The sequence below is a fragment of the Caloenas nicobarica genome, chromosome 12 (assembly GCF_036013445.1).
Source record: "Caloenas nicobarica isolate bCalNic1 chromosome 12, bCalNic1.hap1, whole genome shotgun sequence".
In the NCBI taxonomy this organism is placed as follows: domain Eukaryota; kingdom Metazoa; phylum Chordata; class Aves; order Columbiformes; family Columbidae; genus Caloenas; species Caloenas nicobarica.
In genome coordinates, this window is record NC_088256.1 from 22,834,325 (window position 1) to 22,975,731 (window position 141,407).

General features: G+C 48.2%; 4 protein-coding genes and 1 long non-coding RNA gene across 9 annotated transcripts; 3 read left to right on the top strand and 2 right to left on the bottom strand.

The window, feature by feature from the left end:
• Positions 1-11,314: 11,314 nt before the first annotated feature.
• On the bottom strand, positions 11,315-19,739 carry LOC135993690 (potassium voltage-gated channel subfamily C member 1-like). 2 transcript variants are annotated; one of them, XM_065643697.1, is made up of 5 exons: positions 19,686-19,739; positions 16,141-16,187; positions 15,022-15,216; positions 13,821-14,351; positions 11,315-13,208 (listed from the first exon to the last, which is right to left on the bottom strand). In XM_065643697.1, the coding sequence occupies exons 4-5, from the start codon at positions 14,310-14,312 to the stop codon at positions 12,405-12,407; spliced, it is 1,296 nt and encodes a 431-aa protein (XP_065499769.1). In that variant the 5' UTR covers positions 14,313-14,351; positions 15,022-15,216; positions 16,141-16,187; positions 19,686-19,739; the 3' UTR covers positions 11,315-12,404. The 2 variants fall into 2 exon arrangements, with proteins under 2 accessions (XP_065499769.1, XP_065499770.1); XM_065643698.1 differs by lacking the exon at positions 19,686-19,739 and having other exon boundaries at positions 15,022-15,133; positions 16,141-16,209.
• On the top strand, positions 19,216-41,898 carry LAS1L (LAS1 like ribosome biogenesis factor). The gene is made up of 13 exons (XM_065643695.1): positions 19,216-19,424; positions 19,991-20,116; positions 20,297-20,366; positions 21,496-21,577; positions 22,551-22,736; positions 24,628-24,674; positions 26,026-26,135; positions 27,111-27,196; positions 28,151-28,366; positions 29,533-29,668; positions 30,247-30,626; positions 32,773-32,914; positions 38,832-41,898. Exons 1-13 carry the CDS (start codon positions 19,228-19,230, stop codon positions 38,920-38,922), a joined length of 1,869 nt encoding a protein of 622 aa, XP_065499767.1. The 5' UTR covers positions 19,216-19,227; the 3' UTR covers positions 38,923-41,898.
• ZC3H12B (zinc finger CCCH-type containing 12B) lies at positions 40,668-62,500 on the bottom strand. Of its 2 annotated transcripts, none has more exons than XM_065643693.1 (6): positions 62,240-62,500; positions 49,711-50,485; positions 48,264-48,403; positions 47,304-47,538; positions 47,098-47,204; positions 40,668-46,532 (listed from the first exon to the last, which is right to left on the bottom strand). In XM_065643693.1, the coding sequence occupies exons 2-6, from the start codon at positions 50,319-50,321 to the stop codon at positions 45,112-45,114; spliced, it is 2,514 nt and encodes an 837-aa protein (XP_065499765.1). In that variant the 5' UTR covers positions 50,322-50,485; positions 62,240-62,500; the 3' UTR covers positions 40,668-45,111. The 2 variants fall into 2 exon arrangements, with proteins under 2 accessions (XP_065499765.1, XP_065499766.1); XM_065643694.1 differs by lacking the exon at positions 62,240-62,500 and adding an exon at positions 61,709-61,743.
• Positions 62,501-69,632: 7,132 nt separating this feature from the next.
• Positions 69,633-90,372, top strand: ZC4H2 (zinc finger C4H2-type containing). Of its 2 annotated transcripts, XR_010606873.1 has the most exons (6): positions 69,633-69,740; positions 76,360-76,531; positions 77,822-77,994; positions 79,286-79,448; positions 80,625-80,867; positions 89,345-90,372. XR_010606873.1 is itself a non-coding variant. In XM_065643344.1 (5 exons), exons 1-5 carry the CDS (start codon positions 69,688-69,690, stop codon positions 80,736-80,738), a joined length of 675 nt encoding a protein of 224 aa, XP_065499416.1. In that variant the 5' UTR covers positions 69,633-69,687; the 3' UTR covers positions 80,739-83,024. The 2 variants fall into 2 exon arrangements, 1 of the variants encoding a protein (XP_065499416.1); XM_065643344.1 differs by lacking the exon at positions 89,345-90,372 and having other exon boundaries at positions 80,625-83,024.
• Positions 90,373-99,597: 9,225 nt separating this feature from the next.
• LOC135993461 (uncharacterized) lies at positions 99,598-109,880 on the top strand. 2 transcript variants are annotated; one of them, XR_010606874.1, is made up of 6 exons: positions 99,598-99,700; positions 101,115-101,265; positions 101,805-101,931; positions 106,708-107,157; positions 107,674-107,784; positions 109,537-109,880. It is a non-coding gene; the product is annotated as an uncharacterized LOC135993461 (long non-coding RNA). The 2 variants fall into 2 exon arrangements; XR_010606875.1 differs by lacking the exon at positions 107,674-107,784.
• Positions 109,881-141,407: the final 31,527 nt, after the last annotated feature.

Sequence of the window (141,407 nt, forward strand, 5' to 3'; positions counted from 1 at the left end):
GTGTCACGCTGACAGGTACCAGGGTGTCACAGGCCAACAGATACTAGTTTTTCATAGTTGTCTGTTTTAAGGAGCACACATCCAGCTCCGGATGTTTCAAAAGCAGAAAGGGCTGCGGGTCCCTGAAGCTTGGCAGGCAAACCACCTCTGGTCCTCAAGTCTTCTCAAAGGCCACACCATAATCACAGGGTATGAATGAACAATCAAATTCATGGATGAAAATAGCCCGAGCACCAGCAGCTGCTCGCCAGAGCTTCCTGTGCCATCTGTGTTTTGGAGCCACTGATGGAGGGAGTCAAGGTCCAGCATTTTCATGGGGATCTGAAAAAGCTGTCTCATCTCATCTGGGGCTTTGAGCATAACTGTCAAACAGGGACCCAAGTCCTTTTTTCTCTCAGGAAAAAAAATCATTCTTTTTAAAGTTAACAACTTGTGTCCAGAAGAAGGAAATCAAGTGTTCTCAATAAATTTAACGACTTAGTTTTTAAGGAAAGTAGAAACCTACCTTCCCATTTTTCTTGAATGTGTGTCTTCTTGTGAAGTTCACTGAACATTTTCAATCTTTAAGCCATCTTGGCTGATGGAAAGACCAGGCAGACTAGCTGTACTTCATACCTAATTTTCCCAGCATGTTGAATAAATTAAGATAGTGTTAATATGAGAACACATAAATTCAGATATAAAATAGGCAGAGAGCAAGCCAAGCTCTACTAGGCAGTTTAGCACAGGCTCCTGCTGAGTAAACTGTTTTCTTTAATTTGACTACAGGATTCTGTTGGGATTAAAATTAAACTGAGGTATGTTGGGAATTGACATCAGATTCATAACAACACTTTGTATGACTTTAAAAATTGCAGTTCATTCAAAAGATCTCAAAGTGCCTTGTAAATACCCATAATTAAATCCTCAGGGTCTGCAGAAAGGAAGTTTCTCTTTTTTTCCCCAAGGAATAATATTGTTGTAAATGTAGATGTGATATAACAAATAATTTTTAAACTAGAGGCTTATAAAATGTGTTGATTTGCTTTTCAGTGTGATGTTTCCTTACCATGCACCATTATGTGAGAAAGAGAAAATCCAGAACAGTTCTCACTCTATAAAAAAGAAAAATGAAGTTTGTAAGAGACAAGGCCTTGCCTTGCCCCGGAGTAAATGGGAATAATAAAACTGTTTCTGTGCCCCCCTGGCAGCAGGTGGAAATGGGGTCCAGAAGCTTTGCTTGCTTCATCTGAATATGCAGGTTTCACCTGAACTAAAATCTCTGCTATGTCTACATAGGAAAAAACATCGGTATAATTGGATTGATGTAAATTGGTGTAACTTTTCTACACAAAAAGTCACAGGGTCCCTAAGAGCCTATTTTACAAACTTTTTGTCCTTTTCTGCCTTGTTTTTACTTTAATACTTTCTTAGACTAGGTCAAACAAGACTGCTCAATGAAAGGGCTCCACTTGTTTCTACAGAAATTGACACTGACGGAAGAGATCTAGAACAATAAAGGCACTTGCTTGTGATGTTAACAAGTGATAGTGGGCACCACAGTGCCAGGTTCGGATCCACATGTGTTACGTGTGAGCTTTCTCACTGAATTCAGGTGACTCCGGGGACACTTCTCCATTACCACGCTGACAAAATCACATATGACCGGGAGAGCCTGATTCTGCACCTTTTGGGACTTCAGTTCCAACATTTCTTCAACTTCAGGTGATAACGGTCTCAGTATTTCTATGGCGTAGTTTAGCACCCAGGGAGCCAAAGTTTTCTCCATCGTGCTGAGGACAGGAGCCATGGTGCAAGTGGAGCCCTGTGCCAGCAAAACGATCAGTCCAAAGAACCGCCTTCCCACTCATGGTGTGCACAGACAGTCACAAACTGCGTGTCACACAGTCTGCAAACAGTCTGAATGGGTGAGACAAAAAAGGGAATTCTACAGCATGATCAACATTTCTTTCTCACCTCAGCCACTTCTCTTGTCCTTCTTCTCTATTTCTCATAGCAATAGCCAAACAAAATACCATTGCCACCACTTTGAAAGACAAGGGTTCCCTGTGACAGGCACACACGTCTCTTATTTTACTTCCTCTCCTGCTGCTTCCTTTCCTCTTTCCCTTCGTTGCTGAGCGGGAGGACAAGACATCTGAAATATTTGAACTGCATGGTGCTCCAGCTACAGAGTCATGGAGCTGGGGTGGACTAGATGACCTTTGAAGGTCCCTTGCAACCCAAACTGTTCTATGATTCCAGGATTCCTGAGGAATTCTTGCTGCGGAGGGGCTGCCCCAAGGCCTCAGCTTCCCAGCTCTCCCGCCAGCTGCCGAGGATGGCGGAGCCAGGCCGAGCTGTGGCTGCCGAGGATGGCGGAGCCAGGCCGGGCTGTGGCTGCCGAGGATGGCGGCGCCAGGCCGGGCTGTGGCTGCCGAGGATGGTGGAGCCAGGCCGGGCTGTGGCTGCCGAGGATGGCGGAGCCAGGCCGGGCTGTGGCTGCCGAGGATGGTGGAGCCAGGCCGGGCTGTGGCTGCCGAGGATGGTGGAGCCAGGCCGGGCTGTGGCTGCCGAGGATGGCGGCGCCAGGCCGGGCTGTGGCTGCCGAGGATGGCGGCGCCAGGCCGGGCTGTGCCGGGCCCTCCATGCCAGGCCGTGTGAGAACCAGCACATCATGGGTTCCTTGGGAGCACAGGCAGGGTTATCGCTCCTCCCGGCTGCAGGGTGAGATTCCAAGGGGTAGAACTGTCTGCTGACAGAAGATCCTCCCTGCAGGAGGCTGAAGGGATGAGTAACATTACCCAGGGCTTCAAAAATGCCATTTTTTCCAGACTGCTCAGAGCCCAAATAGTATTAAAGTATTTCAGAATCAGATTAGACCGGGATGACATTAAGCACTCTCCTGGGAGGAGATCTGGTATTTCACTGGGGATTTATTGTCTTGGTTTCACTTACATCAAATCTTTTTTAATACCTTCTTTTAAGCAGAAAAAGTACAAAAAGTATTTGGTCTGAAATACCAGAATTTTTTAGCATGAGCACCTAAACAAGAGGCCATTTCATCAGTCTATAGTTTCTTCAGACTAATCCTGGGTAACTTGAACTGCCCTTTACATAGCTTTGACAGAAGATAAAGGCCTTATTCCATCCAGCTTGCCACAATGTAATTGAAAAAAAAAAAAAAAGTGAAAAAGTGAAGGTGTCACATACTAGAAAGTGTATATCAGAGGCTTGAAAGAAATTTAGTTTGATTCACATAGGCAAAGGGAGGCTCAAAATGAAATTATTACCATAGTATGAGAGCTACACCTTCAGCACACAGTAGTCCCAGATTGTCCTCTATTTAAAATCAACCAGTCTAGTTATGAGCTATTCTTTGGATAGCAGATAAGCTTCTTTCTCCTGCTCTGAGAGTTTCCTTCTGCTCAGACATTAATGCCCACAAGTTCACAGTGATAGGCCTTCGATGATGATCTCGGACCATTTTAGTATTTGGTTGTGTTTAGAGATAAAAAGCATATTCTCTCCCAAACACACACAATCACTCTTTCCGAACACCCTTCCTCTCTAACAGCTTTATGCTTTTAGCATCAGGGTGATCTTTGCAGTGATTCTCAGTCTGGAAGGATGAGAGGGGCAAAGGAAACGGAGAGCACACCACATCTAGGGAGGCAGGATTTGAAAAGGTTGAGAATAACTCTATTCCCACTCAGCTGCTGGGACAGGGCAGAAGCTGATGGGGCCACTGGATGTGTGACCCCATTTATCTGACCCCCACCCCACCTTGAGGAATGGAGCTTATTACAGTGTGTGGTCCCAGCTCTTGTCCATTCCACAGGGCAGAAGTAGCTGGAAATGCCTGGAAAATCCCATGGATCTCAGTCTCACCACTAACGTGAATTCAGTTGTCCCCACTGTACTGAAACTTGGTCAAGAGAATCAATGCCCGGGAACACAGGGCTCAGACAGCCATAAAGAGGGAAAAGAAAACTGGCCCATGTTTCCAGAGAGTGGCGTATAGTGCAGAAAATGATCTCAGCAATAACCGTTTCAGATAAACTTTACCAGTTCTTTCCATCTAAGTCTTGGCTCCATTCATTTTGCCTGAAACTTAGACCTATTTTTGGAAACCTTAAAAATATACAGGGAGTTGCCAGCCATTTTTATTCCAATGCAGGAACATTACATACTGAAGACATTACTCTTGGCTCCTGCTCAGATGGCAGGATTTTTCCAGGTGAACACCAAACCCTCATCCATGACAATGTTGTCTAGGTAAGGATTACAGCTGTTTCTGGGCTAGAACATGAAGTAGACTTAACCAAAACAAAAAACCACCAAAAAACCCACACAAAACAAATCAAAGCCACCAGAACGTTATAGTATGGGAGATGCCTAGAGCAGGACTCTACTCTGGGAATGTTCCTGCTGCCTCTCCACCCAGCTGATTCACTCACAAATGGAGAGAATTCTCTCCCACCCTGTTGACACCCACAGTGTGATCTGCAGCCCTGGGCAGCCCCAACTCCCACACACACTCTGCATCCGGTTCTTTTCCTTACAGCAAAACACGCTGATGCACCACACAGCACTCACTGCCCTGCCCACTTAGGCACAGGCATGTCAGAGGGCATCGTTTATTTTTCCTAGGTTTTTACTAAGCACATGGCATCTCTGACGCTAACATGTAGAGTTAAGGCATTTAGGATATGCGTACCAGCAGAGTGAGTGGGTTATAAAAAAAAAGTAATGGATTCATGGGTAGATAAATAACAGATAGGTAGATACATAGGTATATACATATATACTGTGTTTTTAGCTGTTCTCTACCCCAGAAATGGCTGCCTTCAGCAACAGACACAAAGAAGCAGACACTCAATCCTAGTTATGCCTGTTCTGTGTCAGAAGTTTGCTATCTTCATAGGGAACACAGACTTCCACTCTAAAAACATAGCCATCACTTTTTTTTCTTTGTCTTACATTTTTTTTCTCTCACTCAATCCATTCTGTTTGTTTGTTTTTAAGAAAAGATAATCCTCTGAGTTAAAAGGACAAGGAAGAAAGCCCCCAATGTCAAAACTAGTTTTTCAAGCCCAAATGCATATTTTGAGAAGGTTGCCAAGGCCAGGAGCCTTCCCCAGCAGAAACCTCCATGCTCAGCAGTCCTGGGGCAAGGAGGATTAGCTCACTGATATTTGTACAGCGCTTAGAAAACACAAAAGCTCTCCGAGTAGTTTTCTTTTAGAAACCACACAGCCGTCAAGATACCAACATCCCTCTCAATGAAAGAGAAGTGTACAACTAAAAATAATTAAGGAAGGAGGATGGGTTCTCAGAGCACAGGAGATATCAGGAGTCCTCCCTGAAGCTCAGAAGGGAGATGCCTTCCAGCAGCCCCAGGGCCGAGGCACAACATTCTGAGACAAAATGTTATATTTTTTCAAAACCGAAGCTGAGATTCTGATCTGGTCATGGGAGTCCATGAGGTGGATGTTTAAGGTGATGCATGGTCCATCTTCCTGGGACAAATAAGTTCAGCAATCTCTTTTTTAATAAAATTGAGCCAGAAGAAAGAACTACCTCTCGACTGGCTCCTTGTATCACCAGGCCAATGTGTTTCTGGTCTGATACTTAGAGTCTTAAACCTGGATTTACTGCCTTGATGAATGACTGCTCTTCCAGATTCTCTTCCACTTTGTTTTTGCCTAGCTTTCCACAATAAACGGAGTCAAACTTTCCAGGATGATTCAGCCTGGCTATAAGTAGAGGTAATCCTGTACAGACCCATGGAAATCTGCCACACTTTGCTGCTCTCCCGAACTCGGCATCGTAACCTAAACTGCAATCCAGTACTCAGCCCTGCTGCCAGCTCCCCTGCCATTTACCAGGCCACATGTTTGCGTCAGACTCGGCAACAGTCCCGCAGACAGAACAACTGCCACTGGATCTGGCAGATTCAGTGCTTAGAAGGACTCCTCCCCGCCATTCCAAGCCCACATGATAACCTCAGCCCTCTGATGAGATGCAGAATAATAAAGTTAATTCAAGGCCTCAACAGCCACAGCCATCACCGCAGCATCTGAGCGATTTGCTGTCCTGGTCCCTGGCTCCCAGCAGAGCTGGGTGTAAATCTGCAGGTTCCCAATGCTGTGAGCAGCACCCAGCCCCTGAGATCATTGCATGCAGGGTCCTGACACAGTCATGCACAAATTTAAGCCCACTTCAGTTCCCAGTGCTGCACCCTGCAGAATTTAGAATGAAAAGAAAACTGCCTAACGAGTGATAGTCATCTTGTATATATAGCTTCGGAAAGAGCTCAGTGTGGTGAAGGACTGAATGGCTTGGTTCTGCTACCCAAAAATAGTTCATGGGGAACAACTCACTTTTGTATTCCAGTAAGTCCAAATGAGATTAACGACAGCAAAACTTATACATGGTGGTTATCTTTTGTCCAGTAAACTGCAAGACCATTCTATTTGTTTTTAATGTCAATCCCAAGTGTGCTTTATTTACTAGACTTGCTTCTATCATCCTTCTCCAGGTTTACTTCCTTCAGACCTTTCAAGTCTACATTAGGGTAAGACATCTAATTTTCTGATACTATTTGGATTTGTTTAAGACCACATTAAGAAAATACTTTCTATTCCATAAGGTAGTCGTTCACTTAATCTCAGTGCCTCAGTTTCCTTACATGCGACATGAAAACACTGATTTCTCCTGTTTCAAGAACAAAATGTTACACTATAATTACTGATGTTTGCCAAGTAGTTGGCAGGTGTGCAAGGGAGGATATGAGTCCAAATGATTACAAATACAGCACTGTATTTCTGAAGTTTGTTACCTTGCTCAGGAAACAAATTTTGCAGATATCGCACTGTGGTCTGTGTGAAAGGCTGCCCAAAGAGATTGTAGCTGAAGGAGATGGTGTGGAGTCAGCTCAGTTATTATGCTTCTCAGGAAAGTTATGAGAGCGCATCTCTGTGAACCTGACTCTGTTCTTCCTTACAGTGGCACAAATCTGACCAGTGGGTCAAATTCCAGGATTGTTCGTGTCCCCAGGCTCAGAAGAGCTTTGCTCTTCACTTCCTGGGTAAATGTCTCTATTGATTTAATGCTCAGGAAAGGAGAAGGAACATCTCACTGGCAATTTCTGCTATATTGAGGGCTAATTTCACCTTTCAAAATTATCAAATTAATTCCATATTGGACTGTTTCATATAATCCACAGCTTTGGACTTAACTACCTTGTTTGTAAAGTGATTTGGAATAAAAGTCAGTACTATAAAAGGTGGGTGTCTGATGTGATTTTGGTGAGGGTCTCCCTGTGCCTGTCCTCAGCTGAGAGTATTTCTTATATTTCAGCTCTGCTTCTAAAGTAACCATGGTTCAAGGCATCAATATTTCATGAGGCATAAACGGTTCCCCTTTAGGAAAAGTAAAAGCAGTTTTTCCTGTTTGTGAAATCTCCACGTTGCCAAGAACAAGAAAGCTTTCGAAACTCTATCTGTGCTCTTGCAAAGCTTCACTGCCTTATAGGGTCTGAATCCCCTGGATTCCCGCTGGGCGGGCTGGGAATGCTGGCGTTTCCTCCTTCTGGGTGATTCTGGGAGGCCCGCAAATGATGTCATGGTACATTTTAGGCTACAATAACAGGAAATCATCGAGTGTTTACACTGGCAGACTGGGCTGTGATGTGATTTCCCTCCTCTTCCTCTCCGCCCCACCACCCACCTCGCCCCTGCCATTGACTTCCTTGATATATCTGCTTCCTCTGATTAAAATACTACAAGGTGACAACACTGAAGGAGGAAAAAGGAAAGTGGGGGAGGGAGACAGAAAGGCATATTTTAAAAGGATGATTCCCCTTGCATCACTCACACAGAGCACAATCCCCCCCGGCCCCGCGCACTGATTTAGCACAGCAGCCCAGACATGAGTCGGGAACTTGGCCTGATGAGGCACTGGAGGTTGTTCCTCTCCAAGCTGCAGAAACGAAAAAGAAACTCTCCTCTCCCTAGCACAGATGAGTCACAGAAGAGATCTCCTCGGCAAAGAAGTTTTGCTTCTGAATTTACCTGTGGCTGGGGAAACGGTGCCACACAGGCACATCTGAAAATACATCCTTCCTTGTCTCATCCTGCTGGGTCTAGACATGAACTGGGCAGGAAGGGAAACACTAGAAAGTAAAATAATTTTATTTCTATTGTCTGTTTTCTCTCCATTCATGCAGCACCAGCAATACTGACAGCTTTAAATCATGCCAAGAAACCTCCCAAATGGAAAAGCAAAATGCCTCAGAGAGTCACTCTGCAACACTACCAGGATGCAAGAAGTGTTTCTCAGAGCACCATGGCCCTGTTCAGTGCATTGAGAAACTGCAGATCATAAAACTCAAGAGCAGAAAGGCAGAAAAGCCTTTTAGAAAAAGAACTACAGTCAGAGGCACTTAACACCCTGCATCTATGCAGCAAGTGTAAAGTGCCATTTACAGCAGTTAGCAGAAAGAATGGGAGCCAGGAAGATCTGACTTCACTTTAAGCTACTCAAATACTTATCTGTGGTCAGTGACAAGCTGGCACAAACTGCATTGAAGCCCCTGGTGCTATGTCCTCAATGTCATTACCAATGATGCTAACAGCATGACCATCTGAGAGTCAGTGTATCTCTTGAGGGTCCTGAGGAACTTCCCAATTTGGGAACTTTCATTAACATTCTGCAGAAGTCAAATGCATTTGCTGTCTGTGAGTCAGCACCTGGGGCTTCACCAGACCCTACCTTCACCATCTGCAACTGAATTTCCCTTTGCTGCTGAGTCAATCTGCCCGCAGACAGACCGTGCACATGCCCTGTGAGCACAGGCTGGATGATTGTGGGAGCTGCTGTACAGGACCCTACATTTTCCATACCCTGAGGTGCCCAGGAGAGTCACTGCCTTCACTGGCACAACAAGCTCTTACCAGTATCTGGGGATGCTATAGAGTTAACATGGCTAAAATCACTAGAAATTCAGCCCATTGAGTGCAGACAGTATTAAGATAACAGAGTCAGAAGAGAGGGATGGGAGTACTGAACTTTGCTTTCAGGCTGACACCAGCTGGGAAGAGAGAAACAGTTCAAATTATCTAACAGTGATGAGCAGCCACTGTGAGCCGTCCTCTACCCCGGTCTGAATCCCACTCACCTCACAAGCCCTGCAAATGTGTCAGAGACATAAGGTCAAATTGCATCAGCAAATTCACCGCTACTCTGTGCCAAAAGGGGCAGGGAGATGGAGCATGAACCTGGCTGCAAATCAGTGCAAGAAGAGGGTGTGGGACACAGCACACTAGGCTACCTTGCTCAGGCTCCCTCTTGCAGCAGCAGTAAAGAACCTCGCTTTGTGTAATTACACCTCAAAATCTCATTTGAGTAAGAAAACTGATAACCAGGATGGCTCATTTTGTCTTGCTGCAGAAGACTTTATTCTTCCTATCTCTGCTGCTCTTGATGAGTGGACAACACTAGTCTGAAAGTGCTTGTCTGGGATGGGAAACCAGCCACCGAACACACTCCTTTTGAAACACAGCATGGAAACCAAGCTCACATGGAAGTGCCAAGGAGTATGGGGGCCTAGCAAAGACCTCATGACCGCAGGTTTATTTATCATGCAGGGTATCGGAAACAGGTTGGTCCTTAATGCACTGTAAGACAATTTGTGTTAAATACTTTATTTTTAAGTAAAAGAGGAAATTGTTTTGGAATCAAATAAGAAAACAAGCATTAGGGGTGAATGTAGCAACCTAAGAAGATAGTGACTTCTAAGCACAAAGTGCATGACATGGCTGGTTAAGGAAACCACCCACCTAAAAGTCATGTCTGGGAGTGCAATTCAATCCATCACCACGCCACTGCTCCCATCTGCTGTTAGATCACCTAATGGCCTGAGACCTGACTCCTACCCAAGCACTGCAGAGAGACTGAAAGCTGATCAGAGGCTGCAGTTCCCAGCCCCCCGGCAGGGCCAAAGGAGCGGGTCACAAACCTGGACAAGCCTCAGTATCTTCCTTTGTTGGGCTGCGCTGGAGTCACCGGGGAATTGTCCCACAGAATGTTCCTCCGGTGGGTGACACCAGCAGGCAGCAACGCTTTCCCTTCTCACTCACTAAAGCCCAACTTGTCACAGTGCTCCTCTGGCTTGGGAAACCTGCGGCCAAGAGGCTCCACAAGAGACAAGTGCGGTCTGGGGCCGGGAAGGGACTCCATCTGCTTGGGCAAAGCTCTGTTGGCAAGGACGGGCCCCTTTTCCCCATTGCTTTTGCACTGTTTCAAGATGTTTGTGAGTTTCCCAATGACAAGCAACTCCTCATCCTTCCACACTGGGGAGCACTGGGAACACGAAGTAGGGGGAGCCGTGTCTGTTCCATGCTGAGAGGGCACGACAAGGTGGCACGACCGGTCAACAGCCCCACGGAATTTTCTGCAGGGAAAGCTGAAGCTGTTTTGCAGGATCCTTTGATCCAGGTGAACTACAGGTCCTTTATCACATCAACACTGACATCATGTCACTGCTGTAACTGCTGTTTTGATGGCGAATGGGAGCGGACACCAACTGATGTGACAGGAACACCCATTTGGATCCAAATGGAGCTGTGTTCCAGAGCACAGGGTGATACCCTCTCCTGATGTTCCCATCATGATTCCTGTGCAGAAATGGAGCTGCCACCTGCAGAGCACCCTCTCCTGGGGCGGCCATGAAGGCTGCTCTCCTCAGCCACAGAAAATCTGTCTTCTGGGAAGCATCTGCTGAAAAAGGGATGTATACCAGAAGGTGGCTAAGCACAGAAATAAGCTCTGCAGCATCCTGAGCCACCTCCTAACTTTGCAGCCAGTAACATATGACTTCCAGGGGATTTGACTTGGATTCTTAAAGTGGAGTAATGGCCAATGGTTATATCACAGATCCTTTCCTGACTGGGAATTTCCAAGACTATATATGTCCACAGAAAACATAGCACCACTTTGATCTAATAAAGGATAATTCCTGTGCGTCAGCATGCGTGGTTTACCCTGCTCACCCCTCCACTCTGTGTGTAGCAAAGGTGGGTGCAGAACACCCGGACCTTCCTTCCACTGCCAGGGCATCTCCAGCTTCTCATGTGCTTTGTGTCTGAAATGTTTGCAGTGTTTTTTCTATCTCTCTACACAAAAACTAATTCACTGTAATTGCATTGGAATAGAGGGAAGTTACTTGATAAAAAAAAAAAATAAAGCAGCCTTAAAATGCTATCCTGAACAGAAAAATCAGAGTGACAGACAAAACTTAATCAAAGTTGCAATTAAAATACAGCCTTAATTGATCTTAAGTACATATGTGTTATTGTATACAGAAATGTTTACTTACTAAACAAAATAATCTTAGCACATCATCCCGCTATATAAACAAAGGGACGTGGGTTTTTTCATACCTCAATATATTTGTTAATTCAAAATAGAACATAGGTAACAACACAATCCAGTTAAAAGATAAATATTCCTAGTTTATATCCATGCCTTGAGAAAGTAAATAACATAAAAATTATATCGAGTACTGTAGATTGTGTTCTCCCTTTTGAACAGTAAAAAAACCCAACATGTAGATATTTTGGCTAATAGCTCAGTGACTCTGTTACATAAAAGTCAAGAACGGTTGAAATGTGCTGATCCACTGGAAGTGTCCAATGAAATGGTGATCTCGAGGACAGGTTGCCATTGAGTTCAGCAGAGCCAAAAGGAGTTTGCTGTCACAGGGCTCCCTCGCTGCCACCCGAATGCCCGGGGATTCCTGTGGGCGCACAGGGCACACCGTGACCCCGAGCCAGCTCCAGGAGCACCGTCAGCTCCCCTGCAGCCTCCTCCACGTCTGGGTGTGCGTGCTGGCGAACCAGAGGCACTGGCTTGTTTAGGTAAAATCAGAAAACAAAACATTGTTAAAAAAAACCAGACATGCTTCCTCCTCGCTGTGAGAGCAGCACGGTGCACAAGTCTTCTCTCCCAGCACGCACGATGAGATTGGGGTCTGCCAGGTGACGGAGGGCACAGCCGGTATCGCGGGTTGAACGCCAGCTGAGGGAACACACTGTGGCTCCAGGCCGTGGAACCAGGCCATGTGGCACACATTCAGGCTATAACGCAGCATCACGGCCTGTCTCCAAACAGCTACATGAGAAACTGTGGCATACAAAAGAGCATGGGATGAAGTGCAATGTGGGAAAGACCCATGGGATGCAACAGATCGGATCAGTTGTGTACCAAGTGCTGCAGCTGAGGCCTAACCAATGGTTTGAAATACGCTAAAGCAGCAAATAAAAGCAGTAAGAACTATTTGTACTCTCTTCCCAGCAAAGGGAATAAACCATGATGAAGGTTTATTGTTAAAGGCAAAGGGGAACAGAGGTTCTGAAGTGTTAATGCTTCTTGCTCCTTTTCAGCTCCTGTTTAAAGATAGCAATGTCATAATAGTTTCTAAATTTCACCATGAAAATGGGTATTGGGATGATAATAGTTAACATGCCGAATACCGCAGCTAAGGCTGCTGTCACTTGGCCAGCTGTGGTGAGAGGGATGATATCTCCATAGCCCACTGTGGTGAGTGTGATCAGAGCCCACCAGAAGCAAAGAAGAATGTCAGCGAAGTGCAGCTCCCCTGTGTAGGAGGGATGACTCCCCAGCAGCTCCCCATAGAAAAAGAGAGAGCCAAAGAAGAGTGTCTCAAAGGCCAAAATCATCAGCAGAATGCAAATCTCTCTGAGGATAGACTTGAGGGTGTAGCACAGAACTCTGAGGATCAGTGGCGTTTCTATCAGCTTGGATATCTTCAGGAGTTTGAGGAGATAGACAATACGAACAAAGCCCAACCACAGCCCCAGGCTTGGCATCCTCTGAATCTGCCCAGCCACAAAGAGTTCAATATAAACTGGGAAGAGGGAGAGGAAGTCAACCACGTTCAGGGGATTTTGGAAGAACAACTTCTTGTCTGGGCAGAAACAAAATCGCACAGAGAACTCAAAAGTAAACCAGAGGACACAGAAAAGCTCCAGATGAAGCAAGTAGGCAGCCTGGTGGTAAAAGTGGTCATGGCTGTTGTGAGAGGCCTCAGAATAGCCAACAGAGGTGGAGTTGGCAGTAAAAAACTCAAACTGTGCCTTGGTTTCCTCACAGAATATGATGACAATTCCAACGATGAACAGCAGAGAAACAAAAGCCACGCACTGCAGAGGGAGGAAAAGGGCACACGTGCAATTAGTTCAACAAACGAGTATTGCCTGACCTCACCGCCCCACCACAACCCCAGCACCACCTCCACAGGCACGGTATGATCCCAGAATAATCCTTCTCAAATCACCATGTTTTGCTCACATGGAGTGCACTTTCTCTTTCCAGACTTGAAAAATAATAGAGAAGATTGGAGTCAAAGGAAAAACTACATGAACTCCTATATCAAGTTTGTAAGGAAGGGGAAATGTCCGACAGCTGGAGCGATGCAGACAGACTCACACTGGGGCCTCTTCAGCACTAAAACGTTGGCTCCAGAAATACCAGCAGCACAGAAGACATCCTCTGCAGCCTTTGACTTGTGTTTGTTGCTCTGCATGCCTGACATTTTAAAGGGGAACGGGGTGTGCATTTTGTACAGAGAACAGGGACAAGAGGGGAAGAGAAGAAGGAGTGTCTGTTAAGGAGAGGAGAGAATTTTATTTTCTTTTTCAATCTGGGACTCAAAGCATACTTATCAAAGCTATGAACCCATTAGCATTTTTCATGGACCCACTCCAGTAATCCCAAAGGACACAGGCTGTGTCCATCTCCACACACACTATTACCTTAGCACTGAAAGAAGAAAAGGGTTTGTCAAACGTAGACCAAATCTTTGGCTGCCACCTGGTTCGCCAGCTGAAATCCCTTCGTTCTGTCTGGACTATGAGGCACTGGTCATCAGTCTGTTCTTTTTCATCCCAAACGTCAACCTCCTCTGGCTGCACCTCTCTGTTATTCAGCTTCAGCCAGCAGCAGGATGCTAGCTGTGCCTCATTTATTTCCCAGAAAGCCAGCTCTTCTTCTAAGACTGACCTACAGGTATCAATGGGACAGCGGAAATGTTTGGTCCTATAATAGTTCAACACGTAGCTGAAGATCTCAGCACTCCTATCAAAAAAGAACTCTTTAGTAGTGGGATCATAGTCGTAGGTGCTTGTGGCGTGGGGCTCAGTTAGGCTGCATAGCTTGGTCCCTGGGAAGGTCCGGAGGGTGCTGCTGTATGTCTCGTATTTGACTCCCCCAATATTCAGGACGATTTTTTCCTTGGAGCCTTCCATCTGTGAGGGAGGTGCAAGTCCTCATAGGTTCTTGTTTACCTTCAGTCAAAAAGAGCAGAATACAAATGAAAAGATGTAAAGCAAAGCAAGTTTGGGAGCAAGAACGTTTTCCAGGGTACCTCATTCCAGTGCTTTTAAAGAACATTTTGTTCCTGAAACCTGCATCTCCTTTTGCCATTCCCCATCACGTTCAGTGCCTCTTCTAGACTCTGCTCCGTGGCCATATTGTCTGAGCACTTTTCAGGAGATGCATCAAGCAAAATGACAAACATCTGGTTGCCATTGCTCTCCCTCTCAGCTTGTACCCATGGGGACAGATCACACAGCCCATTTCACCACATTTGTTCATATACTGTGGATAATTATTGCAATAAACTCATTTGAGGTAAAGTTCTAATTCCCAAGACATGCCTTCCACTATCCCTCCCCTCATCTAGTTCTTCCACCTCTGTCCCCAGTTTCCTTCTCCACAAGGAGTTTCTTGCATACACCTCCATGGGCCAAAGAGCTAAAACAGTCATCAACAGCTTATTCTCCAAACAAGTCTTTAAACATAATCTCCTGTGTTGAGCCTGCACAGCAAGAGACCCTGCTGCCTGGTGGGAACACTTAGGTTGTTTGAGTTATGCTTTTTCTTTGAGTCTTCCCTGTGTAGAGTCCCACCTCAGTAGGACAAATCACCTTTCCTTTTCAGGAAGCTGCTCCTTACCTGGAATCTATATGCAGGATTCCTGGACTGGATAGAAACGCAGAACATGCTGCCTCCTCCTTCGGGGCTGGCTGACACCTCAGAACAGCACCAGAACCTGCTGCCATGGCCTCTGGCGTTGGAAAGCACATTCCACGTTCAGTTGCTTATCTCCTGTCATACATCCCCTGTTTTGCTCTTCAAAATCCAACATACCTGGAAGAAACTCAAGGCCTGCTTTATGACCATTATTCTAAAGGAGGGAAACCGAGGATCTCTGTAGCAGGTAGGAGAGGTGTAGAATAGGAACGGGATCTTCTTGAGCAAGCGGCTGGGCCTGTCTGCCCCCAACACCCATCCACTTCTGACTGTCTGTCCCCCTCCACTTTCCTCTTCCAGTCCCACACATTTCTGTCCAACGTTCTCTTACACCCTGTGTTTCTAGTTCTGGCCCTTCTCTTCTTGTAATAGAGCAAGCCGGTCCATGCTTCCTGCCTGGATTCTTCTACCCAGAGATGGCTGCTCAGCGTGCTGAGACCACGCACACAGAAATTCCAGTTGTCCCTCCTCCCCTTGCTGCAGAAAGTGTTGAGCATGGGAGTCACAGGTCACTTCTGCGACAAAACTTTCCATCCAGGATCAGCAGAGAAACAAGCCCTGCACCATGGGAGACTACCAGAAAGAAGTAAAGAACTACATACAGCCCCTCACTCAACTTTATCAGAAAGGGCTGGAAGCTGCAGTTTGGTCACATGCTGGTGGCACAAGAGAATCACTGCCCATCTACTGTCCTTGCCAGTCCAAACAGATGTGAGGCTGGATGCGGTTTCACCCTAGAACTTCCACTAACTTCATCGAGAGCAGGATTGAGCATAAGGACTAACGGTGTGCAGGCATTGCCCAGTACGTGCTGCACAGCAATCCACACAGCCTGCTTCTAAGCAGGGTAGATTAATTCAGCACTCGGCAAATCCGTAGTGACGTTATTGGCCTCTGTTTCCTAGGTCTCTAAAGAGCACAGTGATTTTTGAGATCCCAGCTAAAGTTGCCTTTATCTGCTTAGAATGCTAGATACCTCTTTCTCAAACATAACGATCCCCATTGAGAAATGAGCCCAGAAGTGCCATTTCATGTTCTTACCTTGGTGCTATTGCAGCAACTCTGCAACCAGAAGAAAGGAGAAGAGACTGGGAAGAACAGAAACAAATCCAGTGAAAACAGGATGTTCGATGGCTGGTCTCCAAAGCTCAAGTCTCACAGATGCCAAAACCAAACCCAGCCAATAGCACTGAGGAGATGCAGAGGCCCCTCTCCCTCGGTCCTGCGCTGTCAGCAGCTGCTCCCCGCTCCAGGGAACAACGTTCCAACAAGGACACGACCGCCAGCCCAGACACATGGTGGCTGTTCCGCCACCTGCTGCTCTGCTCACAGCCCATGTGTTTGGGAAATATGTGGAGCTCAAATGTCTTAGGACCAATTAGACATTAAACTAGCAAGACACAGAAATGCAGACAGAGCATTGCTCTGTCTTGGCTGTGCATTATTCAAGTTTGAGTAAGAAAAAAATAATACGGAAAACTAGAGGAGCAAATGAAGAAACAAAAAAGCCCACCTCCCACCTTCTTGTCACACATTTTTTTATTATTATTATTTAAAGGCCTTTTTTTTTTCATTTCTGGATTACTGAGAGCATGATCTTGTGCACCCACTGATTTTAAATGCATTTTTTGTCATGGATTACTCCAGGAAGAAAGTTGCACATAGTTGTTAATCCCGGTCAAGAAAGGCACGCTGCACACAAAATTTCCTTTAAGTCAACATTTCAAGGCCATTTCCAGGTATCACCTCTGCTTGCTTCTACCTCTCTGGAAAGAAAGAAAGAAAGGGAATTTCCTTATTCCCACAAAGAGCAAGACTGTTCAGGAAGGCTCTGGGGCTTCCTTTTCAGTTATACAAATGAAACGCAGATTCATGTTTCTTTAGAGGAAGTATTATCACAGTTCACCTGATGGATTTTTCATTTTAATCTACTACCTACATTACCCTGACACACTGAAATATTTGTCTTTTAAATAATAGGTTTTCCATTTAGGCCTTTTCCCTATTACAGATCGCAGCCTTGTTCTCCGCCCTCTTGGCACCTCACCTGCAGGTGCACAGAACCCCACTCACCCCAACCTCCCAAAGCACCACAGACACCACAGACGTCCTGGCCTCTTCTCTCGGCCACCACCACAGCAAGGTGCAGAAACCTGAGCAGCAAACTGCTGCCAAGCTTGTGTGGGACACAGTGGGCAATGAGCCATCTCTGCCCATTACCTTCCAGTTGCGCCCCGAGCAGCCTGACCTTGCCAGCAGAGCAGCAGCACCATTCCCCTGCATCCAGACCTGAGAGCATACGAAGCATGTGCAATCTATGCTGGTTGAGTCCTTGCTCCCTTCCATCTCTGTAACAGACACCAAACTTTTCACATCTTTCTCCCTCTCCAGAGAGAATAAGAACGAAAAAGACTCCTTTTAATTTAATTCCCGATATATCTCTGAGGCTCTGGAAGCAGGTGATCTAGTAGAGTTTGATGTACCCTATCTGTTCCACAGCACTGCAGTGTTCGCCTTCACAGCCTTTGTACTGCAGGTCATTTCTGAAACCCAGAAATAATCTGGCAAGCAAAATGACACATGGTGTTCCTATGCTCTGAATAGGACCCTTTGATTGCAGTAAACAGCTTCTCCTTTCAGAACATTTTTAAGCAGATGAAAAGTGCAACTCCATTCCCAGAGAACAGGGCCCTGTTCCAAGTTTTCTCCCTTCCCTGTGTCTTCTGAGAATTCACTTTCACTACACGAGGCATTGTGGGAGTGTCAGGATTTAACTCCAGCGGCAACCGGGATCACGCAGCTGCTCGCTCACTCCTCCCTCCTCACGTGGGATGGAGGAGAGACTTGGAAAGGAAAAAAAACCTCACGGTTTGAGGTAAGAACAGTTTAATAGGACAGCAAAGGAAGATAAAATAATAAAAATAGAACATACGAAACAAGTGATGCACAATGCAATTGCTTACTGCTTGTGACAATTGGCCTACATTTATCAACACAAAAGAACAAGGTAGACTTTGTTGGAGGGAGGCAGGGGCGAAGAGACTGAAACTGTAATGAACTGAGACATTTTTCAAATATGGTATTTTAACAGAACTCATTCAGCATTTCTTCCCCATAATCTTTGGTATTTAATCCAGTATGTTGTACAGGGCAGAAGCTCTATGATTTTTCCCATTCACTCATAGTCTGATGCACACAGTCGCAACCACAGACTCAGGCATACTCTTCAGTCTAAATTAGGGGGGGCTTCCTTAACTGCATTTGTTCTAGAATATAAGAGGAGTTCTAGCTTTCCAGCACAAGCATTTCTTTAGAGAATGTTCATAAAAAGCTGGTGAGGATGATTAAGTTTTGCAAACAAACTCTTGCTGCAGACAGCACCAGAACCTGCAGCCGTACCTCTTCTCCTAGCAAAACCAGTGTCAGTAACTTCTGCGGACTGCCACCTCCAGTGCTTTTTTCCATCCCATGTTTTGGTTCTGACCTCTGACACAAGTGTATTCCTGGGATTATGCAAACAGATCAGTTAAGAGAGAAGTTTCTTAAAAAAAAAAAAGCCTCCAAAAATCAGGCAATTCATAACCTGGATCACTTATTGATTCAGCCTACTGTCAAAACCCGTGAAGTGCTGCAACTGGAAAGCGGAGCAGCTGAGTGTTCTGCAAGCGCAGATGCACACAGGCAAGGCTGGGAGGCCCGGGCCCCCAGGGAGCACCCTGCCCTGCAGCCCCCCGGCCGCCCTTCCCCTCCACCCGGGCCCCAAACACACCCCACCGCCCCAGAACGAGGGCAGGACGCGTCCGTCCCGCACCGGCCTCACAACACCCAAAGCGCCTTTCGGCTGTGACCATCGCTGGGGGAGACCTCACACACCCGGGAGACGAGTCCCGCAGCCCTCGGGCAAGCGCGGCGCTGCCAGGCGGGCCGAGAACGGTCGAGGCCGCGCCACAGCCCGCACCCCCAGCCGCCCACCCGCAGCGCACCGCGCCCGCCGCCCGGCTCGCCCAGGGCGGGAGCCGGAAGCTCGGCTCGGCGCGGCTCGGCTCGGCGCGGCTCGGCTCGGCGCGGCTCGGCTCGGCTCGGCGCGGCGCAGGCGCAGCGCAGGGAGCGGCGGCCGGAGGCGGCGGCATGGCGGGCGGTGCGGAGCCGCGCTGGCCCCGCGCTCGGCGGTGCTCGTCTCCGGCCCGCAAGCGGCTCAAGCCGCTGCGGACCGTGGTGGCGTGGAGGGGCCGGGCGGAGTGGGACCAGGTGATGGTGGGGCTGTACTGCGGGGACAGCCGGCTGCAGCAGGAGGCGCTGGACCGGGTCTCGGCCTGGAAGAGCCGGTACGGGCCGCGCACCGCGAGCGGGGCCGCGCTGTGGGGCCGCGGGGCCGCGCTGCGTCCCGGCCGCGGTCCCTGGGGCGCCCCGCTCCCCCGGCCCGGGCGGTGGCCGCTGCCGCCGGCGGGCAGCCCCTCTCGGGGGCGGGTTCCCCGGGCGCGCAGCCGGGCCGGGGCGGCGGGGCTCGGGCCCTGCGAGCCCGCGGCCGCACGGGCGCGTTTCTCGAGGCAGAGGCTGCAGGGTGCGCACCCAGGGGCCCGACTCACCTTGTTCTGGTTGTGTCGGTGCTACTGCACCCATGCACAAGACTAGTCTTTGTTTGGCACCTTGTATTGTCTGTGTGCTTAGCGTGTCAGTAAGTGCTCATTTAAAATACGCTTAGCAGGAGCCATGCGATCGTGCTGTTCCAAATAAAAGCCTTCTGGAAAGATCGTTTGATGCTGTCCTTCTGCATGCTGTTTCTTAGGCTGTTGTATACCACAGAGCACAAAAAGCAGCTGGAAAGGCACACCTTTTGCAGAGGGACTGTACTTCTTGTGAGACCGCTCACCCGCTTTTCCTTCATCTCCAGATACGGTCCCAAAATGCCGCTTGCAGTGGATTGCACTGCCGAACTGATTCGTTGCAAGGTCCTGGATTCATCTGGCAGGTTGAAGTCGCATGAGCTCATCCTCTCCTACGGGCTGGCGCTTGTGAGGTAGGGAGGGCTCTGGGGGCTGGAGAGAGAGACCCGGACAGTGGACCGTTCAGCTGTCTGATTTAACTTTGCATCTTTGGGACCACAGGGCTGTACTGCATGTGGAGGTTTTGTCTCTGGGGTTCCAGGTTTCTTTGCAGCTCTTGGTGGTCATTTATCTTGTCTGTTACCTGCATGCAGGTTTGTCAACTTGATCACAGAAAGGAAACAGAAGATGGTCAGCATTCCGCTGAGGCAATTAGCCAGAGAGGTAAATGTTTAATGAGAGTTTCTGGATAACTTATGTATATACAGGGAGCATATGCATTGTTTGTTAGCAACACTGGGTGGAGGGAGTTGTGGGGGGTCATTCCTTTGCAACCAAAGTAGTGGATATAGATGCCAGTTCTTTCCAAATGCAAAGTTTTAGAGAGGCTTGATGTAACTAGTTCTAAAACTTTGTTCTTTAAGGTCAGATTAGGAGTAACAAAGGCTGATGATCATTAAAACATTTTGAATCACGTGATCAAAAGTCTCGATTTGAGTGTAAATAGTCCCACTTGACATATATGCCACACTTTTTAATTTTTCTTAGCTACTGAGACATGGAAAAAGAGCTAAATCTGTGGTTTATAAATTGTAGTCTTTGACAAGCAAATTTATATATAAAAAACCCTTAATCACATTTGCAGGCATTTTCATCTTGTGTCTGTTGCTTGAAGTGAGGTCTGCGGAGGAGGGAAGGGTCACGGTGTCACTAGTAGCAGGACCAGCTTGGGTCCTTTTATTGCCAGCTGCACTGAGCGTCATATCTGGGTCTGAACAGCAAGTTTTGAAAATGAAGAACAGACAGTATTTGGGACTCTCCTATATATCCAGCCTTGTCTGTGAGAATGATGAATTGATATTTTTTTTTTTCTGGGTTTCTAAGAAGGGTGCTGCTTCTCGCCATTTAAAGCTGATCAAGCTTAAAAATACAGGTCTTGCATAGTTTAGGTTGACTGTCCTTAGGAAGATTGAAAAAAAATTGCATGCAACCTAGAGTGTGTATGATTTGTGTATTATGTATGACACGATTTGTATCTTTGATACACAAACTGTCATCCAGAATGTTTCATCGGTTTAAATATAATTTAACTGCTTCTCAGTATCTCGCTAAATTACACACAGCACCTCTGTCTAAAAAGACATCTGTCGTTGCAAGTAACGTTGAAGAACTTTATCTGTAACATGCCAAGTCTGTGCGGGCGCGAGGCAGAGGAGGGATCAGAGAGGAGGGGCTCTCAGCCCCGTGACGTGGGGCTGGGGGCCGCGGTGCAGGAGCCGCCCGAAGAGGCAGCGGTTCTGCAGCCTGGCGGCGTGCGCAGGGAGCCGGGGTGACGCTGCGGCTGTTCTTGCAGGTGGACATCCCCGTCTGGGTGGTGGATCTCCGCCACGAGCTGACCCATGGCAAGCTGCCGCGCCTGGCTTTGTGCCGCAGGGGTGAGTGCTGCCAGCGGTGACCAGGGTGCCGGTGCTGCGGGCCCTGGGGGAGCACCCGCCACCGTTTTGGGGGGTTGTGGGATGAGCCACGGGCTGGTCCTGGCAGGGACAGTGTGGAGTGAGGCACAGGGGCGTTTGTCACCGCCCCGCGGGACAGCTGAGCTGTGTGCGGTAGCTCCAGCCGCTGGTGCGTCACAGGGCAGGTGCTCAGAGACTTTCTCCTTCTCCTGAAAAAAATACTGGAAACAATAGTTCAGCCTTCTTGCTTCTTTATAGCACTGGAAGTGCATCTTGGGAAGGAGGTAGATGCTTTTCCTGATGGTTTAGAGACTCTTGAGACTTCAAAAAAATCCGATTTAGGAAGAAATGCAGTAGGTACTGCAAGTCCGAATGACCAGCTCTTGGCATTTGGAGGGATTCCTGGGAATTTGGGGTTAAGCACTGAGGAGCCAGTTAAACAGCCTTCAGCAGGGTCCTTAGACTGAGCTGGGTACTGAAAACAGTGATGGGAGAAAAGGGGTTTTCTTTACATTCTAACATATGCCTAATGTAGTCTCTGCACAAAAAATTAATGTTACTGTTATAGACACCATGTTGGTCATGGTGACACTAAAGAATTGACTCATTTTCTTATCAGAACTCTCCTGCTGGGACTTAGTTTCTGCTTAAATTTGGCCTAACTTGAAGGAGGTGCAGCGCTATAGCAGTATCCAGTCCTTTTTGTTGCCAAAAAGGCAGTGGGTGGGTGTTAACAGGCCTGTGATACCAGGTCGTGGGGGGCTTTTTGTTGTGTTATTTAAAAAAAAAATCTCTTTCACTTTTTCATTAATGGAATTGTATGTGATTTCAGGGTTCGTAACTTGTAAACAGTATTTCTTTTCACAATGCAAGTTAGCAGTGTGCCACCTGTATATTTTTTTTAAATAACAAAGAAAACCTCACTGAGAAGAGAATGTTTTCTGTTCTCCCTTAGGTTGTGACGTTGTGTTGGAGTGGCTACGAAAGACGTATTGGAGTCGTCAGCTGGGCAATAACTTGTGCGAAGAAAGCGAGGACGAGGAGCAGGAGGAGGTGGAAGCAAATGCCGAGCTGGACAGTGATGCGTGGGAGATTCGAACCTCACAGCATGAGGCCTGTGAGAAACACAAGGAATTCCATGGTAGGTGTCCCTAGAACAACGTCAGATACAAGGATTAGATCTGTCTCGTGCTAGAGAAAGCAGTTTGAAAGTGTCATCTTCCAGCCCTGACAGTGCATACAGATTTACCTTCAGCTCAGGTTTTGGGATTCCTCTTTGGACCTTGCTGGATTCTTGGGGTGACTGACTTTTTGGTATTAGCTCACTGAATTTATATCATAAAACCTTTTACTGCTATTGAATATGCAGTTCCTAATTAGCAGCAACACTTATACTGGGATGGTTTAGGACCAAACATTATAAAAATAAGTTGTAGTGTCTAATCAGCCACAGTTTTGGTATTGAGGCCACTACTGACAAAGGTGACTATGATCCCTTTGTAGCCCTCAAAACTGTAGATTCATATCTAGAGCCAGAGCAGGACAAAGGCAGGTCATCGAGTTTCAAAATACCTTGCAGGTGGACAGAAAAATCATTAGCTGTCAGTTGTATTAAATAAAAAAATCACGGGTAACTCAACCTGGGCATAATCTAAGATATGAAGCGCAAAACAGTGGGAAAACTTTGGTAAATTGTTCCAGTGGTTGCTTTTCCATCACCAGAAGTCTTTGAACCAAAAATAAGGAGCTTTTCTCAAAGGTGGATTTCTAGTTTGAATGACTCACAGGTGGAATTGGGCGTTCAGACTGGATGGCTATTCTGTGAGGCATGTCAGGTATCAAAAAGTACCTCAGACAGTAAAAACAATTAGTCATATTTTTTTCTGACAAAATACGGCATGTTTATGGGGAGTAATTCCCCCAACAGATTACAGCAGCCCAGTCCAAGGTCCAGAGATTGTGCGGAAATCCTGAAGTGACCCTTTTTGCTCTCTGGAAGATCACACTAAGTGATTATAATGATCTTTCTGGCTTTGGGATCTATGGATTTCTTGCAAGTCTTTTCTAGATTCCTTTATAACAGACTAATATGTAGATGCGGTAGCTGTGATCTAGACGATATTAGCTAATTTGTTGTGCACTTTGAATTTAATACAGAATTTATTAGAACAATCCAAATGGAGAGGCAGTACTAAACTTCAGATCGCAGCAGCACTTATCACTTCTCTTGTCGGAGTGTATGTCTGGGCACTGGTGTGACTTCATGCTGGATGCGAACCAAGAATGTGCTATTCCTTCCTCTCTCTAAAAAAAAAGAACACTCCAACCCCAGTTGCCAAAAGAGAGAACCACAGAATGATACAGTAGATTCTGTGATTTATGTGTCCGGAGTAATAGGAATGGCAATGGTGTGTCAGTCCTACAGTTCAAATGCATCTGAAGTTTTATCTGGCTGATACTGGGTGGGTGGGCATCCTGATAGCAGGTGACAGTGACACCTGAATGGCGAAGTATTTTGAAAGATGGTGCTGTTTCAGGTACAGTAAAAGTGGTCAACACGTAGAGAAAGGACATTTCATGTAGATGGTAAATTAGGGTTTCGTAAAGTCCAAGCATACTGTTGGTTTGCGAATAGCCACAGTGCTGTTGGAATAGATTCAGAATGCAAGTACAAGGAATACAAATACACGTCAGAACATGAACTGCCAATAGGAACAATTTCTTCTAAGTGAATCTGTTTAGGCGTTTTTTGGGGCTGTCTGGATTTATCAAACTTGCTTGTCTTTGACTGCTGTTAGTGATAAAATACTGAACTCCTGCTTCAACCTCACTTGATAAAATTTATGTTGCCAGAAAAGTCTGGGAGCTATAGGAGTCATTAGTGTTGTCTGAATCAGAATTTATTACTTCATTTGACTGATGTCTTCCTTGAGTGCATATTTGGCAGAACAAAGCAGCTTGCCCAGGTACAGAATTTGCTTTTATAGTTAATCCATTCCCTGTTTAAACTATCTATTTATGTTTATTTCTAGAAAAAGTCAGAGATGTACTGATATCCTACAAGAATGAGCAGTTTCGGGTAAGTGCAGTCTGATCATCAGCACTTTGGGTTCTTCCCATTCCCCGCTTGGGGCACTAAGTCTTCTCGTCCTTCCTGCCCACGCTGAGGAGCTGGTGCTCTTGAACAGGCCTCGTTTGAAATACCTGAGCAAGACTCAGGATCTGTGCCAGGAGTTTATTTCATTTGACTGCAGGGATCCCTTTTTTCTCCCTTTAGCGTCCTCCCCCGGTCAGAATCTGTCCAGAAGTGTCGGTGATACAGAAGGGATATTTTATCAGTGCTTCAGAGTCATCTTCATAACAGTGTAACTGTACAGTCTCTGATACAGATACTTCTCTAGCTATTTTGTTAACTGCTTATTATACTTAAAGTTTATATAAATCTGTAAGGTGTAATCTAAGATAAAATAAGCTTTGTCGTGGGGACTGTGGACTTTCTTGTCTGATTATTTGTATGGGTAGACTACAGGTTCATTAGTCGCTTTAAGTCCTGTGTTTATACTTGATTTGTCATCTAAAGCCTCTTTTGCATGCAGTGGTAGCTTTGCAGATGCAGGTTAAGAGAGCTAATCACAGTCATGAAAATTACACCTTGTTTTTTCATTCTCATTTTACATTACATTCCTACCTGGTAGGGAAAATAATTCCTTATTTTCTCTCAGTAGTTACTGTCTTCCAAAAAGAATCTGCTAGATACTTGGTGATGTAAGATGCTTCATACCAATATTTTATAGAAGGTGGTGAGGATAGAATTGTTACTTGGGTAGGTTGTGAGCAGAAGTAGAAGACATGTCTTGCCCTACTGGACAGACCCAGATAAGGTATAAATCAAACCAAGAAATCACTGGCTTTCACATGAGTACTAACCTCCAATATTCTCTCTTCCATTCTTGGTACAACCTGGTAGTCTGGTTTGTGTGTTGCTTCCGCTCATCAGATGCTCTCAGCTGATTACAGGTTGCCTAGATGGCTGTGTGAATTTGACATTTTGATCTCCTGTATGCATAACGTGACTGGCAAAACTGTGTCCTAAGTAGGCAGCCTCATCCCCACCCCACATGTGAAGTTAATGATTCAAAATCAGTCTGTCCTGGTTTGTGCTGGAGTCAGGGAGGGCAAGGTTTAGAACCAGAATGAGCATGTCAGAACTGTGACTCCTTGGTGTTGCTGCCTTTTTAATGTAGTCCTTTTCGAAGTATGACATTGTTTATATTAATTTTTAATATGCTGCTAGGAAGGGGAACTTCAGTGAGTTTTTGAAGTGCTGTTGATGAAATACATGCGGCATAAGCGTCTTCTCTTCATAGCAATGACTTTCTGTTCACCAGGAGCGTATTTGCCATTAATGTTTGGATTTTTCCTTCCCTCAGGTTATGCAGACTGTGCAGTCTGTGTCAAAGTCTCGAGAGCTGTGGTCCGATTCCTCTTCAGAAGTGGAGTGGATTTTGGCTCAGATCAAAGACCTGATGCAAGAGAACAGGTACATCTGTGATAAGGAGCTGAGGTGAAACGTAGGGTGCAGAGCTGGGCTTGTAGACCTGTTGCACTGCATTTCACCATGTTGTTCCGCTGGTCGTGGTGAAAGCAATTGGTCGATTTCCTCAACTTCTTTGAGGATTGAGTTGTTAATCTCTGTCCTATGAGGAGCGGCTGAGGGGTCTGGAATTATTTATCCTGGAGAACAGGAGGCTGAGGAGAGACCTCGCCCTCTGCAACTGCCTGAGGAGGCTGGAGCATGGAGGGGCTTGGTCTCTTCTCCCAAGTAGGAAGTGATAGAATGAGACAAAACGGCCTCAAGTTGCACCAGGGGAGGTTTAGATTGGGTATTAGGAAAAAAATTTTCATGGAAAGGGTTGTCAGGCATTGGAACAGGCTCCCCAGGCAAGTGGTGGAATCACCATCCCTGGAGGGATTTAAAAGACGTGCAGGTGAGGTGCTTAGGGACGTGGTTTAGTGGACTTGGCTGTGTTAGGTTAACGGTTGGACTCTGTAATCTTAAAGGTCTTTTCCAACCAAAATGAATCTGTGATTCTTCAGAAACTCAATAAAAGCTCTGCCCTCTGTAGCCGCTGCTCCTGGTCCATTCTTAACCATGACATTTGTTGGAGAAGATGAATATTATTATGCTACCAAAGCAGCAATGAGTGTGCAAGTGCTTATAATGAAGTCACTTTTTTACTTCAACTCCACAAGCTTTAAACATACGGTTGCGTGTATATGTTTATGTAAGTGAACACAGAGGTTCCTAGAAGTTGAGTACCATAGTGGTAATTGCTTCTGCTTTGCTTCATATCTGTCCTGAAGTGCTGCAGCCGTTTACTGCCCCGTCCTGTGGAGTCTATCGTGTATCACAAATGCAGCTGGGCTGGTGCTGCCCCAGGGGCCTCTCTGGTGCCAGCAGCGGTTCGGGATCTGGAGATGTTAAGTGGCATTAATGAGACTCTGATTGCTCTAGGGAGGCCGTGGCTGAAGCTCTTCTCAGCGATGGCTTTCTCATCCCAAAGATGGAATGTCTGAAGATGCTCAATATCAAGTATGAAGGTTAGTGATTTGGTCACCACCATAGCTAGTGTTATGCGCGAGTTGGTTCGGGTTTTTCCTTTTTTTCTCATTATATTGAAAGCTGTAATTCTCTGCATAATTTTCATATATCTGGGTCTTTAAACATCTTTTGACCTGTTCTCCAGACCCCTTTATGGCCACGCTTAGCTGTTTTTAGGTAATTCTCTTTCCATGGAAGAGCTCTCCAGCACTGAATGCTACCTGACCAAACCGTCTTCTGAAGTTTTCATCCCTGCCCTTATCTGCCATAGTTACTGATTTCTCTAATTCCTTTTCTACATTGAAAATTTGAAGCAAATCTAGGTTGTTGTTTTTGTTTTGTTTTGTTTTTAGCCTTATTCACCAGTTGCATCTTAGCTCCATGCTGCTGCCCGTACATGTGGAGTTGCATGGATTTTCTGCAAGAGACTTAGATACCTAGAGGCAATGAAAATTAATAATTTGTCTGTTTCCCTGGGAGCTCTTGGAAACACCAGCCAAAGAACTTTCCGAGACAGAGACTCAGATTTCTGTGATTATGTAACAGTAGTAAAAATTTAGGAGTTTTTTGATTCTATGTTGCTTTGCTCAATGTACTTTCTTTGGGCAGTATATTTTTAGACAGAATAGCTCTTCCTTACATGTGAAATAAGATGACACTAAGAAGGGATTAGGAAAACAGGTAGATTTTCCTGTGGTTTACCATGTTATTAGATCAGGTATTGTATTTTCTACTTCATTGAGCTGTTGTGTTAATTATCAATTTGCTGCTTATTTTACTTCCCTAGCATAAGAAAATAATAGTTCCGTGTTCAGTGGGGATCCCAGGAAACCCCCTTGAACCAGTGATCTCAGAACAAACTACTTAAGTTTGGAAAACATGTCACACCTGTGAAAAAAAGAAAAATTATAAACCAGTGATTTTTGGCTTCTCTTTTTTTTTTTTAATTGCAGCAAATAAAGAGGTATGGCAGTTCAAAATTCCTCAGACATTTTACTGCTTTTGGCAGCCTTTGCTCACAGGCCTCCTTTCCCGAAGTTTTACACAGACCCTAATAGAGAAAATGTTTATGGAGCTGAAGGAATGTTCTGACTCTTCAGAGCTCCGGCCCCAGTTCCTGATCAACTGGATTTCTGAGCTGCTGACTGGCATTGCCAAAGTAAACGCTGGTGAGTACGTCTGCAATTTCTGTGTGTAAAAAAATGGAAGAGTGTTTTCTGTACTATTGCGAAAATTGGGAGAGTGTTGTGAGCTTTAGATGGAAGGCACAATAACCTAACTATTACATTTTATCATGTGAATGTAGAGCTTTTATTGTTGCATTTCTTAAACTTTTCAACCTGCAGCTTATGTATGTCATGCATTTCTTAGCACAAAATCGAAATTGTTATTGACAACTTTGCTGCAGCCTCCTCAGGATAGGAAAAGCCCATCTCTCCCATGAAAGATCGGGCCCTGAAGTGCTGTTTTTTTCCAGATAGTAGTAGTTGTAGCAAATAACAGTAGCAGATAACAAATAAAGATGTTATATGCAAGCTGTTAGGAGTGCCCGGTTCCCAGTTATTTCCTCACTTAACAGAAGCCTGTCTTTACAAGACACATCATCTTGCCGGCCTTTTTTAATCCTATTGCAGGATTTTCATGCCTTCCAAATGTACACAAAAGTAGTAATATTTTGTTTTCTGTTCCTGACTCCTTAGAACTGTTTAAATTGGCAAACTGAATGTTTCACTCCAGGAACAGAGGCATAGAAGAGCTTTACTTATTTGAAATGTGTCACAGGAACTCTGTTAACGGGACTTTAATACTGCGATATAGTGTATCCCTGAGGAGGTTTCCAGCTGGTTGGTTTTGCACCAGGATTTTTCCAGTCTCTGTGGCGGCCGCGGGTCTGTGTTTGATGCTCAGTCAGCGCTGAGCACATCTGTTGTGTACCCAGATCCCTCAATGGCTGCAGTTCCCAGCTGCTCGGTCTACTCACTGCAGCGCTGTCTGGAATGTTCTGAGGCTCCGGGAGCAGTATGCTGTATATATCTATATCCATATATCTGTGACAATACCGTCCAAGCGCCGCTGTGGCTGTGCTGTCTGGGCTGGCGTGCACAGAACCAGCCGGGGAGCGTCTGCTCTGCGGTCACCCCTGGTGGGGCTGGCCCGGCGCGGTGGCAGGTCCCTTCAGCACACTGGATGTGTTTGGTCATTACATCTGGTCTCGGGCTTGGACTGGAATGCCAGCGTGTTTGAGGATGAGTGTTCCAGTAAAAATGCAACGGGACGAAGGGCATATTTTTAATGAGTTTTGAGTACCTTGTTGTTTCTATTGTCTTCTTTCAAGGGAAGAAAAAACAACACTCTAACAAGCAGGTGTCCGGGAAGGAACTGTTCCTCCACAAAGTTCCTTTGCAGTGGATAAGACTGACAGATAACTGCTTGGAAGCTCCCTGCTGGGCAACCCCACACCTTCTGCAGCTGTAAGTGTGACCCTGTGGCGCAGACAAGGGCAGCAGACGGTGCTGTGGAACCGCTCCAGCCCCTCCCGTGTGATACGCTGGGTTACAGCTGCATTCGCTCCCCTTTGCATCTAGTAGAGATTGGGGCAGGTGCATAGAAAGCCCTGCTTGTTGCTTCTCACCTCCCCATTGATTCAACAAAGAAAAGACAGAGGATAATTTGAAAGGATCGCACCTTCAAAATGAAAGCAGAGATTATCTGGGGAGGTGTTAAAGGAGCAACCTGGTCAGAAGAAAAGTGACTTGGTAGCAGAGGTGTGACTGCTTATACAGTCACATTTATCACAAGTGGTAACTTTTTCACATGAAAACAGCAAAGCGGGAGTTCAGTTAGAAGTATCCCAAGTCTTTAATTTTAATCACAAACAGGAATATCCCAGCATCCATCCGCCAGGGAATAATCAGATTGGCCTGTTAGGAGATATGTGGGTGAGCTGTCCTGGAGCAAACTCACACATAAAATGCTGTTCAGCTTGATAAACCTTCATCTGGAGTATTTTTTGCTTGTAAGACTTTTACGTTACCCTTTTCCTTTTTAGGATCCTCACAGTCATGAGACCTCGCTTGTCACGTTCTTCACGGAAGAATCTTCTCTATCTCACTTCTGTTTACACGGAAGGGGGTGGCCCCTTGTCCTGCCCAGGCCTCTCTTCAGACTGTGGTGAACAGCCAATTTACACTATTGAGAGCTTACAGTGGAGGGCCAAGCAAGAAAATCAGGTTAAAAATCAAGGGCAGACTGTAGACAAACAACAGGATGTACTGGAGAGAAATGATGATGTAGAGGAGGTGGAGGAGGAAGAAGAAGAGATGGTGACCGAAACAAATCCTTTGGAAGGACTTGCTCATCCTGGTAATGTGGTGGCTCTGGCTGAGAAAAGGGCAGCGCTGCAGGGGTCCGCCTGGCAGGTCACTGCAGGTAAACGTGATTTTGTAAGGCTTAGACAACCTTTGTCACTGGCAAACGTTATTTGAAACACAAAGACATCTCAGCCCGTTGGGCCTGGCGAGAATTGGAAGTGTGCTTCAAAATCATCTAAGTGCCAAATCACTGAAAACTGTACTTTTTTCCAGTCTTCTGCTTATGTGCAGGAGTCATCTCTCTTAAACACTTAGAATACTGTGAGTGGTTTTTCCAGGAGTGTTACTACCTCATTACATTTTTTAGCAGGCTTTTCCAAACTGTTTAAAAATTCAGTGTATCCAATTGGTGGGGCAGCGTATATGCCAGCTGTAAATGGCAAGGAAAATACGGGCATTTCTTGGCCTTCTGTTTGTCAGACCTGGGGGTACTGGAAAGCCCAGTTTGGTGGTGCTGGAAAGCACCAGTCGCGTGCTCTAAGTTCCACACTCCAGGAAAATTGCTGTTATGACAGGTGGGAAGCAAAAGAAAGGAGTGAGGCAAGTTTTTAGAGGGAATAAACAGTACACCCGCTGTTTTGTTAGCTTTATTACAGTAGCTGTACTTTCTTGTTGGGGTGGAGGGTTCTGTAGCTAAGAAGATTTTGGGTGACTGATTTATGGAGGGACTCGAAGACAGGAGGAGGTTGGTGGAGAGGAGGTGGAGGAAAACTGATATTTAAAGGAAGAACAGCAGCCATTAGAAGACAACGAACTCTTATACCCTACTCACAGGGAAATTTTCCCAAGTCAGGGAAAAAAAAAAAATCTGCCTAAGCAGCTTGGCTTAGTTGTGCTGATGTGAGCAGCTTGTTAGAACTGGGCGGTTTGAGAACAGAAGCAAAATTGTCCTCTGCTTCAGTGACTTTGGTTCAGATCAAGCAAGGCTTTCACTGAAGGAACAGGCATTATGACCTGAACCACCCGATTTTTGTGAAGATTCTGTTTATGTCATTGTGGGTAAACTTAATTTCTGTTTGAATAACATCTGTGGAGTTACCATCCTTAAACAACTGGAAACTATAGCCAGTAGGTACATAGGAAGCCATGACAACATGTGGGATATCAGCTGTTTACTGGGTTACTCTCCAAAGAGGTGTCTTAGCCTGTTAAAGATATATAATGGTGTTTGCCTTACAGATGTGTTGGATGTTACCAAATGCCATTTCTGCCCATTTTTTAGTTGTAAAATTAAAACACTTAGAAAGCACTGTCCTGTGTGAAGATTTTTGTGTTCTAATAAATGCCCAGGAATGGTATAAAAGGAAAAACAAATACACCTGTTGGTGCTTTAGGACAGTGCTTGGGTTTTTGAGCAGCTGTCAGGTACACAAAGCAAATGGGTTTCAGGCAAAGAGAAGGAAAAGGCCAAGCTGTATGTGGATAGCAGGGGTCTCAGACAGTCCGTGTGGTTGTTGCTGTGTTGCTGTGAAGTCCTGGAGAGGAAATAGCAATAGGTGCTCGTAAAACCAAATAGCAAAATTTCCAACACATTGTCATATTCTTTGCCATTTCACCCCATCTCAACTGTCAGTCTTTATTGGTTACTTAGGCTTCTCCAGCCTTATCCTCTTGTATATTTGTGGGTTCGGTTCCTCAGCCGTTGTTGCGCGGTTGCTGTGCAGCTGCCGGTCTCAGCGAGCCGTGAGAAGCTGCTCGGTCTTGCTGGAGGAATGAGCTGCTGATGCTGAGCTGCTGTTTCTATCTTCGTCTGGGTACAAATGGTCTTTCCATTTACAGAAGTATGCAGAGTGATGTTCTAAAATTAATGTATATAAGTCCATGTATATGTTTCAAACAGAAGTATGCTTAAAAGAGGAAGGTAAATATGAAGCATTGCTCTGGAATACTGTGGGGTTTCTTTTAAAGGTTATTGTCTCACAGTGGTTTGGATGAGCTGCGCTGTGTAGAGTCCACGATGTTACAAGACTCACATGTGTCCCTGTCGTCTCACATACTACTGAGACTTTCTTTGGAAGAGATATTAAGGTTAGAAATAAAGTTACTTAAAACTATAGTTCAAACTTACTTTTGCTGAGTGCCTAGGATTGTTCGTTTTTACTGAACGGCTGAGTTGCATGAGACAGTATTTGTGGACTTGGGGGGATCTTTGAAAATCTCTCTGGGGAGCTCAGGCTTCTTGTTTCTGTGCTGTTTTTACCCAGATGAAGTACGGTGGAAAGACTTTCCTCTTGGAAAGCTCCCAGGTCAGACAGATGACCCTGATGGTCTTATGTTGGACAATTACTCCATGATGTCTCTGCTCGATCAGCCGGTGAGAGATGAGTGGAAAACACCCAGTACAAGGTGAGTGATGCTGTGGGCAGGACTCTGCCCCCGAACCATGAAATGCATTTGTCTCTCTGTGCCTTGTACTACATGATGTGAACAAGGATGGTATTTCCTCTTTACTTTTGCTTGACTAAATAGTTTGACCCAAGTATCTGCTGCAATCTTTAATATCTACTAACTGCGTTTCTCACAGATTTTTCAAGTAATGTGTGTGTTTGGAAGGACCTGTGCAGGGGTAGTGTAATAGCAGAACAGCCTGTTCTTCAGACTGCGCTGACAACCTTCAGTGTTCTCTGATGCTGTTAGTGCAGTACAGTCTGCTGACCCCTTAGAATTACTAGTCTGGAAGTGCAGAATTTTTAAAATAAGCTGCTCAGAGCTGATGTGGAATCTGCCTGATAATACACTGGAATGAATAAGGGGAAGAACTTTGGCCTTGCAATTAAAGTGCTCAGGACTAGAAGCCTTGGAAGGCCGACGTTGGTCTCCCCAGTCGGGTTTCCCAGGCTGGCGGGTCCTGTGTGGGAAGGAGGACTCGTTCTGAAACGCTGAAGCACTTTGAGGTGCGTTGGTGGGAAAGCCCGAAGATGAGGAGGGACAGTATCCATGGGAGGGGGCTGACTGCAGATTGCTTTTGTAACACCTGAGGGAGGAATTTCTCCTTGGTATCGAACTTCGGCGCTTGCAGCTGGTTTTGTGATGCTCAGTTGTTGCAGTGAGTCACGGGAAGCAGTTCAGGTCTCGGTAGTTTTACAGCACTGGCAAAAGCAGTAGAGTGTTATGATTAAATGGCGACTTGGTAAAGCTTCCAGTCTGTCCCTGATTTAATATCACCTCTTGTGACTTCAGAATAAGTGTGATCTAATTCTTTGGTTTTGGAGGACACATAAGGATTCTTGGAAGGAGTTTTGAGAGGTAAAACTTGTCAGGATTTTTGTAAATCTGTTACATGTCCGAAGTGGGTAAGATTTCTCTTTTTCCAAAGCTTGCTTTCCGTATTGTGCTTCAAGAGCAAAGTGTCACAGTGTCATTACAATGGAAGCTGGAACTGTGGTTCTGGGAGTTACAATGTCTGTAAAGGTGATTTGAGATCCTTGCTTGAAAAGTCTGCAAAGATGCATGTTTAAAGGATCGTAAGAAAAAACCCCAAACACAAACCAAACACCCACACGTCAACAGCTGCTTCTAAACGCCAGGCTGACATTTGGCTCAGCGAATTTCTAATCCACAAACTGCTGGCAGGTAGCTGGGAACACTGGTCTTCTGTGCTTGTGTGCTGACTTAGATATCTGGAGACAGGCAACTCAGACCTTTGGTCTCAGCTAGTGCAAATATTTTTATATACTGGAACTGATGTACAGCTAAATCTGGACCCCAACAACATGATGCATGCTCCGGAAGATCTCCTAGGATGCATTTATCCCCCCTTCTTCCTGAATGTTAATAGTCTAGGAAATACGCATGGCTGTTTTTCAAAAGGCCTCTTTCTCATAACAGACTCATTGGGGTATTTTTCTTTCCTCCATGCTGTAAAAAGCGTTGGAAACTCAGATTTGTACTTGGTCATAAAGAACCTGCAACATGCAGGTTTAAAAGAACGCGTAGCTGTAGAGTCACTCTATTTTCAAAAGAAAATGAGAAAAAATATTTATACTGCTAATTAGATACTGAAATGGGTTCTCATAGTTACAAATGACCCATTTTCTTATTTGCGAGCTGTTCTTTGGAAACGCTGTTGGATGTTTTTCCACAAGTGAGCCGTTACTGATCCAGACTCTAGGTAGTGTTCTCTAGGTTTTGCTTTCTAGGACTTGTTCACGAATCAGTTGCTTGCCACAAATAAGAAATAAGTGATCCTTGCTTCTGGGTATATGAAGAGAAGCAGCAAGTCATACAAACCAGACATGGCTATGGGGACGTGCCAGGTCAACCTGTCTGTACACAGAAGAGCAAATACGTTGCTATAGGATAGAAGAAACTGTCTGGTGGCCAGCTGAAAACTTCCAAGAGGTTCTTGGACTCAAGGCTTAGCTAAAGTACGTAAATTTCCAGGAACTTCTGCTCTGTACCATACTTGTATAACTGTAATAGGAACTTTTGCTAAAGATACTCAGCAGAGGCGAGAAACTCGGAATAACATGGGTTACCTTTGGGAAGCAGCACTTGCTTACATACACGACCATGGCCCCACATTGACTTGCAGAACAAGGTGTCGGTACCAGCACAGAAAGGTTTACCAAGGCTGGCAGCTCCTCTAGTCCTAGAAGAGACAAACCTAACTTGCGTTATAAATTCTTGCTCACATGTGCCAAAACAATCCTCTTGATATCTGCAAATGGTCAGCTGGAAGGACCTGTTTTTTCTGGTTTATTTGGTGCTTTTCTTGTAACGCTTATTTGGTACTTGCAAGGATGTGAACAAGTGTGGTGACATTAAGGAATTCATGACAGAGTGCTTGGTATAGATTGGTTGTTCCTAGTTTTATGGTTAGGAGGACGCTGGCATTTCATTCTATAGTGCAAAGCAGTAGATTGCCCCAGAGAGAATTAGACCAGTTCTGCAATGCCTGTCCTGGGGGCACGGGCAGAATTACTGTGGTGAGAGGCTTGTACCACTGCTGCCATGGAACTGGCCATCAGTAAAACCAGTACACAGGCTGGTTCTGAAACCTTGCCTTAAAAAAGGGAGGGAAAGCCTGAGCCACCAATAAATATCTTGCAGTTAAGGTTGAGGGTATCATTCACTTTTTACATACAGTTTTCTTTTCTCTTCATGTGCCATAGAAATGGAAGGAGGGAAAGTGACGTACACGGTGTAGCTGTGTAAGAGCCAATGCTGCTGCTTGGGATTGCACTGCAGCAGCAGAACAAGTCCCCACTGACTGCACAGGGGGTGTTCTCTGTTCTGTGTAGTGTAGAATCTCTTGTACTTCTTTAACTCTTACTGTAGAGAGAAGCAAAGCAATTTACAAAGCAGGTGCATAAGGAATCATCTTGCAAACCCCGCAGTTCAGCCACTTCACGTGGCCTCAGGTGCAGGGAGGAGCGTCTGCAAGAGCTTCATCTGCATCCGCCCAAGGAGGTGGTTTGATTTTTCTCCTCGTGCTGCTTCCAGTCGGCTGGTTTTGAACAGTGTAATGTGTCCTGCAGCTCATCTCACTAGAAAATACCAATGTAGAAAATGAAAAAGCACATACCAGGCCAAAAGTAACATGTTTCTGCATCTCTGTGTGTGGGTGAGAGGGGCAGAGGGTTCCTGCCACGCAGATCACAGCCTGGCAGGAGCCCAAGGGAAAAAGCTCAGAAAGAAACATAAGGAAAACCTGCTGTTACCACAACTGAAAAGGAGCAGAATGTGATTTATTCCTGTAGCTGTGCCTGGAAACAGTCCAAGTTTCATCAGGAGTGTTACAACAACAGCTTGTTCGTTCATCATTCCCTTGCGCAGCAGCTCCTCCGTGTGCCCCAGGCCGTGCGGCACCGGGCGCGTGTCTGACTCGCCCAGGGCAGAGGGACAGGTTTCCTTGGCTACTTCTCACGTGTTCTTCTGCGCCGAAACGTTCCCCACTGTCTTGCAGCTCTGTGGGTTTTGTGCCTCCCCGTCAAAGGCGTTTTTGCATGGGCTGTTCCAGAGCGGTGTTTGCTGTTTACCTGTGCTTTGATCCTGCCCTCCAGCTTCTGCCTGCAGAGCTGTTCTGCCAGACTCGCTGTGGGTACTGCGGTGTGGTGTGAGAGATCCTGAGAATTTGGTGCTGTCCTTCGAAAATATCCATAAGATGCTTGGAAAAAGCATCTGCAGCATAGGCAATGGGACACGTCCTTCCTAAAAGCCATGGCCGTCTTCTTCTCTCTGACTCCACGGCTGCTGTGTTGGCTTTGCGAGGCCTCCGGCAGGTTCCTCTGAACAGGGACTGTCTAAGAGCTGTTCTGACCTGAAGGGAGAAATTATGTGTCTCCAGGAGCTCTGAGCAGCAGCCTTTGCCTACAGCCAGTTATTCCAGTACTGAACATCTGCAGAAGACATTGAGTTTTTTGGTGTGTAGCTTGAAGTTGCTGTTATTTAAATGAAACTTTTCAAACATCTCGGTCACCTTTGCAGAAATTATTTTCTGTCTGCAGAGGTTTTTGGTTTTGTTCGAACATGAGATAAGCTCCTGTAATGCTTGGATACTTTGGAACTGCTTCTTCCTCGCTGATCCCAAGGACAGAACTCTGTTGTGGGTTTTCTGGTGTGTGCTGTGTCTGCGCAGTGTCAGAGTTTGTGTTTAGTGTTGCTGTGGCAACCTCTGAAACTTCGAATAGCTGCTGTCATCCTCAGGCAGACATTTTGGGGTTTTTTGTGATACGCATATGTGCTTTTTGTTTACTCCCAGTGTCAGTTTTACCTGGCAGCAGGGGCAAATTTGGCAAATAATGATGACTTGGATGGAGAGTTTCTGAGGCTGGAGTTGCTGACATAGAGTTGCTTTAAGGATTGCCTCAGGCGGGTGCACTGACATTTCAAAAATGGGATTCATCAGTTAATGATCATGGATAATGACTGGATTTTGTTGTCCCAAGGATGAGATGCATAAACAGGTGAGAGGGATGGTTAATGTGTGCTAAAGGGTAAGACGGTGAGTAGGCAGGGAATATATTCTTATCATGGAGGATGCTAATTTGGAGCTAGGAGTGCACGTGCGTAAGGAATAGAGAAACTGAAAAACATGCACAAGACAACTGGATTTTCCATTTTTCTCCTTCACAATGTCAGACGCCAGGTTTCAAGTGGATCCTTTAAAGATCTGTTTTATTGATGAAATTTAACTTTTCATATGTTCTCCAACTGTTCTTTAAGCCTTGTGTTTGACAGTGCCTGATGTCTGGGAACAGTATATAAATCATAGAATCATTTTGGTTGGAAGAGACCCTCGAGAACGAGTCCAGCAATTAACCTAACACTGGCACTGCCCCATGTCCCTGAGAACCTCATTTATACATCTGTTCAACCCCTCCAGGGATGGAGACTCCACCACTGCCCCGGGCCGCCTGTTCCAATGCCTGACAGCCCTTTTTTTCCCCAGGTGCAAGAACTCAAGACTTGTCCCTGTTGAACTTCCTAAGGTTGTTCTTAGCCCGCTCTTCCAGCCCGTCCAGTCGTCCTGCACATGGCTGTCCCTTCCACGGCGGCCACTTACTTAGTTTGGTGTCTGTGACAGCCTTGAAGCGCCCCCCGTCCATTGCAAAACATATATGTTATGCTTTAAACAGATGGGTTTTGCAACTTTGGAGATTCTTACTTGTTCCTTTGTGTGCTGTGTTAGCAAGTTGTGTAAATGGGTCACTGTCTGGGGGATCTCCTGGGACTCAGCCCTAACTAGGTAACTTCTGCAAGAGTGAGCCACCTTCTAGAATTAGAAATTACTTGGCATGCTGTGGGTGTCCCCACAAAACAGCTTCCTGCAAAGCCTCTGTAAATGCGCTGGTGTCTGTGACCTCTTTGTCAAGCCCTTGGAACGGCTCCTTTCCACGTGCAGGATGTGTAGTCGTTGCACTGGTTGTAACTTTGACTGTTCTGGTGTCTGCTGCTTGCTGAGTTTCCATCTCACCTGATCGCTTGTGTTCCTGCGTGCAAAGGATAGATGAAGATTCAGATGAAGACTGTTGCGTGGTTATTTCTGAAGTTATGTCTCCCTCACAATCACCAGGAACCGGTGACCTTTCATTTGGTTTGTGCTTTGGTACCGTTGTCACGTTAGGACTGGTGCCTCTCTTGAGCAAATTGATTAAAAACTAAAGACATTCCAGCAGGTAAATGTTCAGAGCTAAAAATGAGAAATGACATTTTGGTTTGGAAATCAAACTTGTTAACAAGTTTAAAGTGCTATTCAAAGTTACTCTGGTGATGTGAGCTTCTAAATCACCTGTCTGCTTTATTTCTGTTCCTCTGGCAGCTCTGCAGAACTGAATATCCCTGGGACAGGAGGACTGTTATGGACCCAGAATGACTTCCATAAAATAAAGAGTGGCCTCCAGCTTTTCTAAGACAGGAGAGTGCTCTGCAGCTTTCAGTATCACACAAGATAAGTGGCATGGAAGAACTGGTAATGGTGATGGGGAAATAGGCACTCCAGGATATTTTTTTTTAATGAAGATATACTGATTTAGATTTCTACATGTAAAAGCAGTATTTTATAAAGCTGATGTGTTTTAAGTTCCACGTGTAGTAACCATTGTCTTGCTTAACCACGGTCATGAACTTTTAGCTCTAGTTGATATTTGTCAAATACAGCTTGAGTACTTCAGAATACATTAGTGTTCCTTTTTTTTTTCCCTGTGGTTAATAAATAGAGCTGACTAAAGGCAAACCTTCTTTCTGGATCCTGTTTTTCCTTTTTCACTCAGGTCCTCGTTAACCAGAGTATTGAGCCCTTCGTATTTCAGTGACGCCAATATTGTCCTGTATGATTTTCCAGGATAAGATTGTGCTGTGGTTTTCACTAACTAGGATTTCATATGGAGCTTCAGGGATCAAGCCGAGTTATAACATGGATGAACGTACTGTAGGGCAGTAAATACCTTCAAAAATTTTTTTCTCACCATTTTTTTCAAGTGATAGTTTGAGGACACTGTTTGTTTGCTGTTATTTCTGTTATGATTTTGCTGAGGTTGCTAATATTGTGGTCCTTGCTGGAGCTGGTGTGATTCCTGCAGAAATGGACGCGAGTACCTTGTTGGACACTTGCAGAGAAAAAAGACTTCCAGCTAGTTTTTCCTAAATTCAGTTTTTCTTTACCTGTATTAAAGGTTCTCAGAACTTGGAGGCTTCTGCAATTACCCATCAAAAATAGGAGTTTAAGCATATATTTATTGCAGGACTCCTCAGGAAGAATTTGCTGGAGAGTAGTTTTTACAGAGCCTGTCTCGGAGGCAGTCTAATAATTGGCAGTACTTACAAACTGAACAGAAGCAGGAACGTGTCAGTGCAGCGTTGTGAAATGGAATCTCCAGTTCTTTAGAGCCACTGCTGACATGATGTGCTGATGTTCTGCAGAAAGAGGTGCAGACAGGGACACTCAGCTCCAGCAGGGCACTGGATTGCACTGAATTGCAAGTTTAGAACAGCAATTTCATGGATGCTTTGGGCTGGCTCTCACATAAAGGCTTAGTTAAATGTCCATAATATAAGTATTATTTCTTTGTTCTGTTTTTTTGTCATCCTGTTCTACTGCAGCTACTCTTTACCAGACAGGCCAAAGTTATTTAAAATGGAAGATACCTTGTGTATTTCCTTCTCTAAAAACAAGCAGTGCTAATGCAAAAGAAAACAAACTTCTCTTTCTCCTAGGAGCGATTTTTCATGTAAGCCCTTCCCCTTTCTGGTATTTTTAGAAATTTTTCCTTTTACCCAGCAGTTCCTCAGGAACTTAGGAAATTTTGAGGGAAGAGGATTTGTTCTTTTATTACTGTATTTGGTAGAGTATGAAATTACTTAAATTATTGTCTTTGGTACTTCTAAGTCTGTCACTGCAAACATACTATGTTACATATAATTTTTTGCCCTTTGGTAAAAGTTTACTTAGTAAAATTTGTTTTCAACGTGCTAATTATGTACTTTGCCTGAAGCACATTCTGAGTGGGAGCAGGAAAGGCAACGGTGATGTTTGCCTAAATTACTTGATTTTTCCTTTGCGTTGGGCAGGACTTCTTGAGATTGCTTTCTCCTGTAAATTTTGGGGCTCTTGCCTAAGGAGGGTTACAAAATAAAAAGATAGAAACAAATAATCCAATGGCTCTGTTTTATTAAATAAGTACATTTGTATATATATAAAAAGTATAACGTTTCATATTATTAAATAATTGTGCAAACCTTTTACACAGAGTGGGGGCAAACAGGTAGTAGCCTATATATTTCTTTTAGATTCTTCTCTCAATTCCTTTAATATATTTACAAATTTTAAATACCACAGACCAAAATCATAGATAGTGTATAATAGCTCTTCAAAGGCTAATTAAACTCTGGCATGACAACACTGTAAGTGACGGTGCACTTGTACTTTTCCAGCTGAAATGTTGCAAGAAATACAGTTACTAAGGCTCTGTCCCCCAGACAGCCTCTGGGCACAAAGGAGCATTAAAGCTGAATGCTCACCATGGAAATCAGCGACAGATCCATGACCTGACTGCTCCGAGTCCTACGGGACATTTCAGCTCTGTGGAGACAAGTCTCACAGAAATGATACATGTTCCTCCTCTTTAGCATGGAGATCTAAAATGACTGTAGTCAAGATCTGTCCCTTGAAATGTTCCTGTAGTGATCTTGTGCATGTCACTGGTACACACACCTGACACCAAGGGCTTTTAACTGAATTATCTGGACAGATTTTTTGCATGTTCTGACCTGATCATTAAGAACTTCAGAATGCCAAAATTCACAATTTGAGGCAAACTGGCTTTAAAGTATGAAGGGGGAACTCGCCTGGACAGATGTCTGGTTTGTTTGGTTTTTAATTAGAACCCTTCTGCTTGTTGTAAGCAACCACACCCACCCGGTCTATTTTACAGCAGCTCAGACCCATGCTACTAGTGAATGAATGACATGCAGCAGCAACCAGAGCAGCACATGCTTATTACTGCGGAGATTTACGAATACCACATACTGGTTTAACATCTGTTTTCACTCATTTTGTCATTAAGACTTACATTATATTTGGGTCAACCAAAAAAACCCAAAGAGATTTATAAAATTTTACAACAATTAAACACTAATGTTTAATTCTACAAATGAGTAAAGCCAACCACTGCAGCTCAATACAACAACAGGACTAACAGTAGTGAAATTATCTGTATGTACAATTTAATATATTACTGACATGTAATTCTTACCAAAAAGTTAAATAACTTAGACAGACATCCCATAAAGCATTTCTTCTGATTCATGAATGTAAGGTTATACACTTGTATGTGACAAATCATGTGAAAGTAACAGAGCTAAAGATGAAAGTTCAGTAATAGCTCTGGCCCCGGCCAAGCACTGAACTCTGCTGCTCAACTCCTGCGTGCAGCAGCCCAGGATTGTACCTTCCCACTTCTTGTTTCTCATCCAGAATTGTAATTTCATGGATTTTATTAAAATATAGTTTCTAGAACTGTTCTTTTACAGTTTTAAAAACATTTAAATACTATGCTCTCAAAAAGAGCATTTATACAAAGTCTTGTATTTACAATATAGACAGTTATGATCAGGTGTTAATAAGATCAACTCTTCCATGTAAGAAGAAATCTAATGAACGTATCGGTGTTTTGAACTGGCATGTAAACATATCTGAAAACAGACGTGGACGACTGAATTATCACTTAAAGTAGTTGATGAGGAAAGACCACATCACAAACAGAAGTTTAGTTACCTCAGGAGGACTAAACAAGTACAAAATTTGCAGATTATTCCCACAAGGCCACACTGCCCATCTGTACCGCTGTGCTGACAGATGCCAACAGCTGCTGGAAAAAGACAATTTGCCTTCAAAGTGCCTCAAGGAAACAGAATGCGGGTTTGTATTGGCAGAGCATTCCCAGTGTTTAAAAAAGGAATTATTCTATCAGTAGGACTAAAGTTAGTGAAAATTAAAAGGACTAGACAAATCCTACAAAAATGAGTATCTCCATAAACCACCCAACACTTCACACAGAAATTTCTGCCCAGTTTTCCACATTAGAAAACATCAAAAAGTACCCACTAAACCTCTCTGAAAATAGCTTATCTTTATAATTGGAGAAGAAGGGAACAAACACTTTTCTACATACAAATATTTAAATCCATGCAAGATGGAAAGTGTGAGTGCACAATAAACTTCATTTTATACCTAAATAAATTATAAATCAATCCATTAAGAATAAAGCAGGGTCTATTGCAATTATACTGTTACATTTTAAAACACATGCAGATGAGTTAACAGCAACATTTTTTACATTAAGTTTAGTGCAATAATGTGTCTGCTTAATAAATAGACTAAAGATCACTATGTAATGTTTCGAGGTGTACACACAGCATCTGTGCACATCATAAACTGATTCCGAAAAGTTGTCCTTGTTTGTCTATAAACTACAAGTGCCCATTTTAAATAAAAAAGATCCATAATTACTCATGGGCTACTTTCCTGTGACACATGGTGTCACAAACATTGTGGTGAAAATGTAATACTGAAGTTAATCTAGAGATTTTTATTGGTTTTTTTTATACACAGTTTTTACACAATCAAGAAAAAGAGATACAATTTGTATCAACAAACAAAAGGTCATTTCTGGTTATTTGAGGCATTGCTCTCAGCTGCTTATACCATGCAAGAGAAGAGAATAAGAATTAATTGCAAATTAAAAATATAAAATGCTGGTTAGTAAGAAATGTTTTTGAAAACTGGTCAAGAGTTAAATGTTTTCCTCAACTATTATAAATGTCTGAAGATTTATTTTTCCCATTAACAGAGATGATAACTAACTAATTAAAACTTAAGTTACTTTTAAATACCAAGTGTAATTAACTCATTTTAAATACGTAATGACATGGTCATTATATATGTTACCTGTAGCAACACAGGGATATTTATCCTGTGTGAAATGATACGGTTATCAAATATCAATAAATTAACTATAGTTGCACCTGTAATTGTGGTTTGCTGTTGGTTTGTTGTTTGTGGTTTTTCTTTTAAAATAACAGGAACGTATTCTGCACATGATAAAGAGCCCACAAGATATTTTGAATCAAACCAACCATTGCAGTAACACAAGTGGAGGAAATGCTATAACTGTGCTCCTCAGACAAACAGATAACTAGAAAGCAGCATGCAAGCCGTTATCAAAACACCAGAAACAACCCTGACTGCAGCCTCACGTTCCGTGTGTTTCACAGTAAGAAACATTTAGGCAGTGTCACACCTTCTCATGAAGAAACAAAGGCCATAAACCCGGCCTTCTCAGCTTTCATGAAAAAAACTACAGTAGAAGTCAACAAGTCCTAGCTCGAGAGGTGTCGAGTTAGTAGTAGTTTGAAATGTTGAAATATACAATGGATTCAAAAAAGGGCGTCCAGTCAGTGCAGCTTAAAAAACAATAAACGCCTCTTTTGGAGACATTTAGCTACAAAGGTTCCCACCCTGAGCAAGATACCAGTTGCGCAAACAATGCCACACAGAATTATCTCACCTGTTGAAACAGGAACTCTAAAAACCTTCGGGAGGCAAATGCACACCTTTGGATCTGGAGAGCACGGACCAGCTTTGACAAATCCAACTGTAGCGGCTCTTTTCAAGAAACTGCACCCCCCCGCACCCCCTCTCAGCTGGGCTTGTACGGCCTCTTGAAACACCCCTGCCCAGGGGCTGCAAATGACTGATGAACTCCCACGTTAACTCCAGTGTCCGCTGCTTTGAGTCGAGTGATCCAACCTACACAAAACTGACAATTTCAGCCTGTCTGCTGATTGGGCCACAGCTGCCACCAGCAGTCAGAGGCAGCTCCGGAGAGAGAAGCTACAGTTTAACTTTTTAGTTTACTGAAGGGCGCTCATGCCCTCACACTCAATGTTTTGGTCCTAATTTAATAAAGTATTTGGCTTCTGTTGGATTGAGCCAACATGTTGGACAATGTAATAGATACTCTAACTCTTGGGGAACAGTTTTGAAATTTAGGTACCAACAATACTGACATTCAAAAGCTGAAATCAGTCTTCCCTTTTGCAAATCGAGTATTTTAATTTTTGTCAAGTTTACTTTTTCTCCAATATTTAATATGCCAGTAGGCCGTGTCAAATGACAAAGCTGAAACCCTGGGTCATCTGGGCGTGTATAGAGCATACCTTTAAAGGCCGATTAGGTACTTATAAGCAAATTGAAAGTGTACACTAAACCATGCAGTATAATCGCTAACAATAATTTCGTAGTAACAGCTTTGAGACACGGAACGTGACATTGTAGTTCTTAATGAGCTATCCATGCACCAAGGTATGCATTTCCTATAAAATACTACTAAAAATCCCTATATTTAAAATCTTAAAATTTACAATACAATCAACTCTTATGTAGTGCCTCAGCACATGTATGCTTGCTACTGTGTACAGAATTTTATACTGTCTTAGTAGAAAATATTTACAATAGATTTGCATCTTCTTTCTTCATTTAAGTTTTCCTCCAGGTCCTGTACGCTGTCTATTTCCATTTATCCAAAAGAAGCTGTAATGCTTTAACGCCCCGTTCTTAATTTGGCAACAATCATAGCTGCCAGCTGTTGCGCATCTGTCACGTGGGGATTCTTTTCCATCACAGAAAGGACAATGCTTGGAGGGAAAATATTGCAGAGGTTCTTGTACGTCTGATATTGGTGCTCCGGGATGATATGGGGTTCCCGTGGCTCACCACATATCCCAATCCAGGGATTTCTCCAGAGTTGCTCCATCTTCTCAGGCATGCTTCTCACCATGACGGGCTCATAACATGGCTGCATGAGGTTGTTACTCAGTGGATACGAGTGGTAGGTGTAGGAGTCTGACGCACATGGCAATGGATCCCAACTCGCGTGCTGCTCTCGACAGAGCGGTGGCCGTCTCTGCCTCATGGGGTTACTTTCATAGAGCCGCGAGTCAGAAATACTGTCCATTCTGGTCATGACCAAGGCACGGCTTGGTTGTGCAGCCGATGGATGAACATTTTGAGGCACAGCGTATTCTCCTGGACAACTGGACCGTGCTCCAACAACTGGATGCTGGGCATGTAGGCCTAAGTGGGACACTGACTGTTTGCGAAGGGATTGCTTGGGCTCCTCAGCTCCGTAACTCTGAGCTCTATTTAAGGCTTCATGGTAACCATGGGAAAAAGGCTGCAGACGATTTTGCGATGGCAGTCTGTGGATCTTCACATTGTCTTCTGGACTGGCATCTGCTACACCCAGATACAAGTCATTGTAAGAGGAATAAGAATCATTACTTGTATGGCTTAAGCAATTGTCAGGACAGGGGCTTGAGTTTCTAGAATACATTCCCTGGTCCATATCAGCCCCGTAATAATCTGTGTTACGGATACTACTTATGCTCAAGTTGGAGAAATCACTGAGTAAGGAATAATAGCCGTGGTCCCCCAACGATTCGTATTTGGGATACTGGTCAGTATAGCTAACTGAGGTGCCATGACTATTGGTGACTAGTATAGGAGGATATTGCACACTGGACATGTGTTCCAGTGAGGATTTCTGATGCATGAACTGTGAGGAACCTGGCACCGGACTGCTTGCCGAACGAGTATTTAACGCACCAGCTGCATGGCTTTTTGGTGGAGGGAGCGTTGGCACACTCAGTGCAGTCACCAGAGACGGGACAGAGCTGGCCTCGGACTTGCGTGCTACTGACAACTTTTCCTCGGGCTCCACAGCTACTGATCTAATGCTTGGATCTGACTGACGTTTTGGGGCAATGCGTTTCACTTCAGAACTGATTTCTCCTTTGGAGCTGGATGGCCCTGTGCCACATTTGGCCAAGGCTCCCTCACTCATAGTTTTCACAGCAGATAATTTGGCACTTATTCGAAGCTCATCCGCTACTGACCTTTGAGGCTGGTTTGCCCGTTCTGGGTGGTAATATTTACATTTGTGCCCATAGGTGCACTTTTTACCTGCAAGAAAAGTGTCTTCAGGTTAAATAAACCAAAAAACCCTAATCAATACCACCAGTTGCTATCTTTTTTCTTTATATTTTTCACCGCTTTTCAATAGTAGTATTTCTATATTAACCCCCTAAGGAATAATTATATATCGTGTCCACAGGCAGTCACAGACTCGCTGTCTGTATCCATGCATATCACTGCATCAAGGGCAAAGACATATCACTTCTCTTACAGCTGGCTCATGATTTCAATACTGATGACATACTCAATGCTATATAAATCAAACCAGCTCTAACACAGTTTATATAGTTATGAATCTCCTTCCTTTAATACAAATCAGAAGAAAATAGCAAAAAACTGTGTTATCCACAAGGTATATCTGGTGATCTAGTAATCCTTAATTTTCTGCTGCCTTTTTTTTTAATTAATATGTGTATGAAGGGTATAAAAATTGATATAGTGCTCAGATGACATTAGGAAAATGGTGCTTTTTTTCAGTAATGACAAGATATTAAATATTTGCTTGCTTCACCTACCTTTGAATACAATGAATCAATCTGACTTAGGCACTTACCATAAGGACACGGTTGTTTCTTATGTTCAGGAATAACTGGCCTTTTCCTTAAGAAATTTTCAAGACTTGGACCATGACGTCCTAGAGGATCATCAGGAGGCATAAACCTAAGAGGAAAGAAATGGAATGTGAATCTCAGTTGTTACTGAGGATGCTGAACTAGCAAATTCCCTTACTTTTGAAGAAAAAAATCCCCCACAACATACTTGTCATTCACAAAAGAATACATTAGCAGGCGTTCCTCTATGAACTTCTTCCATTCTGGCTTTTCATTTTGAAGATCCCGATAGTTGTCATTTGATACAATGATGCCATCTGAGTCAAAAGCAAGTTTTACTATGAATCTATCATCATAGCAAACTACTCTTCTTCCCTGAACTCTTCGAGATGGGGTGAAAACAAGAATTTTTTCTTTCTCCAGTTTACGTAAGATTTCTTGATCTGTAAAATAATGTCAGTTGAGTAGCTTTTATAAAAGTTTTAAAAGAAAGAAATGCAGTCTTTTAAATATGAAACTTCTTGCTCTCTTTTCTGAGAAAGTATTTTGCAATTATGTTCACATACAGTCCCCATTATCATTAAAAAATACCCAGATGCAGAGATTCATTTTATTTGTGAGATTTCAAAGTTCTGGGTAAATATTCAGTATTTAAGCTATGCCTCTGTAAACAAACATGTACCCCTACTCAATCTTTCTGAACACATCAAGAACTTGGTTGTTGCTCTATTATAACAGCCTTCTTGACAGCCTAGAGTGAAACATGAGTACTGTCTATTGCTCGAAACACATGCTGCCTCTTCAGTGTCCAAGACAATCCTGCTCACTGAGACCCCGGCCCAATACCACTGACTTTACACTCACCCAGCAGGAAAGAATCAGTCCCTACATGCTTAACAATGTTTGCTAATGGGAAAATTATGACTACTGCTTCACAAAAGTGTTGAAACGATCCCGGAATGTTACAAAAACCCAGCATTGTTTACAGATGCAGATACTTAAATGCTTGTTTCCTCACCAGTGAAATTGTGTTTTCAAACAAACAGTTGAGTACATCACACTCACAGTATGTGGTACCCATCAGAAACATGACATGGGTGCATCTTCATGCAATACTTTATTTTTTTTCTTTTTAACCAAGGGGTCAAAGAAAATCTTGATCTGCTACCTGTAATTGGTGCATCAGGTCGAGACTGTTCTTTTCTCCATGCAGGTACAAACACGGTGATATCTTTATGTCCTTTTTCCAGAAACCAATCAACAGCCAGTTGAATTCCCCGACAGGAAAATCCTTCTTTATTCCCATGGCTGAAAGTTTTAGAAACAGCAAGGACAAAAGTTACATTTGGTTTTGGTTTTTGTTGTTGTAGTGGTTCTGGTTTGGGTTTTGTTTGGGTTTTTTTCCTTCTAAAGCTGCCATGGTCTAAGGAGATCAGGGAAACAAAGTCTGCAAAGACAGGCAAACCTGTTTATCAGACCAGCTTACATAATTGGAAGAAGACAATTGTCCAGAGCTATTCAGCTATCGGATTACAGCAACACTGCTACTTAAAATTCTAGAAATAGTCAAATTTCACTCTCCCAAAAGCAAAAACAAATAAACATAGTTTTTCTGCTTTTTCATTTTATTAGCTGAGCTAATGAAAAATATCACTCACCCCAACAAATTGACCTTGCCTTAAAAAGTACCATAAAAAGTTATTAATAACAAAACCAAAATGAACCAACAATGCTGGCTGTCATGGGTGACAGGGGCTTTTAAACATCTAGATTAAAAAAATGTTTCTCTAACACTAAATGCATTTTTATTAGGGCTTTTTCAAGGAAAAGAAATAACTTTCAAAGATGTTTAAGCCCTGCCCCCATCAAAAATTTGTTTTCTGAAGCACACAGGAGTGAAACGGCACACAATTCAGATACAGGGGTTTAATTATTAAAATGGCCTAAGAACTGCCTGCAAAGGAAAAAAATTCTTTAGGGTGTTGATAGAAATTAAGTAGAATCTTAATTATGAACCTCATTTAGTCTACCTCATGGGTGCACCTATCTTGATTTGCTGAACATAGAGTGAACTGAAGAATCAGGTTTTAAATCCTCTCAGGAAATAGTTTAGGAATGCCTGAATAATACATGAGTACATATATAAGAGAAGACGACATTTAGTTATAACCTCCTTAGTAGTTAGTCTTCACAGATAAGAGAGAGTCACAGATATCTTTGCATTATGGCTGGATTTCATATTTAGATTCAAACCAGCATTTTCTTTGTCTAAAAAAACCAGAGTGCATATATTACTGCTACACCATATAATTGAATAATAAAAACTACAGGTCCTGGTTCTTCTCATTCAATGTTGTAACACTGTTGTTTGTTGCTGAAACAAAAGATTTGAGGGGAGAACTTGGTTTGAAAAGGGGGGGAGGGGAAACGGAATAGGGATTACATATAAAGGAGCAACAGCATAAATAAAAACCTGGAATAAAGAGTCCATTAAAAAGATGTATTACTAGTGTAAATATATTATGTGACTTTCAAAGACTTTGCCACAAATATTGATTTTTCTCATAAATGTTTAGTGACTCATTCTTTTCAAGTGGTGCGACAGGGAGACCCACCTCATAGCCACATTGCTTCCGTCAATTACAATTGGCCTCAAGTTATCACTGTTGTCCACAACTTCATCTTCCAGTGACAGTTCAGGGCTCGCTATTTCCTTTGGGCAAGGGCCTCGTGGCACCAGAGCACCAGTGGCGCTGCTGGCGCTGCTTTGTCCCTCTGATTCACTTTTGTTGCCTAGTCTCACAAGCTCTGCCAGAACATCATTGATGAGCGCATCTGCTCCCAATTTATTCAGTACAGCCTGGATCTGATCTCCTGCATACCCAAGCTTTAAAGCAAAATCCATTTTAGCTTGGTATTCCTTGTCCAAATTTGTTTTGCATTCGTCTAGCTTCAAGTCTTGCGTGATACTGCTCTGTGAAAAGCTTGGGCGATCCAAACAAGGGGACCGACAGAGTGGCCGATGTGGTTTAGTGGGAACCTCCTTTTCTCTCCACGGAGTGTTGCTGCAGCTGCTCCTGAAGTACGGCTGCTCAGGTTCACTGTCTGAGCTCGTCCATTCCTCAGATTCAGCACTGCATTCCCCAGCATCTTGTTCCACGTTTCTGTCTTTTCTGGAGCGCCTCTTCTCCATTTTCAGCTTCCCCACCATAGACCAGGCCGTCATCACGTTCAGCTTCCAGCCAGAGCGCTCAGTTCTCTTTCATTTCCAAAGCCATGTGGAATTTGTGCTCGATCACATCGTGTTGGCCAACTGAAAGTTTACATGAGGCTGGAGTTAATTTGCCTTGCTTACTGTGTTCTGGCATAAACAACACCAACATGAAGTTCCTTAAAAAAAAAAAATGAAAGAAAATTAGCTTTTGACAAATTCTGCGAATACTCGACTACAATGATTTTGTTTACAAGTCAGCAGAGGTCCCTAGTCATTCACATATCTGTGTAAAAATTGATCATAATAAAGCATGTAATTATGTTGTCTCTTTAATCACAAATTAAACTCTTTTTCCCTCCCCCAGTTACTGTACATACCAAAAAATTACACTTCCCACACAATAAACTTACAGTTGGAATTAATGGAGTACCTCAATAATATTTAAAGATAAAACAGAAAAGCGTGACCCAGCACTTCCACTAGAAACTGTCTTTACAGCCTTCTACTGCAGGAATAGCCTGCCTACATCAGGAACACCTGTGTGTAGTTCCAGTACACACAAAATTTAACACAAACCATTTCAGGCCCTTTCGGTAAGAGTTTACTATCAGAACTGACAAGGTTATTTCAAGCTGGCTGCTAGAGGTGTAAAGGTCAATAAATGGATGCACAAAGGTTCTACACTTAATCACCTTGTGCTGTTCACTGGACCTACTGCACTGCAAATCCAAACAATCAAGGATGAATATTATTGCATTTTTTTCAGAAAGTCTGGACAGACACTCAGAATTCTCATCTAGGCTAGAAGAAAAGTTGTTCACAACATCTCCATTCTTTTTCCCAAGTTGTCATCATTTCTTTAACCATAATGTCACAAGAATGTTTTTGCCTTTTGTTAAAGTTATCATGCCTGGCTTTCCACTCCAGTAAATAATCCTAACACCTTTGCTAGTGGAAATCTCATAAGAATGGTCAGCCAATGTCCTTGGCTCTCAGATCAGAGCAACTAAAAACATTAATTCTGTGGTGGGCTGTTATCTCTTGTTCTCAAACTAAGTCCAAATAACAGCCATGCTAGCTATGAAAAAGAAAAGTTTCTAACTGCATGAAGAAAATTAACTCATTTTCAGTCAAACCAGCACAAGGGCCAAATTTACATTCTCTTCTAAACACTTAAATATTAATTTAAACCACAAGCCAAATACATTTCTTCCCAACTGGAAATTAAATTACCTAGATTAACTCAAAAAGACGATGATATTTTTAAAATAATAATAATAATAATAATAAAATAATCTGGGTAACGCTATCACTAATTACATTTATATTTTTCAACTTTTTTTTAAAGTTTTGCTTTTGTTTTTTCCCTCTTTCTTAGCTGGAAAATAGTCCATTTTATCTGCATAAGAACTGATTTAACCATTTTGTTGCATTGTCCCAATTCTGCATATATATCTCTAGTTTTCTGTTATTTAACATCATATAAGCAATTTATCTTAAATCTCATTTGACCTTCCCTGAAAGTAAAATCTTATTGTAACAAGAAGATAGTTTGATCATAGTTCAAAAGTTATTTAATATACAAACAAAGCAAATTAATCCTAGGCACAGTCTCTCTCCCTGCTGCTGATGTACTCACGAGGCAGCAGCTCCACAGCTCCAGGGCTGTGTCAGGTTTGCTGTGCTCTGGTCACAGCAATAGACCTGCGGGTCTCTTACGAAAGCTCAGTCTATGGGAACTCCCACTTCGTGACTCATCTTGGAGTTTCTTTTTTTTTTCATTCATGTCAGCCTTCGGTTGAAAGCCACTAACTAGGGAAATTTTAGCTGCCTCATCCCTCTCTTGCATAGCAGTGGAAAATATTTGGTCTGTGACGTAATGATCACCATTATCTTTCAAATATTTCAGATGGGAACTAAAAATACGCTAAAAAAGAAATAAATCTCTAGTTATTTTCAAACTATGTAAAAACTAAATCACAGGGTTTTATAAAAATCTCTTCATATCCATCTAGGATCTTGGGAGGGAAGCACTAAAAGTCAAAGGTCCTATTTGTACCAACTGTCATTTTTTCTACCAAAATGTAACACAGAACAAAAGAAAAAAAAAAGTAGACATTATAACTTACTTCTGGAAAAGTAAGGAGATTTTCCCCATTTTCTTTAAACACCTGGCACACAAAGCCAGGACCTGCAGAGGCAACCTTTGCCAACTAGTTTCGATAGCCTGTTTAGCACTGGCTGCCACATTGACTCAAACGAGGCAGGCGGGCTCCAGAGCCCACCCTGTAACCCTGCACACCTGTGTACAAAGAGCTCCTAGAAGAGAAACCAGCCTGTACCAAAGCCTCTCCACCCTTGGCCAGTCGCTCCATCTGTGCAACTTAACTGTTCCCATGCATCCACAGACTTGGGACATTGCAGGATTTGTTCCCAAATGCATAAGGCTCTCAAACAATGAGGGTCATCTCATTGTTTGGTCAGGAGCACCAAAACAAACAAACAAATCCAACAACAAAAAACAACAACAAACATATTACAGCACAGGACCAAGTTTTCCCACTGACCATTGAGAGAGGGAGCCCGGGAAGGAGGATGTTTTGTGTTGCTCCTAAGCCAGCAAATACAGCGGAACGAAGAACTACACAAGAGAAAGAGCAGCAACTACCGCTACTTCAGCACAGCGCCTTTCTTCACACCCTCCAGATCAGAAATCAGACTTGTAACACCACCATTCAGCTACAAAAACAGCACTATGGTCTCTCCCTCACTTTTTCACAGCCCCGAGCAGTCCAATCTATACCGTACTGCAACCCCACAGTTATCACTATAGATTTACTGTGTGTTAACAGACTGTGATGCGGACCTGTGGCCCTGAGCAACTCTCAGTAGTGGGAAAAGGCAGAGCTACAGAAACCGATTACCACTTGCTGTCAAATTGCAGTCACGTTTTTTTAGATAAATACCCAGTCCTGTTCTGGAGCCCCGGCTGACTATAGTGAAGAGAGTATCTCTTTTCTGTCAGTGGGTATTTTGACCCAAGCAGCCTGTCAGTCAGTGCCTCTGTCAATGTCAACCAGCACCACGGCTCTGAAAAGGCTCAGGTGCCCGCTCCTGGAAAGCTGAGGTCTCCGCTCTGTACCACCCATGTCTGAAACCATATTTGCTCTCAGTTTACTTCTGACTTCCAGTTCATCACCTCTACTTGCTATCATTACCTCTCCACCTACAGTATGAAAAGCATTCAGTATATAAGCCCTTCGTAGTGGACCAGATGGCTCTCCTTCAAATCAAGGAGTCATCTGTTATGTAGGCATATCAGGGAAATGAGTTTTCTGTATGTTCAAAGCATGTAAGCTCAGTGACTTGAATTCGCCACCTATCTCAACCATACGACAGTCGAACTCAAGAAATTGCTGATTAAAAAACTGTAAGTCTTGCCACCTCAAACACAAGAGCCCAGGGAAGAGTTGTAGCCACTGCTCTTTACACCTTCTCAGAGGAAATGTGAAATAGTGTTTCGCAGATGCAAAATTAACATTTTATCTTGACATTAAGCCAAGTCAAAGTCCTCCATCTTTTACTGATCTTATAAATTCTAATGCATTTTTGAGCAAGTTTTGGATTTTTTCATTAAGCTTTTCAAAAGTAGCTTGTCTTGCCTTCCCCTCACTACCTCTTCAACTAAAATAAGGTTCTTGCTTCATTGTTTGGATCTGTTGCCATTGAGGCATAACCTAATAAAGAATTTAAAAACACACTGAAGTTGCCAGCATTGTTTCCTGTTTCCCATACTGCTTATAGATTCTTAAGTATCACTTGTTAAATACATGCCATATAGTCCACCAAACAACTCTGGTTTCTGCTGAGGAAACCCCGAGCAGCTGCACAGCCCCAGTTCCAGCCAGGCCAAGCACATACTCCCAGGTTACACACGCCAGCACACGCACAGCCCCAGGGCCACCCACACAAACAGAACAGGACCAGGGGCCTCATCTCCTTGCCCTCTCTGGCTGATAAAGATGAAGGTCTGTTAGTATAATATGCGTAACTTGTATAAACATAGTTTAAAAAGAAAGTGTGTGCGAAAATATAAAACTTTTTTTTTTTTTTTAAACAAAAAGGTCATTCGGTAGTTGCATTTTCCACATCTGTATGAAAACAACCCCTGGCTATTAATCCTCCTTCTGCTTCCCACTCTAAGCGACAAAGTTCATAATTTCTTTCATACATGTAAAAACAACAACAATCAGTGCCACATCTTCAGGACAACTTCCCGTCAGCAGCAACATCTGTATGCAATTAACTCACTGGCATTTAGGCTAAAAAAAACCCCTCAAAGCTGCAATAGTATAGTTTGCTTGTTTGTTTTTCCACATTGCACTTCCCAAAATTCCAACACATCATCTTGCAAAGTACTGACAATAATTAAGAATTTCTTTTCTTTCTGATTTACATTACCTGGCAGTTGTCGTACAGCTGTACCTAGGGACCTCAATCGGTTCCTATTCTATTCTAACTCTGTAGTCCCTAACCAAAAGAAAATACAATCTAGAATTATGATGACTGGCTACAGATTAATTCAACAAGTGATAACAGGAATATCAGAAGGACTACACGAAACACTTAGGTACTGTCTCAGTTCACTGTTTGTCCAGACACCTTTAGAAGGTACTTTTTGGGGACACTAAGGGAGTTTATGGAGATGTTTTAAAGAGGCAAGTGAAAAGTAATTACGTGTTTAATATGCACATGTAGAATAAAAGGACAGCTTTCAGGCAAAGTCTTTGGACAGGAATATCTTAGTTGAGCTCTATTTCTGGAAGCAATAGGTGGTCCATCGAGAATTCCCTGTTATCTCATTGCCTTTGTGCTCATTTTGTCCTTATGTGCACAGGAAAGTTACTGGAAAAAAGCGCTAATAATCTGTTTACAGAACTATCCTTGCAGATAATTTTCTACTTTTTTGTTTTGTTATAGCTTATACTGTACAGTTTTTAAAGCTGGTATAGATGCATTAAGGAGTTATCACATAGGGTAAATTTTTTAAAAATCCACTTACAAGCAAAAAGAGAACAAACATTTAAAAACATAAATCATTTGAGTCACACTTGATTTTGCTGATAACTACAAAATTGAGAAATGAGTCAGTGTGCCTCAAAATTTTCCCAAAGCTAGAATAAAAGCTCATCTCACAAATCATAAACAATAATATTGTGTTGATGAAATGTTAGTGTTTGTTTAGTATGAGTTATGTTATCTCCAAAGACAGCGGAATATGAACATATATCTAAGGAGAGAAAAGAAAGCTATTACCAGCTTTTGATTTAAAGATGATGTAACTCAGAAATACACATACTGCATCTTTAGAATTTTAATTCTCACGATGTTCACTGCTAAGAAACCAAGTTTTCTTAGTAAACATCTCAGCACAGTCACGACTGACTAGTAGAATTGATAATGTGATTTAGAGAAAAGGGTGAGGCAAAATTATGTATATTTTGTTCATAAAGGACTAAACTGAAAGCATCTATTTAACTTTGCAGGTATTAAAACAGAAGGAAAATGTCTGCTCAGTAATAAAGCACTGTAATATTAATGAAAAACACTTGGAAATTATTTAACAATTACTATTCAAATAACAATGACTATCAAAGAGCTGGTGCTAGAAATACTCTATTCAAAGCCTGTTCATTCCAGCAGGACCAAGACAATCAGAGCAGACACAGTGAAAGCACAGACCAAGCAACTTCTTTTGGTTCCCTTCTGACACTGTCTCTCCACCATCCATGTGTGTCTGAGCCATGCCCTTCAAAGCGGCAGTTACACGATGCACACATCTATTGGGAGGAACAACCTTTAAATGAAAAATATTTTATTAATTAGCTCCTTTCATCAACTTTCAAGCAGCTTTACATGTTTTCTGTCATTACAGATGCTAAACTGGAAAAACAAACACACACACAACCCAAGTATTTTCTCAAATGTCTCTCCCACCTGGATAATAAATACAGATTATAATGATTCTATAGTATTTATTTTAAGAAGGGGGAGGATTGTTTGTTTTCCCTTGTACATTTTTGAGATACATGTAGCTAACAAGGGGTTTTTTTTAATCACACTCAAAGAAAAACAACTAACTGAATACTGACACATGAAATGGTAACGTCTAGGGGAGCTCCATATGCACAGTGAGGAATAAATATTTCAAAATTTTCCTTCTGTATCTCTTAAACTGTCAAATAGATGTCTTCACAACAATTAAAAACCTGGCATGTTTTCTATTAAGAAAATTAAGCTATTCCCTCCATGGCTTCAGCATGAATTTCAATATTTTAGCATGTCTCTTGACTCTATATTTCACTAACTTACCATCAGCATTCAGGACAAGCCATCTTTACAGAGAAGGCTGTTCCAAACAACAGCCCAGTCTTTGATTACTGTGGCTATTCCTATATCACCAGAACCCAACTGAAGAAGAGAGACACACACCCAGACCAATGTCCATGCAGCCAGCTCAGGCACCAAAAGCAACCAAATCCCAACAACATGGACTGCAACACAAACTGCACAAACCCACCAGGAGGCCAGGTCACCTATTCTACAATGAATGAAATAATGACTGAAACCCATTCCCTCATCTTCACAACTAAACAACAGGTAGGGCTGGTATACTACACACCTATTACAGCTGCGCCTCGTGAGTACAGTGTAAACAGCGTGTAAGCCGACTAACACCACAGCTGACAACTTCCACATACAGTAAAGTAAGAGTCTAAAACCATGGAAGCAATACGAGTAGAGACAAAGAGAAGTCTTTCCAAAAACGATTCAGTGTTAAGAGATGCCATATCCACTGAGCCCTTCAACACTGCAGTGTGCTATAGCACAGACCAGTGGTGACTCTAAGGACACAGAGTGCGTCCTTGTGATCTTTAAACACTTCCAACACATGACTAATTGCCATTTTAAAGACATGACAATTTGGGCCTGCAGCACACACACGCACACACAAAACCAAACCGAAATGCATGGCACAAGTCTTCAGGAACGTGAGCAGTATTTATTAGGCAGTAGTTAGAAGACACAGACAACAAGCAGCTCAAGATGCATAGATGGCCGTGGGCTTTGATTAGCTCTTGATTAGCGCATTTCTACAGTGCTCATGAAAAAAGTGACACAACCCAACATTGGTGTTTTCACAGCACTGAAGACACAACTTTCTTGTATCCTTATTTCAGGAGCAGTACAGATACTACACATTACTGCTTGCTGCTTTGAATATTTTCTGAGGTAGTCAACTACTTTATCCACTGAGAAAGAAACACTTAAAGCTGACAAAGTATATGAGTCACAAATAAAAATGGTAGTTTTCCCTCATTCTAATTATACACTTAGGTGGTACACATCTGCTGGGACAGATTCACAACTGAAAAAAGCAGAATACATTCTAAAATTAACACTTGGGTATTTCAGAATGGATTAAAAAAATTGGAAGAGTTGGGCTGTGTGACATTATGTGCAATTCTCTTTTGTCCTTAATAAAAAGGGTTGGTGATATGTAGCATTTCACCTGTGTGTTTATATACCTTGAACCACTAGATTTCCATATTTATCATTATTTTGAACAGAGCTAACAGGAATACATTACAGTTTACACATGCATACCATAGTATTACATATGTTGTAATTCAACAGGAATTAATCACTTCTACCGATTTATTTTTTTGAACCTTAGAATTACTTTCAGCACGTAACAAATCTGTCAGCTTTGCATATTTAATTTTCATTTACTGTGTCAACTGTTGAAAGATGGTGGGAAAACTGGATAAAATAAGCTTTGTAGAAAATTTTCCTATTTAAGTTGGCTGTTTTGAAATTAAAGTGACTCCAAAATGGTGATGCTTTTGCAAAAATACAGTATTCATAATTTGTAGTCATAATGTCCAGTGCACCTCTCAGTGATGTCAACAAGATCCTATGACCAAGCGCTCTGAATTTATCTAAGACCTGGAATAAAGAATTCTACTCTTTTGTTCCTTTTAAAACTGTATTTTACACAGTTTTATTAAACTGTCCTAAGAGATTTTGTACTTAGCAAACAAGACTAATCAAATCATCGACACATGTATAGCATATATATTCTGATAGAGCTTCCATAAAAAGTCCAGTGAAGGAAAACAAGTGTATCAAAGCAGCTGCTTTTGATACAAACATCTGGCATTAACATCACTTACAGCACTTTGCTCACTGAGGAGTGAGGAATCCTCCTTATTTAAAAGGAGTACTCTTATTTTAAAATACTTAAAGTGAACACGTGTTCAAATACTTTTTGTACTTTTTAATCTAACAAAATCAACTCATTTCTCCATTCTAGAAGAGGTGGTCTAAATGAATGATCTGAGCACAGATCTGCAGCTCATTTATACATTTAAGGCATATAATCGGTATTCCCAGAGCATGCACTAAGTTAAAATCCCACTTTTAACAGAAGCGTTAAAATGGCAGATCAGAGTTTTTAGTCCCTTGATAATTAGAGCCATAAGAATGACAGCATTTTCATTCAGTCTAATGGATTTTTTTCTTACCTTACTATGCAAAGTCAGTCTCAACATGTTAATGGTGAGTTTCAACACTGTCATTCTGATGAACAGAAACCTTAAAGTTACACAAATCAAAGGCCTAATATTGTACAGTCTTTTATCAAGCCAAACTCAGAACAACACCAAGAAAAATATTTTACTGCTTCTACTCATTAGAACCTCTCTAAAATAAAACACTGATGTACTTTAAGCCCAAAGTAAAGCACTAGCAGGTAACACCAATAGTGAACACCTCATCCTTAAAATTAATATTGAAACCACAATTGAAAAATAGCCTGCTGGCTATGGTTAGTAATAATTTCTATTTAGAAACTTCCTCCTTTCTGAGTCACTTCAGATGCATTATTTTAAAAGAAAAGCAAATTTGCCATTTCTGTTTCTGCATCTGTCTCTCTCCCTCCCTTAAGCACCTTTGGAGTAGGACAGTGAGGGATGTGACCCCACACATCTGCTACAGTGGCCAGGAGGAAAGGAACTCGCCAGTAATCATCATTATCACCCAGTCCTGGAGGGGATATTTTGTCTTAACAAATGCTGAGGCAACACTTGTGGTGGTAGAAGAGGTTCAACTGTGCAGACAGGACTGAATTCGAGGAATCCACACACTAGAATGTATAGAACTAGAAATGAATTTAGAAATGTCACTAAGCTTTACCTTGCTGATGTTCTGTATCTTGTGGTACCTACATGTGTCCTGTCAACACACAACAGTGATGCAAAAAAACCCAACCATATAAGCACACACACAAACATACAATAGCTACCCTTAAAACCCAAAGACACTTAGCTGAATTACTTGTTTAAATATAGAAAGAATGTATATATTTGAATCAAAACTGCCATCTAATGAAGAGTTTTTCTTTTTATGGCACATCTCATGAATAAATTGTTCACCTCAGAACAATAAAACTGTATCTTAAGGCATGCTATTCTGCCTAGATCTGCACTCCCAAATATGTTTCCTAAATTTGAAATACATGAAACACAATACTACGTATCATGGCATCAGGAAGCCTGGATCTGTAAAGGTGGTCATGGTATTCTTACCTCCAGACGAACTATCTGTGTTACCATGAGTATATTGTAATAAATACAGCTTATCAACAAAAATGGACAATTCACAGGAAATAGAAAAAACCCACAACACATTAACAGATGTAAAGAAATTTTAAAATACCAGCATTATTACTTGAACATGCTTTTCATTTATAATGCCTAGAAAAAAATAGCCTTTTATAATAAACTTACAAAAACCATAAGTTTATACATACAAAAATATATATTGGTCCAGCCATGTACACATGGCTCTTCGAAGCACCTTATGTCTACCAGATTCCATGATCAAAACAGGGCAGCGTCCTCAGGGATGTGTCTGAGGTCTAGGTAGGATTACAGCCATTTATATTTTTTTTTAATATTATGAGATAGACAAATCAATATATCAAACTAATTTCCAGTGTGGCAACACCTGAAAACTACTTCTGAGTCTATAAATTACATTTCTTCACCTTCCCAAGGCCAGCTCCTATAACTGAACTGACCTGCTGCCCTCCTTATTTCCAAAAGCTCCAGTGATGTAAGCACTAACAGAGTGCAAGCAACAGAAGCAATTTGTTTTATTTCTATTACTCACAGATCCATAGTAGAAGTGTTTAGCAAAATGACATTTCAGTTGCAAACCATAAAGTCACTACCAAAGTCAAAACGAGTAGCTGTCTACAATGGAATAATTTGCATTGGAAAAGGCATCCAGAAATATCAAAGAACAGAAAGCCAGAACTCGCCTCACTCACAGCAGTTCACAGTAAGAATTCACTTTCTTACTAGTTCATCTGCATATAAACTATCACTGGTGCCCATTCACCCCTTAACACCTTCTGTTTCCATTCTTTCTGAAGAGTTTGGATGTCCCTAGATTTTTTTTTTTAAATACATCTTCAAGAGGCCATTCAAATGAAAGTGACTTGGGAAGCTTTACAGATTGCTTCTATTAAAACTCACTACACATTCAATCATTTTAGAAGACAAACAGAACACAGGTCCAGAAAATGTCAACAGCCACAGGATCAATATATGGAAAACCTATGACAGTGAAGAAGATTACATATTCCAACGGCAGTTAAATTGCTCTAAATTTGAGGGTGACCTTGACATTGCCACTAACCCATTTTTTCAGCAAGAAGCAAAGACAATTTTATAAGTGACATTAGCTACACTTGTGAAATACACCTTTCAGTCCATATATAACATCCAGCAAGCACAAGATGTATCTCATCAAAAAAAGATACCTCCTATACAAGAATGACTACTTGACAGGCACATCCATTTGAATAAACAAACACACCAAGCATAAGAAATCTGATGGATCTGGAATGCTGCACACTCTTAATGACTGATATGCATAATGGAAGTTCATAAATGATCAGTATTTTATTTCTATTCCTACTTCCCATTTATGACAATACATGCTAATCACTGAAACACACTGCAAGATTAAAAAAAAAAAAGTATCACATGCATCTCAAAAAACCTGAATTAATTTAGATCCACCTTTATCAACTTAAACAGACACCATACTGTTTGCTAACATGTGAAGAAAATATCCAGCTCTTGCGACATATCATCTCCAAAGGATTAAATGGCAGTTAGAAAAGCAGACAGCTATGAAAAATAACACATGAAACACCTAGAAAAAGTATCTAAAACGTCATGTATACCGCAGTAGGTGACCAGCTCCTTATTCTCATTTGCACTACAAAGCAAAATGGAAGGATGTGAGTAGGGATCATCAGGTACCTCCAAAAACGTCATTCCCTTATTTCACACCTTGCCTTCGTTAATGCAAGTTCCTTGCCGCCCTTGTTGTGTTCTGACACTGAACACCTCCCCGCACACCGCCCTAACGCGGCCTTTGCAACCCCTTCTTGGCACGTGAATCACTAACTGAAACCAGCCGAATTTCCTGACTGCACCCAGGCCGCCCCGGCCGCCCGGCCCCGCGCAGGCCCCGCGCCCCAGCAGCGCCCAGGCGGAGCGGGGCGGGGGGGAGGCACAGCCAGAGCGAGCGGCCTCGCCTCCTCCTGCCCCTGCGCGGAGGGCAAGCGGGGCACGCCGGCCGGGAGGCGGCGGAGCGGGCGGCCCGCGGGGCCCGGGCGGCAGCGAGGCCGCGGCTGCCAGGCCCGGAGACCGCGCGGCGGCCCGGCAGGGGGCGTCCGACCGGCCTGCACCGGCGCGCAGCTCCCGCCGGGCCCGGGCCGCGGGGGCCCCGCCGCCCCCCGGCCACCCCGCGCCGTCCCTCACCACCCCCTCCCCCAGCCGGGGCCTCACCCGCTGCTGTCGCTGCAGACACCGCCCACGGCTCCCTGCGGGATCTGGCGGCGGAGAGGCGAAGGACGGCGGGGCTCGGCGCGGCCGCGGCGGGGGCCCCACTCCGGCCGCTCCCGCCGCATGGAGGGGGAAGAGCAGGCCGGAGCGAGGGGAGCGGATGAGGATGGGGGCGGCGGAGCAAGGCCAGGGCGGGCCGGGAGGGGAAGGTGCGGAGCGGGGCTCAGCGCTGCCGGGAGCCCGGGGGCCGCTGCCGCCGCCTCATCGCTGCCCGCGCCCCAGCCGGGCCAACGCCGCTGCCGGGCGCCGTCGCCTAGCAACCGCGCCGGGCCCGCCGCTGCAGGCGCCCGGCTCCTCGCGCCGGCCCGCGCGCTCCCGCAGGCAGCGCACGCGCCAGCCCGCCCCCTCGCGGCCGGCGCGGGGCGGGGCCGGCACGTTCCCCTTGTCCCGCCCGCCGGGCGCCGCGCGCGTGCAGGGGGCGGGGCAGCGGCCGCGGGAGCACGCGCGGGCGGTGTCGGGGCGTCCGTCCGCTCGTGAGCGCGCGTTGGCGGTTAACGGCGCCGGGAGCCACGTCACAGCGTGCTCGGTGCGCTCGGGCTCCGGGACAGAGCGGGAAGGGGAGGCAGCTTCCCTTTGCGCTGTCCCTGTGCTCGTCCAACCCCCCGTGAAATGAGGTGGCTCAGGGGCGCAGACGAGTTGCAGCGTTAGTGAAAACACCGTGTTTTCCCAGTATTGCAGATTACAGGAATGGAGAATGAAATAAAGGACGTGACTAAATTCAGATGTATTTAGGCCCAACTTTGGAATGGGCCAATATTAACATACGCAGGCACATAAACCTTTAGCTTGCCAGGATGCTAACTGGGTGCTCTTAGACATGGTGTGTATAGAATTATTGTATTGATTAACAAAAATTGCAGATACTTTAGGCTTTGCATAAACTTGACATTTGAAGACCAGATGCTCTTAAGATGTCAGTGCCAGCAGTTTTAGCTTTGCTGATGACTGCCCTCGGCTTCCCAAAGCTTCCTGAAACTGATTTAAAATATTAACTGGGCCAGTACAATTTAGGTGACCCAGTTGTAAGAAAAAAGTCTTGCAAATGTGACTTGAGTACATCCTGAACTCTCAAAACCCAAATGGGATACAGAAATAATCCATTTCAATTTTAAAAACTCAGGAATTTATATCAAATTTCACAACTTAGGATGCACCATTTTGTATCACCCATTTTCTGATGTTTAGATTTGACAACATTGTTACCTATTCTACTCGTAGTGACCTGTACCTCATCCAGCAGTACGTTAGTCAAAATTCAGCCTTGTCATATGTTTTATTGGGGGCTCTTCTCCACTAGTCTTTATTCTCTAACGTGGCCTTAAATGCTACTTGTTTCATAAAACATGTTGCATATTTTTTTATAACAGGCCAGTTCAGTTGGAAGTGACCTACAATGATCATCGAGTCCAACTGCCTGACCGCTTCATGGCTAACCAAAAGTTAAAGCATCAAGGTATTAAGGGCATTGTCCAAATGCCTCTGAAACACCAGCAGCCACGGAGCACCGGCCGCCTCCCCATGAACCCTGTTCGGTGTCTGACCACCCTCTGGGTAAATCAGCACTTCCCCACGTCAAATCCGACCCGCACGAAGCAACTCTGAGCCGTGCCCAGGTCCCAGCCCGGATCCAGGAGCAGAGCTCGGCACGTCCCTCTCCACGTCTCCTCCTCGGGGAGCCTCAGAGAGCGACAGGGTCACCCCTCGGCCTCCTTTGCCCAGCACAGACACCCCTGCGCCCCCGGCCGCTCCCCTGACACCCGCAGCCCCTCGCGGCCCCGCTCCCCTCGGGGTGCGTTCCAACACCTTCACACCCTGAACGGCGGGGCCAGCACTGCACACAGGGTATTTCAGAGTCAATCCTTACAGATTTCGATCTGCCCTCGGTGTCTCCACGTTTCCCCTGCCAGCTGAGCAACCTTACAAAATACTAAATGTCTGAGTTTTATCATATACAAGAAAGAAATTACACAGGTTGGCTGCTTTAACTCAGAGATATTTGCCCATAAAGATGTATCAGATACTCTGAAGAAAAAAATGCAAAAGTTTACGAAGTATACAATATTACTATATATGTAAATTTTGTTATATAATCTGTCATATTGACTCGTTTTAAATAAACTCTGGTGATACTAATATTAGGGCACTCTTTATAATGTGTGTCAAGATTTCTGTAAAGAATAGTGAGGAAATGCCCAAATTAAACACCAGTATACTTTTGTTAGGGTCATCTCTCTTGTATCCAGACTTTTTTTAACAAAAATAGTGAAGGAATTGAAATGAAGAGAATATATGTTAACATGTTATATCTAACATATACTGAGAAAAGAAAGAAAAATTTTCATCATTACATCCAGTCTTGCAGAATTAATTGCTCTAGTCAGGGCGATTACCCAGAGGGAAAAAAATGATTCTTGCAGTTGGAAATGTTCTGTGCAGGATTTGTTGTCAATGATAAGGCTGCATGGACTGACGTTAGACAGCAAAATGGAAGCAGCTAATTTTTTCACACAACAAAATTCAATCCTGTGCTCAATGGAGTATTTAAGCATTGATTTCAGGCTGTATAATACTGCAACTTGTTTTGAAATGTATCTGCCTATTAGCTTTTGGTTTAGAAAGCATCAAATAGAAACGAGGTTGAATTTTTCAGAGAGAGCTGAAATATTTTGTTCAATGGCAGTTTCATGCTTAAATCCCTTGGGTCTCTCTGAAAAATCTAATCTGCGTGCTGGGGAAAACTGATCATTATTTGGCTCCCACCTATCAAAATTTATAAATAGCAGCAGGATAGACATTAAACATCAGTGCAGTGATTTCAGATCATATAAAGAGCTCAGACCTGTTTTGCATACAAGGAAAGGTGAAACACAGACACACTAAGACACCTACCAAAGCCACAAAGCAAAAGCTGAACGCTATCGATTCGAACATGCTTGAACTACAAGTATTGGCACCAGAGCTGAAAGAACAATCCTGACGCCCAGAGCCTGCCCTTCTGCTTGGGGACTTTCATCTCTAGAAACACAAGGGATCTCAGAGCGTACACCTGGCAAATATTGACAAACCTCTCAGGGTACATTGCCACAATAGATTATCAACACTAATAATCTTCTTTCTGAGGGGGAATGTTTGGTCACTACTGCCACTTGCTCAGGCATTAGGTGAACCTCAGCCACTGCTGCTTGTGATGGCCAGTGCTCTCATCTTTTTTTCTTCATTCTCTCTTCTTATTTCTTGCCTTATATTTAAGTAAATTATTTGGAACAGGAACAACAAGCTTTTGTCCTTGGATTTCTACACTGCTAATTATGAAGGGATCCTGCTCCACAGCTTAAGACTGTGGACACTAACATGAAGTCCATGACGGGGAAGATCTCACTGTTCAGAGACACCAACTACCCACAACTTACATGGTCTCTGAGCTGACACCTCTGCTTTCAAAAACCAAATACCAATTTACGAATGAAGTGTAAAAAAAAGTAATAAAAATATCCACTGTTAATCCTTGAGAGAATGTGGCTTGCTTCACATCCTGAATCAACCCAGGTGCTCCAGTGGCTGGTCAAAAGAAATCCATCAAAGGATTTATCTTTATTGTGGTTAAGATAAGAGAGTGAAAGGCAGGACATACAAAAGTCAATTCAGCTATTTTCCCTAACTATGGCTATTTAGGAACCTCAGTTTGGAGCTGTTTACTCCAGCTATTAGGAAGTTCCCTGCCTCAGACTGAGGACAAATCTCAGTCACAGCAGCTCAGCTCTGAAGCCTGTTTTCTTTTCTGGGTTTTTATTTTTTTGAACTGCAGCACCCTCATCCAAGCCTCTGTACAGCTTCAGTTTAAAACTTGACTAAAAAAACCAAGCCAAACCAAAACAAACAAAAAACCCCACATACCATGGGGAGAAAATTTGCAAAGGTAATTCCCAACACCTCGAGTCTATTTTACTGCACAAATCTTCCGTGTGAAATGCCAGGGACTGTGGCATGTGAAGAGTTTCCAAGGTCAATTTTTAGCTCAGAACCAGCTAGTTTACCTAGACGATGTGAGTTCAGCTACCAAGTATTGCAATAATACATGGCATTAGTTTCTGAGATTTATATTGGCTTCATAATTTAATGCAAATTTATATTGCTTCACAGGTGTTTACAAAAATGGGGTTCCTGCTTCAAGACAGCACAAGGGACAACTGTGGAGAATAGAAGCAGTAGTAAAAGCACTTAGAGAAAATAGACTGACACAGAGAACAAGGTAATATAAAAGAGGACGTTGGAGAACACAGGTAAACCAAAGGGAAACAAACAAACAAACAAAACCTACTTTGTTTATCTGTGCTTAATGAAAACTAACCATTTTTGCCATTAAAGCACCCAATTTTAAAAATAAATGCTGTCTAATACCGGAGTCTGCATTCATGCCAAATTCTCATTTGCTTCACTAGAAATTAAAAGCATTTTTAAAATATGACTAAAGCTGTTATTATCAGGGAAAAATGAGCAGAAAGCCGCAGTGCTCTGGTTGAGTTGTCATCAAGTGCTGAAGAGTCCTTGTGATTGACCTGATTTCCTGGATCATTTGTTTCCACTGCTGAGTGAAAGCAGCAAAAAAACCAACAAACTGCTTCTCTGGGGAGTTTCAGCTTCTCATGCTGCCTGGAACAGGGTCTGATCTGCGTTACATTACATTGATCACGCAATGTAATTTGTGTAGGAAAAAGAAAATCAAATCCCACAGGTTAATATTTGCTGTCTCAGTTTAAAAAGTTTGCTTAAACACCATCATTACTGGCCTGGTATCAGAATTCAGGAATTTAAGTTTTTTCTTTATTCTTGACAAGAACTCAGGAGAAGGCAGAGGGACTGTTGGCCTGTCACATTCCCTTCTACAGGGCTAACCCTCTTTTGTTACACGGAACATTTTGCATTTTTCTTCTTGGGTTTCATTTTTTGTGTCTGGTTTATCAGTAGGTTTCCTGTATTTGTTTCAGACTATGCATGTCATTTCCAAAGGCAGCAAGTGATTGAAGTTTTAGTTTTAGCTCAGCTGAGTGCACAAGAGAAGACTGTGTGATTCCTCATCATGGCACTTAATAAATGGGAAAGCTCTGGACAATATTCGATATAAATGCATCAGCAGCTGAATGAGAACACACCTCAGTTTTTTCAAAATAAATGAGCGAGAGCAGAAATATTTACAGATAAGTAGGACTAACCCCTTTGAAGCCTTGGATAGCTAAAAATTCCAAATTAGCTTTATTTTCAGATCTGTTTGCTTGCCTTCCTCCCAGCTGCCACTCCAGTCTCAAGCCCCATCCCTTCTCCTGATGAACCTTCCTTGTTGCCTCCCCTTTTTCATTCTCAGTGACTCCTGGTGAGTGTCCTCCTCTGACAGGACACATTAGTTCATTTTTCAGCCCTCTCGAGGGTCCAGTCTCTGATTTGAGAACCTAACGCAGACACTTAAATCCGTGCTCTTGTGTGACAACTCATCCAGGCCCTTGGCCCCTGGTCATGTCAAGAGGTCACTAAAGAAACAGGAGCAGGTCATTGTAGTGGCAACTGATGTGCCACATTTGTGAGGGTCACTCAACCCCTACCTCAAAGCAAGGATCTGCAGTACCCAGTAAGGAGACGCCTTTATCTAAGTAGTTCGTAAAGGCAATAAGGCTATTCCTACACCTCCCAGATGGCCTTTCATAGTGAAGCACACTGTAGTCACACATTTTACTGAAATCTGTCCTAAAATTTCTGTATTGCTCATTAAATATATTATTACTTTTTAGACTTCTCTCTCAGCTGACCTAGTGTATTATTTGCTATGATGGCTCTTCTAACACCTTTTTCATACTGAAAGACTATTACAAGCTACATTTATGCCAACGTGTTTGCTCAGCGCTAGAGCCAGAGCCCAACACCCCCATGGCTCACACTGTCTGCTCATTACCTCACCCTAGTTCACCAGCTTTCCAGGCACACATGTTCATACACAAGGGTCATCACTTGCCCTTTAGTCTGCAACTGGAGATGCAACTGGCTTAAGACATGACTGGCTCATTTCTGTGACCATAAGCCCTAACTCAAGCAGATCTACTACATCATGTAAATATGGCCACACTGTCTTGCATTCAGCTGTCTTTCGTGTTCCCAAAACTCTTATCATTTTTGTTGCTCTCCTCTGCATTCTGTCCATTTTTATTTTTCACCTCCTTTTCAGAGCCCCAGGCCAGACGAGAGCAAGTCTGATCAGTGCTGAGTAGAGGTTAACTACTTCTGGTGCCTTCCATATAACATTTCTGTAATATATTCCAGAATAATTGCCTCATTCTCATCAGCCTCACAGTACTAACTGATGAGTGGTCTGCTATATTCGCTAGGACTGTGGTACTGCTGCTTGTACATTTTTAACGCACGGATGTTCACGTTTGCAGAATCCGATTTGCCTACTGACTGTCTAGACCTTGAGCTTAATGTTCATTCTGATGTGCTGACCCTTCAGTGCAGCATGACCCTCAGAGCTGGCAAACCCCGGGTATACGTGTGGGCACAGAGGTGAAGGATCATGAGTTTACATTGTGGATCCCTTCAGACAGATCCTGGAGGAGACCTTCCAAAGTGTTGAGATACAACTGTTATCTTCATAACTTAAAACACAGTGCTTAGTACATTACAGAAGCTGAAGGGAAATAATTACCTGGCTGAGGAGACTGAGAGCCTTTTCATCAGTTTCTGTAAAGTGCTCTGATATTCTTGACTAGAAGGTCTGTAGAAAGACAAATGGTCACTTTCCTCAATCCAACAGTTTTATTCGCATTCTGTTTTTCTTTTCCATAGTTACAAATGGTATGTATAGTAGTTGAAATAAAAAAAGCCTAAAGAAAAAAATATGTTTCTTATAAACTGCAGAAACAGTCACGTCACTCAGAACAGTACTAATAAAGGCTACAGCATGCACTTGTGTCAGAAAAACAAAAAAGTTTTAAATCAAAATAATGGACTCATTCAACAGCCTTTTAGTGCGTACTCAAGAATTTTAGCGAAATGCTAAACATTGTACAGATCTCAGCAGAAGGCCGCCTGCTCTTTGTGCACTCCTAACAACCTTTGACACAATGAGGTGTGACAAATGGACTTAAACGCAGCTGCAGGAAGCAGGGAGGGACGCTGTGCTCTGCCTTGTGGGTGCTGTAGTCCTTGTGCCGCCTGCCTGCCCGGGCTCGATGGGGAGCGGGACTCCCAGTCCCATCGCTCCTGCTGGAGCCGCCGCACAAGCTCAGAGACCGTGTGCTCCGAGGGGCCACTACATTGTGTCTATTGTATGTTTTTCTTTCCCCGTCCCCCGCCCCCCCTTGGCATTTTGTACATTTCACGGGAGGTTTAAATCGAGAGTGAAAAGCATGACAGACGAGCAAGAAATTATGTGCAAACTCGAAAGCATCAAGGAGATCAGGTATGTTCGCTTTGTGCTGCATCAGTTACATGAAGCAGCTTTTCCTCGGGGGAGCGGAGGAGTTGCATCGATCTGAAAGTAGCTATTGTGCTACTGGGGGGAAAAAAACACCATTGGGCTTTGTGATAAGAGGTGAAAATACATTTTTTCTAAGTAGGGAGAGAGCATCTGGTGCTGGGAATCGCCGCTGGGATGCGCGGTGAGGGGCGGCAATGGTGGGGAATTTCCAGAGAATCAGCCCCGAGAGAAACCGCGGGGAAAGCGCGCGGGGGCGCACACGGCGGCCCCACGCAGCCGGGGGAGCGGATCGGCTGCGAGCGGGGGGTTCAGGCCCCTTGGATTATTATTTCCTATTCCTGGGATTATTATTTCCTATTCCTGAGGCTCTCCGTCATGAATCTATTATTTTGTCTTACTGACTCCGCGGAAGGAGCCGTGACCGGCTGGGGAAGGAAGGGGCTGGCACGGGAAGCAGAGTGTGCGGTGTCCGGGCAGGGCGGGCACGGGGCGGCCGGGGCCGGGGTCACCGCGGCTTTGCGGAGCTGTGGCCTGCGGGGGGCGCGGAATTTGTGTGGTTGTCAGGAGAGGGGAGCGGCCGAGCCTTGGAACGGCCAGCGCCCAGCTGGCTCCTCCTGCCCTGCCTGCCTGCCCCTGCCCTGCCTCTGCCTGCCCCTGCCCTGCCCCTGCCTGCCTGCCCCTGCCCTGCCTGCCCCTGCCCTGCCTGCCCCTGCCCTGCCCCTGCCTGCCTGCCCCTGCCCTGCCTGCCCCTGCCTGCCCCTGCCCTGCCTGCCCTGCCCCTGCCCTGCCTGCCCTGCCCTGCCTGCCTGCCCCTGCCCTGCCTGCCTGCTCCTGCCCTGTCCCTGCCTGTCCCTGCCCTGCCTGCCCCTGCCCCTGCCCTGCCTGCCTGCCCCTGCCCTGCCCCTGCCCTGCCTGCCCCTGCCCTGCCTGCCCCTGCCCCTGCCCTGCCTGCCTGCCCCTGCCCTGCCTGCCCCTGCCCTGCCCCTGCCCTGCCTGCCTGCCCCTGCCCTGCCTGCCCCTGCCCTGCCTGCCCCGCCTGCCCCTGCCTGCCCTGCCCTGCCCTGCCTGCCCCTGCCTGCCCCTGCCCTGCCCGCCCCTGCCCTGTCCCTGCCCTGTCCCTGCCCTGCCCCTGCCCTGCCTGCCTGCCCCTGCCCCGCTGCTGCCCTGCCTGCCCCTGCCCTGCCTGCCTGCCCCTGCCCTGCCCCTGCCCTGCCTGCCCCTGCCTGCCCCTGCCTGCCTGCCCCTGCCCTGCCTGCCTGCCCCTGCCCTGCCCTGCCCCTGCCCTGCCTGCCCCTGCCCTGCCCTGCCCCTGCCCTGCCTGCCCCTGCCCCTGCCCTGCCTGCCTGCCTGCCCCTGCCCTGCCTGCCCCTGCCCTGCCTGCCCCTGCCCCTGCCCTGCCTGCCCCTGCCCTGCCTGCCTGCCCCTGCCCTGCCTGCCCCTGCCCTGCCTGCCTGCCCCTGCCCTGCCCTGCCCCTGCCCTGCCTGCCTGCCCCTGCCCTGCCCTGCCCCTGCCCTGCCTGCCCCTGCCCCTGCCCTGCCTGCCCCTGCCCTGCCCTGCCCCTGCCCTGCCTGCCCCTGCCCTGCCCCTGCCCTGCCTGCCCCTGCCCTGCCTGCCCCTGCCCCTGCCCTGCCTGCCCCTGCCCTGCCTGCCCCTGCCCTGCCTGTCTGCCGACTCCCGGCTGGCAGGGCAGTACAGGAGCGGTGGATGGGGACACACCGCGTGGGGACACACCGCACGAGGCTTTTCCCACCACCCCTGCAGGACCCACCGCAGGGCGGGAGGCCGGTGCAGCCCCGTGCACCCCAGGAATTTGTGCAGAGCGTCCTGTGCAGGGGGAGTCGCGGGATGCTCTGAAAAAGGGGGCTCAGAAACATCATGGCACCATGTATGTGTGCCCGCAGCAGGGGTGTGCCTGCTTCTCAGCTTCAGGTTGGGCATTTTCACTCTTTGGCTTAGGACACTGATTTTCAGGATAAGGCCTGCTGCATCCAAAAGCCAAAACATGTGAAAAAGAAAGTGAGAGCAGTGATGTTAGATATAGCAGGGAGGTGCAAGGCATGGACGTGCTTAGAGTGGGTGACCCCAGAGCAATGAGAAGTGTTTTGGGACAGAACAGCTAGAGAGGGGCTATGGGAGGGAGAGAGTAGAGACGGCCGGGGACAAGGACACGGCCACTGACGGTGCCTGCAGGTGGTCGCAGAGACTTCTGGCTGGTAACAGCCCCTCTGAAAAGCACATTGTACCCATGGAAGAGGCAAACTGGGCAGCAGTGTATGGGCCTCGGCCTTCTTCACACAATATCACAAAGGTGAACAAAGACCGAGCAAAAATATTTGTGTGTCTAGTATCCCAAGACTATTAGCAGAAAGAGATGAAAGAACACTTACTTTGCAGAATAAAAACAATACTTTTCTACTCAAGTGCTACACAGGCTTAGTTTTAAAATACAGATCTAAATATGGCCTCCTACAGTTTGTAGTCCGAATATTATAACACAATTTAAATATCTCATTAAACTATCTTTTCCGTGAGAGTGATATCCTGTATTTGGAAATTCATGGTGCAGTCAGTTTTCTGATAATATATTCAAAGGTGATATATAAACTGTAAGACATTTTTGCTATTGGTTTCTGGCATAAGGTACTGTAAAGGTGAAGAAAGTTGCTTTGATGTATTTTAAATTTTAAAAAAATCAAAAAATGAATCCTACTTGCAACATTGATGTGTATTTTGAGTCACCTTTAGCAAAATCTGATCAAATAAACCTATTTTTTCATCCCCAAATCTTCGAGAAGGAGCTTCTGTTCTATCAAGAATTTCCTTCAAAATAAACATGAGAAGTTCTTATGTTCACAGACACACCTTTGATAGACTTGGCAGGCTTTATTTCAATCTGCATTCCATGTATTACTCCACAGGCAGAGAGGAAAAAAGCCCCCACAATCAAAATCAAACAAATTGCCCATTCCTGTAGTTGATCTCTGTCACTTATTATAGGCAGCTCAGCTGGGTTTTTGAAGGGATTCTGGAATCTGATTTTGAAGACCTGTATCAATATCCATATGCATATCTATAGATACATGTGTACAGTTTGTAGTCAATGGAATACTTCTGCCAGCTAACGAAGAGATGTGTCCACAATCCAAACATATCTGCACATGCTTATTTATATGCACCAAGTTGTTCCAGAGAAATAACCCCAGTCATAAAATATAGCAAATACCTAAACAAAGACCAGAGCCCAGTGTTCTGACTGGGAGGAGATAAATGAGAATGAGAGCGAACTTACTGATGACAGACGCTGGTTTCACTGATTAACTGGGACACAGTGACTACTGTCATCAGTGCAGTGACAGAACTTAGATAGAAGGGAAAAGAATACGAGGGCAGAATTCATTAGGCATCCTAGAAATCACACTTATGGTTTCTGTTTTAAAACAGTAATGCATGTTGCCTGATGCTAACAGGAAGAGTTCTAATTTGTGTGCACTTTCTCTTTTCTGATACCAAAAGCTAATCATTTGGACTGAAACATCCTTTGCAACTCACTTGTAGCAATTTGGCCGAGCACGGCAGCCAGTGACTTTTAACAGTGAGGGACAGATCTATTCCATTGTCTTACGTGCACACATGTCATAGAGGAGAAGAAACAGGCAGGAAATTGCAGACAAATACTCCCTGTCCCAGTCATCAAAGCTGCCATTACTAAATAAACGTTTTAAGCAAACGGGAGCAATGAGAGTGGATAAAAACAGGGGTAGATGGTTGGATGGTGCTTTTTAGTGGGATATTGCCACATTTAAAATGGAAGACAGAGAGGATCTCTTTTACCGATTTAAGTCCAATGTTTACTCTCAGACTAGTGTATAGTATATACATTGTATAGCAAATGGCAGAACACCTCCAATTACATTAAAGATTACAATGCTGTAGCTACATACCTGTATTTTGTCTACATCCAGGCTTCTTCTGCACTTCATTCATAGAACTTTCACTAGTTGACTTGTTGTTCCATCACCTATTTTTCACCCTAATGGTGAGATACAGACTTTTCAGAACTGGAATGACTATGTACCTTTTAAAAGAAATGTCTGCTCACAGGTATATAATTAATATTTTCTATAGTAAACATTATGTGAAATAAGGTTTACTCTTTGGTGAGCTACAGTACAGACATAGTAATCATACTTACTGAGTGAATTTTATAAAATTTGGTTTTAAATGCCTTCCACAATATCTATAAATATTTCTGAGTGACATCTGAGGTGACCTTATTTGTCATTGGCTTTTTCTGTATTTATCTTTGGTCTGGTATTTCTATTCTTAACAGTCATGGGTTGCCATCCCTGGAAACAGCAATCAGTATATTTATATGGAGGAAAGAACATTACTGTTAAGATTCTTTCTGAAGTACCAATGCAAGGCAGAATTTTGTTCTAAGGAAACAAGCAGCACTCCCTCTGACATTAAATTTTTCAACTGTTCCATTTAAAATCTCCGTCATTCATATTATCCCTACCAGGCAGCCCATTTCTGAATATATATTGGAGAAGTTATTTATGACACTGTTTTTATCTCTTGCAGCTTTATAAACTCCTGAAGTGAGAGAGGGAGGAGCCCTGGTCACATCACTAGCTGTAATATTTGGAATAGATAGCCATAATTAGTTGTCCTGGAGATTGACTGTGCTTTCTGCCATGCTCCTCAGCACTTGGTGGGAGCCCATTGTGCCGGTGATGTCTCACCCACTCAGGAAAAGGTTACCAAAGGTAACCAAAGGTTACCAAAACTAGATGCATGAGCAGATACTGAACTCACAAAGACTAATTTGGAAACAGGAATGAGGGGACTGAGAGGAGGATTCACAGGCGTAACGTCAGAGCCTCCCCAAGTGGGATAGTGACAGAAGGTGAGCTTGGGTCAAATGAAAGCAAGAATAAAATCTACAGAGACATCTGCCATGTACTTTAGAAACAAGTCCTCAGGCTAGCTTTAAAGTTTCTTGGGGAATTTTGTTTGGAGGGAGAGAAAAGTGTGACTCTCTTAAGGCCCAGGGTATATATATTCTGCTAATCTTACAAGTATAATATAGAATAAGACTGAGATAAGCCATCCATTCCTACATGCTGTGGGAGCAGTTTCAGAAAGAGCCCTCAGGGATGGGGTATGGGAGCAGTTTGTAAAGGGAGCAAATGACCCACAGAGGTTTATGAATCCCCTTTCCTAGAAACAGGTGACAGAGCAGCTCCCTCCAGGGGCTCAGTGCCTCTGCTGGCACGAACATTGTCAGACCTGCGTTCCTCGCTTCAACCAGAGCAAGTCTGGGCCCTGCAGGAGGGGAAATCACAGACCCTGTTCTGGGTTTTCACTGCTAATCTGATAGGCAGCTTCATATAATCTACGCACTGCATTCTATAGCCAGCTTTGCTGCTTGCAGTGAATTTGAATCAAACTTACCCCACTTCGCTTTGGGTTAGGAATAGGATATTTAAATATGAATGCAAACCTCATCTTCTCGGCCCCCTCTTACATCATGCCTGTAGGAAGATGACTGTGTTATTCTTGCACTTGGAAACCAATACGGATCTGTTTGCACTAGGTGTTAGGTGACTAAACAGGAATGGTACGTTCTCGTTTCACACAGGGTAAAGCAAGGAGTACTGAAACTCTTGATTAGGTCCCTGAAATGTGACATTGCATCATCTTGTTAGAAACATTTAAACATCGTTGACAAATTGGTTACCCAGTATCATATTCTAACTTCCAGTACAGGAAAAATAACTAAGGCCTCTTCATTAACAAAATTGCAGGAACAAGAACCGTTTGTTCTGTTCAACAGCTTGGACAAGTGTTGAATCACAACAGCAGTAGGCAGTTCTGCTGCTTAGAACTGATGACTGAAAGTCACACTCTTTGGTGATTAGCTTTGAAGAGAGAGGTAAGGACAGAGTATCTAAACATTTTTACTATGGAATTACAGATTGGCACAAATAAAAAAAAAACTCAGAATGCAGGATATGGGCAGAAACACAGATATGTGACAAGTACTAAATCTTAGCAAAGAACCGAGAAAATGCAGAGCTACGTGGAAATGGGATGTCACTCTGAAATTTTCTTTAACCTGAAGTTGAAGTTAGTGTTTTAGCAGTTCAGATTACTGTCCACATAGTTTTAGTCAGTATATATGACACTATAAAAACCTCCAATTCATTTTACATTTCTCAGAATCCTGTGCTAAACCTCCCAGATTTTCTGGATTTCTCTATTTTGGAACTAGGGTTTAATCCGAGTTAATTGGTGCAGTACAACTCTACTGGTGCAAATTCTCTGCATCTACAGTAACTGTTGAAGTCTGACAGTGTTCTGTTGATTTCATAATTCAGTATAGGAATTCTCACAGCACTGAAAAGCTCAGCAAAAGATCTGGGATTAGAATTCAGTTGTCTCATTGCACCTCATCCTTTCTCAGACATGTTTAGTCTTGTCTGTTATTGCTGTTACCTTCTTCCATCCATTCACACACAAAGTGACACCTTGCAAAAATATGTTGCAGTGACTTACCGTTGTCTCTCTATATTTTTAATTATCACTGGGATCCAGGAATAAGACTTTGCAGATGGAAAAAATAAAGGCACGGCTGAAAGCAGAATTTGAAGCCCTGGAGTCTGAGGAGAGGCACCTGAAGGAATACAAGCAGGAGATGGACCTGCTGCTGCAGGAGAAGATGGCCCATGTGGAGGAGCTGCGCCTGATCCACGCGGACATTAACGTGGTACGTGACGGTCCAGCTGTGGACAGCCTGACCAACAGTTGCGTGTGAATCGTTCCACAGGTTGTGAATTGTCCACATAAGTGAACTATCACTGGTTCGATAATGTGGACTTTACACCACCATCCCAGGATCCTACAAAGAGTGCAAAGTAAATTTACCTCAGGATAACTGTTTTTTCCTGTCTGTGTTGGGCAGGATATTTTGTAAGGTGGGTGTAGTAAACATTTGCACCAAGAGGACAGGCAAGCCCACTGTGGGACAGCTTTACCTGTAGACACAGTAACATCACCCTGGCAGCCCCACAGAAAACTGTTTTTCCCCTTAGTCTTCTCCCATTTAGCACCTGGAAACAGAGAAACTTTGACAGCTAGGTGGGACTTTTGATGGGAGGTTTTTGGAAGAAAAGATATTTTGGGAAAATATATTATACTTGTTAAGTTCTTAGTAAGAGCTGACCTTCATCACTGAGTGGAACTATCAAACATTAAGCACCATTAGCCTGAAGGCAACTAATACAAATAAGAGAAAAAGAGTTTATGAACAAGGAAGATTAGCCAATTAAAGGGGATAAATGGTGAATATATTTTTAAACCTGCAGTTCGTATGTCATGTTAGAGCACTTACACGACTGTACAATGGTTTCCAGCTCTGAAGGTGTTTGTGCTTTGCATTAGACGAAAAAAGCTCCTACATCGTCAGCAAGTACAAGCTACATGCTGGATGCACAGACTGCACTTGTTTATCACTTGAAATGTCTATTCCCCACCCAGCTGCACAATCTCAGTCTCTGTTTCCTGCTCCCCTCTTTTTCCTCTCATATTGTCTTTTTCTCTGCTGCTTTTCCCATTTACTGCAGTAAGAGAACCAGGAACCTTTCCGTAGCTTGTTTGTTAAATTCGAACCATCAGTGTTCAGTTACCTTAGAAACACAGAAAACTAGCTTATTCTGCTTTAGTTTATTTTTTAGTGTCCCTTGAGAGTTCTCCATTGCTCCTCACTTGCTGACTTATCTGTAGCCCATCTACCTGATTTTTCTGCTATTTGGGAGGTCATACAGGTTGAGTGCACCCTTTTAACCAAAAATGCATCTCGTATTTCACTTGCAGTTGCTTCTTCCTTGCCCAGTTTTTATCCTCTTGGTATCTTAACTCTTTGTTTTACTATTGCAATGTCTCCAATCTCTTCCAACTTGAGTGAGAAAAATCTCTGCTTTCTGATACAGTCTCTTGCTAAATCGGAGCGTTACTAAAGGAACAGTTCTTTAAAAGCATGCCCATCCTCCCATTTCAGATGGAGAACACTATCAAGCAGTCTGAGAATGATCTCAACAAGCTCTTGGAATCTACTCGTCGCCTGCATGAGGAGTACAAACCCCTGAAGGAGCACGTAGATGCTCTGCGGATGACTCTGGGATTGCAAAGGCTGCCAGATCTGTGTGAGGAGGAAGAGAAACTGTCCCTTGAGTAAGTCTGCAAAGCAAATATTACCTAGCTTTATACCTTTCCTCGATTCTACTGGTTATTTTGTTGTTTTATTTTTGTTGGTAGGTGGAAAAAAGAACTTAAGAGGTCAGCATGAAAAACAAAAGTTAACAAAAAAGAGATGTGCAAGCATGTGTATTTGATAGCATTCAGTCTGAATTTGCTGGAATTTAAATTTAGATTATCCCAAGCTGCAAACTCTATATACGACATTTCAAGGCTGGCTAGTTCTCTAGATTTTTATACTATATGCTGCTTTTTCTAGAAAGGCTTTTTTTTCCCCCCTTGTTTAGCAGGCAGAGGTAGAAGGCAATACAAGGGATACAAAGCAAGTATTCTTCAATTGGTTACTGCTAGTCAGGATTTTACTTTTTGCTGTGTGAAGATAGCAGTGGCATTTAGCCGTATACCTATGACTGTCAACAAGTAAGTTTACCGTGGATGTGGAATAAATTTGGATAATAAATTACAGTTTCATTTTTAGTTATAGCCTATGTGGGGGAGGGTGACAGAACTAGCTACTATTCAAAGATCAGTGTCCTTTGTTTAACCGGTCAGTTTTAAATGCAAATGATTTTTTAAGAAACTTACATTTCTCTTAATGCCCAGCACAATTGGCATCATTTTCACAAATGGACAGTTTTCAAGATTTCTTTTGCATTGCTCCAGAAATGCCGTTTTCCATTCCAAGCACCTTGACACTACAAAGAATGTATTTATTGCATGTAAAAGTTATTAATTTTAACAGAATAAAATATATGTTAAAAATTTGACAGAGGTGCACCTAGAGCTGTTAAAGATTAAATGCATATAGAATGACAGAGCAGTCTGTGTTGAAGGGCCCTTCCCAGCTCCCCCAGTGCCCCCCTGCCATGAGCAGGGACATCTGCACCAGCTCAGGTTGCTCAGAGCCCCGTCCAGCCTGGCCTGGGATGTCTCCAGGGATGGGGCATCCGCCACCTCTCTGGGCAATCTGAGGTTCCCAGTGTGTTACCATTTTCCGTCCTGTTAGATTTATGTCCAGTTGTACACGAAGATACCTTAGAAGCCAACAATCTGGAATCTGGCTGAAGTGTACAAACACAGAGGGAAATACCTCCGATTCTATTTATAAACTAGTCCAAGTGGTATCTAAGTGTAGGCAATTTGACTCTAGTGGAGGAAAACGATAGGGCAGTGTGATCCATTATATTTTAACACAAAATATCATTTACAAACTAATGGAATGCTCCAGAAGGTGGTCATATTTTTTATTTGATTTTCTTTTGTCTAGCTACTTTGAGAAGCAGAAAGCGGAATGGCAGACGGAGCCACAGGAGCCACCCATCCCTGAGTCACTGGCTGCAGCTGCAGCTGCTGCCCAACAGCTGCAAGTGGCCAGGAAACAAGACACCAGACAGACGGCAACCTTCAGACAACAGCCACCGCCCATGAAGGTCAGGACAGGGAATGCGCTGCGTTTTCTGTTTTGCCATTGGAATGTATTGTGTTTATAAAGTGGATCAATATTTACAAAAAGGAAAAATAATGTGTCCTGATTCTGATTTTTCCTGCAGTGGTTCAAATCAAGAGCAACCCCAGTAGACTTCAAGGAGTAGCGCCAATCACCAAGGGTTAAGGACAAGGCTCTCTATTATTTGACTCCTTTATGACTTAAGAGCCTCCATCAGCAGAGACATAGGAAATTCTCTCTCCTCTTATGCTTCATGTGGGAGAGAGGCATGTAGGAAAAAAAAAAGTTAGGCAAAAGGAAAACTAATAGCTGGGAGTTAATCCCAAATGGATAAATATTAGAAGCAATGCACATATTTTATAAGGGAGAGTAACTACTTATGGTACAAATTACCAGGGAAGGTGATTGTTTCTGCACTTCTTGGGATCTTCAAGTCAAGACTAACATATGGATTAATTTAACCTAACCACGGTTTTACTGAGCTCCTTCTGCAGTCAGTAAAAAGAGCTCAGTAATTCCATGGGGGTATTTGTCCCACCCAAGTTCCATGGATTCAGTCCCTAAAGAGTCAAACCGACGCAGGTACACTGCACAGTTATGTACTTACTGTCTGGAGTCAGGCCTTCAAAAAGCCTTTCTGAAAGTGATATGCGTCAGTCAAATGGAAGTTAAAGAGCTTAGTATGGAGCAAAAGGGCAGAGTTCTGCATCTTGTGTTAAATATGTGGAATTCATCTAATTGCCCGCTCCTGCCTTGAATTCTGTGACATCGCAGTCAGCCTTCACTGGAACGTCTCTGACTCAGTGGGCTATTATGCATGTAAACATCTTTAAAACATGTGGAATGTTTAACACAAAATAGAACTTAAAGTAATCGATACATTCCTGTACCCTGTGTCTGCTGAACTGCAGTTTCAATTCACTGAGGTACTCTAGTTTTTCAGTTGGCCTGGACTGTATAGAATGTAGCATTGGTTTGCCTTTGAAGGCAAGAAGCCTTAGTTATTTTGTTCTGTACAGCGACTTAGAATGTGATACTCAATAACCCATGTAACAAGGCAATTAAATGTTTGTAACAAGAGGCTGCAATGTCACATTTCACAGAATCACAGAATCACAGAATGTTTATATATTTATTTATTGAGGGATGTTTATTTCAGGCATGTTTATCGTGTCACCAACAAATTCATCGGAACGCGCCCATATGTCCACTCTGCAAAGCAAAGAGCCGATCCCGGAACCCCAAAAAGCCCAAGAGGAAACAGGACGAGTGACACCCAGCAGACTGACGAGTGAACGCGTCACCTGTTCCAGTCCTCTTGCAGCAGAACTGCAAACGTGGCCACACTTTCTGAAGTACAGACTCAAGTACGACCAACCCATTGTTTCCTATTTAACGCAATGTAAGCACAATGCTCCTGTTCTGTCTTGATTTCCTTCCAGTCCTCAGGATTTGGTTTTAGGAAAGCAAGTATTACTGGTGCTACAGTTTAACACTTCAATCATTCCATCTTTCGGACTCCTAAACAAGGTAGAATTCTTATGCCAGGCTATTCCTATTGGCTGAATGTGATTACCACAAATGCTTTCAGGTTCTCTTTTCAAAGACAGATGTTACTAAAAGACTATTCTGTTTTCTCCTGATAATAGGAGACTACTTGAAGTGCTGAAATAGCAGACTCTGTTTGTTTCACTAAAGAACAATTTGTTTTCTAAGCTAGGAAGATTTCATAGGTTTGGGTATCCAGCAGAGCTCTTCTTATAGAGGAATTGTTCAGGGGAAAAAGAGAAATTGTTTATACAGGAAATCAGTGCATTAAGGACACAAGTGAGCTCTGGGTTACTGGAGTTTGTACCATTCCCTCAAACATGACTTAAAATTTGGAAGGGGGATCAAGTTGCTGGCTGTGTATGAATTTCTAAAAATGATGTAATTTGTGATGCTTTAACATCCTAATGTGGTATTTTCAGCAGTCAGAAGACTGATTGACTTAAGTACAAGGCTCAAATGAACTGTATTAGTGCTCCTCTTAGGCTCTGTGGCCAACCAGCTCACTGTGGTTCTCTAGGAAGCACGCATGAAACATCCCAAATCTCTATGCGCACAGACTGCAACAACAGCCATTCTGCATGTCTTCTTCCCAGTTTCTACAGCCCAAATCTCCCTTGGCAGGTGTTTCCTCCACTGGAGCACAGGAAAGCTCAGTAACATGCACCAGCAACAGCGTCAGCTAAAAGTGATGATTTTCACCAGAACTGCCTGGCTTTGGTGTCATCATCCACCCTGAAACAAAACTTCCTATTTTTGTATCATTTTCAAGTATGCTTTATTTCAGCCCAGGGTTTGGTTTTTTGTTGCTGTTGGTTTTTTTGTTGTTGTTGTTGGTTGGTTGGTTGGTTTGGTTGGTTTTGGGGTGGGGTTTTTTTGTTTGTTTTTTTGTTTTTTTGTTTTTTTTCCTTGCTCTGTATATGTGCCGAAAGAACCCTGACTAAAGTATCCTATAGACCTCTCCCCGTATCCATGTCTTCCCTTTGTTTCACCTCATGTAACAACAGTTACATGCAATGGGGAGGATGGCAGTGACCCAACAACAGAACCAGGGTTTAAAACTCACTCATTTCTAATCCCAGTTTTGTTACCACCTCTGTTGTCTAAATTGATCTTGAGTATTAAGTAGTATTCTCACTAACTCCAGGAGGCAGGGACTGCCTGTTTATATCCTCTCTTTAGCCCAGGTTTTCCTCTACTATAATATGCTGTAGTGTTTATATGGAGAACTTGTTAAATAGGAAGAACAGGGAAGCCCCAACTTTGTCAGAACTTTGTGAAATGCTGGGGACCGTACAAATCCACACAAACCGATTTTGCTGGCTAAATCATTTATGTTGCCATTAATTTCCCAACTCTGCTGTAAGGTACATGAGTACTCCATTGCATATAGCCCTATAATTTTGACCAAGTTCAGTTGGTATTCTCCCATTTTAATGTTTCATAGCCAAACAAACACCTGTCAACAGCAGAGACAGAATGTGGACCACATGCCCCTGAAAATATGTGAAGAACAGATTCTGCTGGCTGAATTACTGGGATTCCATCTCTGTGAGATAACAATAATGGCGGATGGTCTGACTCCATGCTCCACATGGCAGCGCTACACTAACTCTATTGTTATGCATGTTTCCCAACACAAATACTGGATTCTGCTTTTAAATGTCAGAGCAGCCACATGCTGTGTGCCCCGTTCAGAGCAATTCCTATCGAGTTTACCAGAAAATGCATATAGAGTTCAAGGACAGTATATGGACTCCCCAAAGTGCATGCATGAGAGCAGCACACGTTGATGACAGTTGTACATAAATTTAAGAAGTAGTAACAGTGCAGAATGGGTGAATGGTCTGCAATGAAGTAGTGCGAATAGAAGGATAGATGCATAGAAACTTTGACTTACAGTTCTGAAATAGATAGGGTTAGTCATAGCTACTCTTACTTCACTGTTACTTTGCCACATGCTTTCTTTCTTGGAAGATCTCTAGAGCTCTAAACTGAAATACACTTAAGGATTCACCATTTACTAAATTAGTGTGGCAGTTTTGTATTTTTACTTTTTTAAACTAGTCTTTTGTGCCCTTGTGTTTAACAGGGTTTTTGTTTTTTTTAAAAAAAGCAAAACATGAATATGATATATTGTGTTTGTATCAATCATGTACTACCATTTACAAATCTGTTTTCACATCCTTTACAAAGTTCTGCTATATGAATAGCAGGCATTGCTGAGAATGAGTCTAACTGAACATGGCCAACACATCCCCTGGCAGCCAAAGCCTCATCCTGGAGCGGATCAAGCACAGTGAGCTAGTCATGGCAGGTGATTGTCCCACGAGCACTGGGTGCAGTTTTGGGTGCATCAAACTATTAGAATGTGTCCAGAGGAGAGCGACCAAGATGGTGAAAGGCTGAGGTCAGTTGGCTCGTTCAGCTTGGAGAAGAGAAGGCTGAGGGGTGACCCCATGGCTGAGGGGTGACCCCATCGCAGTCTGCACGTTCCTCCCGGCGGGGCAGGCAGCGGGGGGAAGGCGCTGAGCTCCTGTCGCTGGTGACCAGGGACAGGACATGAGGAATGGAATGAAGCTGTGCCAGGGGAGGGTCAGGTTGGACATTAGGAAAAAGTTCTTCACCGAAAGGGTGGCCAGTCACTAGAACAGGCTCCCAGGGAAGTGGTCACAGCACCAGACTGCCAGAGTTCAAGGAGTGTCTGGACGATGCTCTTAGTGTTACGGTTTAGTGTTAGGTAGTCCTGTGAGGAGCAGAGAGTTGGACTTGATGATCCTTATGGGTCCCTTCCAACTCGAAATACTGTGTGATTCTGTGATTCTACTTCAAGGAGACAAAACCTGTGTTATGTATTAAGGGATCCTGGGGGCAGGGAAGCAGTACCTTCCATAGGGAACCAGTATGCTCTTTTTCTCTCACAGATTAACTAAGGAAGTTTAACTGAAGAGCTCTTCTTGCAAAAGCCCTGGGCCCTTTTCTCCCAGGCACCTTTCTCAAGAGACTAGAGAGAAAATTATGAAATATTGATTTATTGTATTTTAGTCAGAGGCAGAAGCTGTGGGAACTACAGTTCTTGCCATGAGTCTACTGCATTTTTGCTCCGTGGAGCAACAATAGCCTTTTCCTTTGAACCTAAGGTTCTCTGAGGATATCTCTTCTCTTGGCCTAAATGCATTCTTATTTGGGTTAAATTCTTGTAATAGTCACAAAGACACCCTTCTCAAAGCTCACAAGATTTTTATATTACTAAAGTCTGGTTTAACCCTAGCGTTGTCATTCCCTTTTCAATGGGTATTAAAGCAACAACAAAATCACTGGATCCTTTTGTTACAGATGGCTTCTGGGGTCTTTTCCTGGTTCCTCACTTGCCTCAAGGGATAGTCCTGTTGTTCTGCAACCAAATGGCAAAAAAATCACAAGCCTGTCCCCCTGCCCCTTATCTTAAGCTCATGCTAAAAGGATACAAAGACTCTCCTGTGTCTGAAGGCTTTGCTATCAAAATTTTTGTACCCAAGCTGACGTAGACCAGTTGTTTAAACTTTACTGTCAAGGACTCCATTAAAAACAGAGAAAATCTACACTAAGTTTTAATACTTGCACTTCCTGAATTCAGCTTTAGCTTTCTGAACAGGACACTGACTGAACCTGCCAGTGGCTTCCACTTACAGAATCTGATTTTGAAAGAATAGCCATTAATGTGTTACTCGAAATAGCAGACTTTTCAAGAAATTAACTTTACTGGCACTTTAAATAACTGAAAGTGCTTTCCTTTATTTTACAGTTTCCTAATTCCTCCAACATAGGTTTCCATTTTAGCATTTAGATATTTTAGCAATATCTGACATTTTCACTGGCTCTATGTTTTAAATATTTTACTCCTGTGCCCAGCAGGAGTAACAGTGTGCTGCCCATTTAATTTGCCTTTTTAATAAATGGTTGTTTCATGTCTTGCATTCTTCCTGCGAAGTATTTTCACATCTGTTATTTGCTTATGCTACTGAGAAGCAGCCACATCCCGAAAGGTAAAACCCAGCTCTCTAATTGTACGGGATGCAACGAGCCACAATTCTGTTACGCCTTTACAGAACTTTATTGAGATAAACATGGGGAAAGAAATATCCGTTCTAACGATATTAGAAGGCCCGCGGCACCCGCCACTGCACACGCCCCCGGCCCACGCTGGGCGGCACAGCGGCCACGCACCCGCTGCCGGGTCGCTCAACGGCCGCTCAGCAGCCGCCAGCGACCGCCGGGGGCGCCCGGGCCGGTCCCGCAGCGCCCGCCTGCGGCCGCTCCTGCACGCCCAGCGCCCACCGGCAGTCGCGGCTGAAGTGCGTCACCGGCCTGCCTACGTCACCAGCCCGCGCCCGCGAAACCAGCGTGCGCTACGTCCCCCGTCCCGGCGGCGGCGCCAGCGGGCCCCGCGTGCAGCCCGGCCGGTGGGGCCCGGCCGGCGGGGCCCGGCCCGACCGCGGCAGCGCCGAAGCGCTTCCGGTGGCCCAGCGCTGCCGGAGCTGCCGAGCGCACCGCGGGCTCGGGCGGAGCCGTGGGTCACGCCGAGCTGCTCAAAGCCGCGGGGTGTTCCGTACCGGCTCAGTTACTCCCGCGGGTGCCGAAGGAAACAGGGAAATCAGTCACCCTTGGGGCTACGGGCTTGTGCCGTTTTAAAACAGAATGAAGAAACAGTTCCACCTGCCCACCCCCTCCAACGGAAATGGCTACAGGACACAGGGGCGCCGGCGGGAGAGCGGGAGGCAGCGTGTGCGGGGCCGGCAGCGCCGCCCGTGCTGCCGCCGGGACCCCGCGGCCGGTGCTGCCCCCCGGGCCCCGCGGCCGCTTCCGTGCTGGAGCCGCACCCGGAGCAGCGGGGCAGGGCGGAAAGTTTAGGGAACTGCAGGATTTTCCAGAAACGTTTCCCACACGCTGAGAAAACCGTTCAGGTGAGGTGCACAGTGTGTGGACTGGAATGGATGCTCTGCAGAGGCGTGAGCTGACCAGGGACTCAGGGCACGGCTCATGCTGACTGGAGCCTGTTTGCACAGCCTGAGCGCTCATGGTCTGACCGAACGTAATTGCTGCTTGTCAGGTACAGGACAGCACAGAAATACTGGGCTGTGGGTGTATGCCTCAAGTAGGGGTGAAAGCATGCGTCAAATAAGTTACCAGCCCTACGGAATTCAGCCACATTCTTCTTGATTTACTGCCTATTTAAGTACACAAATTCTGGAATTCTCTTACAGTTTCTTTTTCCAAAACTGCTCATGCTAGAATGAAACGCAAATCAAAAAGATGCAGCAACACTACTCTGGTCTATAAATTATTGGTGTTCAACACTGCATAGTTACAGTGCTACATTCTTGCTCAGAATTCATGTCAAAGCAGCATTATAAAGTAGATTATAATTCTGAAACTGGATATGACAGATCCTGGTTTGTAGTCAGGAGCTGGAGTGCAGTATTCCTGCCAAAAGCCCATTGCAGAGATCAGGACCTGTACGGTGGCTTCCACGCTTGTGGGTTAACCCTGGTCAGCAGCTGAGCCACACACAGCCAGTCACTCAGTCCAGCGGGATGGGGCAGAGACTTGGAGGGGTACAAGTGAGAAAACTCATGCAGTGAGATAAAAGACAATGTAGTAAGAGAAGGAAAGCAGTGTGTGCAAGCAAAGCAAAGTAACTAAAAAGTAGATGTCAGTGATAGATCAGGTTTTTAAAATGCACACTCAGTGGGAACCACCGCCATGGCACAAAAATGCCCCAAACACCCTGAATCTGGGTCTGCAACAGGGAGAGGGAAAAAAAAAAAAAAAGAGAAAAAGAAAACCAAAACCAAACCAAATAACAACAACAAAAAAAACCAAACAAAAAACCAAAAAATCCCACACCCAAGAGCTACACTGATTTGGGGAAAACAACAACAACAATCAATTTGGGGCAACTGGGGAAGCAAAATCCCCCTGGGTGTGTGCAGCTGGAAAGCGAAATAAACTACATTTTCATGCACTAAACCAAAAGCAAAAATCACCAATTTTTATGTTTTCTTAAAGCGTCAAAAGAATCTCAAAACTAGATATTTTGGAAAAGCCAAAACCCCTCTGTTTTTGTATTATGGAAAAGTAAACACCATCACCCCTCCGTTTGGAGCAAATACGGAGTGAAACGCCAGCAGTTGCAGGGGCATTGCTGGGGATGATCTGGTGTGGATTTTCTGTCGTGGGTCAGTTCTTCAGAGCAGATTCTCTGTTGCGGGTTTTCCCAGGTGAGTCGTCTGCTGCGGGTGGTCCCAGGTGGACCCCCCCGGTGCAGGTCACCCCTGCACACATCCCGCCCCCCCCCCATGCACCTTTCTACTGCCACATCCCCCGCCACGTGTCCATCTCCCGTCCCCTCCATGTGTCCCTTTCCCTCCCCAAATGCTTTCCCTCCAAACATGTCCCACAGGAGTTCCTTCTCCTGTGACATATTTGGAGTACGATAACGAATGCTGTGTGTGTGTGTCATGGAGGCACCCCGAAATCAGTTTAGGCAGTCAACAAGGTCCAAAACAAACTTTATTCTGGGTGGAAAAGCGCAGCCAACAAACCGATTAGAAACAGGGTTTATACAATTAACTAGCACTCCGATAACATAAGATATGGGTTCGGGTATCAGGTTAGGAGATTATTTGGGATGCAGCGAAATAAGAATAATGAGGATCCACAGCGTGCATACACGCACTCACAAGAGAACAAAGCCAGAGCCCTCTCTGCCCTGTTTGCCCACAAAAGGCAGACACTTGCTTGTTCCAGCAAGGACTTACACTTGCCTGCTAGGCAAGGATTTACACTCGCCTACTAGGCGAGGACTTATTAAAGGATATATTCAATAATTTGTCACTGACCTAAACACAGAGGTGAGGCGCTCCCAATCCAGGGAAGTTGCCTTAGACAGCGTCTCCGTCTAAGGGGTGGGACTCCGGCAGCATTGCAGACCCACAGCTCTGAGAAGACCACACAAAGGAGGTCTTCGGTGGGAACCCCATTTATAGTCTGATCAGATCTGGCTGTGGGCATTCCAGAAGCTTCTTGGCTCCTCTGCGCCCCGCCCGACTGTGGGCCTTGGAGAAACTTCTCAGCTTCTCTGGACTGTGGGCGCTCTTGGTGTCTCCTCTGCTAACGGCCCTGCCCACCGACTCTGGGTCTCCACAAAGAGCCGTGAGCTGCCCATTGACGGCCCCAGTTCTGACAGGGGGCTGGGCAGCTACCAGTGCAACTGCCACATCAGTTCTCAGGGTGGGGGGGGGGAGAAAGTGCAACTGCCACAGTGTGTGTGTGTAAGTTCAGTTCAAGGAACAGATGATTATTTCTACATTCAGAGCAACCAGAGGTGGACTTGGGTTCAGGATTAGTTCTTAAGTTATGTGCATCCTTATCAGAGTAAAAATGAATGAGTGCCATTTTACACAGTAATTTAATCTGTATTTGATTCGGGCTTTATCTAACTTGCAGGTGAGGAATACTGAGGTTTAGATTTATTATAGATGCTACTTTATTCACATTTCTCTTTGAAGAACTGGAGAAGTGAGGAGACAGACCTTGCTGCTTTCTGTCTTCAGAGATGGAACAAGTTACTCAAGTGGAAGTACTTTCTTGACTGCAGAGTTTGCTTAAGAGGACAGATTAAATTCCTGTTACAGGCAGGCTAATGCTTTGCAAACCTATTGTAGATGTCTGTACTGACTTTATTGTAGTTCACAAGAGTGTATTTGTCTTTTAATTCACCTTGCGACAATAAAACCCTGTGCATATGTGGGCTTTATGTTCCTTTTGCGTATGTTGAAAGAATGAGAGTGGAGAGAGGAGCTGCTTCCAAGTAGGCCTGACTTTACTGCATTAAGCAAAATATATATATAAGAATTTAAGAGTCTTTCTGTCATTTAGGCTGCTGAACCTTTCTAGATATTTTAGTATCCAAATTGTTAACTTAGTGAGCCATTTCTTTCTCTTGCTGCTGTCATGGATTGAATATACTCTCCTCTGACTACTGTTGGAATTAGCTGCTGTAAACACTACATGAAAGTTGAATCTCTGACATAATTAAGTTTTCTTCCTTTTATGTTGAGGAAGAACAGCAGGAGGACTCTGCATTTTGTAATATCGAGTTTTGATTTGAAAATGCTATATTTTTCAGATATGAGATGCATTTCAAAATTAATTACACAAGGTTTGGGCAAATATTACAATGTACTATTTAACATTATAAAATTACTTTTATTTCCTCTGCTGATCTTGAAGTGCTCTAATTTCACAGACCTTTGTTAAGGCTGCTGATTATACTGTGGTGTTCAACAGTTTCTGAGGATGATTCTGAAGACTGATGCCAGTAGAACTTTGATACTGCAAGAGACAAGTGGAATTGCTGCAGAAATGCTGAACTGACATCAAAATACATTTGGTTTTTTTCCTCTCCTTAGTAAAAAGTGCATTGATTATTTCTGTAGTATCTGAAGCGTTGTTGAATTCAAAATCAACTGCTGCACAGTGAAACTCAGTGGACTTGAGAACTACTCAGCTTGCGTGAAGATCAGATACATATAAAGCAACTTGGCTTTTTAAATGATGAGGATTATGTGCTTTGTTTTGGAAGTGTCATGGTTTGATTGCAGGGTGACAATAAAACCGTGGCAGATGTATTGTTAACCCTCTCTCCCCGCTTCCCACCAAGGACAGGCGATTGGGAGGGAAAGAAGGACAGAGAGAAGAGAGCTGGAAAAATTAAAAATGTTTTACTAATGCTACTAATAAAAGTAGGGAAAATAATACAAAAGATACAAAACCAATCTTGCAAGTCCTGGCAGCTGCTCCGGCAGATGTGGGGCCGGCACCCAAAGTCCTGGACTGGACTCTGCAGCCAACCGGAGCTGGATCCAGTCTGTCGCTGGGCCTCAGTTCGCAGGGACAACTCGCAAGGTCCTCTCCCAATGTCGGCCATAAGGAAAAAAGGGACGAGATCCTTGTGATCTCCCACTTTTATACGAAGTATAACGTGAATGGGATGGAATACTTTAGTTGGTCAGTTTTTCAGTTCACCTCCTGCCTGCACATCTCGCGGGATGCATCATTATCAATGACCTTGCATTCCATTGCTATGTCTACCAAAACACGTACCTAACTTTCAGGAAAACTGCAGTTAGTAAGAGGACTTTAGCTGACAGGGGAAAATTCACTAAAAGAGAAGCTTGTTTTTAACAAAACCAGGACAGGAAGACATCGGATTTCGAATATTTAAGGAAGCTCTATATCTACCTTGATGTTTCCTTCTTACTGTAGTCGGATTTCTGGTTTCGTCTGTCGAGTTTTGCTCCTCTCTCGGCACTAAGTGGTGATCGTGGGTCTCAGGGTGAGGGTGGGCAGGGAGGATGGGGGTGTCTGTGGACTTAAATAGGTTTTGTTTGGGGTTTTTTAAATGCCTCGGTTGCCACATTGTATAAAACCTGATTGCTTCAGTGTTAATGAGTGAACAGGAGGATGAGCAAGAGACCATAGAGATTGTTTGGGGTTTGGTTTATTGGAAGATTATTATTTAACTCAAAAAGCAATAAGATTTTACAGTGGTCTTCTAATACTTAGTGATGGCTTTTTAATGTACTGGTTTGGAACTTTGAGATTATATTTGATAGTAAGTGTCTGTTCCATTGTGGAATATCGCAGGGGTAAACTCGTGCATTTCAGCATTCCTGGCAGATACACAACTTGATAAAGACCTCAGGCTGTTTAGTTTAATCGGACTTTTTTAGATCCCACCTTCACTGTTCAAAACACCGGTTATCAATGTGTTTTCTAGTGTTGTCACTTCTAAATGAAAATGACAGAGGTATGCATCTCTACTGGTATTGTCCGTTTCATTTAAACATGGATATCTACCAGAACTTTAACTTGAAAGCTTAGAAAGCTGTGGTCTGTGGTATATCTTTACTAATGTTTGTAAATTCTTATGCAGATATTTAAGATTGTTTCTGATCATTTTGGATTGCAATGCTTTATATGAATGGTGGTACAATAAATTGTCACACACGTGTTGGAATTGTATTTGCTATAAATATTTATATTAGCTTTTTAAAATTACTACAGTAACAATGTATCTGCAAAGAGTGCAGTATGTTGAAACACCATGAGTTTAGTTTATTGTTAGAGTATGTAAAACTAACTTATCTGAGTTTAGCCACGTAACTACAACTTTGTGTGAGCGACCAGAAGCATCAGTAGATACAGTCTTGTCGCTTACTGGTCATTGCTGACAGGAGCATTTGCTGTACAACGGTAAATCACCAATTTCAGCCCACAGTTTATGCTGAGGGTAATGAATTGATATGTTCCCTGTTATGTTGCCAATGCAATCTGGAAATTCTCATCTTCATTTAATAACCACTGCAAATTCTCTTTTGCTGTAGGAATAAATATACATTCAGGGTCTGTCCCGTCCATAGCATATAAATGTTCTCTGTCTTTAATTATTAGTTTTGCATGCATTTCATTAATTGGCCAGACTGTTTTCGTTGGCATGTGAGCTAGAAAAACCCATTCCAACGCTCTTACAGAATCACTTAATGATTTGTCCCATTGAAACAGTACTGCAAACGGTTGGAAGGTACTGGCTGTGAGTGCCAGCCAAACAGCCAGTTGCAAAGTGCGCTGCCATCCCTATTTTTGTTCAACAGCATCAGATACTTTCTGTATGGCGTGCTGAGCTTTGTCATCCAATGCCCAAGTAGACAATAAATTCAGGTCTCCTTTCAAAAGTGTAAAAAGTGAATGCAGTTCCTCTGTGGTGGTACCCAAAGTAGGTCGGTGCCAATTTACGGCTCCTAGCAATTTTTGTAAGTCATTTAAGGTCATGATATTATGGAATTTAAGAGTTACTGGCTGAAGAATGATTTCTTGTTTTGTTATTTGCCATCCCAAATATTTCCATGGAGCAGTTGTTTGAATCTTTTCTGGTGCAATTTGTAATCCAGCTTTTTGTATAGCATTACATAAGGCTTGCATTTTGTAGTCCAATACTTATGGTTAACCAATTGTCTGTTATTGTGATTGTGAAATAGGTAGTGGACAATCGACAGGAGGGATTCAGAAGAAATCCCCCCCCTCGATTGTATTTTGTGACATTGGAACAGGATTGTTTGACTCCCTGGGGAACAGCAACCAGGGAGAATCTGATTGAATACTGTAATCAGTGGTGGCCACTGTAAATAATATTAACATGCTGCACAGATCTAGGTGGGTATACTTTGAGATGTGTGGTATAGTAATGCATCACATAATATATAATAAGATGCACATAATATATAATAAGATGTATATTTTAAATCATAAATTGCCTATTACATAATGCATATTACACAATACATAATGTTACATATGCATTATATTTATCCCCTTCAGATCCATTTGTTTCGAAAAAGGATAATCAGGGAAAGAAATTGAAAGCAGTAAAAGGTTTGTGGAAGAACAGATGTTGGTGGAGAATACACAGGGAACATTAGATCAAAATTGTCCTTTGGTCCATCCAGGGTGGGATCCTAATGTCCTTATATCGAGGCACAGGCTGAATTGGTATCGACAGTGCATTTTATATGCGATCAGACACACTGTGCGTAAAGCTATAAATATGCCAAAACTTTTTGAGATTAAACAGGATTGTAAGGAATCTCCCACTGAGTTTTTAAACTGTCTTAAAGAGACAGCTCAAAAATATATTAATATAGATCCCGACTTGGAGAATGGGGAAATAAAATTCTTAGTTGACTTGGAGCTCATTGTTCTGTGTTAGACACTATGCATGGAAAATTAAGTAGTGATTCTGTAACAGTTATTGGTGCCACAAAAATTGCTTAGAATGTTTATATGTGGAGTCTTGTACTTATTGGTTTGTATACCATGTGTCTTATCTTGTGTACAACAAATGATTGAAAAAAGCTTTAATCGTGTAATGGCTGTGCAGTTGCATGCTGCTATGGCTATGCAATTATGAAACAAAGAAGAGGAGATGTGGCGGTATTGTGACATCAGGCCTGTGAGAAACTGCAAGAGTCGACAGCGTGAGAACAAGCGTTGGTGGAATAATACAAGAAACAAGGACTGTGTGCTACGTGATACATCGAGGACAGAGGGATTGATACATCAAGGACAGAGGGACCTGATGTTTCAAATGCAAACCTGAGTTTGTAATAAACGTCTCTCTTCGCATCTTGAAGAAAGTCGGTGCCTCATTTGCTATACCGCTTTATCTGTTTCCCAAATTATGTTTTAGACTGTATTTACCATTGTAAAAATAAAGCTTTCCCACCTTAATTTTTGTCATGTATTGTAATTAGAATTAATAGAGATATTGAAGCCTGTCCTAGCTCAACTGGAAAAAATGCAACAGCCATGTGTATTTTTAAATAAAGATTAAATAAAATCTGCTACCTCATTAAGTGTTTTACTGTGATTAACTCCCTCCCAAGGTTTTGTGTATATTTTATTAAGGCCTGACATCCACGGCCACAGTGGATAAATCAACGTTGACACAAACACCAGGAACCTGCCTGTTTGTGTCCAGGATATCCACACCAGCAGACACTTTTTTTCCTTTTTTTAGTAAAAGAGCACATCATGAAACTGAAAAACCATCTAATTGTGTCATTATACACATTCACTGCTCTTTTTTCTGCTTTATACCCATTGTAGCTTTTAAAAATTAAATAGTTTGCAAAGGATTTCTTTTTTGGCTCTGCACACGGAGCCTGATTTTCCTTTTCAAGGGCCTTTTACCCGAGTTCACCACACTCTTGTGATCATTGCGCTGCACATTGGCTAAATCAGCTGTGCCTTATATTTCTCCTGTAAAATAGCTAGAACGATAATATAATTGTGCCAGGAACTAACTTCACAGTGAATATTTGAAGGAACCTACTGCTAATGTATTTTTAATTGGTACTTCCATTATGGATTACATGCAACAAAAATCCATACTTTCTTTTATCCTTTGCTATGCAGGAGGTGGATGAACTTTTCTATAGCAGAATCAGTCACTTCTTGTAAAGCAAGGTTGTCATCTCCTGTGAGGAAGCAGGGTAGATTTATCCATACGCTATAAGCACCATCGATGAGCTATACAGACTAACAGCTTAAAACCAAGCAAACAATAAGAAGCTAATGAACAAAACAACAAAAAAGGCAAAAAAACCCCCAAACAAACCAACCCAAAAGCGCAGAGGCTCCTGCACGCCCCCCTCTCAGTGCTGCGATGTCCGTTTTCCAGAGAGCCCGTGGGGTGTCCCCACAACCACAGGCACAGGTGACCCGGCCGGTGGTGCCACCAGAGAACAGTTTGTGTGACCCAGCTCGCTGAGCTGACCTGGGAAAGCTGGGGCAAAGGGCCGGGCTGGGTCAGCAGGAGGTTGGTTCCAGCTCACGGAGCAACTCACACAGCGACTGCGGAAACGGCCCCGAGCCCGGGACGAGCCCCTGGCCCGTGTGCTCCTGTCCCACCGCTGTGGACTGTCCTGTTCCAGGAGATCGTTGTGCAGGATCGTTTGAGAACCATTTCTGAAGGATGCGAAGCACCCAGAGCAACAACCCCTGCCCGGCTGCTGCTCAGCCGTGGTTAAGGGCTGGAACTAAACCTGTTACAGCAACAGAGCTGCTGCAGCTGCGGATGAGCCAAATTATTGCTGCAAACAAGACACGGGACAGAGGGAAAGGCAATATATTTTATTAGGCCAGAAGAAATCTTTAGGAAAACAATATTTTTAGGTATGAAAGGCTTTTATTTTTTATCTGTGTGTCTGTCATCCGCGCGGCTCTGGGAAAGCGCGTTCCAGGGCAGCTGAAGCTGCCCACGGGTCAAGAAGAAGGGCCGGGGGTCTGAAAAGAAGCGGGCGCGCTGCGGCGGCGCGGGGGGCGCGGCGCGACCGCGCTCGGTGCTGCCGTCTGGTGGCCACAGGCCGGTACTGCAGCTGGGAAGCGGCGCCCTGTGCCCGTGCCGGCGCGGGGGCGAGGGGGGCGCTGCCGCTGCGGGCGGGGTCGTGGCCGTCGGAAAGCGGGGGGCAGCGGTCGGACCGGCCGCCGGGAAAAAAAAAGAGGCCCCCGGCTGTCGTGGGGCAGCCCCGCTGCGAGGGGGCACGGGCGAGGAGGCGGCAGGAGGCGGCAGCGGCGGCGGCGTCTTCTCGGTCCCGGGCAGAGCGGGGAGAAACCTGCCGGCCGGCGCTCCTTAGGGTCGAGCGTTTCTCTTGTCTTTGTTCACAGTGAATTTATGGGCACACTGGAAATAGCCTTGAATGTTTAAACGTAGAACTGAATTTTTAGTGAGAAGCGGCATGGGTATAGTTAATTTTGGAGCACCTGGGTGCCAGTTGAAATGTAAGGAATGAAACGGGATGGAAACTAGTAATCGAACCTGGGGTTTACTTGTGGGTTTTTTTCCTTGTTAATATGTCGATGGCATGTTGTCCTGCGGCTCGATCCCCGTTCTGTTTAGTGGAGTCTTCAATTGAGGACATTCAGGTGAAAAAATGTGTCCTTCCAGAAAAGGACTAATCGTTCGCAGGGCTGAGAGAGGCTTTTAAGTACGTGGTCAGAATCGAAGCTGAATACTACTTTACGATGCTGCTGTTGGTCTTCGCTTTCGTTTGTTTCCCCGCCGCTCCCTAATGGTTGGGAGCTCCAAGTCGGATTTTATTTTTTTCAATGACTAAGACGTGTTTTTCCCCCGGGAGGGGCTGTGCTTCAAAATGAATGTGTTTGCTCAGAAATGTGCAAGTCCGTTGGTGTAAGACAAACAGAAACCCACCGTAGTCAAGTTCGAAGCGTGTGTCTGGGAGATGGATGGTTTAATTTTACGAGTTCACAGCTATGCAATTGTAGTGCCGGAGGAAAATGAAAGCTAAGGGCTTTTTGTGGTGTGGGTAGGCATCCGCACACCTTTTTAGGATAAGCGAATGACCGCGGTTTGTTCTTTACTTTTTAGTTTCCATCTTTGAAGCTGCACGGCCAAATGCGCTCGGGGTCCCCGCAGGGCGGCGAGCAGGCGAGTGAGGATGCAGAGCGGGCCAATCAGACGGCGCGAGCAAGGTTGAGGGGCGGAGCGCTGATAGGCGGCGAGAATGGCGATTGACGTGCGTAGGCAGCCAATGAGGTTGGCGAAGGGGCGGTGCTCGTGAAGTCCCTACTGCGCATGCCCACATGGGCGCAGTCCTCAGTCAGGTCCGGCGCAGGCGCGGGCTTGTGGGGGCGGAGCGCGGGAAGGAGCATCCAATAGGAGGGCAGCGCGGTGGGGTGGAAAGCAGCCAATGAGAGCGCGCCGACTCAATCCAGTTGGAATAGCTAGCTCCCTGGCAAGCGTGTCCGTGGTGTCTCGGGGGGGTACCGGGAATGAACGGGACGGGCGTCGGGGCGAGGGACGGGAGGCTGCGGAGCTCTCGCTGCGGCCGGCTCCCGGGGATCTGGAGGCAGGCGGTTCAGGGCAGGGCAGTCCTTGGTGAGGTCCCCGGAGCCGGCAGAGGGGCATGAGGTGACAGGCGGGAACCTCCCGCCGGGTGTCGGTGCCCGCTGAGCGCGGCGGGACGGTGGGAGGGAGCGAGGGGAACGGAGCGGCGAAATAGGCGGCAGGTGAGTGCGGGCGTGGCGAGGGTGACCGTGACGTTGGAACAGGAGGAACGGGATGGGCCAGTGCGGTGGGGAGGTGTTTAGTTAGGTTTCCCCCTCCTGCCCTCATGGCTGAGCTCGCGAAGCTGGTGAGAGGCGTGTGACTCTTAGGGCAGGTGGGCTAAAGGTCTGCGGCCTGGAGCCGCGTCTCCGGCGCAGCGCCCGTTCCCGGTATTGCAGTCTCTCCGGGAGCGGCGCAGCCCCCTTTTGTCAGGGGGATGTTTAAAAACACAGCTAAGGTGCGGTTGCAGGTTCGGCGGCGTGGCGAGCGGGGTGCCGCTTTGGCGGAAGTGCGGAAGCTCAGGGCGAGGCCCGGCGGGTTCTGCGTCTGTACGTGCGATGGGGTGTGTCCACCCACGCCAGGCTCAGGGTCCTTCCCGGCCCGAGCGCCCTCCCCATGGAGAGGAGCCCCGTGGAGCCGTGGCACCCACGCGCTCAGCTTCCCCTTTCTGGACAACGTGGCACAAGAGAAAGAAAAAGAAAACGTACACACAAAAAGAGAGCGCAAGACCTCGCGCCCAATATGCACGTGGCTTTGCGCTTCGGGCGGGGAGGCGATGGGCGGAGGGAATGGCAATTCAAGTGCAGAGCGGGCCGATCGCGTGCTTGCATGCTGCCGCGGGCCGGGGACAGCCGGGGTCGGGACTCAGAGGCGCTGCCTCCGGGTGCCGTCGGCCAGCAGAGCAAGCGGGGCGCGTTAGCCTTCCGGCACCGGGCTGGCGGGCGGCGGTGTTCGTTTTCGGGACTTGCGGCCGTCCCTGCGACAGGGGCGCTTTCCTGCCGCGGCTCTCTGGTTTTTTTGTTTTGTTTTGGTTTGGGTTTTTTTGCGGGATTCCCGCGGAACGCGGCCCGCCTGCTCGCCCGGGGCTGCCGCGCCGGGTCTCAGTGCTGCCGCCCTGTGGGCAAAGCGCGGTACTGCAGGCGGCCGCCCCAATGCGGTGCCGCGGCGCGCCTCGGTGCTGCCCTCGTGTGGCGAAACTCGGGTACTGCAGCGCACGGCCAGCAAGCGCTGCCGCTGGGCGATGGCGCAGGCGCCCGTGCCAAAGGAAACGCCAAAGGAAAATGGAAGAGAAGGGTTTTTTCTGGTGTAAGTAACCATCCGCACGCCTTTTTAGTATAAAGTGAATGACCGCGGTTGGTTCTTTACTTTTTAGCGTCACTCTCTGGAGCTGCACGCTTTCAGCTTTACTGACTGAGCCAGATGCGCAGCAGCAGCAGCAGCAGCGTCGCGAGGGCCGGAGCTGTGGCGGCGGATCCGTGAGCGCAGATCCCGCTGGCGGCGCGAGCCCGTCCCGCGGCCTCGCTGGGGTTGTCTCCTGCGGCGGTGCCGGAGGGAAGGGGCGAGACGCTTTCTAGCGTCAGCGAGGGCGTTTCCTTGTCCGCTGAGTGTGTCCCAAATGGTGTCAGTTTGTCTTAATGTTGTCTTGAATTGCTCAAATCGCTCTGGCTTTTAAAAGATGCCTTGTGTTTCAAGGTGGCTCATTTCCCCCAAATCCTCCGTTAGCTCAGCTGCTCTCCTCTCCCTTATTGCGACTGAATTCCTCTGCTTTCTTCTGCGCTATTTTTTTTCAGACGCTGAACTCTAATTTGGAGTTTTTGTTTTTCAGAGGGGGAGCTGTGAACGCCTGATGCCCCGTTCTGGGGCTGCGCACAGAGAGCATGAACCGCCACAGCAGCTGCGAAACACGCCGAACACCCTGAGTCTGCATGTGCAATGGGGAAAATAATAAGAAAAAGAACAATTTTAGGCCCTGGGGAAAGCGAACTCTCCCTGGCTGCGCGCAGCTGGAAAGCAAAATGAACCATATTTTCGTGCATTAAACCAAAAGCATGTTGTGAAAAAGTGCCCAAACCTCTCAAAATTAGGCATTTTGGAAGAGGTTAAGAAAAAAAAAAAAACCAACTTGTCTTACGGACAGGCACACTACCCCCCTTTTGGGGCAAATACGGAGTGAAACGCCAACAGTTGCAGGGGCATTGCTGGGGATGATCCGGTGTGGAGTCTCTGTCGTGGGTCGGTTCTTCAGAGCGAATTCTCCTTTGCGGGTTGTCCCAGGTGAGTCGTCTGCTGTGGGTGGTCCCGGGTGGACCCCCCAGGTGCAGGTCACCCCCACACACGTCCCGTGCCCCCCCCGCCCCGCGCACCTTTCTACTTGCACTGCCTCCCGCGTGTCTCTGCCCCTCCCCAAACGATTTCTCTCCAAACGTGCCCCGCGGGCATTTTTTCCCCCGTGAGACGTGTCCCCGCTCCCTCCTCTCTCCTCTCCGGCCCCCCCGTTCCACACTGCCCCCCCGTCGCCCCTTTGCTCGCGGACCCCCGGGGCACCTGCGCTGCCCCAAAGCGCCCGTTGTCTCCCCCCGTAGCTCTGTCCTCCCCACCCACTCGCCGCTCTGCAGCCCAGCCCCATGGCAGCTGTTTTCCCTGGGAAGCTGTATTTCTATTTCTAGTCATATATATTTATGCATATGTATATATACACATATGAAATTATTTTTAAGTTTCTATAGATGATATATAGAGAGATACCTATATGTATATTTTATATATGTGTGTATATATATATGTATGCAGATGGAGCATCCGAGGGCTCTAACGGACCGAGAAAGAACTAGAAGTGGAAGCAGAAATTAAATAGAAGGGAAAGCCGCGCCGGATATGCAAATCGCCTGGAGGTTCCAGCGAGTGGGTGGAGAGAACGCGAAGGGCGGTGCAGAGCGGGCCAATCAGGACGCGCGAGAAAGCTGGAGGGGCGGAGCGGAGCGCAGCGCGGGGCAAACGGGGAGGGGTGATGATAGGCGGGGAGAATGGAAATTGACGTGCATAGGCAGCCAATCGGGTTGCGGGAAGGGAAGCGAGGGGGCGGGCAGGAGGGGGCGTGTCCCGCGGGCTTCCCGGTGCGCATGCGCAAAGATGGCCGCTGCCAAGCGCGGGCGGCGCTCTCGGCGGCCGTGTGCGCGCCCCGCTCGAGCCCGGAGCGGTCCCGCCGCGCCGCCGTTCGTCGCCGTTTCTGCGCGGCCCCGGTGAGTGCCCGGCCCGGCCGGCTCCGCTGCGGCTCCGCCGCCCCGGAGAGTCGGCTCTGGGAGCCGTGCTTGTGGGGAAAACGGGCGCAAATGGCGCGGTCCTCGCGCGGCTGCGCCCCGAGGAGGGTTCGTGGGGGCGGAACACGGGGAGGAGCAGCCAATGGGACGGCGCGGTGGCGTGGAAAGCAGCCAATCAGAAAAAATGCCGAAAAAGAGCCCGCTAGGGTGTATTTTAGCTCACCGGGAGGACTGGGGAGCCCCCTGGGGATAACGTGAATAGAGAAACCTCGATGGCATGTAATGGCCAGTGGCAGAAGTTGATTGACGGGAACCTGAGGAATCCAGCCGAGCAGATCCACCGGTCCTAGTAAAGCCAGGGAAACACAGAAAAGAAATGGAGTTTTTAATTGATACTGGAGTATCTTGTTCTATTTTGAACCAGGAAACGATACCCTTAGATAAAGATTTTGTAACTGTAGCGGGAGCTACTGGCCAACAAAAGAAAGCTTTATTTTTATGGCCAATCCAATCTAAGTTAGGAAAACCAATCGGAATGTATAAGTTCTTATATGTGCCTAGGTCTCCAAAACTGTTACTAAGACGAGACCTGTGAAAACAATTGAAAGCAATCGTAACAGTCAAACGGGGGAAAGTGAGATTCAAGATAAAAGAGCCGGGATTTTAATTGGCAATGATTCAAACTGACAAGCAAAGCCAAATAGCTCGGGAAATATTGGATCAAGTATTTGCAGGGGTATGGGCTTGGGCAGTTCCTGGTAAATCAAAGAATGCAGAACCAGCGAAAATTAATTTGAAAGCTGGAGCTGGACCAGTCAGAACTAGACAATATCCTCTGAAATTAGAGGATAGAGAAGGGGTAAAAGAAATGACCGGTAACTTTTTGCAGTTTAGGCTGCTGATAGAAGGTGAGTCAGAAGCGAACACTTCAATCCGGCCTGTAAAGAAACCAGACAGTAAAAGCTATAGGTTAGTGCAAGATTGGAGAGCAATAAACAAAATTACCGCAGATTGACACCCGGTAGTAGCTAACCCTTACACATTGTTAGATAAATGGCGAGATAATCACAAATGGTCTACTGTGTTGGATTTCAAAGATGCCTTTTTCTGTCTTGCATTAGCCAAAGAGAGTCAGAAGCTTTTTGCTTTTGAGTGGGAAAATCCCTTTACTGGGAGAAAGACCCAATTAACCTGGGTCGTGTCACCCCGGGGATTCAGGAGCAGCCCTGTGATTTTCGGAAACCAGTTAGCACGAGAACGTGACGCCTGGGAAGCTCTTCCGGGCAATGGGACTTTGTTGTCTCCTTATAGGCACAAAACCCGAAGAGGGTTGTGTGCAATGGACTGTAAGCTGACTGATTTTCTGCGATTAAGTGAGCATCGGGTTTCCCAACAGAAGGCCCGGCTGCTGCGGCACCGAGTGACTTATCTGGGACTGGAGATCTCCGGAGGACGGCGAGAGCTGGGGACAGAGCGGAAAGAACCTGTTTGCCGGACGCCGGAACCGGCGACGGTAAAAGGGCTCCGGACGTTTCTCGAAAGGACAGGTTGGTGCGGGCTTTGGATTTCTAATGATGGACTCTCAGTAAAGCCTTTGTACGAACTGTTAAAAGAAAACAGCTCCGAGTTGAATTGGACGGGAGAAGCCGGGAGGGCTTTTTCGCAACTGAAAAAGGAACTGGCGAGGGCTCCGGCCCTGGGCCTCCCGGGTGTCACCAAACCATTTTGGTTGTACTCACACGAAAGGCAAAGTATTGCTTTGTGTGTTCCGGCACAGCGGTTAAGGTCTCCTAAGCGAGCCGCGGTCTGCTTCCCTAAGCAACCAGACGAAGCGAGCAAGGGCTGGCCTGGCTGTCTTTGAGCCGTGGCAGCTGTCGCGCTCGACGTGCGGGAAGCTCGTAAGCTCACTGTGGGACAGCAAATGACTGTATTAGCGTCCCCTGAAATGCCAGGCCGTGTGGGTGGAACAAGATGATGGAAATATTGCTACTACTGACATTGTCAATCCAGCTTCTCTCCTCAGCGGATCTGTTTCGGAGCCTGTGCTGTACGATTGCTCGGAAACAACAGAAGCTGTTTACTCCAGCGGACCGGATCTAAAGGAGCAGCCGGCCACTGGAGGATGCTGAAGGCTCCTGGTTCACCGTCGGAAGCAGCTCTGCGTAAAGCAAGGAGTACGTCAAGCCGGGTATGCGGTGACAACTACCCACAAGGTAATCGAAACTAAACCTTTACCTGCAGAGACTTCTGCCCAGAAAGCTGCGCTCACACGAGCTTTAGAATTATCCAAAGAGAAGAAGGTTAATATTTGCACCGTTTCAAAGCATGTTTTTAGAATGGTGCGTGCCATTTGAAAAGAACAAAGTTGATTAACAGCAGAAGGAAGACAGATTAGATATGATACTCCAATTGTTGGAAGCTGTGCCGTTGCTAGAAAAGTTGCCATCGTGCCTTGCAAAGGGCATCGAAAGGGAGCAGCGATCAGGAAATTGGAAATAAATTGGCAGATCGCAGATTATACTGCTAGACAAGCAGTGTCACGGCCCCCCTGCCCTGCCTGGCCTCGCTGGCTTTTCTGTTGTTCTGTCGCGGTCCTTCTCCCGCCCTTTCTAACTGCTTTCCCCTCCCTCCTCCAGCCAGCCATCCCCTCTTTCTTTTCTCTCTTCCTGGGTGTTTTTTTCTTTCTGCGTATCTCTCTCCAGCGGCCCAGCACCGTTGGTTTGGTTTGTTTTTTTCCGCTCCGGCGCCGTCCCGCTCTCTGTGCCTCTTTCCCCTGGCTGTCATTCTGTGGTGCTCCTCGTGTCTGTGTTTTTGCAATTCCTCCGTCTCTGTCCTGCAGCCCATGCTATTGTCCCGCTCCCTGTCGTCGTTTCTCTCCCTGCATTCTGCCCCCGTCCTTTTTTCCCTTCCTCGCTCCGTCTCTCGGTCCTGCTCCCTGCCCGCCCCCGTTCCTGTTTCTCTGCCCTTCTCCTTGCCTTTCCCCTCGTTTCTCTGTCCCGTTCCCTCTTTGTTTTTGTTTCCGTGACGCTCTGCCCCGCTCCCTGTCCCGCGGCCCGGCGCCCGTTTCTCCTTGGTCTGTCTCTCCCGCTGCCCGTTCTAGGAGTTTTCCCCACCGTCTGTGTCCTGCTGCTTGTCTCTGATCTTGGCCTCTCCTTCCCTTTGCCCTGCCTCCCTGTCCCTTTTGCCTCTCTCTCTGTGTCGCCTTGTCTTGCTCCCTGTCCCTGTCTTTCTCTGACAAGCTGACCTGCTCCTTGCCCTCCTTTTTCGTGGAATCACAGGCTCATTCTGCTTGGAAAAGACACGTGCAATTTTATAATCTCTCGGCTGTTTCGAGAAACTGCCTGGAAGAGATCATTCCTTTTCTTGTTTTCTTTTCTTTTTTTTTCCTTTTCTGTTCGTTTGTTTGCAGCGAGGCAGCTCGCGAGGACAGGTGAGCTGCTGGACTCTTGAACAAAAACGTTGAGGGCGAGGAAGGGAATCGTGGCTACGCTTAGGCTTGGGGAAGTGTACGTGGGTATGCGTGTCTGTCATCCGCACGGCTCTGGGAAAGCGCGTTCCAGGGCAGCTGAAGCTGCCCACGGGTCAAGAAGAAGGGCCGGGGGTCTGAAAAGAAGCGGGCGCGCTGCGGCGGCGCGGGGGGCGCGGTGCGACCGCGCTCGGTGCTGCCGTCTGGTGGCCACAGGCCGGTACTGCAGCTGGGAAGCGGCGCCCTGTGCCCGTGCCGGCGCGGGGGCGAGGGGGGCGCTGCCGCTGCGGGCGGGGTCGTGGCCGTCGGAAAGCGGGGGGCAGCGGTCGGACCGGCCGCCGGGAAAAAAAATGAGGCCCCCGGCTGTCGTGGGGCAGCCCCGCTGCGAGGGGGCACGGGCGAGGAGGCGGCAGGAGGCGGCAGCGGCGGCGGCGTCTTCTCGGTCCCGGGCAGAGCGGGGAGAAACCTGCCGGCCGGCGCTCCTTAGGGTCGAGCGTTTCTCTTGTCTTTGTTCACAGTGAATTTATGGGCACACTGGAAATAGCCTTGAATGTTTAAACGTAGAACTGAATTTTTAGTGAGAAGCGGCATGGGTATAGTTAATTTTGGAGCACCTGGGTGCCAGTTGAAATGTAAGGAATGAAACGGGATGGAAACTAGTAATCGAACCTGGGGTTTACTTGTGGGTTTTTTTCCTTGTTAATATGTCGATGGCATGTTGTCCTGCGGCTCGATCCCCGTTCTGTTTAGTGGAGTCTTCAATTGAGGACATTCAGGTGAAAAAATGTGTCCTTCCAGAAAAGGACTAATCGTTCGTAGGGCTGAGAGAGGCTTTTAAGTACGTGGTCAGAATCGAAGCTGAATACTACTTTACGATGCTGCTGTTGGTCTTCGCTTTCGTTTGTTTCCCCGCCGCTCCCTAATGGTTGGGAGCTCCAAGTCGGATTTTATTTTTTTCAATGACTAAGACGTGTTTTTCCCCCGGGAGGGGCTGTGCTTCAAAATGAATGTGTTTGCTCAGAAATGTGCAAGTCCGTTGGTGTAAGACAAACAGAAACCCACCGTAGTCAAGTTCGAAGCGTGTGTCTGGGAGATGGATGGTTTAATTTTACGAGTTCACAGCTATGCAATTGTAGTGCCGGAGGAAAATGAAAGCTAAGGGCTTTTTGTGGTGTGGGTAGGCATCCGCACACCTTTTTAGGATAAGCGAATGACCGCGGTTTGTTCTTTACTTTTTAGTTTCCATCTTTGAAGCTGCACGGCCAAATGCGCTCGGGGTCCCCGCAGGGCGGCGAGCAGGCGAGTGAGGATGCAGAGCGGGCCAATCAGACGGCGCGAGCAAGGTTGAGGGGCGGAGCGCTGATAGGCGGCGAGAATGGCGATTGACGTGCGTAGGCAGCCAATGAGGTTGGCGAAGGGGCGGTGCTCGTGAAGTCCCTACTGCGCATGCCCACATGGGCGCAGTCCTCAGTCAGGTCCGGCGCAGGCGCGGGCTTGTGGGGGCGGAGCGCGGGAAGGAGCATCCAATAGAAGGGCAGCGCGGTGGGGTGGAAAGCAGCCAATGAGAGCGCGCCGACTCAATCCAGTTGGAATAGCTAGCTCCCTGGCAAGCGTGTCCGTGGTGTCTCGGGGGGGTACCGGGAATGAACGGGACGGGCGTCGGGGCGAGGGACGGGAGGCTGCGGAGCTCTCGCTGCGGCCGGCTCCCGGGGATCTGGAGGCAGGCGGTTCAGGGCAGGGCAGTCCTTGGTGAGGTCCCCGGAGCCGGCAGAGGGGCATGAGGTGACAGGCGGGAACCTCCCGCCGGGTGTCGGTGCCCGCTGAGCGCGGCGGGACGGTGGGAGGGAGCGAGGGGAACGGAGCGGTGAAATAGGCGGCAGGTGAGTGCGGGCGTGGCGAGGGTGACCGTGACGTTGGAACAGGAGGAACGGGATGGGCCAGTGCGGTGGGGAGGTGTTTAGTTAGGTTTCCCCCTCCTGCCCTCATGGCCGAGCTCGCGAAGCTGGTGAGAGGCGTGTGACTCTTAGGGCAGGTGGGCTAAAGGTCTGCGGCCTGGAGCCGCGTCTCCGGCGCAGCGCCCGTTCCCGGTATTGCAGTCTCTCCGGGAGCGGCGCAGCCCCCTTTTGTCAGGGGGATGTTTAAAAACACAGCTAAGGTGCGGTTGCAGGTTCGGCGGCGTGGCGAGCGGGGTGCCGCTTTGGCGGAAGTGCGGAAGCTCAGGGCGAGGCCCGGCGGGTTCTGCGTCTGTACGTGCGATGGGGTGTGTCCACCCACGCCAGGCTCAGGGTCCTTCCCGGCCCGAGCGCCCTCCCCGTGGAGAGGAGCCCCGTGGAGCCGTGGCACCCACGCGCTCAGCTTCCCCTTTCTGGACAACGTGGCACAAGAGAAAGAAAAAGAAAACGTACACACAAAAAGAGAGCGCAAGACCTCGCGCCCAATATGCACGTGGCTTTGCGCTTCGGGCGGGGAGGCGATGGGCGGAGGGAATGGCAATTCAAGTGCAGAGCGGGCCGATCGCGTGCTTGCATGCTGCCGCGGGCCGGGGACAGCCGGGGTCGGGACTCAGAGGCGCTGCCTCCGGGTGCCGTCGGCCAGCAGAGCAAGCGGGGCGCGTTAGCCTTCCGGCACCGGGCTGGCGGGCGGCGGTGTTCGTTTTCGGGACTTGCGGCCGTCCCTGCGACAGGGGCGCTTTCCTGCCGCGGCTCTCTGGTTTTTTTGTTTTGTTTTGGTTTGGGTTTTTTTGCGGGATTCCCGCGGAACGCGGCCCGCCTGCTCGCCCGGGGCTGCCGCGCCGGGTCTCAGTGCTGCCGCCCTGTGGGCAAAGCGCGGTACTGCAGGCGGCCGCCCCAATGCGGTGCCGCGGCGCGCCTCGGTGCTGCCCTCGTGTGGCGAAACTCGGGTACTGCAGCGCACGGCCAGCAAGCGCTGCCGCTGGGCGATGGCGCAGGCGCCCGTGCCAAAGGAAACGCCAAAGGAAAATGGAAGAGAAGGGTTTTTTCTGGTGTAAGTAACCATCCGCACGCCTTTTTAGTATAAAGTGAATGACCGCGGTTGGTTCTTTACTTTTTAGCGTCACTCTCTGGAGCTGCACGCTTTCAGCTTTACTGACTGAGCCAGATGCGCAGCAGCAGCAGCAGCAGCGTCGCGAGGGCCGGAGCTGTGGCGGCGGATCCGTGAGCGCAGATCCCGCTGGCGGCGCGAGCCCGTCCCGCGGCCTCGCTGGGGTTGTCTCCTGCGGCGGTGCCGGAGGGAAGGGGCGAGACGCTTTCTAGCGTCAGCGAGGGCGTTTCCTTGTCCGCTGAGTGTGTCCCAAATGGTGTCAGTTTGTCTTAATGTTGTCTTGAATTGCTCAAATCGCTCTGGCTTTTAAAAGATGCCTTGTGTTTCAAGGTGGCTCATTTCCCCCAAATCCTCCGTTAGCTCAGCTGCTCTCCTCTCCCTTATTGCGACTGAATTCCTCTGCTTTCTTCTGCGCTATTTTTTTTCAGACGCTGAACTCTAATTTGGAGTTTTTGTTTTTCAGAGGGGGAGCTGTGAACGCCTGATGCCCCGTTCTGGGGCTGCGCACAGAGAGCATGAACCGCCACAGCAGCTGCGAAACACGCCGAACACCCTGAGTCTGCATGTGCAATGGGGAAAATAATAAGAAAAAGAACAATTTTAGGCCCTGGGGAAAGCGAACTCTCCCTGGCTGCGCGCAGCTGGAAAGCAAAATGAACCATATTTTCGTGCATTAAACCAAAAGCATGTTGTGAAAAAGTGCCCAAACCTCTCAAAATTAGGCATTTTGGAAGAGGTTAAGAAAAAAAAAAAAAACCAACTTGTCTTACGGACAGGCACACTACCCCCCTTTTGGGGCAAATACGGAGTGAAACGCCAACAGTTGCAGGGGCATTGCTGGGGATGATCCGGTGTGGAGTCTCTGTCGTGGGTCGGTTCTTCAGAGCGAATTCTCCTTTGCGGGTTGTCCCAGGTGAGTCGTCTGCTGTGGGTGGTCCCGGGTGGACCCCCCAGGTGCAGGTCACCCCCACACACGTCCCGTGCCCCCCCCGCCCCGCGCACCTTTCTACTTGCACTGCCTCCCGCGTGTCTCTGCCCCTCCCCAAACGATTTCTCTCCAAACGTGCCCCGCGGGCATTTTTTCCCCCGTGAGACGTGTCCCCGCTCCCTCCTCTCTCCTCTCCGGCCCCCCCGTTCCACACTGCCCCCCCGTCGCCCCTTTGCTCGCGGACCCCCGGGGCACCTGCGCTGCCCCAAAGCGCCCGTTGTCTCCCCCCGTAGCTCTGTCCTCCCCACCCACTCGCCGCTCTGCAGCCCAGCCCCATGGCAGCTGTTTTCCCTGGGAAGCTGTATTTCTATTTCTAGTCATATATATTTATGCATATGTATATATACACATATGAAATTATTTTTAAGTTTCTATAGATGATATATAGAGAGATACCTATATGTATATTTTATATATGTGTGTATATATATATGTATGCAGATGGAGCATCCGAGGGCTCTAACGGACCGAGAAAGAACTAGAAGTGGAAGCAGAAATTAAATAGAAGGGAAAGCCGCGCCGGATATGCAAATCGCCTGGAGGTTCCAGCGAGTGGGTGGAGAGAACGCGAAGGGCGGTGCAGAGCGGGCCAATCAGGACGCGCGAGAAAGCTGGAGGGGCGGAGCGGAGCGCAGCGCGGGGCAAACGGGGAGGGGTGATGATAGGCGGGGAGAATGGAAATTGACGTGCATAGGCAGCCAATCGGGTTGCGGGAAGGGAAGCGAGGGGGCGGGCAGGAGGGGGCGTGTCCCGCGGGCTTCCCGGTGCGCATGCGCAAAGATGGCCGCTGCCAAGCGCGGGCGGCGCTCTCGGCGGCCGTGTGCGCGCCCCGCTCGAGCCCGGAGCGGTCCCGCCGCGCCGCCGTTCGTCGCCGTTTCTGCGCGGCCCCGGTGAGTGCCCGGCCCGGCCGGCTCCGCTGCGGCTCCGCCGCCCCGGAGAGTCGGCTCTGGGAGCCGTGCTTGTGGGGAAAACGGGCGCAAATGGCGCGGTCCTCGCGCGGCTGCGCCCCGAGGAGGGTTCGTGGGGGCGGAACACGGGGAGGAGCAGCCAATGGGACGGCGCGGTGGCGTGGAAAGCAGCCAATCAGAAAAAATGCCGAAAAAGAGCCCGCTAGGGTGTATTTTAGCTCACCGGGAGGACTGGGGAGCCCCCTGGGGATAACGTGAATAGAGAAACCTCGATGGCATGTAATGGCCAGTGGCAGAAGTTGATTGACGGGAACCTGAGGAATCCAGCCGAGCAGATCCACCGGTCCTAGTAAAGCCAGGGAAACACAGAAAAGAAATGGAGTTTTTAATTGATACTGGAGTATCTTGTTCTATTTTGAACCAGGAAACGATACCCTTAGATAAAGATTTTGTAACTGTAGCGGGAGCTACTGGCCAACAAAAGAAAGCTTTATTTTTATGGCCAATCCAATATAAGTTAGGAAAACCAATCGGAATGTATAAGTTCTTATATGTGCCTAGGTCTCCAAAACTGTTACTAAGACGAGACCTGTGAAAACAATTGAAAGCAATCGTAACAGTCAAACGGGGGAAAGTGAGATTCAAGATAAAAGAGCCGGGATTTTAATTGGCAATGATTCAAACTGACAAGCAAAGCCAAATAGCTCGGGAAATATTGGATCAAGTATTTGCAGGGGTATGGGCTTGGGCAGTTCCTGGTAAATCAAAGAATGCAGAACCAGCGAAAATTAATTTGAAAGCTGGAGCTGGACCAGTCAGAACTAGACAATATCCTCTGAAATTAGAGGATAGAGAAGGGGTAAAAGAAATGACCGGTAACTTTTTGCAGTTTAGGCTGCTGATAGAAGGTGAGTCAGAAGCGAACACTTCAATCCGGCCTGTAAAGAAACCAGACAGTAAAAGCTATAGGTTAGTGCAAGATTGGAGAGCAATAAACAAAATTACCGCAGATTGACACCCGGTAGTAGCTAACCCTTACACATTGTTAGATAAATGGCGAGATAATCACAAATGGTCTACTGTGTTGGATTTCAAAGATGCCTTTTTCTGTCTTGCATTAGCCAAAGAGAGTCAGAAGCTTTTTGCTTTTGAGTGGGAAAATCCCTTTACTGGGAGAAAGACCCAATTAACCTGGGTCGTGTCACCCCGGGGATTCAGGAGCAGCCCTGTGATTTTCGGAAACCAGTTAGCACGAGAACGTGACGCCTGGGAAGCTCTTCCGGGCAATGGGACTTTGTTGTCTCCTTATAGGCACAAAACCCGAAGAGGGTTGTGTGCAATGGACTGTAAGCTGACTGATTTTCTGCGATTAAGTGAGCATCGGGTTTCCCAACAGAAGGCCCGGCTGCTGCGGCACCGAGTGACTTATCTGGGACTGGAGATCTCCGGAGGACGGCGAGAGCTGGGGACAGAGCGGAAAGAACCTGTTTGCCGGACGCCGGAACCGGCGACGGTAAAAGGGCTCCGGACGTTTCTCGAAAGGACAGGTTGGTGCGGGCTTTGGATTTCTAATGATGGACTCTCAGTAAAGCCTTTGTACGAACTGTTAAAAGAAAACAGCTCCGAGTTGAATTGGACGGGAGAAGCCGGGAGGGCTTTTTCGCAACTGAAAAAGGAACTGGCGAGGGCTCCGGCCCTGGGCCTCCCGGGTGTCACCAAACCATTTTGGTTGTACTCACACGAAAGGCAAAGTATTGCTTTGTGTGTTCCGGCACAGCGGTTAAGGTCTCCTAAGCGAGCCGCGGTCTGCTTCCCTAAGCAACCAGACGAAGCGAGCAAGGGCTGGCCTGGCTGTCTTTGAGCCGTGGCAGCTGTCGCGCTCGACGTGCGGGAAGCTCGTAAGCTCACTGTGGGACAGCAAATGACTGTATTAGCGTCCCCTGAAATGCCAGGCCGTGTGGGTGGAACAAGATGATGGAAATATTGCTACTACTGACATTGTCAATCCAGCTTCTCTCCTCAGCGGATCTGTTTCGGAGCCTGTGCTGTACGATTGCTCGGAAACAACAGAAGCTGTTTACTCCAGCGGACCGGATCTAAAGGAGCAGCCGGCCACTGGAGGATGCTGAAGGCTCCTGGTTCACCGTCGGAAGCAGCTCTGCGTAAAGCAAGGAGTACGTCAAGCCGGGTATGCGGTGACAACTACCCACAAGGTAATCGAAACTAAACCTTTACCTGCAGAGACTTCTGCCCAGAAAGCTGCGCTCACACGAGCTTTAGAATTATCCAAAGAGAAGAAGGTTAATATTTGCACCGTTTCAAAGCATGTTTTTAGAATGGTGCGTGCCATTTGAAAAGAACAAAGTTGATTAACAGCAGAAGGAAGACAGATTAGATATGATACTCCAATTGTTGGAAGCTGTGCCGTTGCTAGAAAAGTTGCCATCGTGCCTTGCAAAGGGCATCGAAAGGGAGCAGCGATCAGGAAATTGGAAATAAATTGGCAGATCGCAGATTATACTGCTAGACAAGCAGTGTCACGGCCCCCCTGCCCTGCCTGGCCTCGCTGGCTTTTCTGTTGTTCTGTCGCGGTCCTTCTCCCGCCCTTTCTAACTGCTTTCCCCTCCCTCCTCCAGCCAGCCATCCCCTCTTTCTTTTCTCTCTTCCTGGGTGTTTTTTTCTTTCTGCGTATCTCTCTCCAGCGGCCCAGCACCGTTGGTTTGGTTTGTTTTTTTCCGCTCCGGCGCCGTCCCGCTCTCTGTGCCTCTTTCCCCTGGCTGTCATTCTGTGGTGCTCCTCGTGTCTGTGTTTTTGCAATTCCTCCGTCTCTGTCCTGCAGCCCATGCTATTGTCCCGCTCCCTGTCGTCGTTTCTCTCCCTGCATTCTGCCCCCGTCCTTTTTTCCCTTCCTCGCTCCGTCTCTCGGTCCTGCTCCCTGCCCGCCCCCGTTCCTGTTTCTCTGCCCTTCTCCTTGCCTTTCCCCTCGTTTCTCTGTCCCGTTCCCTCTTTGTTTTTGTTTCCGTGACGCTCTGCCCCGCTCCCTGTCCCGCGGCCCGGCGCCCGTTTCTCCTTGGTCTGTCTCTCCCGCTGCCCGTTCTAGGAGTTTTCCCCACCGTCTGTGTCCTGCTGCTTGTCTCTGATCTTGGCCTCTCCTTCCCTTTGCCCTGCCTCCCTGTCCCTTTTGCCTCTCTCTCTGTGTCGCCTTGTCTTGCTCCCTGTCCCTGTCTTTCTCTGACAAGCTGACCTGCTCCTTGCCCTCCTTTTTCGTGGAATCACAGGCTCATTCTGCTTGGAAAAGACACGTGCAATTTTATAATCTCTCGGCTGTTTCGAGAAACTGCCTGGAAGAGATCATTCCTTTTCTTGTTTTCTTTTCTTTCTTTTTTTCTTTTCTGCAGCGCACGGCCAACAAGCGCTGCCGCTGGGCCATCCCTTATTCTGACTAATTCCTCTGCTTCTTTCTGCGCTATTTTCTTATGATGCTGAACTCTATTTTCGAATTTTTGTTTTTCATAGGGGGAGCTATGAACACCTGATGGTCAGCAGATCCCGCAGCCCAGGCAGGGAACAGAACGTGGGGGAGCAGAGCCCAAGCGGGAGACGTGGCAACATCTTCCCTCCCCACCGTGCCATGGAGCCGCTGCCGGCCTGTAGGATGGGGACTGTGACTGTTTGGGGCGCTGCCCCCTGTTTTGAGGAGTTGTGGTATGTACATATGTAAATGGCATTATGAGAGCAAGGAGCTGCCCGTGGGGTCCATTTCCCTTTTCTACCTTTTTTTGGAGAGAAAAGAAGGGGGGATTTGGGGGGGTGATGATGATGTTACTGGGGGGTGTGCTGATGGTACTGGAGGAGCAGGCCAGTGAGAGATGGGGGGGTTACAGCCCCAAAATGCCTGAAGGATCATGGGTAGGGTGTTTAGTGGTACTGTGGGGAGGAGAAATTTCTCCCTGTCCTCTGCAGGGAAAACAAAATAAAACAATCCTACATCAAAGCTGTCCTGGAGAAATACTTGCTGTTTGTCATTCAGGTTCTAGAACTGCCGGATGTCCTGTTAAAGGTTGTGGTGGTGCAGGTCAGGGATCCCAGGCTGTGCCGAGACCACAGGACTGCTGCTGGTGGAACAAAAGTCAAGGAGAACTTCTCAGAGGTAAGAACCTTTCGATTTGCTCTCCTCAGGACTAATCCATTTGCTTCTGGGCCTCTCACAGGCTTACTCGCCACCTTGTTCCCTCAGAAACCCGTTTCCTTCCAGTTCCTCTGTGATTGCCCCGCCTGCCTTTGCGTGCCCGCAGGCTCTTTGGTGGCATCAAGGTGCCCGTTTGACCTTTTGCTTCATTAAATTCCCCTCTTTTTCTCTCTTCCCCTCAAAACTTCCCCATTTGCTTTTGGCACATCCCAGAGGCCTCATTTTTTCCCTCTTGTACCCTCTCAAGACCGCTCTGTTTGCCCCTCCGCTCCCTTTAGAACTCCTCTGATTTCCACCTGCTCCTCTCAGGACAGCTGAGCTTGTCTTTTGGTTACCTGAGAGCCCCCATTTACCTTCCTTGTAGCCGCCTCCTGTGTTCTTGTTGCCTGGGGACCTGTTTGTGTATTTTGCAGCCCAGAGGCCTCTGTTTGCCTTTCTTCTGACCCAGAGCCAGTCACGTGGCCTCCAGTTGCTGAGGGACCTCTCCTTTGGGCAGCGTGCCCTGGAGCCATCGCAGGCACCCCCATCAGCTCCCCACATCCCTCCGTACCCTTTGTGTGCCCCTTGTCCCCTCATGTCCCCTCCATTGTCCTTCCAGGCACCAGAATCAATGTGTGTGGCAAGTGGCCTCGTCAAACCACGTCCCTTCCAAGTGCCTCTGTCCCCCACATGGTCCTCTCGGGAGGAGGGCTTTAGTACCGCTCTCTGTGGACTCGTTCGTCTTTCTTTAGACCTCTCCCGAAAGGTTTTGTCATTTATTTTCGTTTGAGATGCTTAGGTGTTACTTAAGGTGCTTGGTACTGTTTCTGCCATGTGGGGTTTGTTGTTGTTTCCAGCCTATCCTGGTGTTTTCTGTCCTTTGGGATTTATTTATTACTGTTGTGAGAGTCAGAGAGAAAAGGAGGAGTCTCTGTGACTTAAAACTATTGTTGATCTGCAGTGTTTAAGAGAAGGATTCTTACAGGATGTATTTCTCCCCAGAATGCAGCGCTGGTACAAGTTCACCAGGACACGTGTGCCCAACAGGTCTGTCGGGCTGGGCAGGCGGTGAATGGACGCGCTGGCAGCGGCTGCTGAACCAGCCGGGGTTTGTTTGACCGTGTCCAGCCTCGTACGTGTGGTTTGTTTTCACTTGCGGGTTGAAACAGCAGTTTCCTTAATTAAAAATACCCCAACATGGCCCCCGGCTGTTTATAAATGGAGGTATTAAAAAACCTCCCAGGTAGTAATGATTCCCAACATAACATTAAAAGATTTAGATGCAAAATAAAATTAGAAAACAGTGAGTCATGACTGTCTATATTTAAACACAGCTTTTTTGGGAGGTGTGTGAAAACATCACAGGTATGAATTACCTCTAAGTAGAGTCAAAATAAAAAGACAGCAAAATACATCTGATTAACAACAGTTAATTTTAATTTTTCAATGTGATATCCAGTCTGGGCTTCTCCTGCAGGGGCGTGTCCTCGAGAAGTCACGCCCCCAACTCCATCCCCTTTAAAGCTCCACCCCTGCCAGTGTGTGCCCTCCCCAAGGGGCGTGTCCCATGCAGGCCCCTCCCCTTTCACCGCCTCGCCCGAGGAGCATGACGCTCTGAGACCCTGTCCCCAACTCCTCCCCATAGCCACGCCCCCTCAGAGCATGTCCTGTAAAGGCTCCACCCCCTTCAAAGCTCCTCCCTTGCTAAGCCACGCCCCCTTGGGGCACATCCCCTGCTGACCCCACCCCCGAGTGGGCTGTCCAAGGGGTGACGCCTGCACAGGCTCCACCCCCGGGCTCCTCCCACAGGGCGTGACACATGGAGGCTCCACCCCCTTCCCCAGGCAGGGCTCCCCGTGGGCGTGTCCTCTCATAGTCCCCGCCCCTCCGCACTGACCCCGCCCCCTGCATGCGGTGCCACCCCCAGCTGTCTCCCCATCCTGTGCCCCCCCCATCTGTGCCCCATAAGTAACCCCATAGCAGCCCCACAGGTACCGCTATAGCAGCCCTGTACCTGCCCCTAAGTGCTCCAGACACGCCTCTGAAGAGCCCCTATAGCAGCCCCACAGGTGCCCCACAGGTACCGCCACAGCCGCCCCATCCCGCCCCGCGGCCGCCGCTGCGGGACCGCCGGAGCCCCCGGCCCCACACCCGCCCCGCAGCCCCACAGCGCGCGGCCTCGCGGCCCCAGTGCTGGTGAAGCCACGTCCTGGCTGCGGCCGGAGGAGCCGCCGCTTTTCGCCCCCCCACATCCCCCGATCGCCGTTGCTGCTGCGGCCGGAGGAGCCGCCGCTTTTCGCCCCCCCCCATCCCCCGATCGCCGTTGCTGCTGCGGCCGGAGGAGCCGCCGCTTTTCGCCCCCCCACATCCCCCGATCGCCGTTGCTGCTGCGGCCGGAGGAGCCGCGGCTTTTCGCCCCCCCACATCCCCCGATCGCCGTTGCTGCTGCGGCCGGAGGAGCCGCCGCTTTTCGCCCCCCCACATCCCCCGATCGCCGTTGCTGCTGCGGCCGGAGGAGCCGCCGCTTTTCGCCCCCCCACATCCCCCGATCGCCGTTGCTGCTGCGGCCGGAGGAGCCGCCGCTTTTCCCCCCCCACATCCCCCGATCGCCGTTGCTGCTGCGGCCGGAAGAGCCGCCGCTTTTCGCCCCCCCACATCCCCCGATCGCCGTTGCTGCTGCGGCCGGAGGAGCCGCGGCTTTTCGCCCCCCCACATCCCCCGATCGCCGTTGCTGCTGCGGCCGGAGGAGCCGCGGCTTTTCGCCCCCCCACATCCCCCGATCGCCGTTGCTGCTGCGGCCGGAGGAGCCGCGGCTTTTCGCCCCCCCACATCCCCCGATCGCCGTTGCTGCTGCGGCCGGAGGAGCCGCCGCTTTTCCCCCCCCACATCCCCCGATCGCCGTTGCTGCTGCGGCCGGAGGAGCCGCCGCTTTTCGCCCCCCCACATCCCCCGATCGCCGTTGCTGCTGCGGCCGGAGGAGCCGCCGCTTTTCGCCCCCCCACATCCCCCGATCGCCGTTGCTGCTGCGGCCGGAGGAGCCGCCGCTTTTCGCCCCCCCACATCCCCCGATCGCCGTTGCTGCTGCGGCCGGAGGAGCCGCCGCTTTTCGCCCCCCCACATCCCCCGATCGCCGTTGCTGCTGCGGCCGGAGGAGCCGCCGCTTTTCGCCCCCCCACATCCCCCCGATCGCCGTTGCCGCTGCTGCCGCCGCTGCCTCAGGAGCTGCCGCTTTTCCGCCCAGCCCCGACTCCCCCCCCCGCCTCAATCGCCGCCGCCGCACGAGCCACCGCTTCCGGCTTCTTCCGCCATCTTGTCTCCCCCCTCCTTTTCGCCGTCGCTATTTTATAGTGAGGTAGGAGGGGGCGCACGCTGATTGGCTGCTGGCGCCCGGCGCGAAAGCCTCCCATTGGCTCATCCCCGCGCGGGCTTCTCCGAGGGGGTGGGAGAAAGGTGCTGATTGGTGATCGTATCGCTGAGGGGAGAAAGGCGCTGATTGATCACTGCCTTCCCGCCGAGGTTCGCCCAGCCCGTGCCAGGCGCTGATTCGCTAGCGCCTCTGAGGTAAAAAAGGCGCTGATTGGTCGCCGTCTTCCCGCCGACGTTCTTCCACAGTAACAAGGCGCTGATTGGCCAGCGCGGCTGAGGCGGGCGTCTCGTCATTGGCCAGAGGGCGGGAGGAGGGCGGGACTGGGCGGGAGGAGGGCGGGACTGGGCGGGACAGCGAGATGATAAAGGACGTGGCGGCGGCGGCCGCGCGCGCTTCTCGGGGCTGCCGAACCGGCTGATCCGCCCCCCCCACGCGGGACCCGAGGGACCGAGAGCAGCGGGAGCGGCGGCTGGAACCGATTAACGGGCGGGTCAGGGCGTTAATTATCGTGCGGGTGTTAATTGGGGCTCGGCGGGGTGACGAGTGCCCGGCGGGCTTGGGTGTATTTGGGGCTTTGATCGAAACTGGGGGTTTAAAAGCCGCGGGTTTGTGGCTGTTGAGGTGGGGGCTGAGGCTCCCGCAGCCGCTTTAACTGTTCGAATCGTTGTGTTTAAAGCGGGAGGAGCCGGTTTGGGGCTTTTCTCGGGAGTCTGGGGAGGTTTGGGTCTAGTTCGGCTTCTAGAAGTTTTTTTTACATATTTTAGGGGGGTTTTGGGTGCCAATTTGTGCTAAAAGGCACCTTTAAAATCTCTTTATTGTCATTTTATCACGAGAATTAATGTTTAAAGCTCGGGAGGAGGTTTGGGGCTTTTTCCCAGGAGTTTGAGTCCAGATTAGGGGTTTTTTTTTAATGTTTTTTTTAAAAATATGTTTAAAAGGTTTATTTGAGGTTTTATTTGGAACATTTTGGGCGGGTTTGAGGCTCCTAAAATTTAATTGTTCGATTTATTAAAGTTAATGTCGAAATTATTGTATTTAAAGTCGGGAGGGGCCATTTGGGTCGAAATCGCATTTTAAACGTATTTAAAGTTGCGGATCCCACTTTGGGGCTGATTCGTGACTTTAAAGTTTTTAAAACTGTTCATTTGAACAGGTTTATGGAGAAGTTCAAACCGGGGATTTGGGTTTTCTGGGTTTGGAGCCGAATTGGGGTTTTTACCAACCGGCCGATTTATTTGGGCTCTGGCACTTCAATGGTTTTAGCGGTTTTATTTTACCGGGTTCGGGTGGTTCGAGGCTCCTGGAGCCGCTGAATTGTTTTAATTATTTAAAGCTGCGAGGAGCCGTTTTGGGGCTGTTTGGGTCTAAATCGGCTTTTTAAAGGTTTATTTAACGCTTCTAAAGCTCGAGGGGCAGATTTGGGGCTTTAAAGCTTTTAGAATCTATTTACTGATAACGAATTTATTCAATAGATTAATATTTCAAGCGCAGGGGGAGATTTGGGGCTGTTTCCCAGGATTACGAGTCCAAATTCGGCTTTTTATTTTAACTGCTTATTAATTTAAATTATTATATTTAAACGGGGCTTTATGAGATTTTTTTAATTGAGGTTTTTAGGGTTTTTTTTAGCTTTTTGGGCGGTTGTGAGGCTCCTAAAGCCGCTTAATTGTTGAAATAATTTAATTGTTTAAATAATTGTGTAAATTATTGTATTTAAAGTCGGGAGGGGCATTTTTTTGCTTTTTGAGGCGATTTGGGGGCTGAATTCACTTTACCGAACATATCTAAAGTTCGGGGTCCCAGATCTGGTGTTTTTAAAATCTATTTATCGATAATTTACTAAATTAATATTTAAGCGGGAACAAACTCGGCTTTTTTAACCCGCCGCCATTTTGTCTCCCCCCTCACCCTGAGCGGGGTGAGGAGACGCCCGCTGATAGGCCGGTGCCGTCTGGCGGGAAAGCCTCCCATTGGCTCAGCCCCGCGCGGCTGTCTCCCAGGGGAGGAAGGCGCTGATTGGTCGCCGCGTCCCTAAACCCGCTTAATTCTTTAAATTGTATTATTTAAGTATTACTATATTATTTAATATGGTAATATATGAATTTAAAAAATATAGATCTATAAAAGTAACATATTAGTGTATTAACAATATAATATAAATTATATAATAATATGATGAATAATAAAAATGTATCTTGTATTATATACTAACCAGCAATTACTATTATTAATTAATTAATATATAATAACATAATATAATAATGTGATGTATAATGTATTATAACAATATTTATGATATGTTAATATTCATTAATATTAATATCTGTATTGATATAGTAATATGTAATTACAATATAATATATCTAATACATTAATATATATCTTATTCTATTATATAAAGCTGGGAGGGACCATATTTGGGTGGGTTTTTGATATTTTTGGGCTGTTTTTAGGATAATTTGTGCTCCAAGAAGCTTTTAAGATCTATTTTTTTTTGGCAATCAATTTGCTCACTAAGTTAATATTTAAGCAGAGCAGGGTTGGGGCTATTTCCCAGGATTTTGAAGCAAATAATGCCTTTTTTTTTCTTTTTTTTTTCTTTTTTTTTTTTTTTACAACTGCAGCTCCTGCTCAGAGAACACTGAAGGCAGCCGGGCCACGCCCCCCCATCTGCTCCACCCTGGCCACGCCCCCCATCTGCTCCACCCTGGCCATGTCCCCCTCCAGCCGGCCACGCCTCCACTGCCCACTATGGGGGGAGTCACAAGGGTCTATGGGGCGGTTGTGGGGGGTCACAGGGGTGTGGGGTCAATGGGGCTGTTGTGGGGTGAAACACCCCACAAGAGGCTGAACCCCCTGCAGGTGAGTGACCTACACACTGACCCACACCCTGTAGTTCTTCCACTCTGCCCCATAGATTCACAGCACCTCATAGCTCCTCTACTCTGCCCCATAGACCCACAGCACCCCATAGCTCTTCCACTCTCCCCCATAGATCCACACCAGTGCCCCACAGTAACTCATACCTCTCCCACTCTGCCCCATAGACCCACAGTGCTGCCCCACAGCACCCTAGAGCTCCTGCACTCTAACCCATAGACCCACAGCGCCCTGTATTTCCCCCCCTCTGCCCCATAGATCCACAGCACTGCCCCACAGCACCCCATGGCTCCTGCACTCTGACCCATAGACCCACAGTGCAGCTCCACAGCATCCCATATCTTGTTCACTCTGCCCCATAGACCCACAGCATGTCATTGCTCCTCCAGTCTGCCCCATAGATCCACAGTGCTGCCCCACAGTGCCCCATAGCTCCTGCACTCTGCCCCTTAGGCCCACAGTGCTGCCCTGCAGCACCCTTTAGCTGCTGCACCCTGCCCTATACATACATAGCACCTCATGGCTTCTACATTTTCCCCCACAGATCCACGTTTCTGCCCCACAGCACCCCACACCTCTGTCCACATGACCACCCTTTCTGACCACACCTCCACTGCCCACTGTGGGGGGGAGCACAAGGGTCTATGGGGTGGGTGTGGGGAGTCATGGGGGCTGTGGGGTCGATGGGGCTGTTGTGGGGTGAAACACCCCAGAAGAGGCTCAACCCCCAGCAGGTGAGTGACCCACACACTGACCCACAGTGACCCATAGCACCCCATAGCCCCTCTACTCTGCCCCACAGGTCAACAGCACCCTGTAGCTGCTCTCACTCTGCCCCATAGATGGACAGCACTGCCACACAGCACCCCATAGAATCTTCACTCTGCCCCATAGATGGACAGCACTGCCTCACAGCACCTCATATCTTGTTCCCTCTGCCCCATAGATGGACAGCACTGCCACACAGCACCCCATAGAATCTTCACTCTGCCCCATAGATGGCAAAGCACTGCCCCACAGCACCCCATGGCTCCGGCACTCTGACCCATAGACCCACAGCAGTGCTGCACAGCACCCCATAGCTCATCCACTCTGCCCCATAGATCCACTGCAGTGCTCCGCAGCACCCTGCTTCCTCCACTCTGCCCCATACATACATAGCACTGCCCCGCAATGTCATGGCTCCTCCACTCTGCCTCAAACATTCACACCAGTGCCCTCAGTAGCTCGTACATCTTCCACTCTGCCCCATAGGTGCACAGCGCTGCCCCATAACACCCTAGAGCAGCTCCACTCTGTCCTCGAGACCCACAGTGCTGCCCCACAGCACCCCATACCTCCTCCAATCTGCCCCATAGATCCACATCACTGCCCTACAGCACCCCATGGCTCCTGCACGCTGCCCCACAGCAGCCCATAGCTCCTCTACTCTGCCCCATAGTCCCACAGCACCCCATAGCTCTTCCTCTCTGCCCCATAGATCCACACCAGTGCCCCACAGTACCTCATACCTCTCCCACTCTGCCCCATAGCCCCACAGTGTTGACCCACAGCACCCTAGAGCTCCTCCACTCTGCCCCATAGACCCACAGCGCCCTGTATTTCCCCCCCTCTGCACCATAGATCCACAGCACTGCCCCACAGCACCCCATGGCTCCTGCACTCTGACCCATAGACCCACAGTGCTACTCCACAGCATCCCATATCTTGTTCACTCTTGCCTCATAGAACTGCAGCACCCCATAGCTCCTCCACTCTGCCCCCTAGATCCAAAGCACCCCATAGCCCCTCTACTCTGACCCATAGGTCAACAGCACTCTGTAGCTGCTCTCACTCTGCCTCATAGATGGACAGCACTGCCACACAGCACCCCATAGAATCTTCACTCTGCCCCATAGATGGCACAGCACTGCCCCACAGCACCCCCTTGCTCCTGGACTCTGACCCATACACCCACACTGTTGCCCCACAGCACCCCATATCTTGTTCCCTCTGCCTCACAGACACACAGCACTGCTGCACAGCACCCCATAGCTCATCCACTCAGCCCCACAGATCCACTGCACTGCCCCACAGCACCCGTGCTTCCTCCACTCTGCCCCATGCATGCATAGCACTGCCCCATACCCTCATAGCTCCTCCGCTCTGCCCCATACATTCACACCAGTGCCCCCAGTACCTCATACATCTTCCACTCTGCGCCATAGATACACAGTGCTGCCCCATAACACCCTAGAGCTCCTCCACTCTGCCCTCAAGACCCACAGTGCTGCCCCACAGCACCCCAGAGCTCCTCCACTCTGCCCCATAGTTCCACAGTGCTGCCCCACAGCACCCCAGAGCTCCTCCACTCTGCCCCATAGTCCCACAGTGCTGCCCCACAGCACCCCAGAGCTCCTCCACTCTGCCCCATAGTCCCACAGTGCTGCCCCACAGCACCCCAGAGCTCCTCCACTCTGCCCCATAGTCCCACAGTGCTGCCCCACAGCACCCCAGAGCTCTTCTACTCTGCCCAATAGATGCACAGCGCTGCCCTACAGCACCCCATACATCCTCCACTGCCCCGTACATCTACAGCAGTGGCCTACCGCACCCCATGGCTGCCGCGCTCTGCCCCATAGTCCCACAGTGCTGCCCCACAGCACCACATGGCTCCTCTACTCTGCCCCTTATAGCCACAGTGCTGCCCTACAACACCCTTTAGCTGCTGCACTCTACCCTAGAGATGCGTACCACCCCATAGCTTCTGCATTCTGCCCCATAGATCCAGGTTTCTGCCCCACAGCACCCCACACCTCTGTCCACATCACCACCCTTCCCTCCTGACCATGCCTCCACTGCCCACTATGGGGCGGTCACAAGGGTCTATGGGGCGGTTGTGGGGGGTCCCGGGGTCTGCGGAGTCAATGGGGCTGTTCCCGGGTTAGGGGGTAGGGTCATGAGGGTTAGGGAACATGGGGACACAGAGACGCCCATGGGGTGAGTGTAGACATGGGGACACTGAGACCCCCCTGCAGTGAGGGGGGGTGGGGGGCATATGGGACCCTGACCCCCGTTCCCCCCCCGGGTGTCAGCTCTGCGGGTTCTGCCACCAACGCGCGTCCCTGATGTGGCACGTGCTGCGCCATGGGGGGGGCAGGGGCCATCCCTGCCCTGCCCCCGCTGCTTCTGGACCCCCCAGCGCCTCAAGTTCCAGTCAATCAAGAGCCTCCATGAGCTCCCCCGAACCACCCCTGTGGCACCTTGGGGACCACTGACCCCCCCGGCACCCTGTGCTTGGTGACCCCCAACCCCCCACGCCCCTTTGCCCTTGGGCCCCTCCTCTGTTATTTATTTCCTGTCGGCCCCCCGGGGTGTGTGGGACTGGGGGGACCGTGGGGCCCACGGTTTTATCTTGGAGGGGGGTCACCCTTGGGCCCCCCATTCCATTAAAGTGATGGATTTTGCTGCTGTCGTTTCTCTCTGTGGGGGGCGGGGCGCCATTTGGGGACACAGCTCCACCCCCAGTGCTGAACGCGGGGGATTGGGGGGGCTATGCGAAGACTCTATAGGGGCAGCGGGACACCCCGAGGATGTCGTGGGGACCCCCCTCCATGGCAGCCAAGGACACAGCAGGGACCCCTTGGGGCCACGGGGACACTGAGGGGACCCCCAGGGATCTTCCCCCGGGACCCCGAGGGGACCCACCTGGGAATCACGAAGGCGCCTGGGTCCCAGTGGGGGTGTCACCTCCAGCGCCCCCCAAATGCTGTGGGCACCCCCGTGGCCCCTTCCCCAGTACCCAGGAGCTGCCCTGCCCCCCGCAAGGAGCCCCAACGCCCCCCGGCTGGTGTCAGGCCATCACCTGCCCCCCCTTTTTGTGCACCCCCAAATGGGAGTAAATGGGTTCCCCCCTCCCATCCCCCGAGGGTTGTCCTGGTCCCTGGAGCTGGGGGGGCGCCAGGACCCAGGGGGGAACCCGGACCGAGCCCCGGCTTGGAGGCCACGCCCCCGGGCCCGACAGAAACCGGCAGAGCACGACAGAGCCCAATAAGGGCCGACGGAGCCTGACAGGGCCCGACAAAACTTGAAAGAGCACGATAGAGCCCCACAGAACCTGACCAAAGTCAACAGACCCTGACAGCGTCCGATAAAGCCCGACAGAGCCCAACAAAGTCCGATAGAGCTTGACAGAGTCTGTCAAATCCCGACAAAATCTGATAGAGCCCGAGAAAGTCCAACAGAGCCTGACAGAGCCCGTCAAAGCCCGATAAAGACCGACAGAGGTCAACAGAGCCCGGCAGGGCCTGACAGATCCCAACAAGGCGCGACAGGGCCTGACAAAGCCTGACCGATCTTGACACAGCCCAAGAAACCTGAGAGAGCCCGACAGAGCCCAAGAAAGCACCACAGGGCCTGACAAAGCCCGACAAGGAGTGACGGAGCCTGCCAAGGCCTCACACAGCCCAACAGAGCCTTAAAGGGCCTGGCAGAGTTCGACAGGGCCTGACAGCGCCTGACCAAATCTGAGAGAGTCTGACAGAGGCCTGTAGGGGAGCCCTGGGGAGGAATGGGGAGCTCTGGGGAGTCGAGACATGTTTTGGGGAGCTCTGGGGAGGAATGTGGAGCCCTGAGGAGCCAAGATACGTTTTGGGGAGCCCTGGGGAGGAATGGGGAGCCCTGAGGAACCAAGACACATTTTGGGGAGTCCTCGGGAGGAATATGGAGCCCTGAGGAACCAAGACACATTTTGGGGAGCTCTGAGGAACCAAGGCGAGCCCTGGGGAGAACTTGGCAGCCTCGGGGAATCGATGCGAACCCTGGGGAGGACGGTGGATCTCAGAGGAGCCCCAGGGAGACGAGGTGATAGCTGGGGAGGGTCTGGGGAGCCCTGGAGGATGAGGGGGGTCCTGGGGAGACCTTTGGAGTCCTGGGGAGGCAAAGAAAGCCCTGGGTTACTTTTTAGAAGAGATTCTCGTAGAATCTATTTATTACCATATTAATTATTGACCCTGCCCCTTCCCCAGGTGGTTTGGTCAGGGTGGTGGGCGGGGCCTGGGCCGATTGACCCCTCCCCTTCCCCAGGGGATTGCGGGGGGCGGGGGGGTGGGCATGGCCCGGGGTATTTGAGCCGCAGCCCCTGGGCAGGGAGCTCATTCTACTCCAGGGCTGCTTTGGTGCTGGTTCTCTGCTGCTCCTTCAGCAGTGGGCAGCTTTTGAGCTGTTTAGTCAGCATGGACAGACCTGTTTGGAGAAGTGGATGTGTCTGCTAGAGGTAAGAGCTTCAGGAGCAGCAAAGGTTCAACAGCAGCTGTAGCAGAAAGTATGTTTGTAACTATGTTTAATTTACTAAATCAATTTCAGGTGCTTCACGTTTTCCCAGAACTCCTGACTGCAATGAAAATGGAGCATTGTTTTTTTTGGTTTTTACTGCTGTATACCAAGCTGCTGGTATAATCTTTTCTCCTAGGACTGATGCTCAGGTTATCTAGCAGGGGTTAGAGTGAGCGTCTTGTATCTGTAGATGGAGTTCTAGCACTTCTGAAGGAAGCAGCGGGGCCATAAGGCAGAGTGTCTTTTTGGCTATGGGGTGGCTCATCGCCTCCCTGATCACCCACAGAACACGGTGTTGTCCACAGAACCCTTGCAGTGGGCGGTGGCCCCTGGTGGATCATTCAAATGTCCTTCCCAGAACTCAGCCAAGGTGAGCAGTGGCTATTAGACTAGTACTGGTAAATATTACCCTGGTGCTCAATAGTGTGTGTCTGTTTTCTTTTCTTATTGCAGGTGATGAAGGGGAAACTGGCAACTGCAGGAAGATCCTCGTGAGCCCATGTGGTGTTTACCTCTGGTGGATGGATCCAGTCCCTTGGCCCTCTGAAAGCTAAGTGGAGGCATGGGGGCTGGGGAGGTGCTGGGAATTGCAGGGGGGCTAAAGTTCTCAGAGGGGAAAGGGCCGTCCAGGACCAGTCCCCTTTGGGTGGGTAAAGGTTACAGGGACCCTTACGGTGTGATGCCAGCTTGGGCAGGGCAGCTCCAGCCTGTGTCTGCGTTCTTGTGTACTTCGGGAAGCCTGCCTTGCGCCGTTCAGATGATCCTGGGGTCTCGTCGTGCCCAAGGGGCACGACAGGCATCTCAGGCGCCGTCCCGGGGTCTGGAATGCCGGTGCCGATTGGCCTAGTGCCAATTGGGTGCTGCTTTTCTTGTATCAGCAGCCGAAAGCGTGGATGGTTCTTGCACCTCGGACGTTTCTGGTCAGTTGTTTTATGGTGTAGTTCTGGGCTGCGTGGGCAGCTCTGCTCTCTACCCATCCAGTCTAAGGGACTGGCACTTCAGGATGCTGGGAAGAAGTTCTTAGGTCTTGCGGGAGCGTTTTGCCAGTGCCGCCGCCTCGGTTGGTTGGTTTGTTTGTGCCAGTGCCGCCGTCTCGGTTGGTTGGTTGGTTTGTTTGTGCCAGTGCCGCCGTCTCGTAAGGGGCCGTGACGTTCGGCTCCTTTTTGTTTTGGGGTTGCAGTAGAGGCTTCTTGCCTCTCTTCTGCCTCCCCACAGGTTCTTTTGATTGATGCAGTCTCTGGTCTTGGAGTCATTCTCATTGTTGTGCGTTTTTGGTGCTGTTGCAGTCGTGCTGTTTGTAGCGTTCTGTGGAGCGTCAGTCTTCGCATGTGCGCGTTTGGCTCGGAGCTGCTCTGCCCGCAGGCGTAGAGTCAGGGGTGGGTGGACTGAGCCCTAGGAGTCCATGGTTAATGTCTTGATGTATCTAATAGCATGGGCAAAGGTTGTACAGTCATCTAGGATGGAGCAGCTGTGGGCAGGGGCAGTGGGCAGTCCCTTCACCAGTAATTTAGGGGCTCGATTAGAGCTTCTGGTGTTATTTATGAATAGAAAGCAGACCTGTGGAATGGTCAAGCTGTTGATCAGCATCTGGGTGACCTGTTGAATACCTTGAATTCAGATGCAGAGGGAAAACTTGGCTCACAAGAGCGACGGAAGAGGCAAGCCGAGCGCCGTAAGCAGGTGGGCCGGTGCGAGGTCTCGGAGGGATGGTGTGCTGTGTGCCTCTATGTAAGTTTGGTTGTTTCTCTATTTTATAGGTGTGAGGCCAAGAGGAAAGCCGGGTATCGGCACCGCAGCTCCTCGGGCAAGGTGAGCAAGGAGCGCTGGGCTGAAGCAGCGTCTCATTTCAGGTCTTGTGTTGCTGGTGCAGGTACAAGCATCCTTTGCTTGTGTTTTACAGGTGGTAGCTGGGCCTCAACGTGGTCAACAGTGTGGCAGGTGAAGGTGACGGAGGCCAGGTGGGCGAGCAGCCAAGGTAAAGGAGGGGGAGATGGGACCGTGTGCGGGCAGGCTGTGCTTTTGGGCAGCATCTGAGCATGCGCCTTTGTTTTAGCAGGCGCTACAGGCAAGCTCGAAGGGGCGAAGCCGCACGCCGACCAGCAGCTAAGAAGGTGAGGAGGTGGCTGGTGTTCAGGAGCACAGTATTGCCTGGTGACTCGGTTCAGCATTTCCTTCTTGTTTTGCAGGGGCTTTGTGGACCCCTTTGGACTGAGAGGACCGTTTGCAGTGAGCAGGGGTAGGGGTGAGGAGGAGTGTGGGGCTGGGGACTTGTCCCAAGCACTAGAGGTGTTTTGTTTCCTGCTGTCCTAGGTGCCACGAGTGATGAGGGTTTCTGCCTGCGCCCATGGCAGGAGAGGCTGAATGGAACGCCTGGGAACTGAAGAGGAGGTGGGTGCTGTGGATGTCGTCGGTGTTGATGCACATGATATTTAGTGTTGGCACTGCTTAGTGAGCGTGTGTTAACTTGTGTTGTTGCAGATGTTGAAGAGGAACCCGGCAATGGGGGAAGATCCCCGTGAGCCCATGTGGTGTTTTCCTCCGTGGATGGATTCAGTCCCTTGGCCCTCTGAAAGCTAAGTGGAGGCACGGGGCCTGGGGAGGGGCTGGGAACTGCAGGGGCGGGGGGCTAAAGGTCTCAGAGGGGAAAGTACCATCCAGGAACAGTCCCCTTTGGGTGGGCAAAGGGTGCAGGGAACCTTACAGTGCGATGCCAGCTTGGGCAGGGCAGCTCCAGCCTGTGTCTGCGTTGTCGTGTACTTCGGGAAGCCTGCCTTGCGCCGTTTAGACGATCCTGGGGGTCTCGTCGTGCCCGAGGGGCACGACAGGCATCTCAGTGCCATCCCGGGGTCTGGAATGCCGGTGCCAATTGGCCTGTTGCCACTTGGGTGCCGGTTTTCTTGTATAAGCAGCTGAAAGCGTGGATGGTTCCTGCATCTCGGACATTTCTGGTCAGTTGTGTTTTATAGTGTAGTTCTGGGCTGCGTGGGCAGCTCTGCTCTCTACCCATCCAGTCTAAGGGACTGGCACTTCTTCCCAGCATCCTGAAGTCTTTAGGTTTTGCAGGAGTTACTTGCACTTGCGCCGTCTCTGTTTGTTTGTGCCGGTGCCGCCGTCTCTGTTTGTTTGTGCCAGTGCCGCCGTCTCGTAAGGAGCCGTGATGTTCGGCTCCTTTTTGTTTTGGGGTTGCAGTAGAGGCTCCTCGCCTCACCACTGCCTCCCTGTAGTTTGTTTTGGTGCCGTCTCTGTAGTTGGAGTTCTTTGCATTGTTGAACGTTTTTGGTGCTGTTGGAGTGGTGGTGTTTGTAGCGTTCTGTGCAGCATCAGTCTGCACATGTGCGTGTTTGTCTTGGAGCTGCTCTGCCCGGAGGCACGGAGTCAGGTGTGGGTGGACCGAGCCCCAGGCGTCCATGGTTAATCTATTGACACATTCAAGTCTGTAGGCAAAATTTGTACCATCATCTAGGCTAGAGTATCCATGGGCAGGGGGAGTGGACAGTCCCTTCACTTGTGTTTTACAGTTGATACCAAAGATCATTGTTGACTAGCGTGCTGTTATTTCACAGATGGTGTCTTAACTAATTTTTTTTCTTTGTAGGTGACCACGTTGTCAATATGAGTCTTTTTAGCTAAAGAAAATGCCTCTTAAGAGTATATCATTTGTCATTAAAACCTTTGCTTCACGGCAACAAAAGCAGCTACAGACTACGATCGCCACCTGTGAGATGAGGCCCACATCGCACTTCTTTGAACAAATGGGATTCATTCACAGAAAACACTACATTCAAGGCTGGCATGAAGTGCCTATGGACCGTAAACCGTATCTACAGCTGCACAAAGCAAAGGCCTGTCTGAGGTCAGTGCAAAGGATCCACTAAGAAGCAAGATGACTCCAGCCTCAACTGTTGCTATTGTTGCTATCATGGTGTGAGGGGTGGGTAAATAGTCTGTAAGGGTATAAATACCCAGGAATTTCTACACTCGGGTGGGACCTCAGCAAAGGCAGCAGTTCGAGTCAGCCCTCCCGCCGTACCACTCTGTTCGGCTACTTGTTTTCATGGACTTTGCCTGAGAGTTTGCCTCAAGAGACCAAGGATCCGAACCGCAATCCACCAGACCCCAGGCCCCTGGAGGGGAGGTAAGGACCTCGAGGTGCAGAATGATGAAACTCTGAAATTCCAGCTAAGTGGTATAAGGGGTTGAGTGAGCACATGCAATCCTTTGGCCATATATCAATGTAATCCCTTAGGTGTTTCCCCTATGCTCTGTGTCTCGTAGACATGAGCTGTAGATGCATCTGGGGCTAAGTTTGGATCCAGCTGCACCTAGACTCTTCTCTGAGGAAGAGTTTAGAAAGCAAGGGGGTCCATTCCGAGCCTCATGACAGACACAAAGCGTAGATCCAGCCTGGGGCTAAGTTTGGACCCTGCTGCGCTTAGACTCCTCTCTGAGCAGGAGTTCAGTAAGCGACGAGGTCCCATCTGAACTTCGACTCAACAGAAGCCCCCCCCTTTAGCTTTCGGCATTTCCCGTCCAGGTAGAGATCGCTCTGAATCGAGTCTCACCTGAATATGCCCGGCATATTTTGTCAAAGCAGTGATAGTCCCCCTTGCCATCACTCTAACGTCGCACGGTAAGCGATCTAAAACCGCTCTCGGCCAGCGGCGCCCCGAGTCACTCACCCGACACCAACCGATGTCGGGAGGATGGCAGGCGCCGTCCCCGATTACTGATGGAGGCACAGGGCGAGTTAGAGGTCCAGATTGTCGGAGGAATGAGCCTGTGGTAATTGCCACGATTGGAAAGCTGTGGAAGAACAGCTCACTATGCTCAAGAGCCATCAGAACGATGGAAAGGGAACTAATAGCAAACTGTACCTTGGGGAACCAAAACATGTTGTGGGGAGCCTGGGGGAGGATCGGGGAGCCCAGGGGAACCAAGACACTCTTTGGAGAGCCCTGGGGCAAATGGGGAGCCCCGAGGAACCAAGACACGTTTTGGGGAGCCCTGGGGAGGAATGGGGAGCCCTGAGGCACCAAGACACATTTTGGGGAGCCCTGTGGAACCAAGACACGTTTTTCGGAGCCTTGGGGACCCAAGACACGTTCTGGGGAGCCCTGGGGAGGAATGGGGAGCCCTGAGGAACCAAGACACGTTCTGGGGAGCCCTGGGGAAGAATGGGGAACCCCGAGAAACCAAGACACGTTTTGCGGAGCCCTAGCGAACTAAGACACGTATTGAGGAGCCCTGGGGAGGAATGGGGAGCCCCGAGGAACCAAGACACGTGTTGGCGAGCCCTGGGGAGGAATGGGGAGCTCTGGGGATCCAAGACACGTGTTGGGGTGCCCTGCGGAGCAATGGGGAAGAATGGGGAACCAAGACACATTTTGGGGAGCCCTGGGGAGGAATGGGGAGCCCTGAGGAACCAAGATACGTTTTGGGGAGCCCTGGGGAGGAATGGGGAGCCCTGAGGCACCAAGACACGTTTTGGGGAGTCCTGAGGAACCAAGACACGTTTTGGGGAGCCCTGGGTAGGAATGGGGAGCCCTCAGGAACGAAGACATGTTTTGGGGAGCCCTCGGGAGCAATGGGGAGCTCTGGGGAACCAAGACACGTTTTGGGGAGCCCTGAGGAACCAAGACACGTTTTGGGGAGCCCAGGGGAGGAATGGGGAGCTCTGGGGAACCAAGACACGTTTTGGGGAGCCCTGGGGAGGAATGGGGAGCTCTAGGGAACCAAGAGATGTTTTGGGGAGCCCTGGGGAAGAATGGGGAGCTCTGGGGAACCAAGACACGTTTTGGGGAGCCCAGGGGAGGAATGGGGAGCTCTGGGGAACCAAGACACATTTTGGGGAGCTCTGGGGAGGAATGGGGAGCCCCGAGAAACTAAGGCACGTTTTGGGGATCCCTGGGGAGGAATGGGGAGGCCTGGGGAACCAAGACACGTTTTGGGGAGCCCTGGGGAGGAATGGGGAACCCTGGGGAACCAAGACACGTTTTGGGGAGCCCAGGGGAGGAATGGGGAGCTCTGGGGAACCAAGAGACGTTTTGGGGAGCCTGGGGAGGAATGGGGAGCCCCGAGAAACCAAGACACGTTTTGGGGAGCCCTGGGGAGGAATGTGGAGCTCTGGGGAACGAAGACACGTTTTGGGGAGCCCTGGGGAGGAATGGGGAGCTCTGGGGAACCAAGACACGTTTTGGGGAGCCCTGGGGAGGAATGTGGAGCTCTGGGGAACCAAGACACGTGTTGGGAGCCCTGGGGAGGAATGGGGAGCCCCGAGAAACCAAGATACGTTTTGGGGAGCCCTGGGGAGGAATGGGGAGCCCTGAGGAACCAAGACACGTGTTGGGGAGCCCTGGGGAGGAATGGAGAGACCCGAGAAACCAAGACACGTGTTGGGGAGCCCTGGGGAGGAATGGGGAGCCCTGAGGAACGAAAACACATTTTGGGGAGCCCTGGGTAACCAAGACATGTTTTGGTGAGCCCCGGAGAGGAATGGGGAGGCCTGGGGAACCAAGAAACGTTTTGGGGAGCCCTGGGTAACCAAGATACGTTTTGGGGAGCCCTGGGGAGGAATGGGGAGCCCTGCGGCACCAAGACACGTTTTGGGGAGTCCTGAGGAACCAAGACACGTTTTGGGGAGCCCTGGGGAGGAATGGGGAGCCCTCAGGAACGAAGACATGTTTTGGGGAGCCCTCGGGAGCAATGGGGAGCTCTGGGGAACCAAGACACGTTTTGGGGAGCCCTGGGGAGGAATGGGGAGCCCTGAGGAACCAAGACACGTTTTGGGGAGCCCTGGGGAGGAATGGGGAGCTCTAGGGAACCAAGAGATGTTTTGGGGAGCCCTGGGGAAGAATGGGGAGCTCTGGGGAACCAAGACACGTTTTGGGGAGCCCTGGGGAGGAATGGGGAGCTCTGGGGAACCAAGACACGTTTTGGGGAGCTCTGGGGAGGAATGGGGAGCCCCGAGAAACTAAGGCACGTTTTGGGGATCCCTGGGGAGGAATGGGGAGGCCTGGGGAACCAAGACACGTTTTGGGGAGCCCTGGGGAGGAATGGGGAGCCCCGAGATACCAAGACACGTTTTGGGGAGCCCAGGGGAGGAATGGGGAGCTCTGGGGAACCAAGACACGTTTTGGGGAGCTCTGGGGAGGAATGGGGAGCCCCGAGAAACAAAGGCACATTTTGGGGAGCCCAGGGGAGGAATGGGGAGCTCTGGGGAACCAAGACACGTTTTGGGGAGCTCTGGGGAGGAATGTGGAGCTCTGGGGAACCAAGACACGTTTTGGGGAGCCCTGGGGAGGAATGGGGAGCTCTGGGGAACCAAGACACGTTTTGGGGAGCTCTGGGGAGGAATGGGGAGCCCTGAGAAACAAAGGCACGTTTTGGGGATCCCTGTGGAGGAATGGGGAGCTATGGGGAACCAAGACACGTTTTGGGGAGCTCTGGGGAGGAATGGGGAGCCCCGAGAAACAAAGGCACGTTTTGGGGAGCCCTGGGGAGGAATGGGGAGCTCTGGGGAACCAAGACACGTTTTGGGGAGCCCTGGGGAGGAATGGGGAGCCCTGGGGAACCAAGACACGTTTTGGGGAGCTCTGGGGAGGAATGGGGAGCCCTGAGAAACAAAGACACGTTTTGGGGAGCCCTGGGGAATCAAGACACGTTTTGAGGAGCCCTGTGGAGGACTGGGGAGCCCTGAGGAACGAAGGCACGTTTTGGGGAGCCCTGGGAAGGAATGGGGAGCCCTGAGGAAGAATGGGGCACCCTGAACATGCAAGGCACGTTTTGGGGAGCCCTGGGGAGGAATAGGGAGCCCTGAGGCACCAAGACACATTTTGAGGAGCCCTGAGGAACCAAGACACGTGTTGGGGAGCCCTGGGGAAGAATGGGGAGCCCCGAGAAACCAAGACACGTTTTGGGGAGCCCTGGGGAGGAATGGGGAGCCCTGAGGAACCAAAACACGTTTTGGGGAGCCCTGGGTAACCAAGACACGTTTTGGTGAGCCCCGGGGAGGAATGGGGTGGCCCGGGGAACCAAAAAACGTTTTGGGGAGCCCTGGGTAACCAAGATACGTTTTGGGGAGCCCTGGGGAGGAATGGGGAGCCCTGAGGCACCAAGACACGTTTTGGGGAGTCCTGAGGAACCAAGACACGTTTTGGGGAGCCCTGGGGAGGAATGGGGAAACCTCAGGAACGAAGACATGTTTTGGGGTGCCCTCGGGAGCAATGGGGAGTTCTGGGGAACCAAGACACGTTTTGGGGAGCCCTGGGGAGGAATGGGGAGCCCCGAGATACCAAGACACGTTTTGGGGAGCCCTGAGGAACCAAGACACGTTCTGGGGAGGAATGGGGAGCCCTGAGGAACCAAGACACGTTTTGGGGAGCCCAGGGGATTAATGGGGAGCTCTGGGGAACCAAGAGATGTTTTGGGGAGCCTGGGGAGGAATGGGGAGCCCCGAGAAACCAAGACACGTTTTGGGGAGCCCTGGGGAGGAATGGGGAGCTCTGGGGAACCAAGACACGTTTTGGGGAGCCCTGGGGAGGAATGGGGAGCTCTGGGGAACCAAAACACGTTTTGGGGAGCTCTGGGGAGGAATGGGGAGCCCCGAGAAACAAAGGCATGTTTTGGGGATCCCTGGGGAGGAATGGGGAGCCCCGAGGAACCAAGACACGTTTTGGGGAGCTCTGGGGAGGAATGGGGAGCCCCGAGAAACAAAGGCACGTTTTGGGGAGCCCTGGGGAGGAATGGGGAGCTCTGGGGAACCAAGACACGTTTTGGGGAGCCCTGGGGAGGAATGGGGAGCCCTGGGGAACCAAGACACGTTTTGGGGAGCTCTGGGGAGGAATGGGGAGCCCCGAGAAACAAAGACACGTTTTGGGGAGCCCTGGGGAATCAAGACACGTTTTGAGGAGCCCTGTGGAGGACTGGGGAGCCCTGAGGAATGAAGGCACGTTTTGGGGAGCCCTGGGAAGGAATGGGGAGCCCTGAGGAAGAATGGGGCACCCTGAACATGCAAGGCACGTTTTGGGGAGCCCTGAGGAGGAATGGGGAGCCCTGAGGAACCAAGACACGTTTTGGGGATCCCTGGGGAGCAATGTGGAGCTCTGGGGAATGAAGACACGTTTTGGGGAGCCCTGGGGAGGAATGGGGAGCCCTAAGGATCCAAGACACGTTTTTGGGAGCCCTGGGGAGGAATGGGGAGCCCTGAGATACCAAGACACGTTTTGGGGAGCCCTGAGGAACCAAGACACGTTCTGGGGAGCCCTGGGGAGGAATGGGGATCCCTGAGGAACCAAGGCACGTTTTGGGGAGCCCTGGGAAGGAATGGGGAGCCCTGAGGAAGAATGGGGCACCCTGAACATGCAAGGCACGTTTTGGGGAGCCCTGGGGAACCAAGACACGTTTTGGGGATCCCTGGGGAGGAATGGGGAGCCTTGGGGAACCAAGACACGTTTTGGGGAGCCCTGGGGAGGAATGGGGAGCTCTGGGGAGGAATGGGGAGCCCCGAGAAACCAAGACACGTTTTGGGGAGCCCTGAGGAGGAATGGGGAGCCCCGAGGAACGAGGACAAGTTTTGGGGAGCCCTGAGGAACCAAGACACGTTTTGGGGAGCCCTGGGGAGGAATGGGGAGCCCTGAGGAACCAAGACACGTTTTGTGGAGTCCTGGGGAGGAATGGGGAGCTCTGGGGAACCAAGACACGTTTTGGGGAGCCCTGGGGAGGAATGGGGAGACCCGAGGAACCAAGACACGTGTTGGGGAGCCCTGGGGAGGAATGGGGAGCCCTGAGGAACCAAGACATGTTCTGGGGAGCCCTGGGGAGGAATGGGAACCTCTGGGGAAACAAGACACGTTTTGGGGAGCCCTGAGGAACCAAGACACGTTTTGGGGAGCCCAGGGGAGGAATGGGGAGCTCTGGGGAACCAAGAGATGTTTTGGGGAGCCCTGGGGAAGAATGGGGAGCTCTGGGGAACCAAGACACGTTTTGGGGAGCCCTGGGGAGGAATGGAGAGCTCTGGGGAACCAAGACACGTTTTGGGGAGCCCTGGGGAGGAATGGGGAGGCCTGGGGAACCAAGAAACGTTTTGGGGAGCCCTGGGTAACCAAGATACGTTTTGGGGAGCCCTGGGGAGGAATGGGGAGCCCTGAGGCACCAAGACACGTTTTGGGGAGTCCTGAGGAACCAAGACACGTTTTGGGGAGCCCTGGGGAGGAATGGGGAGCCCTCAGGAACGAAGACATGTTTTGGGGAGCCCTCGGGAGCAATGGGGAGCTCTGGGGAACCAAGACACGTTTTGGGGAGCCCTGGGGAGGAATGGGGAGCCCTGAGGAACCAAGACACGTTTTGGGGAGCCCTGGGGAGGAATGGGGAGCTCTAGGGAACCAAGAGATGTTTTGGGGAGCCCTGGGGAAGAATGGGGAGCTCTGGGGAACCAAGACACGTTTTGGGGAGCCCTGGGGAGGAATGGAGAGCTCTGGGGATCCAAGACACGTGTTGGGGTGCCCTGCGGAGCAATGGGGAAGAATGGGGAACCAAGACACATTTTGGGGAGCCCTGGGGAGGAATGGGGAGCCCTGAGGAACCAAGATACGTTTTGGGGAGCCCTGGGGAGGAATGGGGAGCCCTGAGGCACCAAGACACGTTTTGGGGAGTCCTGAGGAACCAAGACACGTTTTGGGGAGCCCTGGGTAGGAATGGGGAGCCCTCAGGAACGAAGACATGTTTTGGGGAGCCCTCGGGAGCAATGGGGAGCTCTGGGGAACCAAGACACGTTTTGGGGAGCCCTGAGGAACCAAGACACGTTTTGGGGAGCCCAGGGGAGGAATGGGGAGCTCTGGGGAACCAAGACACGTTTTGGGGAGCCCTGGGGAGGAATGGGGAGCTCTAGGGAACCAAGAGATGTTTTGGGGAGCCCTGGGGAAGAATGGGGAGCTCTGGGGAACCAAGACACGTTTTGGGGAGCCCAGGGGAGGAATGGGGAGCTCTGGGGAACCAAGACACGTTTTGGGGAGCTCTGGGGAGGAATGGGGAGCCCCGAGAAACTAAGGCACGTTTTGGGGATCCCTGGGGAGGAATGGGGAGGCCTGGGGAACCAAGACACGTTTTGGGGAGCCCTGGGGAGGAATGGGGAACCCTGGGGAACCAAGACACGTTTTGGGGAGCCCAGGGGAGGAATGGGGAGCTCTGGGGAACCAAGAGACGTTTTGGGGAGCCTGGGGAGGAATGGGGAGCCCCGAGAAACCAAGACACGTTTTGGGGAGCCCTGGGGAGGAATGTGGAGCTCTGGGGAACCAAGACACGTTTTGGGGAGCCCTGGGGAGGAATGGGGAGCTCTGGGGAACCAAGACACGTTTTGGGGAGCCCTGGGGAGGAATGTGGAGCTCTGGGGAACCAAGACACGTTTTGGGAGCCCTGGGGAGGAATGGGGAGCCCTGAGGAACCAAGACACGTGTTGGGGAGCCCTGGGGAAGAATGGGGAGCCCCGAGAAACAAAGGCACGTTTTGGGGAGCCCTGGGGAGGAATGGGGAGCTCTGGGGAACCAAGACACGTTTTGGGGAGCCCTGGGGAGGAATGGGGAGCCCTGGGGAACCAAGACACGTTTTGGGGAGCTCTGGGGAGGAATGGGGAGCCCCGAGAAACAAAGACACGTTTTGGGGAGCCCTGGGGAATCAAGACACGTTTTGAGGAGCCCTGGGGAGGAATGGGGAGCCCTGAGGAACGAAGGCACGTTTTGGGGAGCCCTGGGAAGGAATGGGGAGCCCTGAGGAAGAATGGGGCACCCTGAACATGCAAGGCACGTTTTGGGGAGCCCTGAGGAGGAATGGGGAGCCCTGAGGAACCAAGACACGTTTTGGGGATCCATGGGGAGCAATGTGGAGCTCTGGGGAATCAAGACACGTTTTGGGGAGCCCTGGGGAGGAATGGGGAGCCCTAAGGATCCAAGACACGTTTTTGGGAGCCCTGGGGAGGAATGGGGAGCCCTGAGATACCAAGACACGTTTTGGGGAGCCCTGAGGAACCAAGACACGTTCTGGGGAGCCCTGGGGAGGAATGGGGATCCCTGAGGAACCAAGGCACGTTTTGGGGAGCCCTGGGAAGGAATGGGGAGCCCTGAGGAAGAATGGGGCACCCTGAACATGCAAGGCACGTTTTGGGGAGCCCTGGGGAACCAAGACACGTTTTGGGGAGCCCTGGGGAGGAATGGGGAGCCCTGGGGAACCAAGACACGTTTTGGGGATCCCTGGGGAGGAATGGGGAGCCTTGGGGAACCAAGACACGTTTTGGGGAGCCCTGGGGAGGAATGGGGAGCTCTCGGGAGGAATGGGGAGCCCCGAGAAACAAAGGCACATTTTGGGGAGCCCTGGGGAGGAATGGGGAGCTCTGGGGATCCAAGACACGTTTTGGGGAGCTCTGGGGAGGAATGGGGAGCCCCGAGAAACCAAGACACGTTTTGGGGAGCCCTGAGGAGGAATGGGGAGCCCCGAGGAACGAGGACACGTTTTGGGGAGCCCTGAGGAACCAAGATACGTTTTGGGGAGCCCTGGGGAGGAATGGGGAGCCCTGAGGAACCAAGACACGTTTTGTGGAGTCCTGGGGAGGAATGGGGAGCTCTGGGGAACCAAGACACGTTTTGGGGAGCCCTGGGGAGGAATGGGGAGCCCCGAGGAACCAAGACATGTGTTGGGGAGCCCTGGGGAGGAATGGGGAGCCCTGAGGAACCAAGACATGTTCTGGGGAGCCCTGGGGAGGAATGGGAACCTCTGGGGAAACAAGACACGTTTTGGGGAGCCCTGGGGAGCAATGGGGAGCCCTGGGGAACCAAGACATGTTTTGGGGAGCCCTGAGGAACCAAGACACGTTTTGGAGAGCCCTGAGGAGGAATGGGGAGCCCTGAGGAACCAAGACACGTGTTGGGGAGCCCTGGGGAGGAATGGGGAGCCCTGAGGAACCAAGGCACGTTTTGGGGAGCCCTGGGAAGGAATGGGGAGCCCTGAGGAAGAATGGGGCACCCTGAACATGCAAGGCACGTTTTGGGGAGCCCTGGGGAACCAAGACACGTGTTGGGGAGCCCTGGGGAGGAATGGGGAGCCCCGAGAAACCAAGATACGTTTTGGGGAGCCCTGGGGAGGAATGGGGAGCCCTGAGGAACCAAGACACGTGTTGGGGAGCCCTGGGGAGGAATGGAGAGACCCGAGAAACCAAGACACGTGTTGGGGAGCCCTGGGGAGGAATGGGGAGCCCTGAGGAACGAAAACACATTTTGGGGAGCCCTGGGTAACCAAGACATGTTTTGGTGAGCCCCGGAGAGGAATGGGGAGGCCTGGGGAACCAAGAAACGTTTTGGGGAGCCCTGGGTAACCAAGATACGTTTTGGGGAGCCCTGGGGAGGAATGGGGAGCCCTGCGGCACCAAGACACGTTTTGGGGAGTCCTGAGGAACCAAGACACGTTTTGGGGAGCCCTGGGGAGGAATGGGGAGCCCTCAGGAACGAAGACATGTTTTGGGGAGCCCTCGGGAGCAATGGGGAGCTCTGGGGAACCAAGACACGTTTTGGGGAGCCCTGGGGAGGAATGGGGAGCCCTGAGGAACCAAGACACGTTTTGGGGAGCCCTGGGGAGGAATGGGGAGCTCTGGGGAACCAAGACACGTTTTGGGGAGCCCTGGGGAGGAATGGGGAGCCCCGAGAGACCAAGACACGTTTTGGGGAGCCCAGGGGAGGAATGGGGAGCTCTGGGGAACCAAGACACGTTTTGGGGATCCCTGTGGAGGAATGGGGAGCTCTGGGGAACCAAGACACGTTTTGGGGAGCTCTGGGGAGGAATGGGGAGCCCCGAGAAACAAAGGCACGTTTTGGGGAGCCCAGGGGAGGAATGGGGAGCTCTGGGGAACCAAGACACGTTTTGGGGAGCTCTGGGGAGGAATGTGGAGCTCTGGGGAACCAAGACACGTTTTGGGGAGCCCTGGGGAGGAATGGGGAGCTCTGGGGAACCAAGACACGTTTTGGGGAGCTCTGGGGAGGAATGGGGAGCCCTGAGAAACAAAGGCACGTTTTGGGGATCCCTGTGGAGGAATGGGGAGCTATGGGGAACCAAGACACGTTTTGGGGAGCTCTGGGGAGGAATGGGGAGCCCCGAGAAACAAAGGCACGTTTTGGGGAGCCCTGGGGAGGAATGGGGAGCTCTGGGGAACCAAGACACGTTTTGGGGAGCCCTGGGGAGGAATGGGGAGCCCTGGGGAACCAAGACACGTTTTGGGGAGCTCTGGGGAGGAATGGGGAGCCCTGAGAAACAAAGACACGTTTTGGGGAGCCCTGGGGAATCAAGACACGTTTTGAGGAGCCCTGTGGAGGACTGGGGAGCCCTGAGGAACGAAGGCACGTTTTGGGGAGCCCTGGGAAGGAATGGGGAGCCCTGAGGAAGAATGGGGCACCCTGAACATGCAAGGCACGTTTTGGGGAGCCCTGGGGAGGAATAGGGAGCCCTGAGGCACCAAGACACATTTTGAGGAGCCCTGAGGAACCAAGACACGTGTTGGGGAGCCCTGGGGAAGAATGGGGAGCCCCGAGAAACCAAGACACGTTTTGGGGAGCCCTGGGGAGGAATGGGGAGCCCTGAGGAACCAAAACACGTTTTGGGGAGCCTTGGGTAACCAAGACACGTTTTGGTGAGCCCCGGGGAGGAATGGGGTGGCCCGGGGAACCAAAAAACGTTTTGGGGAGCCCTGGGTAACCAAGATACGTTTTGGGGAGCCCTGGGGAGGAATGGGGAGCCCTGAGGCACCAAGACACGTTTTGGGGAGTCCTGAGGAACCAAGACACGTTTTGGGGAGCCCTGGGGAGGAATGGGGAAACCTCAGGAACGAAGACATGTTTTGGGGTGCCCTCGGGAGCAATGGGGAGTTCTGGGGAACCAAGACACGTTTTGGGGAGCCCTGGGGAGGAATGGGGAGCCCCGAGATACCAAGACACGTTTTGGGGAGCCCTGAGGAACCAAGACACGTTCTGGGGAGGAATGGGGAGCCCTGAGGAACCAAGACACGTTTTGGGGAGCCCAGGGGATTAATGGGGAGCTCTGGGGAACCAAGAGATGTTTTGGGGAGCCTGGGGAGGAATGGGGAGCCCCGAGAAACCAAGACACGTTTTGGGGAGCCCTGGGGAGGAATGGGGAGCTCTGGGGAACCAAGACACGTTTTGGGGAGCCCTGGGGAGGAATGGGGAGCTCTGGGGAACCAAAACACGTTTTGGGGAGCTCTGGGGAGGAATGGGGAGCCCCGAGAAACAAAGGCATGTTTTGGGGATCCCTGGGGAGGAATGGGGAGCCCCGAGGAACCAAGACACGTTTTGGGGAGCTCTGGGGAGGAATGGGGAGCCCCGAGAAACAAAGGCACGTTTTGGGGAGCCCTGGGGAGGAATGGGGAGCTCTGGGGAACCAAGACACGTTTTGGGGAGCCCTGGGGAGGAATGGGGAGCCCTGGGGAACCAAGACACGTTTTGGGGAGCTCTGGGGAGGAATGGGGAGCCCCGAGAAACAAAGACACGTTTTGGGGAGCCCTGGGGAATCAAGACACGTTTTGAGGAGCCCTGTGGAGGACTGGGGAGCCCTGAGGAATGAAGGCACGTTTTGGGGAGCCCTGGGAAGGAATGGGGAGCCCTGAGGAAGAATGGGGCACCCTGAACATGCAAGGCACGTTTTGGGGAGCCCTGAGGAGGAATGGGGAGCCCTGAGGAACCAAGACACGTTTTGGGGATCCCTGGGGAGCAATGTGGAGCTCTGGGGAATCAAGACACGTTTTGGGGAGCCCTGGGGAGGAATGGGGAGCCCTAAGGATCCAAGACACGTTTTTGGGAGCCCTGGGGAGGAATGGGGAGCCCTGAGATACCAAGACACGTTTTGGGGAGCCCTGAGGAACCAAGACACGTTCTGGGGAGCCCTGGGGAGGAATGGGGATCCCTGAGGAACCAAGGCACGTTTTGGGGAGCCCTGGGAAGGAATGGGGAGCCCTGAGGAAGAATGGGGCACCCTGAACATGCAAGGCACGTTTTGGGGAGCCCTGGGGAACCAAGACACGTTTTGGGGATCCCTGGGGAGGAATGGGGAGCCTTGGGGAACCAAGACACGTTTTGGGGAGCCCTGGGGAGGAATGGGGAGCTCTGGGGAGGAATGGGGAGCCCCGAGAAACCAAGACACGTTTTGGGGAGCCCTGAGGAGGAATGGGGAGCCCCGAGGAACGAGGACAAGTTTTGGGGAGCCCTGAGGAACCAAGACACGTTTTGGGGAGCCCTGGGGAGGAATGGGGAGCCCTGAGGAACCAAGACACGTTTTGTGGAGTCCTGGGGAGGAATGGGGAGCTCTGGGGAACCAAGACACGTTTTGGGGAGCCCTGGGGAGGAATGGGGAGCCCCGAGGAACCAAGACACGTGTTGGGGAGCCCTGGGGAGGAATGGGGAGCCCTGAGGAACCAAGACATGTTCTGGGGAGCCCTGGGGAGGAATGGGGACCTCTGGGGAAACAAGACACGTTTTGGGGAGCCCTGGGGAGCAATGGGGAGACCTGGGGAACCAAGACATGTTTTGGGGAGCCCTGAGGAACCAAGACACGTTTTGGGGAGCCCTGAGGAGGAATGGGGAGCCCTGAGGAACCAAGACACGTGTTGGGGAGCCCTGGGGAGGAATGGGGAGCCCTGAGGAACCAAGGCACGTTTTGGGGAGCCCTGGGAAGGAATGGGGAGCCCTGAGGAAGAATGGGGCACCCTGAACATGCAAGGCACGTTTTGGGGAGCCCTGGGGAACCAAGACACGTGTTGGGGAGCCCTGGGGAGGAATGGGGAGCCCCGAGAAACCAAGATACGTTTTGGGGAGCCCTGGGGAGGAATGGGGAGCCCTGAGGAACCAAGACACGTGTTGGGGAGCCCTGGGGAGGAATGGAGAGACCCGAGAAACCAAGACACGTGTTGGGGAGCCCTGGGGAGGAATGGGGAGCCCTGAGGAACCAAAACACATTTTGGGGAGCCCCGGGTAACCAAGACATGTTTTGGTGAGCCCCGGAGAGGAATGGGGAGGCCTGGGGAACCAAGAAACGTTTTGGGGAGCCCTGGGTAACCAAGATACGTTTTGGGGAGCCCTGGGGAGGAATGGGGAGCCCTGCGGCACCAAGACACGTTTTGGGGAGTCCTGAGGAACCAAGACACGTTTTGGGGAGCCCTGGGGAGGAATGGGGAGCCCTCAGGAACGAAGACATGTTTTGGGGAGCCCTCGGGAGCAATGGGGAGCTCTGGGGAACCAAGACACGTTTTGGGGAGCCCTGGGGAGGAATGGGGAGCCCTGAGGAACCAAGACACGTTTTGGGGAGCCCAGGGGAGGAATGGGGAGCTCTGGGGAACCAAGACACGTTTTGGGGAGCCCTGGGGAGGAATGGGGAGCTCTAGGGAACCAAGAGATGTTTTGGGGAGCCCTGGGGAAGAATGGGGAGCTCTGGGGAACCAAGACACGTTTTGGGGAGCCCTGGGGAGGAATGGGGAGCTCTGGGGAACGAAGACACGTTT

Bases quoted from the DNA above. Each gene is read 5' to 3' on its own strand.
- LOC135993690 (XM_065643697.1), bottom strand. From the start codon at position 14,312: ATGGAAGGCTCCAAGGAAAAAATCGTCCTGAATATTGGGGGAGTCAAA. The intron at 13,209-13,820 runs GTAATAGTGTGT...CTCCCTCTGCAG, and splicing joins TTTCTTCTTTCAGTGCTAAG to TGCGTGGCTTTTGTTTCTCT.
- LAS1L (XM_065643695.1), top strand. From the start codon at position 19,228: ATGGCGGGCGGTGCGGAGCCGCGCTGGCCCCGCGCTCGGCGGTGCTCG. The intron at 22,737-24,627 runs GTAGGTGTCCCT...GTTTATTTCTAG, and splicing joins GAAACACAAGGAATTCCATG to AAAAAGTCAGAGATGTACTG. The intron at 28,367-29,532 runs GTGAGTACGTCT...TCTTCTTTCAAG, and splicing joins CATTGCCAAAGTAAACGCTG to GGAAGAAAAAACAACACTCT.
- ZC3H12B (XM_065643693.1), bottom strand. From the start codon at position 50,321: ATGACGGCCTGGTCTATGGTGGGGAAGCTGAAAATGGAGAAGAGGCGC. The intron at 48,404-49,710 runs GTGGGTCTCCCT...TAAAACTTTCAG, and splicing joins GGAAGCAATGTGGCTATGAG to CCATGGGAATAAAGAAGGAT. The intron at 47,539-48,263 runs GTAGCAGATCAA...ATTATTTTACAG, and splicing joins ACCTGATGCACCAATTACAG to ATCAAGAAATCTTACGTAAA.
- ZC4H2 (XM_065643344.1), top strand. From the start codon at position 69,688: ATGACAGACGAGCAAGAAATTATGTGCAAACTCGAAAGCATCAAGGAG. The intron at 77,995-79,285 runs GTAAGTCTGCAA...TCTTTTGTCTAG, and splicing joins GAAGAGAAACTGTCCCTTGA to CTACTTTGAGAAGCAGAAAG. The intron at 79,449-80,624 runs GTCAGGACAGGG...TGTTTATTTCAG, and splicing joins AACAGCCACCGCCCATGAAG to GCATGTTTATCGTGTCACCA.